The sequence below is a fragment of the Hyperoodon ampullatus genome (genome assembly GCF_949752795.1).
Source record: "Hyperoodon ampullatus genome assembly, chromosome: 14".
Taxonomy (NCBI): Eukaryota; Metazoa; Chordata; class Mammalia; order Artiodactyla; family Ziphiidae; genus Hyperoodon; species Hyperoodon ampullatus.
Genome location: NC_136927.1, coordinates 9,190,128 through 9,312,023, shown reverse-complemented (window position 1 = coordinate 9,312,023; position 121,896 = coordinate 9,190,128). Strand labels below are relative to the sequence as shown.

At 43.4% G+C, this 121,896-nt stretch overlaps 1 protein-coding gene across 1 annotated transcript; it reads left to right on the top strand.

The window, feature by feature from the left end:
- Positions 1-425: 425 nt before the first annotated feature.
- ISM1 (isthmin 1) lies at positions 426-78,717 on the top strand (the record flags this gene model as incomplete). The annotated part of the gene is made up of 6 exons (XM_079718610.1): positions 426-563; positions 50,083-50,322; positions 59,310-59,574; positions 67,503-67,646; positions 71,956-72,045; positions 78,200-78,717. The coding sequence occupies 6 exons, from the start codon at positions 426-428 to the stop codon at positions 78,715-78,717; spliced, it is 1,395 nt and encodes a 464-aa protein (XP_079574736.1).
- Between the last annotated feature and the right edge of the window lie 43,179 nt (positions 78,718-121,896).

The window sequence follows — 121,896 nt, the reverse complement described above, 5'->3', positions numbered from 1 at the left end:
CGCGGCCACATCTGGGGCGCCCATGTGCGCTCGGGGGCTCGGCTGCGCCCTCCCCGCCGTCGCCCCCGCTGCCCCCTGCCCGCAGGGTGGTCCCCGGCCCGGCCCGGGCCCCTGGCGGCCCGCCGTCCCCACCGCCGCCGCCGCCGCCGCCGCCGGGGAGCGCCGGGGTTTGCTCCGCAGCCAGCTTGGACGCCCCCGGCCCCGCCGTGGCTCCGTCGTGGTGCGGTGGCGGCGGCGGCTCCTGCTCCCCCAGCCCGGCGCGCCCCGCCGCGCCCAGGGCCAGCCCCGCGGGCTCGGGGAGCGGGGCCCCGGCGGGGGCCGAGGCGGGAGCCGCGCCGCCGGGCTCCCGGGCTCCGACTCCTCCTCCCCCGCCGCCGCCGCCGCCGCCCGCCGCGCCGGGTCCTAAAGCCGCGCGCCTCAGGAGGATGGTACGCCTGGCGGCCGAGCTGCTGCTGCTGCTGGGGCTGCTGCTGCTCACGCTGCACATCACGGTGCTGCGCGGTTCGGGAGCCGCCGACGGGCCGGACGCGGCCGCGGCCAACGCCAGCCGGACGCAGCTGCAGGTGAGTGCGCTGCCGGAGAGGGGCGCGCGTGGCAGCGGGGAGCCGGGTGGCGGGGAGCTGACCTAGCTAGCACCTGATGGTAGCGAGGAGGCGGGTCCCCGCCCCACCGAAGAGCATCTGTTTTGGCAGCAGTTTTGCCGGGGCCACGGATCTCCGGCTGAGGCCGAGCGGGGTACGTGCCTGGAGGCTGGACCGCTTTGGAGGTCTGGCAGGCACGCTCCTCCAGGTCGTCTGTGACCAGGTACCTGAGGGTGCTAGCTTGAGATGGGCGGAGGAAGTGTGGAGTACGTCTGTGTTTGCTTTGGGGTTCTGCCACTCTTTGGTTACCCTTTAGAGACTGGGTAACGTTACTCTGGGAGGAGGGGGGAGCGGAAGGAGACTTTAGGATAAATCCCCAAACTGGGTTTAGGAGGAAGAACCCCAGTGAATCTGCCCTCTCAGAAAGCTACGCAAAGGTCAGCAAATAGTTTCCCGAAGAGAATGGCCAGACATCCCCTGTTCGCCCACGTGGTCCCCATGCCTCCCTTACACCTCCCCAGCCGGGCAGAGGGCGTGGAGTCAAGCCACCGGTTGTACTTGGCCCGGCGTTACCTGGGGCTTTTAAACTTACAGCAAAGACTTCTTCCAGCGTTCTGCCCCTGTTGAAGGTCTCCTTAGGAATGGAATTCTAATGATCTGTGCAGCTCCAAGGCAGGGGAGGGGGTCACAACTGGGGAGCGGGTAGTGGGCGTCAGACACAAGAGGAATTCTCTGGTTTCCAAATAAAGGATTGTCCAGGTAGGGATTTCCTGCCGTTGTCTTGGGAAGAAGCGGCTTTCCTTGGCTCTATCAGACGTGTGACAACTGTCAACTTGGGGCGTGGGTAGTAGTCAGCAGCGATTTTCCCAGGAAGCAGCGGGAATTCTCTCCTAAAATCTCCTCCTCAAACCAGCCCCTCTAAATCGCTTTATGTCGAGATAAGCATTATTCATTGTTCCCAAAGGGCTTTAAGACCATTGCCCCTATTAGTTCATTTCTCACATCTTTATGTAATTTGTTGCCTGAAAACTCTACTGTTGTAAAGAGAAGGAATTCACTTAAACACGTGCACAGTGCTTACCACGTGCTGGTTTTAAGTGCTTTACAGAACTTAACCGATTTAATGATGTACTATGCTGTTAATATCCTCCCCTGATAGATGCAAAAACTGAGGTTACAGACGTTAAGAAACTTGCAAGGTTTACACAGTCCAAACTCTTGATTAGTTACACCATGTTTTCTCTCTGCCAGGATGTTATATAGACTAAAGCAAGGTGATCCTTACACACAAACGCAAAACCAGGAATGAAAAAGTATGCACCCCAGAGCCTAAAGTTCTTTTAAATTGGGAACATTTCTGAAAATGTCCTAACTTTATGAGGCCCTCTTCTCTTCTCCTGTGGGCAAACAGGTACAGTGACAGCCTGACAGGATTCCTTTGGGGAAATTGAAGACACCCCATTCTGTAGATGATGGTACACTGGCCCACTCTAACACTGTAAGAACAATTCCTAATATCTTCGAGATTTCTGGAAGTCACATTTTATACATGATGCTTTCTTTCCTTGTGGACTCATGAAAGGCTGTAAAAATGATGTTCTATGGAAAAGTAAATTTGGCAGTTTCCTTTATGAGGTGTTTGCTATCATTAGAATAACCTAGGCTTGGCCTTTTCCGTTTGACTGGTAAGGTGATGAGAGAAGCAGCTGGTGGAAGTGGCAACTGCAAAGGGGAAGTGGATTAAATTCTCAAAAGAGCCTGTGGCTGAAGAACTGTCCCAAGAGGGCAGAAGAAACGGGGCATTTAGAAAGAGTAACGCTCCTAGGAGTATCTTGGGTCCCAAGTAGCTGCCAATCCATCAGCTTTCAGCTTGTTTTGTAATCGTGTTTGGTTATCCTGTCCACTCAATGAACTTATTCAGGCAGAATGATGAGTTTAACAGTTTAGTTCATAATTTTACTCTCTTTTGTAATTTGTTACTATAAAAGTTGTATATTCTTCCTGACTAAAGTTATTTCTTTGGCCCTCTGACTCTCCAAAGGTATTATGATTCAAATGGAGAGAATATATTCCTTCAAGTGAGGAGGTCTGCAAAAGACATTTATTAGTTTATCGTTTTCAGGGCCCAGGATGTGAATTAGCTAGTAGCAGGTGTATTTGAAAACAAAACTGTGGGTACCATATTCCTTCTGTTTACCGGTCATGTGTAACCTATCTTTTTTTTTTTCTTCTGCTTCATTGGGTCTTTGTTGCGGTGAACAGGATTCTCATTGTGGTGGCTTCTCTTGTTGTGGAGCATGGGCTCTAGGCGCATGGGCTTCAGTAGTTGTGGTGCTCAGGCTCAGTAGTTGTGGCCCGCAGGCTCAAGAGCACAGGCTCAGTAGTTGTGGCACCCGGGCTTAGTTGCTCCACGACATGTGGGACTTTCCCGGACCAGGGATTGAACACGTGTCCCCTGCATTGGCAGGTGGATTCTTAACCACTGCGCCACCAGGGAAGTCATAACCTATCTTAACTAACTACATTTAAACTTAAGTTTGCTGCCCCTGGGGTATCTTAAGCCGTTAAAATCATTCTTTGTAACCAGAAAGTTCATCAATCCTTATATTACATTATTTGTGTTGTTATCTCTGCTTAAAATACTCTGAAATATGAGGTTGGAGTCAGAAATACACAATGGTAGCTTTCTTTTCCCAAACTGTAGTATATTTGGGAACATGTAAAAGAGAATGCACCTTTATTAGAGATCTGGCATATCGAGAGCACCCAATAAAATAGTAAGAATAACAATAGTAGCTAAGATTTGTCAAGTGCCTTTTATGTGTCAGACACTGTTCTTAGCACTTTTCATATATTTTCTTTTTAAATCCTCACAAAAATCTCGTGAATTAGGCATTATCGTTATCCCTGTTTCAAATGAAAAAACTGAGGTTGGGTAACTTGCCCACAGTTGCAGAGCCAGAAGCTGCTTAATTTGTTGTTGTTATTTTATAAGTGTAAAAATCTTTGAAGAATATTTGTATTCCAAGTTCTTGAGAAAGTCATCCTGCTGGCTACAAAAGAGAAAAAGTCTTTTAACAATTTACATTTTCTTTCTTTTTTTTTTTTTTCAGGGCTTAGGTTTTTGGGGGTTTTTTAATTTATTTATTTATTTATTTATTTTTATTTTTGGCTGTATTGGGTCTTCGTTGCTGTACTCGGGCTTTCTCTAGTTGTGGTGAGCGGGGGCTTCTCATTTGCAGTGGCTTCTCTTGTTGTGGCGCACAAGCTCTAGGTGAGCGGACTTTAGTAGCTGTGGCTCGCAGGCTCAAGAGCGCAGGCTCAGTAGTTGTGGAGCCCGGGCTTAGTTGCTGGGCGGCATGTGGGATCTTCCCAGACCAGGGCTCAAACCCGTGTCCCCTGTGTTGGCAGGCGGATTCTAACCACTGCACCACCAGGGAAGTCCCTAACAATCTACATTTTCAAACACATCTTGACAGTCTTATTGTGTCAAATATGAACGTATCTATCTATCTATCTAAATTGTATACACATACATAAACACACATATATAAACATGATCTAACATGATTTTTTTGGTAGTTTCAACATAGTAGGAGATATGTTTTTGACTCTGTAAGTGACTGTCCCTGTACTGTTAGGTATACTGTTATGAGGTGGTAGTAAAATGCTTTGAACACACTATTTCTAGTGGTTATGTGGCTGATAAGAATAATAAATAATGATGTTAATCTTTGTACTGTTTTCAGTATTTTAAAACATCTAATAAGAAATTTTACAGTGGTCTGCAACAGATGTATAAAAATGCACAAAAAAATCAACTTTTTTCACTTTTGAATGAAATCTTATCTCCTCTGGTGTCATGTTGATCAGATACTCAGCTTAGTTCTTTCATATGTCTTTAATTGATAATAGTAAGAAAACAATTAAATATAATAAAAAAGCAGTCTGGAAGACAGAATATCCCAAAATATAGAACCACAGGCAATGATAAGAATAATGATAATGATAATAATAGTATCTCTTTTACTTGAAATTAACATGAGTGTCTCTCTACTAAATCTCAGATTCAGAAGCATGAATTTCTACAGATTTTACATAATAAAGCTAGAACTCATTAAAACAATGAGATTTAAGGAAGTGTTAGAAATCATCACATTGATCATTTTTACGATAACATTAAAGCAAACCAAACTCTGAAATGTAACTAAATGTCTTTGTTCTCTAATTCCTAACTACCATCTTTATCAGTACATTTCTCCTTCATCCCTCTACTTGCCTTCAACAAAACTGCTCAGCATCTTGTACTCACTGATTCAGACTCACGAGTTGATCTGAGCTATTAATAGCAGTAAAAGCAAAAGCAACATTTATTTGTACTTAATGCTACTGAGTTTCCTTACAATGACCCTTTGAGATAGATAGTATTTATATACCCATTTCACAGATGATGAAATTGAGACCTGGAGAGATTTGAGTAACTTGCCCAAGGCCACACAACCATGGTTGGCAGGGCCAGGATTCAGACCCAGGGAGGCTGGAATTATTGTTCCAGTTCATCAACAAGATGCCTTCAGCTCTGATACAAGTCAACAGCCATTGTGTTTCTCACTTCATGACTTGCCTTGCCCATTTTCCAGGCAGGCTGTCTACTTTTATCTCAGGTATTCTTTACAAATTATGAATAACTGTCCCACTTAGCTATTGCTATATAACAAACCATCCCAAAGCACAGTGGCTTAAAACAATCACATTTTATTTGCTCATGACTTTGTGTGTCAGCAGTTTACTCTGGGCTCAGCTGGGTGGTTCTTCTGCTGATCTTGCTTAGGATTATTCATGTGGCTATAGCTTTCTGTTGGTTTGACATGGGCTAGATGGTCTAAAAGGGCCTCACTCCAGACACTATAAAACTCTTAAAGGAAAACATAGGCAGAACACTCTATGACATAAATCACAGCAAGATCCTTTTTGAACCACCCCCTAGAGAAATGGAAATAAAAACAAAAATACACAAATGGGACCTAATGAAACTTAAAAGCTTTTGCACAGCAAAGGAAACCATAAACAAGACGAAAAGACAACCCTCAGAATGGGAGAAAATATTTGCAAATGAAGCAACTGACAAAGGGTTAATCTCCAAAATTTACAAGCAGCTCATGCAGCTCAGTATCAAAAAAACAAACAAACAAACAACCCAATCCAAAAATGGGCAGAAGACCTAAATAGACATTTCTCCAAAGAAGACATACAGGTTGCCAACAAACACATGAAAGGATGCTCAACACCACTAATCATTAGAGAAATACAAATCAAAACTACAATGAGGTATCACCTTACACCAGTCAGAATGGCCATCATCAAAAAATCTACAAACAATAAATGCTAGAGAGGGTGTGGAGAAAACGGAACCCTCCTGCACTGTTGGTGGGAATGTAAATTGACACAGCCACTATGGACAACAGTATGGAGGTTCCTTAAAAAACTAAAAATAGAACTACCATATGACCCAGCAATCCCACTACTGGACATATACCCTGAGAAAACCATAATTCAAAAAGAGTCATGTACCACGGTGTTCATCGAAGCTCTATTTACAATAGCCAGGACATGGAAGCAACCTAAGTGTCCATCAACAGATAAATGGATAAAGAAGATGTGGCACATATATAAATGGAATATTACTCAGCCATAAAAAGGAATGAACTTGAGTTATTTGTAGTAAAGTGGATGCACCTAGAGTCTGTCCTACAGAGTGAAGTAAGTCAGAAAGAGAAAAACAAATACCGTATGCTAACACATATGTATGGATCTAAAAATAACAATGGTTCTGACAAACCTAGGGGCGGGACAGGACTAAAGACGCAGACGTAGAGAATGCACTTGAGGACATGGGGAGGGGAAGGGTAAGCTGGGACGAAGTGAGAGTGGCATGGACATATATACACTACCAAATATAAAATAGCTAGCTAGTGGGAAGCAGCCACATAGCACAGGGAGATCAGCTCAGTGCTGTGTGACCACCTAGAGGGGTGGGATAGGGAGGGGAGAGGGAGATGCAAGAGAGAGGAGATATGGGGATATATGTATATGTATAGCTGATTCACTTTGTTATAAAGCAGAAACTAACACACCATTGTAAAGCAATTATACTCCAATAAAGATGTTAAAAAAATAAAATAAAAAATAAAATAAAAGGACCTCACTCATATGTTTGATGGTTGGTGCTGGCTGTTACCTATGCTCTCTCTTCATCCTCAAGGAATTTATTCCACATGTCTTTACATGGTGGACTCAGAGCAGCAAGAGAGTAAAGCAGAAATTGCAAGGCCTCTTGATGAACTTGTACAACTTCAGCCACATTCTACTGGCCAAACATATCACTTGGTCAGCTCAGATTCTAGAGGACCAGAAATAGACTCCTCTTGATGGGAGAACCAGCAAAATGACATTGCAAAAGAGTGTGTATTCATTGTGGCTGTCTTTGCAAAATAACTACCATACTGACCTTTTATCTCATATACTTTGCAAATGTTGAACCAATCTTTCACTCATTTTTTAACATTGTTTATGCTACTTTTGGCCATGCACAAACCTTCCACTCTAAATATAATCAAATCTGAATCATTTCCATTATGACTTTTTGTTTTCTTGCCTTACTTGAGAAAGAGTTACTCAAATAAGGATTGTCAAAATCTTTAAATATATTTTGTTCTAACAGTTTTATAGTGTTTTTGTTGTTGTTGTTGTTTAGAACTGCAATCTACTTTCAAGTTATTTGTGAGTTTTAGGTTTAAGATAAAGATATAACTTTGGTTTTTGTCCAAGTGAGTAGCCACTTCTCCTATCATATTTGGTAAATACTCCATTGTATATTTGTTGGTACAAAATACCAGTTTTATCACATATTAAAATTTTCACATATATGTTAGTCTATTTCTTGACCTTCATTTTTCTATTCATGTACAAACACCACACTCTTTTATTTCATGTAGCTTCACGGTATTTTTTAATCGGGCAAATGCCCTGTAATTAACATTCTTTTTCTTAGAAATTTTTATAAAATGTTTTCTTTCAAACAGACTTTAGAATTATTTTGTTTAAAAATTCATTGAGCTTTTAATAGGAATTGCTATATATATTGGGGGGAGTAAGTTTAGAAGAATTGAGAATCTTATAATATTTAATCCTCTCATTAAGGACATGGTTAAGGTATCTATTTCTTGAGTAAAGTTTTAGAATTTTCTTCATCTTTTCACATTTCTTTTGACAAGCTGTTTTCTAGGTTTGATTGCTATTATGAATTTTCTGTTTTATTTTCTGTTATATTCTCCAATTTGTTAGTTCCAGGATCCAGGAAAGCTATACTTAGCAGTATATGCTTACATTTTTCTTGGTGTGTACATGAGAGCTAACAGTATCCATTTCAGTAGTGATATCATTATAGTTCCATGGCATTAATTGAAAACCTTTCTTTTTCCACTTTTGCACTTTAAATAATAAGAATTATCTGTTTCTTATAAGATTGTTAGAATTCACTCATTTTAGCTGTCTTGGGCTTGGTACCCCTTTGGTTGAGATCTCTGATTAATGTTCCATGTTATTCCATGGTCAATAGCCTATTCAGATACTGTAACTTTTCTCTAGTCATTTTTGATAATTTATATCTTCTCAGAAAATCATACATTTTATGGGATTTTTACTTTATCAGTATAAAGTTTGTATGTAATACAAGCATATTTTGAAACTATTTCATGACTGCATATTGTTTATGATGTACAGTCTTAAATCTCTTTATAAGACCTGTCAGATCAAGGTGGTTAATTATATTATGAAAACCCTTCAAATCTTCATTTATTTATTGTTTAGTTAATCTGCTGATTCCTCAAAAAATTTAATTGCATTCTGACACTACCATTGTGGATTTGTTTGTTTCTCCTTATTATCCCCTTAATTTTTGCTTTACTTGTTTAGAATCCATGGTGTTAGGACGTAAAATGTCTTTTTTTTTGATGGTTATATTTTTATCAAGGTGAAATTCCTTTATATATATCTTTTTATTGACATTTGTCTTGAACACTTTTTTTTGTTTGATAGTAATTTTGCATCTCCTGCTTATTTTTTTTTTCTCTTGCCATTAATTATGTGTCTTTTACCAACATTTATTTTCAACTTTTCTCTGCCTTTTTTGTTTGAATGTCTCTCTTTTTTTTTTTTTTTTTTTTTTTTTTTTTTTTTTTTGCGGTACACGGGCCTGTCACTATTGTGGCCTCTCCCGTTGCGGAGCACAGGCTCCAGACGTGCAGGCTCAGTGGCCATGGCCCACGGGCCCAGCCACTCCGCAGCATGTGGGATCTTCCCGGACTGGGGCATGAACCCGTGTCCCCTGCATCAGCAGGCAGACTCTCAACCACTGCGCCACCAGGGAAGCCCCTGTCTCTCTTATTAATAACCAATAGCCAAATTTTCTTTTGCCATGTAATAGGTCAATGAATATAACCCATTTATATTTATTGTGATTACTAATAGATTTGAAGGTGTATTTTCAATTTTATTTGGTGTTTTCAAATTTCCAATTTTCTTCATTTTGCCTCCCACCTTCCAATTTATTATCTCTCACTTTGGCAAGAGAGTTAGCCTATGTCTAAATTTCCTCATCTGTAAAATAGGTATACAAAGACTATTTCCCAGTGTTGTTGTAAGGATTAAAACACTGAATGCATGTAAGTGCTCTGTTAGAACTTGGCACTTAAACATTTAATAAGTATTTAAATATTATTTACTTTGCTCATTACCCCTCAAGTTTGGAAATTGTTCTATTTCTCTAACTTAACATTTTAACAAACAGATTTGAACTTACACTTTTCTATCAGTGCTGAGAGTCAGTCAATATTTATAATCTAAACCTCCCCCAAACAAAATTCTAACATGCTTTTTTTTCTTTTGTCTCTCTCTCTCTCATATTTTAATCACATTATCTGAACATTTAGTGCTAGATCACTCCTTCTTCTTTGTTTCTTTTTTTCTTCCTTTTTTCTTTCATTCTTTTTCATTATATCTATCTTAGGAACAATTTCTTAGCAGTAGTATATTCTCCCAATAATTATTTAGACTTAACTATAAGAATTATTTATTTATTTATTTATTTATTTATCTGCTGCTGCTTCTGGAATCTCATATTCTCATCTTTTATTTTGCTGGAATACATTCTCAAAAAGTTCTCTCAGAAAGGTTTTATCAAAGGATAAACTCTCTGAGATCCTAAATTTTTAAGCACATCTTTATTTGCTTCTCACATTTAAATGCTAATTTGGCAGTTGGCTATGTTCTATCTTGTTTCCCCTTAGAATTTTGAAGATATAATGCATTTTTTTACACTGTTTCATGTTTCAGTGAAAAGTCTGATGCTATTTCTTTGCAGGTGATTTTTTTTAAGTGGAAGACTTTAGGATTTTTCTCTTTATTCACAATGTTCAGAAATTTTACCTGTTTGTGTTTAGATTTAAGGCTTTAGTTGTTAGTCCTGTTCAGCACTTGGTGGACCCTTTCAATCTGAATCCTCAAGGTTGTCTTCAGTTTAAGAATATTTCTTCAGTAATTTCTTTGCTTATTTCCAATATCCTTGTCCTCTCCTTCTGGAACTCCTATTAGACTTCGATACTAATATTGGGATTTCAAGATCTATCAGTCTTACATGTCTCAATTTTTTTCTCTTGTAGTTTTATCTCTTTGCATTTTTATAATGTGTTTTATGTCTTAGCTTAATCTTCCAGCTTTTGCCACCCTAGTGCTAGGTTTTTCACTCTTTATCAGTTTCCTGTCCTCATCCTTTTCACCCAGCTTCTATAGCTTCTTCTCTTTTCTTCCCTTCTTTTCTCTTCCTTCACCGTCCCCCTCCTCTCCTCCTCTTCTTTTTTCTCTCTTTACATTTTTTAAAGTTTTTTAATTATGAATAATTTACATACAATAAAATGAATGTATCTTAAAGATTCAGTTCCAGTTTTTCACAATTATATATACCTATGTAGCACCACCAAAATTAGAATATAGAATATCTCTATCATCCCAGAAAGTCTTCTAGTGCACTTTGTATGCAATTTACTCCTCCCACAGGCAACCAGTCTCTGACTCCTATCACCATGGATTAGTTTACCTCTTCTAAATCTTCATGTAGATAGAATCATACTGTGTGCATTTGTGTGTGTGTGTATGTGTGTGTGTCTGGGCTTCCTTTTCTTAATGTAGTATTTTTGACATTCATTCACATTGCTGTATACATCAGCAGATTTCTCTTCTTTATTGTTGAGTGGTATTCTATTGTATGAGTATGCCACAATTTATTTATCCATTTCCCCATTGATGGACATTTGGGTTGTTTCTAATGGTTTGGATATTATAAATAAGATCATGTTAATTTTCTTGTACAAACCTTTCTGTGGACATAGGTTTTTATTTCTTGTGAGTAAATACCTGCTAGTGAAACTGACACAGGCTCAGTTCTTTATATTATTATGGGAATTCCTCTAAAGAAACTCATTTTTTTGGTGATCTTTCTCTCACTTTCTCAGCTCTGTAATGTTTCACTTTCAATTGGTTACCATTGGTTTCATATCTACCAGAAATCATTCCTTCTTCTGTAGATGTTCCCCTCTCAGCTTTCCACTTCTGTTGGGGATTTATTTTCATATTTCATCTCCCTTTTCAGCAGAATTTGGAGAAGGAAAAGAAGTAAACAAAAATGTTTAGTCTGCTACCTTGACCAGAAACACTATAATTTTATTCTTTACTTTTATTTTCCTTATACAAACCAGAAGAAATTTCTATTATTTGTGCAGCTGCTTCATTCATTCTTTTCCAGCCATGTTCTAAAAGGCATTGATTTCTGAGGCCTGGGGACACCCTCAGAAGTCATGAGAGCTATCCATTCAGTAAAGAAGAATCTATTGTGGTTTTAAAGCCTCCAAAGGAAAGAATCCCACTTGTATTGATTTGGCCAAAAAGTTCATTTGGGTTTTTGGAAAAAACCGAGCAAACTTTTTGGCCAACCCAGTACTGGTACAAGTACTTTTTAACAACCTTCAATGACAGAACATTTTTTTTCTCTGATGTGTCCTTTAAATATTTTATGATACATCTTAATTTCATGTTTGCTTATTTTCTTCCCACTATTCATTCACTTTTCAAGAAACATCTCATGCAGGACTTGAAGATTATTATTTAATAGTTCCTCTGTCTTCTCCAGATTTGATTATCTCAGTTTTTTAATTTGTCTTCACTGATCTTATTTTACAATGTTTTAATGGTTTCTGTGGTCCTCTTATTTCTCTCTCATCTGAGAACATCTTTCTTCTGCAATCCTTGGCTCAAGATTTTATGATTTATAAAGAAAAGGATGGTGATGAAGCCCCTTTCTTCAGTGACAGCTAAGGGTGTCCCTCTGTCTATACTCATCCCCCCAAAGACAGAAGATTATTTAGGGAGTGGGAATGGGGTTGTCCATTTAATTCCTGGGATTGTATGCAATGATGTTAAAGAAATAGCAAGGGAGTGTGTTACTGAAAAAGTCTCATTTTGCATTTCATTTAAACTTTGTCTGTACTCCTCTTCCATAAGAACTTCATAAGAAGCCCAGAACATAAAAGATATAAAGCTTAATTTCTTTCTTTCTGTGGTGTATCAGTGCAAAGGTTGGATGGGGCACAATGCGAATAAAATGAAGTCAACATGCTAGTGCCCAGTGTTCCCCTTGGGATTAAGCACTCACGGCCCACTCTAGTCACTGACTTGATAACATAAACTTATGGCTCTCTACCTTCCCTACCCTCTTTCCCTTTCTCCTACCAGAGCTTCCTGGGGGCATCTCCCAAGTATACCACGTCCTCTTTGTCCCAGGGTTTGATTCTGGGAGACCCCAAACTAAAAAAAAACACTACTCAAACATTTGCCATGGGAACATGGCCATTTCTCTAGGTAGTGATGACGTAGGAAAGGTACAGGGTGGAGTTTCCATGAGGCACCTGCTGCTTCTTGTCACTGTTAACAAAGCTGAAGTCTGTTAGCCTCAGAAAGGGAGGTGCTGCAGCAGCAACAGAATCAGGTTATGCCATCTTCTCCCAGAGCAGCTGGGAAGAGAGGAATTCCAAAATTGTAGGAATGGGAAAGTTCAGGCCTAGGGAAAACCTATGAATTGCTGGTGTTTAGAGAGATGACTGTTGTTTTTCTCCTGAGAGCCTCGTCCCGTGCTTGTTTGCTATTTTAAGTGGGAGGATGAGCGACAATGGGAAGTCATCAATGATGTGTGGGACTGTCTTCTAATGCCTAAAAAAGGCAGAGGCTAGGGTGCTTTGATAAATGTAGCTTTGCATCAACTCCCCAGGCACAGACCAGCATGTGTCACTGGAAAGTTGTTTCTGTAAACTGAGTAGAAGTAAAAACAGTAGGTTAACTCCCCCTTCTTCCTGTTGACCTGACCCATGCACATTTTAGTAAACCGAGTCATCTCACAGAGAACATTGTCTGTGGCTGATATACCTCCATTAGAGAGCAACACCCCTGGGCCCCCTGAAAGGAACAGTGCTTCAGGGCCAATGGAATAGGAGAATTCCAGCTTCAAGTTTGGGGCTCTGGGATGCCAGATTCACAGTTTGGGGCAACCTGATCCCCAGATGTGCACCAGAAGTGACCTGGAAAAAGGAAGGTCAACTGTGAATCCAAGAGGCTACTTCCTACTGGACACCTCATCTCTATTTTTAAAAATAACAAGGTGTGGCTAGAACCTATATGAAGGATACAGGGAGGCTAGAAATGATGTCATAGGCCATCCAGATGTTATCTTACTCCCACCAGCATCCAGAGAGAGTATTCGTGCCAAAGCCAACGAAACAAATAAAACACATGCCTTGGTTCCCAGCCACCTCTTAGAGATAGCGATGGGGAGACAATGAGGGGGAAAATGGCAGTTGTGTTACTATTTTTTTAAATACAGCTTTACTGAGGTATAATTGATATACAATGAACTGTGCATATTTAAAGTGAATAGTCTGAGGAGTTGACACCTGTGAAACCATCACTACCATCAAGATGATGAATAAATCTACCATCTCCAAAAGCTTCCTTGTGCTCCTTGGGGATTTCTCCTTCATTCCCCAGAAATCTCTACCACTGATCTGCCTTCTGTCATTATAGATCAGTTTTTGCATTTCCTAGAGTTTTATATAAGTAGACTCATACAGAATGTACAGTACAGTGAGCTCCTTTGCTCACCATAATGAATTTGGGATTCATCCATGTTGTTTGATGCCTAAGAGTTTGATCCTTTTATTGCCAGTTATTGTTCCATTGTATGCACATACAATACACTTTTCCATTCACCCAATGAAGCACATTTAGGTTGTTTCCAACTTGGGCCTGTTAAAATAAAGATGCTACCAACGTTCAGGTATAAGTCCATGCATGAATATATGCTTTCATTTCTTTTGTGTGAATACTTAAGAGCAGAATGGCTGGTTGTATGTTTAGCTTATTAAAAATTGTGGCAATCTTTTAAAAGTACTCACATAGCATGTTTAGGATCTACAACAACCAAAGACACTGTTAGAAAACTTCAGAGAATTTGGAAGTTGAGTCTCAGGATGATATCTTCCTACAGCTAATACATAGGTGTATAATCTGTAATATATTATGAAACGCTGAAGGAAGGGCTGGAAATCTGGTATTGGTTATGAGCCCAAATTAATTGGAAGCCAGGTTTATTGCTGGGAACCTTCAAATTCCAGGAGGGGCAAAAATTACAAAGGGGAGATCTCATTAGGTGTTCCTAATCCTTAGCCCATGAAACAGGCTGCAGAAATGTTAACATGAGCTGACCCCCTGACCACACTAGACAGGAGGAGAGTGATGATTATTAGAAACCCACAGAGGATTCTCACTGGAGGGCAAGAACTGTCCTTCCCTTACACTTAAGGTGGCTCATCCACTGCCCCGAGTTCACCAGGTGCAGTCGTGACCCGCAGGTACAGGTGAGAAGCTCGGGATGACTTCTCCGCACTTGCACCCATGGTGTGGTCCATGGAGTAGCAGCGGCAGCATCTCCTGGGAACTTGTTAGAAAATAAGAATCTCAGGCCCCACCCAGAACAACTGAATCAGGATATGCAATTTAATCAGGGTCCCAGGTGAAACATATACACAGGTTAAGAAGCACTGGTTGAGATGCATGCTTTTCTTGCAAGTTACAAGTCCCAGAAAAGCACTCAGTACAGATCAGGCATTATTTAGCTATTATCCAATTATGCTTCACAATAAACTATCCCAAAACTCAGTGGCCTGTAACAATAAACACATGTTCTCACGCTTGTGGATCTATGGGTGGCTGGGGTTCAGTAGATTTAGGCGGGCTGGGTTTCAGGCTGAGGTTTGGGTCTGGGTTTCTCCCATGCATCTCCCAGATTCCTGCAACCAGCAGGCTACCTGTCCTGCATTTCTCTCACAGTGATGAAAAATCACAGAAAGGCAGAGCCAAGCCCAATGGACAAGCACACCCCAACCTCTGCTTGGGTCACACCTATTAGCATCCTATCAGCCAAAACTAGTCACAAGGCCCAATAAAGTGGCCAAAGGCATGGGCTTTGGATTTGTTTCAACTCAACATCTGCTTCTTATGTGCGTGCCCTTAGGCAAAATTCTCACACTTCTCTGGGCTTCTGTGTCCTATTCAGAAAAATGGGATAATGAAAGTTATATCCCTGGGAGTTTATGTTGTAAGGACCATCCTTGGTGAATAAGAATGGTTTAACTCATGGATGCTGGTATTACAGAGCAGTGAAACCTTGGACAAGTCACTTCAACTCTTTGCATTTCATTTTCCTTATCTGAAAATAGACATCCTAAAAAAATAAAATAAGAAAATTAAAAGAGACATCCTGGGCTTCCCTGGTGGCACAGTGGTTGAGAGTCCGCCTGCCGATGCAGGGGACACGGGTTCGTGCCCCGGTCCGCGAAGATCCCACATGCCACGGAGGGGCTAGGCCCGTGAGCCATGGCCGCTGAGCCTGCACATCCGGAGCCTGTGCTCCGCAACGGGAGAGGCCACAACAGTGAGAGGCCCGCGTACCGCAAAAAAAAAAAAAAAAAAAAAAAAAAAAGAGAGGCATCCTAATGGGATAATTCTACTGATTTATGAACTTCACCTTCAAACCTGGTGATAATGATGGTGATGGTGATACAAAAGCTAACGTTGAGCGTTTGTTCTGTGCCAAGCACTGCTGTAAGAACTTTAAATGTATTTGCACCTTTAATTCTCATTATAGCCCAATGAAGATTGTCTTCAGTTTGTAGCTGAAGAAACTGAGGCAGAGCAATGTCAGGAAATCAAGGTTTAATGTCTGATTGTTCTGAGCACCTCCTATGCAGGGAAACATATCACAGAAGGGATGCAGTCCAGGCTGGCTCCATGTGCTGACACACATTGTGCCTCATGCCAATCAGCGATGCTTCTAAAAAGGTTATTCCTGGCTTCTTCTCTCATGTGGGAGAAGGAAAGGAAAAAGCAGGGATAGCTAAGGAGAAGAGACTGGGAAAGAGCTGGCCTCCTGGTTAAACAGCCCCTCTTCCCACCCCGCCCACCATGTGGCCACGTCCAAGTCCACGTCCCGGGAAGCGGGTGCCGGATGGACATGCGAACATCTCCAGTGGGAGCCAACCATGGCCCAAGGCTGTGTTGTGGAGCTGCTCAGCCTGACTGGGCTGAAGCCGAGCCGAGGGGAAGGGTGGGGCCCAAAGGACCCTGCCTCTGAGAAATCAGACCCAGAAAGGCCATGGGTTGCTCTGTCAGCACTGGATTCCACCAAAGGTTGTTTCTGAGTCAAGATACACACGTCCCTCTCTTTCCATCTTCCTTCTGAATGGTTTCTCTTGTGCAGTGTCACTGCTTAAAAATCATGTGTTCCACGGTAGGGATGGAACCATGGCCACAAGTATGTTATTCATCACCCACTGAGCTTTAACAATTGAAGCCTGCAACCACTTTCCCTGACGAAGGGGCACCGTTTCCTACCTTCCTTTCCCAGACATAACAAGAGAAACAGGACATGCCTGGGGACAGGAGTTTCACAAGCTCTCTGAGCTGTATATTCTGCTTTCTAATTATGGTTGCTGGCCAGGAGAATCTCTTCCTTGTGACTAATCAGATTTTCCCTTTCCTCAGTGTGTCACCAAGTCTATTTCCTCAAGGTCTTCTGAGGAACAAGTGGTCAGGGTTTTTTAAATGTTTCCCATAGTTGAGAGGAGTATCATATTTCCTTTTCTGGTTATGGCATTACATTACTAATATCGGATCAGCTTGTGGGCAACTTTGGTTCTAGATCTTTCTCTGTCATTCTTCCCAAGTCTCTGACCGCCCTGTACCCCCAGTGAATTTTATCCTTTCTTTTGCTTTGGTTCTGACAGAACTTGTCTCATACTTTGGATGTGTTCTATAACACCCTCTCTCTTCTCCCTTTGCTCCCCAAATGTTGAGTTGGGACCAGTCTCATTTCAACGCTCTTAATAGCTTATTAATTTTGTGATTGTCACAGATTTGAGCACTGACTGGGTAGATCGCTAAAATAGAAAAAATAACTTTTAATACCATATGACCGATAGAAATGTGAAATCACTATATTATCCCACCAGAATGGCAAATTGAAAACAAAAACAAAAACTGAAGACACCAGATGCTGGCAAGAATGTGGAGCACCCACAGCAAATATAAACTGATATGAACACATTAGAAAATTGTTTTTCCAGAGTAAGACAGAATATATACATACCCTCTGACCCAGCAATCCAATCCTGGGTATATACCCAATAGAAATGTATTCATCTGTGGACTTAAAAACTGGAAAAAGAATGCTCATAACAGTGCTAGTTAAAATAGCCCCAAACTAGAAACATCCAAAATGCCAATCAACAGTAGAATGGATAGTAAGGCAGTAAGTGTAAACACTGGGAAAGAGCAAACAACTGCACACAACATGTAAAACTTCACAAATGTAGTGTTGAGTGGAAGAAGCCAGCCACAAAAGAGTACATGCAGGATAATTCTGTTTATGTTGAATAACCAGGAAAAGCTAATCTATGCTATTGGAAGAGAGGACACCGGCTTCCTTGCCAAGGAAGTAACTAGAAGGGAGTACAAGGGGGCCATCTGGGTGCTGGTAATGTTCTGTTTCTTGATCTGAGTGTTGGTTACACAGGTGTGTTAAGTTTGTGAAATCTCATTGAGCTGTATGGTTATATATGTGCATTTTTCCATATGTATATCATACTTCAATTAAAAATACAGCAAAGAATGCAGCAGGCAGGGTAGATAGTAGAGAAGAGATGGCCATTTTTCACTGAGAAAGGCACCCGGTAGCCTGGAGTCCACTCCCTGTGCTCCCTCATGTGTGCTACCCCGCAGACTGGTCTCCAAATTTTAATGAGTGTGGACTAGTTTCAGTGTTAGGGGGCATCCTCCTCTGCCTCCGTAGCCCAGGGCTATTGTTATGACATCAAAGACCAACTGCTGGCTAAGATACAGTCCGTATGAAAAGAGTGACCAGCAAATTTACTGCTTGACTTCACTCCCTTTAAATGGAACTGGCCCCACGGTCCTCTTTCAAAGCTCAGTTGTGAACATATATCTTTTTTATAGGACACCATGTACAATAAAGCGAGGCAGTAACTTAAATTTTTTTAAAAAAGAATACCTTTGAGAGCACTGCAAGATGGACATTCCATCACTGTGGTTACATGTGCCCAAACACTCCCGAAAGTCTAACCATTGGTCTGAGAGCCTTCTATTCAATATGGTGACTTTTTTGACTAATTGAGTTATATTTTTATGCTCCAAGCCTTTCCCTAGGGTCTGCAAGGTCTTGGGAAAGTCATTCAAGAGAGGGGATCTGCCTCAAATCAGAGGGCCACCTCGCCCAACTTGGGCAAAATGGCAAAGTTCATGTACCATTACTCATTAAGTTATTTGAAGTTATCCTTCATGGAGTAAACATTTTTTAAGGACTGAGGCCAAACTAAGCTCCTGGATCAGTTCTATGCAGTCCCCCAATATCTACATGGACAGCATTTCTTTATATCACCCTGGTGTGGAAATCTCAGGGAGTTGTTAGCATTTACACATACTAGAACTGGGCGAGGAAGGAATGGAGCTGTTTGTACGACTCTCAGAAAATGAAGCACCTTATTCCCTAAGAGGGAAATATAGAGGGAAAATAGCTCCAAGCATACAAGTAAAATGACTTATAATTTAAAGGATGTCTTTGGCTTGACTTGGAGTCTTTCTCCAGGTGGTGGAGACTGAGGCATCTGCAATCAACATTACCAGCCCAAATGGAACCATCCAGAACGGACCTTCCAATATGTGATCACTTATTACAGCAGCGAATCCGTCCTCGGAGGATACAGCCTTTTAAAGAATGGCCAAGTCAACCTGGCTCAGAGCTTCCCCTTCTGTTTAATCCATTACTCTTGAAAAGTTCAGCACGCCACACTTTGCTGGAAAAAGGCTAATGACTGGGCAGAACCTTTGCTTTCTGCTGCCCTGGCTGGCAAGTTCAGGAAGACACACCAACCATATGAATGGCTGCAATCTTCCTGCTGAGATTTTGATGGAGGCCAAATACTCAATTCCAAAGACACCTAGGAAATGAGATCAGTCTCACCTATAAATGAGAATGAGCATCAACTGGAAGACATTGGAAGTATTTGGAGAGGCCGTGGAGTCCCAAGAAAGTGACTGTGATATTGAACTTCAGGTGGGAGTGATGAGAGCCAGGCTCCCTGGAAGGCACCTGCACAGGCAGCTTTCTTGTTCCAGGTTCTCCCCGCTGGCCTCGCCACCCTGAAGCGCCATCCAGTGTGGTCCCCAGGCACCACAGGGCTTCTGTCACTGCGTATTCTCTGTCCCGTGCTAGGATCTGCAATAACCCCAAAATGAACGTCAATGTTCTTGGCCTTAAACTTGTTCAGAAATGGGGAAGGAGGGGAATAAGAGAAGGGAAGTGGGCCTGATCAGACCCAGCAAACTCAATTACAGAATGATGTGGCCCCGAGTCAGAGGAGACATGTGTGCCGCGGGGCCAGGAAGAGCATGATTCACATCTTCCTCATGTGAATGAAGGACGGGGATGTGAACACAGGGGAAAACAAAGAGATAGAATCGCAGCTTCAAAGAGCTACCCTCTAATTAAGGAGACGCATCTTTTCCCTGAGCCTCTGAATGGTTGCTCCAAGATTGCTCAAACCACTAACTCAATTTACTTTGCTCGGAGGGCTCCCGGGTGTGTCCATTGTTCCTTTGGGTTGGGGTTCTTCGTGCCACTTAGTATGGGGTATAAAAGAAGCGCTGTGGAAACCTGCCAGTGCAGTGGGGGCTGCCTGGAGCTGGGAGCTGCCAGAACACTACACAGACTCCCTTTAAAAGAAAAATTCGGCACCCACAAAACCCCACGTGTTCAGCCTGGAGTGACCTCGGGGGACCGTCTGTGGGCTCCCCCTTGAGATCCAAGGAAAGCTGGATGCTGGCAGGGAATAGCTATGGCTATGCCCCTGGAAGTTTCTGTCTTGGTCCTACAATATGACTAGGATGACTTTTGTGTCGACAGGATATGTGAGCACATGGCAGATGCTCGTGTATACAAGGGTCACTACACATGGCTGTGCACATGCTCAGTGCCCTGCTTTCTGGGCTGAACGGGCTCCTCTAAGCTAAACGCCATCCCCACAACCACGGTGAGGAACTCTGCTTAGGAGGCAGATTGCAGACACTCACCAAATCCTAGAATTTCGTTGTTGGCAAGAAGCCTGGAAAACTGAGTCCTGACATCTCTTATATACGAGGAATTGAAAACCCAGAGAAATGAAAGGACTTGCCCAAGACCATAATACTCATTCCAGGGTGACTGACCCCGCTCCTCCTTCACAAAGCTGCATAACCCCATTTCTGAACATCTGTAAGAGTTTTCATGGTCTTTTTTTGCCAAAGGGAATTGGAGCAAATGTCCATCTCAGATGCCCAGACTCTGCCGTGTTACAGCTGCTGTTTGATTGTTAACGGTGTTGAAAGGAAATTGAATGAACATGAATTGTGTCTCTTATTTCAGAGACAACCAGGTGGCAGTCAAGTAAATGAAATAATGTACATATAAGTATAGGACACGACCCAACCGTATAGTAAGCATCCCACGATTCCGTTCATTCATTCAGGACTCACATATTGAGTGCCTACTGTATTCAGGTGTTGCACCAGATGCTGGAGATTAATAGAGAGCAAGCTTATGTTCCAGATGGGGAGATTGAAAAAAATTAATTCATAAATAAAGTAATTATTATAGATTGTGATAGGTGCTTATCAGGACATAAACGGGAGCAAAGATAGAATATGCCCGGGGGTACCTACTAAAAGAGGGTGGCCAAGGAAGGACTTGGTGGAAGAGTGACACCTAAGTCCTGAGCTGGGGACTAAGAAAGAGCCAGATCTTCAAAGAATAGGGGGGAGAGCAGGTCAGGCAGGTGGAATCACAGGTACTGAAGCCTTAAGGTGGAAAGGACTTCATCTGGACTAAGGGACAGAAAAGAGACTGAAGAACACTGTGTAAGGGAGAAAGTGGCTTAGGAACTTGCAGAAGAGTGTGGGGCCTTGTAGGCCATGGTGAAGAATCTGCCTGTTCTTTTGAGATCAGCAAGAAAGGAGCCATTCAAGAGATTTTGAGTGATGGCTCTGTCTGCTTTGCAGAAAAGGGAAGGAAGGATGCAGACATGTCAGTAGGCAAGAGAGGAAGGGACATGGACCAGGGTGGAGAGGAGTCGATGGCTAACAGATGCAAGATACAGTTCTGACGCAGAACCAGCAGGATGTGATGATGAATCTGGACTTCAGGGTCCCAGATAGCTTCCAGGGTTTTTTTTGTTTTTGTTTTTGTTTTTAATTTTATTTATTTATTTATGGCTGTGTTGGGTCTTCGCTTCTGTGCGAGGGCTTTCTCTAGCTGCGGCAAGTGGGGGCCACTCCTCATCGCGGTGCGCGGGCCTCTCACCATCCCGGCCTCTCTTGTTGCGGAGCACAGGCTCCAGACGCGCAGGCTCAGCAACTGTGGCTCACGGGGCTAGCTGCTCCGCGGCATGTGGGATCCTCCCAGACCAGGGCTCGAACCCATGTCCCCTGCATTGGCAGGCAGACTCCCAACCACTGCACCACCAGGGAAGCCCTAGCTTCCAGTTTTATGGGGTGGGCGGGGGGCGTACATGTCAGTGGATCTATATTGGACATATGGCATTTGAGATATTTGTGGATGTCTAAGTGAAGATGATGAGCAGCGAAGTGGTCAAATAGACCAGGAATTGAGACTGGGACGTCATGACCAAAGTGGTAGGAGGAAAACCAAGGGTTGTGTCACAGAAACCAAGGGAGGAGACTGCCTTCAGGAAAGAGCCCTCCCTTTGAATGCTGTTGTCAGAGAAAAGAAGCTGAGGATAGAGAGGTGTCCGTGGGCAGCATGGCCATGGCTGGCGTCCTTGATGAGAGCGGTTTCAGAGGCATTACGGGACGAGATGTCAGCCTCTCCTGGGTAAAGGAGCACATGGGAAGTGAGGAAGTAAAAATAGAATCTAAAGGAAAGTCTTAGGAAAGTTTTGCTATGAAGGGGAAACATATGGACATGGGATTGAAGGAGGGGTTTTTGGTTCATTTGTTTTAAGATCAGAGATACCAGGGCATCATTGATGCTGATGAAACTGAGCCAGTAGAAAGGGAGAAATTAATGATGCCAGATAAAGAAAGGAGGGCTGGGGAGTAAATTCCTCAAGAAGGCAAGATCGTGAGTGTGGGAACTGGCCTTTGATAGAAGCAGGGATGATCATTCCATGTAACAGTTGGGATGAGAGAGAAGGTGAGCGATGCCGCTAGGAGTGCAGACCTAGTGGCGGGAATGTGAGCATTACCATCCAATGGGTGACTCCCGTTCCTTCAATGAATATGCAGTGAGGACAATGAGGAAGAGTAGGAAATTTGGAGACAGAAGATACTAAGCAGTCATCTTGGATACTGGAGAAGGCGAGGTTCTGAGGAAAGGGCAGTGGGCTTTGGAACAGTCCTGAGTGCTCACTTGAGGTCTGAGAACATGAATCCAAAATGGACCAAGGTTTTCAAGTTGGGCTATTTTATTTTTCCCATCACCCATCTGCTTGCCCACTAACCTAGGGAAGTTGAATAATTGGGTTCAACCAGAACTGAAGTTTTGCTGGTGAATAGATCAGAGGGAGAGAAGGGGGCAAGGAGAGTTGAGGGCAGTTGCAAAGGAATGGTTACAATTAAAGAACATGTGTTGTATAATATAAGCACAAGTAAGAGAAAGTTGAAGGATGGTGAGAAAATGGTAGTAGAATGAGGATCTCATGGAGTTTGAAAACTAGGGAAATGAGCTGATAGAGCCTCTGATGTCTTCTTAACAATATCAGCTCAGAAGGGACACACATCACTTCTGCCCACATCAATCAGACTTGAGGCAAGGTGGCTGGGAAATTCATTCCCTGGGGGTTGGGGCAGGGGGCTGCCTCTACTTTGGAGCAGGAGTGCCTATGTTTGGTGGACAATTGGCCCTCTCTGCCTTATTGCTCATGGTGGCTCGTGCTTTCAGGACTTTGTATGTATACTTCTGGGTACCATACCTGCGCCTGGGCTGCCATCTGTTTGCCTTCTTCCTGCCTCACCTCTCAGTTTCCTCATCACATGACCAATAACTGACTATGACCTGCCATGCAGCCCATCACTTCTCAAAAAACAAGGCCTGAGTCAAGAAAAATCCTAGGCCTTCCCCAGTGCCAAAACCCAGGGAAGAAATTAAACATGCCCAGAATTTGAAGCCATATTCATCACCTGTAAGCATCTCTTTGCACTGTGGATATTTATCCGGATACTAATCAGCAAAACACAGTTTGGGTAGGACGTGTTATAACCCATTTGATAGGGAGTACAAGACTTAGCAATTCACAGTATTTCTGCAGTTAGAGTAGCAGGTGCAGTTTCCCTGAATTAGTCAGGTGTTTGAAGGAAAGATGGACTTACGTCCTCAATTATCCAGATAATAGGTTTGCTTTAGAGGAATAGACAGAAGCCTCAGAGCTCAAGGTGTTTGCAGAAGGGAATGTTTATCTGTTACCACAGCTGCAGTGGAGGCAGTGCTCATCCCACACAGGTCAGGAAGAGAGATACCCCCTTAGCCAGTTTAAAAAGGTAACACTTATGAACAAGCGCAAACAGGGTGCTTTTCTCTTTTCCTTCACTCACGGACAGGAGAGGTAAACTCAGGCAGAGAGAAAATTGGCCTCAGTCTTGGACTAAATGCAAAGATCTGCTCGCCCTTTCAAAGGTTGAAAAGTCTACAGGAGCAGGAGATGATTCAGAACAGCTCACCTCTGACTGGTTTGCAAGTGACAGTCCCTCAGCCCTGAGAGGACCACCAATCTCACTGAGGTGCCAAGCTCAAGTACGGAGGCTCTGCTTTCCACTACCATGCAAAACCAGCCTTAGCTGATAAAAAGAGTGTGGTTAATTATTTGTACGTTACATATCTTTAAGTTCTACCAATTATGTGGTAAGACAGTTCTTCAATTTCTTTTACTCACAGCAAAAAGATGGGTGAAAAGAATTTAACTACAACTAATTATGCTTCATATAAAAACATAAGAGAAAGGTTAGCATGGAGGTTTATCTTACAGTTCACAGGCACGATATTTTCTAAATACGTCCATAATTCAAACATAAATGAACAGATAACGAGATTTTTTTATTTTTTATTTTTTTTGCTTTATAACAAATTTAATCAGTTATACATATACATATGTTCCCATATCCCCTCCCTTTTGCGTCTCCCTCCCACCCTCCCTATCCCACCCCTCCAGGCGGTCACAAAGCACCGAGCTGATCTCCCTGTGCTATGCGGCTGCTTCCCACTAGCTATCTACCTTACGTTTGGTAGTGTATATAATCCCTTGGCCAAGGTTTTTTTAACTATCATTCAAGTATTTTGTTGCCACTCATGCATTTCTGGAATGACTCATTTTATATTGAAAGGATGTGTCCTCCTTTCCCAGGCCCCCCCAAAACAAATACCAGTGTAAAATCAAAAGAGTGTAAGATGTGTACAGAGGAAAGGTGTGCTTCACCTACGTGTCAGCTTCAGAGCATCTGCCTTGCCTGGTGTGTATGGCATTAATTTCCTGACGCTTTTCTATTGAATGCCCCTCTGAGTTGCTTGAGATTGAAAATCAAGTCATGTTTCGTTAATCAGCCCTAGAAAACAGAGAAAGAAAGGGGTGGTGGGGAGGTTTCTTTTTAGGGGAGGTTTCTTTTTATGTAAGCTTTCTAAAATCAACAAAGGCTAGAAGAAAGAGTATGTACAACTTTGGCCCATGAGTCTGGGATTTTAATCTCAGAGAGCACCTGTTCTTCAACATCCAGGTCAGTTAAGTATCTTCCTCCCTGTATTAGTTGTCTCTTGTTCCAATATTTAGCAGCTTAAAAAACAGACACTTATAATCTTAGAATTTCTGTGGATTGGGGCACAGCTTAGCTGGGCACCCCTGGTCCAGGGCCTCTCCCAGGCTGATCCAGTGTATCAGATGGGGCTGCAGTCATGTCCAGCTGTGGCTGGTGGAAGACTGGCTTCCGAGCTCACTTGTTGGGTGAGGACTCTGTTTTCTCCATTTTCTTGAGGGCTGTTAGCCAGAGGGTACCCTCAGCTCCTTGCCATGTGGGCCTCTCCATGAGGCAGCCCAACATGGCAGCTGGCTTCATCGGAGCCAGAGAGTACTAGCAAGACGAAATCCATGGATTTCTGCTGCCTAATCTCAGTGACCTCCAATCACTTTTGCCTCATTCTGTTTGTTAGAAGCAAGTCACTTGCTCCATCCCACACTCAAAGGGAGTGAACTGCACAAAGGTGTGAATCCCAGGAGATGGAATCATACTCCCCTCCAAACAGACATTGGTCCCTACCCATTTCTGTTGTCCCAGTGGTGACAATTCCCCTTCGCTCTCTGGCGTGGCGACCTGTGTCTTTACTTTCTCAGATCTCCTTTTCAATTCCAGTGTCTCTCTTCTCATACTCATCAAAATATAATAAGTACTCAGGTTCATCTTCTTAAAAGTTGTTGCCCTCCCTGCTTAAGAAGTCCAGTGGTTCCCCCCCGCCCCATTTCTTGCCTGAAAACATGTATTGAGGAGCTGCGTATCTGGAATTAATCAACTTTTCTTACCCTTTGCTTTATAGGCTGTATTTGCAGCCAAATTAGATTCTTACTAGTCTTTGTGCCCTCCCCATGCTCTTTTGCCTCTCTACTCAAGCTACATCTAACTTCTCCCTCTTTCCAGCTGCAAAAATTCTGGACAAGCCACAGAAACTTTCTTGTGAACTGTCGATGTAGAAATGGCTCATTTCTGAACACTTACAGCATTGCACATCCATTAAGCAAAGGTTACATTCCTCCTTATATACAGTTATCTATCTATCTATCTAATCTATATCTATACAATGCAATCATAGATATAGATATATGTGTATATATAGTTGTATATATACACATATATATGTATATACATACATATATACATATGCATATATACATATATATGTGTATATATAAAATATACAAAACATCCCTACTCCCCACTGTGCCTGCCAAAATGGAGTAAGAGAACAGGATGGTAACTTACTTCTCTTTCATACCCCACGGCATATACTGTAGCCCCTGGCATATAGCACCTGTTTGGTAAAATCTGATATGTCACTTAGTGCTGTGCTTTCCAAAATGCCTTCCCCACATTTGGGGAGTGGATATTGTTATTTTCATTTTGTAGATGAAGAAACTGAGACCTGGAAGGTTTACCTATTGGCTAACAGCAGACAGCGGCAGAGCCCTGATTAAATTCCCGAGTTCCAAGGTATCACCCAATCTCCCAGTGTCCTGGCCTATAAGCAGGAAGTGACTGGTTTGGGCTTCTCTGTTCATATTTGTTTTTTTCTTCTAAATGTAAAACCACCTAACTTGACCTGATTTTTTAATGGAACAATTCAGTCACTCACCAACCCCTGCACTGTAATGAATATCCTACCCTTTGATTTTTTTAACCACTCCAGGGCAGAGGATGGAGTAGAACAGAGATTTTTTTTCAATAAATAAATAAAAGACCATCAGGGCAGGAAGAGGGCCTGGATCTTCAATTCTTGTTCTTCTGTGAATTAACCATTTCAACTTACCCAAAAAAGCAATGTCAGGAAACATCATGTTTTAAAATGTCACTTTGTATGTCTCTTGCTGTCCCCTGATTCACTTCTGACCATGAGATGAAGTAAGGTGTCATGCAGCTTGTAGCCTGCACAGGTCAGGAAGGTTCTAGTGACTTAGGATCCCTTTGCCAGATGCCTTGGCAGGAACCACAGGCATTTTTGTCAGGAACGTGGTGTGTGTGTGTGTCTGTATGTGTCTGTTGATGTATGTGTGTGTGTGTGCATGCATGTTCACAGGAGGAAGAATAATTTAAAAGGGGGACTAAGGCATGAGGGATAATTATGTCTTAAACCCCGCTGTCCAGACTCTGTGGGCAACATTCTGAATTCAAAATGACTTTCAGTCAAGTCATCTTTGCACCTGGGAACTGTGAAAAGGATTGAAAGCTTCTAGAGGAAATGAAACTTGACCACGACAGGAAGTGACTTACAGCCCCAGAGGCTCAGATGTATTGACATAAGGTAGTGAAGTAGGAAAGAATTATGGTTTTCAAAAAGAAGTCGCTCTTGGCCTTTCTTTTATTGCAGTATGATGTGTGTGTCCTAGAATAAAACCCTCTAACCACAGTGCAAAATTGACATTCATGCAGCAGGCATGGTTTGAATCCTTTGCTTTTGTGCATCTGACACTGAGGAAAGTCGGAATTTCCTCTACGACTTTTTCATCCTGTGTCAGTATTGTGGTTTCCAAACACTGTGTGAATCTGATTTTCCAAGTTGCAGGTGGGCGATGTGTTGCTTATGGCAGTGGCTGAAAGTGCTGAAGGAATTATCTAGAGTCGCTGGGTGACTCGGAGACTGAAGCTGTGGCTGCCCAGTCCATATTAGAATCTTTTTTTGTACATGAATCGTCAGAAACCTTTATTCTCTAACATTTCTTCACTCCATTCTCCTTCGAGAACATTTCTTATTGCTCCACTTGAATTAGGGGCCTGATGTCCAGTAGCAGGTGATTATCCAAATATCTGAGCATGAACTGTGTGGCTGGTATATGAACTGACTCAGAGTGGCCATGGCCAATTGGCAAATTAGATATAATTTTGACAAGTGGGTGGATCATTCATCTTAGCAGTGAGACATCTACACGCCACAGGAAGCTATTTTTATATTACCTTTTGCCTGACATACTGCTGAGGTCTGTTTCAGGAGGAGCTCAGGTTTAGCGAAAGTATGCTCCGTCATTTCCTGGCAGGTGACTTCATGATACATGACACTGTTGAACTTCACCTCTTGAGCCAGGTCCCGTAACCCTAATAATTTCTACCACTGCTCTGCGCATGCTCCCTGGGTGAACTGCACTGATTCTGTTTCCCCTTTCAGCCCACTTCTTTCCCCCTCCTTCACCCAATCCCAGTGCTAGAGGAACAACTTCTGAAATCCTAAAGGGATGTCACATGATGACTTTTAATGCCATCCCTTAGATCTCACAAGATGTTTTCCTGTTCTGAATTACCAGCTGTTTGGAAGGAAAAGAAAAAAAAAAACTGTGGAATAAATATATTTTCATCTACAAAGCATAGCACTGGCTTTGAATTTGACGTGAAGATGCAAATGGAAGGCAGGTTAAAAGTATATGGTGTAAGGGAGAGGGTTGATAAACATGAAAATGATAGCAAACCTTGTTATTTCTTAATCTGCTTGTATAGGAGAGAAAGCTATTTATATTTGGGTGAGATTGGCTTAACACCATGGGCCATACTCTGGCCCCAAGTACGTGTGGTAAGCCCATGAGCCCTGGGAAAAAAGCTGGCTTTGCCTTTATCCAAATATTAGTCATTTCTGGGTGGATTTTTTTAGGATGATCTTTTTGGAAAAGATCAATAAAAAAAGGATGCAAAGACCTGGAAGAAAAGCCAAGTCTCACAGGGAACAGGGCTCCTAAGGCTCTTTCACTCTCCCCACCACTGAGAGGGATGGGAACAGGCCTGAGTGGGAGCCAGCGGTGAACCAGCCCATTTCACAGATGGACCAGGACTTGGGAGTGAGTGAAGCCAGTGGAGGCCCAGCGCCTCCTGCTTCCCCATCCCTGGTTCTGTCCCCTAGACTGCTGCCGCCAGACCAGAAGTGAAGCAAGAGCGGGCCTGCTTGAACCCCTCCATGCCCTGAGTGGATGGACACGGAGGGACTACACAGAGTCCATTCTTCCCCAGCAAAGCAGTGATGTGTTCCAGGCAAAAACCCAATCTGGGATGTTTTGGCCCAAAGGAAACATTTACAACCAAATTATACACCTCAGAAAATAAATGAGCTTTCATTTTGGAAGGAAATCCGGCCAGGCTCTTTAGTATTTGCACCACAGTCATAAAGTTGGTTTTAATCTCTATAGTGGAATGCTGCTGAGTTAGCCAACTGGCAGCTCTGGTGGTTTGAGTGGAGACCACTTCACCCTTAAGAAGGCGTGATGGGAAGCAGGGGGACGTCCTTCTCCTAAAACATTTTTCTCAAGATCCATCTTTTTTTTGTTTTGTTTTATTTTGTTTTCTGGCGTGGTCATTGCAACTTCAAAGCAGACTCCTCTTTTCTTTCTCTCCCTTTATTCTCATTTTTGAAAATTCCTGGGGACTTTCAGAAAAAAAAAAGAAAAGGCTTATTGTAACATTTCCTTTCTAAATTGATGAAAATCCAGGAGTAGGTCCAAGTCTATAATGGATTTCCACTGATCACTTGAAGGATATCAAAGCTCAGAGGGAACGGAAGGCAAAGGCTTAAGAAGCAAGTTCTCTTTTTCAACCTTAACAAAGAAATCGTGTGATTTAAGCCTTCTGGGAGTCTGCTCCCATGATTCATGCCATGAAATGACCTTGTCAATATGGCAACCAGGGGGCTTAGGGCTTCTGGGATGGCCTGGGTTTCAAATATTTTATACCATGATCAGATCAGGTGCAGGGTAATGTGTCCTGATTTGGGGTTTGGATTAAGGAAGTTTCCCTACCAGCGTGTGAGGATGTGGCTAGTCCTTTCAGTTAGGAAACTCCCTGGGAAGAGCTCAGAGAGGATTGAGCTTACAGAGAATTTTGCCCTTGCACTGAAGATGTTAGGATGCAGTCTTTGCGGCACGTGTCATTTCACAGAGCTGAGGAGGAGCTGCCGTGGGCCAGGCTTCCACGCTCACTGATCAGGCCAATCGTGTCAACACAGTTAAAACTCCTATGTTGTCCCCAAACTTTGCTGCACATTGGAATCCCCTAGGGATCTTTTAAAAGTGCTAGTACCTGGATCCTACCCAGACACCTTGATTTAAACGGCGTGGGGTGTGACCTGGACATCAGGAGGTGAGCAAAGTTTAAGAACTGCCGCTGGAGACTATAAACCCCATGAAGGCAAGGACTGTCCCTGTCTCGCCTCTGTTGTATTCCCAGCACTCGGAACAGAGCAATTGGCTCTCAGTAATTATATGTTGCAGGAATAAGTGAGTAAATGAATAAGGGTTCTGATGCTCATCTGCCCACACACCATCAAAATAAACCCCAGCCAATTAGATGACTTCAGCACGTAAATATTTGACATGGTCGAGGGTGGAGTGTGGCTGAAGTTCAAGGTCTTCCTTGCCTCCATCTATTTCTGCTTCTTCCTACTTATAGCATCCTGAGAATGACTGTATAACTTCTTCATGGACCACTTTGAATTTTTGCGATCTCATAGCTTCGGACCATTGATGGCTTTGTGTTTTTCATAGGTCAGGAATTTATACCTGGGCTACCCTGCTCCTTGAATTTCCCTGTCTCTCCCTGTAATCCTTTAACTCTCCAGGGATGGATCCACGCAGATCTTTGCCAGCCACACCATGGGGGCATCCTTCACCCAGCAGTTGGACGTTCAGCACTTGTTCTCTTGTTCTGATGCTCAGGGTTTCCACGTCCCCCTCCCGCAGACACCGAATGCTGGCAGTGGATAAGTCAGCTTTTACTGTAACAATGTTTATGGAGACTGTCAGTTCTTAACCTTAAAACTGAACCATGCTGTTTGTATTTTTCCAAGTGATGGAGAGTGTGAAGGACTAATGAGAACGGAGCGTGAAGAGATCAAACGTGTGCTGGGGAATCTTTGTTCAAGACCTGGAACGAGCGAAATTCTGCTTGGGGCGGGGGCGAGTATTCTGAGGACAGGGATCTTCTATTCCTGGGGCTTCAGGCCTGAGATCGTGATCTGGCAGAGAGAGAGCAAGGTGTGAGGGAGGGAGGGAACAAGGACCGGGCAAAAGATGCTTCCTTTCTCTTTGGAAGAGCTAGAAACTATTTCCTTTGGTCAGAGAGGGAACAGATCCACTTGTAACAAACTGTCTCCTGACCTTCTGGAGGCTGCTTTCAAAATCAGGATTTTGAAAGAAGCCATTCATAAGTTCATGAAATGGGCCACGGTGGAGAACTTTCTGCCGACAGCGTGCCTTTTCTGTAGGCCCTGGGGAGGGTGTTTGGAGCTTTTAGTGACTGAATACCCAGGGCTCTGGTTAAAAATGGGTTTGGCTCTATCTAAAAACCAGTGCTTCTATGTGCAGACGTGGAGAGTCAATAGGAAAGATTTGGCGTTAAAGCAGACACACGGCGTTGTCGATGAATGAGGGATAAATTTGCTAGTGGAGAGCAAAGCTCTGGTCGCTCCATGAGCCTTTCCAGTTGGGGCCTGTGTGGCTTGTTTGAAGAGACCATTTTGTAGGGGTGGATTCCTGGCAGGAGTGGACACTGCCTACAGGGACTTCAGACCCCCAGGGTGAAGGCATCCATCAGGCTTCTGTTTGCCAGAAGATCACCCTGAAGAACCAGGAGCAGGTGTGCAAGTTGGTGAATGAATGCTCTCCCTTCGAGAAGGAACCTTTGGCTTAGAAGGTGACTGCTGTGGATGTGTTGGGGACAGATAGATTTTGCTTCTTCAACTTCACACGAGTCTTTGCTTAAATCTCCCGGAAAACTGCAAGTTAGGAGTTGGATGGTCTCTGATTGATCCTTGCCGATGGGTTTGCGGGTGGAAGGGCTTGATGGGCACCACGGAGCTCTCAGGTGAAAAAGGAGCCATCTGCAAACCATGGGAACAGGCACCTGACATCGGGGCACCTGGAGAAACTCTTTGTCCGACTCTCTATCTCCCACCATCTCTCTTCCACATGTCTCATAAACTGATGGATAATTTCTCTCTCAGGCCTGCCTGAGGGCTCCCTTCCAGGCCTTGTTTAATCCTCTGCCAGCCCCCTGAACTAGAAAAGTTTATCCAGTTGCCAATCAGGACACAAGCCTGTCCTTCCCCATGGACCCATGCGGCTTGTTCGGAGACAGACACACAGTGAGGGAGAAATCAGCCAGAAACCCTCTGCTGCCCCATGGGGGGCACTTGCTACCCAAGCAAGCGTGATGAGACAGGAAGGCACGGATGCCGGGGAAAGTGGGAAGCCAGTCGAGTTGTGTGGTTCACCCTCCATCTTCGGGGCTTGGTCTCTTCACCTTGTGTGTTGGTGTCAAATGTCATTTGACTCAGGGACCCTGGAGGACGAGGGGCTCTGCCCTTCCGCTCACAGTGTCCTCATTGTGGGGGGATCCCTGACTGCTCAGAGGGTATCCCCAGGCTAGACTTGGTGCTTGGGGCTCAGTTGCTGTTTCCCTGCTTACATTTCCCCTCAAAAAAGTACACCAACCCTTTGAGAGCCCTTCGTTTTCTGGAAATCTTTCCCTTTGCCAAAGTGACCCTCAGAAGAATAGCTCCTAACTACTGCTCAGCCACCCTCATCTTCCCCTGGTTTGAGCTGAGGGTCTCAGATGTTGGCCTGCATCAGAATCACTGGGAGAACTTGTTAAAACACAGGCTACTGGGCCCTACCCCAGAGACTCTGATTCTGCAGGGTGACGGTGGGTCCTGAGAATCAGCATTTTTAACAAGTGGCCAGATGCTGCTGTTCTGAGGATGGCACTTGGAGAACCACTAAGTTAAAGTGATAATTCTGCATTATTACCATATTTTCTCTGAGCTTGGTTAGGAGAGAATGGGCTACTTAGGATAACTTTAAATTAAAAATTAAAACAGAAATTAAAATTAAAGCACACACATCCATATGTGCATGTATAAATATGTGTGTATATTTATACACATATATGTACTTATATACATGGTTATATACACAAATATATATTTATGTACACATAAGAATGTGCATTTATAAATAAATATGTATATAGATATACACCTATATAAAGTCTTTGAATTATTTGACATTGAAGAGAAGCAAGTAGATTCAGAGAATGTTCAGGGTCAGAAATGAGTTCCAAAGAGCAAAATACCTGGGTCCCTGTGCTTCGTCTCCTTCAGAGTCTCCTTTTGACCCCTGCTTCCCAATCCCACTGTCCCCTGAGCTCCACCAGGGCTGCTCCTTGCTGCACTGGCTGGGTGTTGAGCGGTGAATTGGTCCCACCCAGGCAGCTGTCACCATTGGTACCCCCAGCGCAGTCTGCACATTCTCTCTCTGGGCAAAGGGAGGCACCAGGCATTGCTCATGACATGACTTGGGGAGAAGTGACTGTGCCAGGACTTGCAGTCACCATGCAAGTGCAGACCAAGCCAGGAACCAAGCCAGGGAGACCTTCCTCACTCCCACACCCCAGGACCCAGACGTGGTTCCAGACATGTAGGGTGAGTAAAGTGTGCCTAGCCTATCAGACTTTGAAATCCTGTTTGTCCACTTATTCATCCATCCATCCTTTCATTCAGAGGGCAGAAATGAGGTCCTACTGTGTGCCAGGCTCTGGGCTAAGTGCCGAGACATGGAAGTGACAGAACAGACACAATCCCTGCTTCAAGGAGGTGACACTCTGAAGGGAGCCGACAACAAAGTAGAAAGCCTATAAATAGAAATGTTTTGGCTTGTGACAAATACTATAAAAGAAATAAGCAGAATGATGGAAGGGAACTGTCTCGGGGGAGAGACACTGCTTAGATGATTAAGGAAGTCCTCCCTCTCTGGAGGTGATATTAAAGCTGAGATTTGAAAGACAGAGGAGAAAGTGATGATGGTAGCCTGGACTAGGACGATGGCAAAGGAATTTCAGAAATAGACAAAATACTCTTTGTGCTGTCAGCAGGGATGAATGGACTTGAAGAAGCTAACATGACTAATATAATTTACCCCTTGTGCAGCTGAGTTTGCAGTTCATTCACTTTATGTATGCCTTTATTAGCCAGAAACTGGACAAAAGCGAAAAAATTCTAATAACGTATAAAAATACAATTAAAAAAATGTATACGGTATGGGAAGTAATGCAGAGCAAGGAAAGACTAATTCTGCTGAAGCTCAGAGAAGCTTCACAAAGAAGGCAATATCTTAACAGGGTTTTTAAGGATGCATAGGCGTTTTCTATGTAGTCAAGGGAAAGAAAGTCTTTGCAGCTAGAGGAGAGAGAGAGGTTTGACCAGAAGGCATCTATGAGCACCTCTTAGCCCCTATATGAGTTACAGTAAGGCACTCTGTCTGGGCAGACGGCACCCCTTCCTCCAGTCTCAATTTCAACCCATACTTGCCCCCCACCAGACTTTTCTTCCATGCACAGATTACACCACTTGCATGGTGGCCCTGAATGAAACCACAGGGAGTCAGCTGTGCCCACACCCATCAGGCTTTGAAATTCTGTTTTTTCATCCATCCATGGATGGATATCCATCCATCCATTCACTCAGAGAGCATTTAGTGAGGTCCAGATTTTTTGGTGTGACTGCAATTCTAAAGGGAAAGACTAATGTTTTGTAATTCAATCTTGGGAAAGCGTGGAGGGCAATGGGACAGCCGGAGCAGCCAGTTCAATAGGAAAAGCAACAAGCTGGGAGGCAGGAACCCTGTATTCCGGGGCCAGGCCAGATACCCTCTCATGTGCCGCCCCCGCCCAACGAACCCCTGCACCATGTTCTGTAAAGATGAGGCATTGAATCCTGGGACCCACCTTGTGTCCTGCTCCTGCCTGGCAGGTCTGGTGTAACTATTCTCAGGACTAGCTGTATTTTAATATGGATTGTAGAGGTGAAAATGGCTTTAAAACTCAAAAGACTAATGCACCGGCCTCCCCATCCTTCCCGAAGTCGGGCCCCTTTGGAGAGGCTGCTGGCCAGAGTCTAGTTCTTCCCTCTGTATCCTGGCTACTCTTGACACTGGGGTGGTTGAAAGAGGTATCGACATTCTTTCCCGTGGCTTCAGCCAACACAGGCTGCTTTCCCTTGTCTCCACTGGTCCAGCATGAACCCCATCAGCACCTGCCTGTCGGCCAGATTCCACAGTCATGGTCAGTCCCCACTGGACCCTTTAGGAGCTGGTGACTTTGGTAACATTCTCAGCTTTGGTTTTCTCATCTGTACAATGGGGGTGATGATAATTGTACCCATCTGGTGGGGAGCTTTGGGAGACATTGATTGAGATGATCCATAAAAAGTGTTTGGACAAGACTATGGGACAACACTGGGAAAGATGGCGGAGGTGGAGGTGGAGGTGGAGGTGGAGGTTTGGACTAGGGAAGATGGGAGCTGGGCCTGAGAAGAAAACATTCAAGAGAAAAGATAACAAGGTAAGAGTGAGTCCTAGGAAAGACCAATGGGAGAGGAGATAATAAAGGGGAGAAAAGAAGTGTTTTTATTACAGAGATGCTCCTTATTTTAAAGGTGAGAACACTAGGTCATAAGGAAATAATGGGCGGAGTGGAGGCCCTCGTGTTTCAAATACCATATTTTCCTGCATCGTTTAATAGTTCAGAAAATAGCAGTAACAGAAGCTTGGTGTCTTTAAGAAATCTCTGTGACCTTGCCAACTGCCATTTCTCTACGATTCCCTTTCTATTTTATTTTCCCTTGTGTTTTTGGTAGTTATATAAGTTCCATAGATAAGTCGCCTGCATAACAGAAAGGAGCACAAATCATATGTGTACAGCTCAACAAATTCCCCTAAGCAAACACATCATGTAACCAGCTGCCAGATCAAGAAACAGAATATGGCTGCTCCACCCAGACATCCCCCTCCCCGGGCTCCCCTCTAGTCACCAGCACCCCCAGGGTCACCACTGTCCTGACTTCTAACAACATTGGTTAGTTTTACCTGCTTTTGAACTTTATATAAATAGAATCATATGTTTTATCTGGATTGTTCAACATTTCATTTGAGAACTTCATTGATAATAGTTCATTCTATAACTATTGTATGCATACACCTTCCTTATACGTTCTACTGTGGATGGCCATTTGGGTCCCTGTCGCTTTCAAAGTTCACCCCAAATGCTTAGCAAATCTCAGGAGAATGTGATGACCCCAAAAGCTAATATCCAAAGCGATAGTTTGGAACCTGGCTCTTTGTGACCTAGTTTCTCCATTCTCTGCCTCATCTGGCCCGCCGAAATAACTCCCATAATGTTTGCATGAAGTGCTATGTGCCGTTTCATTCCTGTCTTCTTCCGTCACGAGTTTGCTGCCATTATTGTAATTCAGCCTCATTATACCAACTGTTTTTGTTGACCAGCACTAACTGGACCTGCAAAGTCATCAGCCTGCACAAGCCAAGCAGCTTTGGGCTGGACTGGTATCTAGATAGGAGTTTTCCTAAGAAAATGGGGCCAGGACCCCCCTATCAAACAAAGTAGCGGAGCAGAGTTGAGGATTAAATCGACAGTGCACTGCAGGTCAGTGTGCCTGAACCAGGCCTCTTGGACCTGTTACCTGGGCGAGGGCTGCAGCTGGGGGAAGATGGGAACTCCAAGGGGGCTGCAGGTCCTTTTACTTTAAAGAACACCTCCAGGAGAGAAATTAGGACAGCACCGTGCTGTGGAAGGAACGGGGCTGTGGTGCCTACTTACCATCCAGTGTCCTCTGGGACTCAATTTCCTTCTCCCTGGAACACGAGTGCTCATGCCTCCTTCAAAGGGATGTTGTGAAGATTAAACTTCCAGTGTCTGGCCTGGGTGATAGTGTGGTTTCTTCCAGACATGTCCTGTGTGCTCAGTATCTTCCATTCACCTCTCTAGATCCACCTTTCACCCTTCTCCATCCTAACTTGTGCCTCAGATATGTGATCGGAATGTATCCCATCAATGGGCTCCCTTGCTCTTGAGCTTCTGTTTGGACTTGGCCAATGGTAAAGGTGGCAAGAGAGGAGAGGAAGAGGAGAGGGAGGTTGCAGTATTTAGTAAGGCCCCTATGTGCGTGTGCATGCACACACACACACAGCCACACCTCTCTCTCCCTTTGGGGAACAGTAACCTCTCCCTTTCCTTGCCTCTTCAGGCCTGGGAGTGTAAGATCTCCCTGGCTTTCCTGGCCATACTGTAGCATCTTTGGTAGTTCCCAGCCTCTTTGTCCAGATATCTGTCAATTGTTCTTTCATTAAGCTCCCTTGGTCACCCATACATACCTCAGTGCCATCCATTTGCTGCCCAGATTCAGATGGATACACCCTAGTACCGTGATGTTTATCCTGGGGAGAGTAGTAACATGTAAGCACGTGCTCTATCATACCCCCCTTTCATGACCATCCCCAAAAGAAAGCCCCTGAGAAACTTGCTCTTCTCTTTCCTTGAAGCTCAGCTAACTGAGTTCTAGTGGAAGAATGATCTTTGTTGAGAAAAAAACTAGTAGGTGCTTTGTTTCTCTAAGGTCAGAGTAGGCAATTGTATGGGGGAAGGGAGGTAATAAAATGGTTGAAGGCGGGGAGGGGGGTGTGCCCTCTGCCATCTGACACTTGGCCTTCTGCCCTCCCCAGTAAAAGGAGAACCCCACAAAAAGTCCTGCTCACAAACCGTTCTTCTCCATACTTATTTCAGCTTGTTCGTGCATTGGACCAGTATCTATTGATAGATACGGGTCTTTTAGAGAAAATGCAAGAAGACTATGTGGTGATTGTTAAAGATTCAGTAGATGGTGAGCTGTGGAATCATAATTAGAAGTATGGATAATTTTACTTCCTGACACTGAACTCTTTCACTCCTAAAGAATTTCCCACTTTCTACCTGGCATTTTATATGTAAGCATTTCTTAACTTCCCCACTGGAGTCTGAAGTCCTTCAAGACAAAACCTTCTCCAAATATGATTTTCATAATGTTAAAAATGTCTCATATAAAATGAATACATGTCAAAGCTTTATTTAACTAATTAGTAAGGGAACTAGGGACATGCTAATTCTAGTTCAGAGCATGTGAGGAACAGATATTTATAAAATTAGTGGGGAAAATCATGACAAAGTAAATTTGCAAGTTAGGAGCAAAACTGGTTAATGTCCTATAGGACAATAAAACAGTAACCTTTGAGTTATTGTTTCTTTTTCTCCCAGTTTTATTGAAATATAATTGATATATAACATTGCATAAGTGCCAGGTGTACAACATAATGATTGGATACATGATATATTTTGAATGATTAGCACAGTACGTTTAGTTAACATCCATCACCTCACATACTTTCAATTTTTTCCCTTGTGATGAGAACTTTTAATGAGTTATTTTTTCTACCAGACCAAAAAAAAAAATGTATATTTCTACAGGGTGAAAATCTCCAAGTTAGCTTGTAACTTTTACCCTAGGCCCTAAGCAATAGTAAATAATAAGTGAAACAAAGGTCCATTCTCCTAGAAAAGTAGGACAGTCCTGTCATACTATGCCCTGCTATGAACTAATCAACTTGCAATCATCCTTTTGCTTTATTTCCAAATTTTGGGTCATTTCTCTTAACAAGGTATATGCTGTTGAACTGTCTCATCCCAGCAAGGCACCTGGCACAAAGTGTTGTGTTGGTCAAAATATCCGTTTGCTTTTTTCTATAAGATGGCTCTGGTACCGTTTAGTTGTCTTTAACTTCATTCGAAACAATTTTGTTAGATTGTATTGTGACAGCTGTCATATTAGCGTGCATTTAAAAACAACTTATCAAAAGTGGTGAATTTTTGTGTAACCATTTTAATATTGAAGATGGAAAAAAAGGAACATTTTCAGCATATTATGCTTTATTATTTCAAGAAAGGTAAAAATGCAACTGAAACAAAAAAAAAGATTTGTGCAGTGTATGGAGAAGGTGCTGTGACTGATCAAACATGTCAAAAGTGGTTTGCAAAGTTTCGTGCTAGAGATTTCTTGCTGGACGAGGCTCCATGGTCGGGTAGACCAGTTGAAGTTGATAGAGATCAAATCGAGACATTAATTGAGAACAATCGACATTACACCATGCAAGAGATAGCCGACATACTCAAAATATCCAAATCAAGCATTAAAAATCATTTGCACCAGCTTGGTTATGTTCATCGCTTTGATGTTTGGGTTCCACATAAGTTAAGCGAAAAAAACCTTCTTGACCGTATTTCCACATGCAATTCTCTACTGAAACATAACGAAAACATTCCATTTTTAAAACAAATTGTGACAGGCGATGAAAAGTGGATACTGTACACTAATGTGGAATGGAAGAGATCGTGGAGCAAGCGAAATGAACCGCCACCAACCACACCAAAGACTGGTCTTCATCCAAAGAAGATGATGTTGTGTATATGGTGGGATTGGAAGGAAGTCCTCTATTATGAGCTCCTTCCAGAAAACCAAACGATTAATTCCAACAAGTACTGCTTCCAATTAGACCAACTGAAAACAGCACTTGATGAAAAGCGTCCGGAATTAGTCAACAGAAAACACATAATCTTCCATCAGGATAACGCAAGACCGCATGTTTCTTTGATGACCAGGCAAAAACTGTTACAGCTTGGCTGGGAAGTTCTGATTCATCTGCCATATTCAGCAGACATTGCACCTTCAGTTTACATTTATTTAGGTCTTTACAAAATTCTTTTAATGGAAAAAATTTCAATTCCCTGGAAGACTGTAAAAGGCACCTGGAACAGTTCTTTGCTCAAAAAGATAAAAAGTTTTGGGAAGATGGAATTATGAAGTTGCCTGAAAAATGGCAGAAGGTAGTGGAACAAAACAGTGAATACGTTGTTCAATAATGTCCTTGGTGAAAATGAAGAACGTGTCTTTTATTTTTTCTTTAAAACCGAAGGAACTTTTTGGCCAAGCCAGAGATGCCTAGAAAGTGTTTGTTGAGTGAATCTATAAACAGAACAAAACTCCACCCATTTATAGAGAAAGATTAGCCAAGCTAAGTCCAGGGCCCACAATCACATCAGCTGCCAGCTTTCCAAGCAGGGATCAAACAGTTTCCCTGGAGGAGAACAGAACAGGAGTCTAAATAAGAACAGTCTGTACGGACAGGTGGGAAAGGGAGCCAGTCCTGGTGGTGTACAGCTTTCTCTTCACCCCAGGCTATAGTTGCTCTATGATGGCTCTATAGTTGTTTTATAGTGTCAGTAGGGTTTCCCTAATAAATGAGCATTACTAGTTTCTGAGAGCCAACAAAGCCATACAGGTGCATCGTGAAAGTGTGAGGGAGAATTGTTAAGTCTCAGCTCCGAATCTTTGAAACACTGACCTTGGAGCTGTTAACAGAGCAGCACATGTAAATGATGGAAGCAGTAGGCAGAGGGATGTTTTCCAACAGATTTGACCCAGCTTTGAGTCAGCAGGTAGAAGGATGGGAGAAAGAAGGAAGCGTGCTTGACATTGAAGATAGTATTTGCACTTCATGCATTTAGAACCATCACATTTTTGTTTAATTTCCCCCACCCTCAGTTTGATGTTTTTAGCATTTGGTATCAGGTTTTTTTCTTTAATTGTTAGAAAACATTTTCTCCAGGACAAGTGTCTCTTGAGGCTTCCATTCCTAGGAGGTCAGAACTAGATGGATTGAGAGGTTTTCTCTAGTTCCCATCCTACGTTGCCACACCCATTTTACAGAAGAAATAACTGAGGTCCTGTTATCAGTTAGCTTTTGCTAACTGATATCAGTTAGCTTTCACCATGTAAAAAACCACTCTGAATTCATTAGCTTAAAACCACAAATGTTTATCATTTCTCATGATTCCATGGGTCAGCTGGGTGGCTTTCCTAGTCTGGACCGGCTCAGCTGGGTCCAGATGGTCTAGGATGGTCTCCATTTGACCAGTCTCCAATGACCAGTCGGTCATTGGCAGGCTGTTCAGTCTGGGGTAGATCGTCTCTTTTCCACATGTCTGTCCTCATCCCACAGGCTAGCCCAGGCCTTGAGATTGCAAAGAGCAATAAAAAAAAAAAAAGGCAAGTTCCAAGACACACTTATCTCTGCTTATCCAACAGCCAAAGTAAGTCACATGACCAGATGCAAAGGCAGTGTAGGAGACAACTACCCAATGCATAGATATTTACAGAAAGAGAATCTGTGGACGTTTTTGCAAACCCTACCAATCTAAGTGCAAAGGTACAGGAACTTGCCTAAGCTTATAAAACTAGGTAGGGGCAATGCTGAGACATAGACCGGGCCTCATACCTCCTAGCCTAGGACCCTTCCTCAACACCATGAGCCCTTCTCTAGGATTCCAAGGTTAAGGTCCAGTTCCCTTTAAAACCTAGTTTAGAGGTACTTGGAGCAGAAGGATTTGTGGTAGGTTTCAGTGATGGGTCTTAACTTTGTGTGTTGAGAGAAATCCATCTTCTTAATTAAAACAATAAGCTAGGCAAGGGTCCCCAAGGCCACCATCCCCCCACCCCCCAGGCCAGTCTGAACTCTGCCAGTCTTTGCCCTTCGACTTGCCTTCCAGGTTCTGCCTCGCGACAGTGGACACCAGCCTTGACTTGGCCTTGGGTGCCCCCTAGGCCATGTGGGGAGGCACAGAATCACTGCAGGGGGCATTCACCTCCGGGGTTTCCTTGTCCGGTTCAACACTCTCCCTCTGGTCAAGGGAGGACTTAGATAGTTGGGCCATTTAGGCTAATAATTTGGTACCTCTTCAAATTGGGCCCCAGAAAAGAATCTGGATAGCTACCGCTCTGTTTTCCTTCCCAGATATGGAGAAAGCACAATTTGAAAAATCCACAGTAATCCACGCTCATTAAATATTTGCTCAAAGTTTGACTTAGAGGGGAGGCTGAGCTCCACGTGGCTGAAGCCCCCTGGTGGCCACCCTTGACCTGTTCTTTATAGCCCTGAGCAAGTTAGTGCTGCCCTCAAATTCAAATACCCCTCTCAGCAGACAAAATCTTCCCTCAGCTTACTTGGGAGCAGGTTTGTCTCACACCCCAAGAGAATTTATACAAGCGTCCCTTCTAGGCAGTTCCACCATTTACCCGGAGAAGGAGTCTGGAAAATACAATTTCTCCATCCCCCTCCATTGGCAGAGATGGTTTAGATGATGGCTGAAGGTTTCTTTAGCCAAATTGGCTTTCCAGCCTTGAACTCTACTTCTCACATGTTTTCTTAGACTTAAAAGAATAATTTGCGTCTCATTTCTGTTCATTCTTTAGCCTAACAGGACATAAAGGAAATGGGGCCTGGGTGGTTCTCACTCTGTTTTCTTTGCCAGCAGTGGAGAAAGTACAACTTGAAAAATCACCAATAATCCGCACATTTTCAAGATCAAAGCTGTTTACAGAAGTATCAGAGACGAGCTTGTGGGGCGTTGACTTCCATTTTGTCAGCCGGCCCCAAGAGACTTCCATCAAGAAGGAAACACAAGGGTGGGAGACCCACACCAGCGGCCCCTTCCCCTGTGGAGCCAGCTCCCTGCCCAAGTGCAAGGAGTCGGCCATTCTTCATTCCTTCCAAAGCATCGCCTGAGATCATAAGCAAGGTCACTCCCAAGCCCTAGAGTAAACAGCCTTCTGATACATTCTGCCCCCATAACAGAAGATTCCTCAGCTATTAGTCAGACTTTCAACAGAGGGCTCCATTCCCAACCAAGAAGAAACACTCCTGCATTCTTGAAACACGATGTGCCTATGTCACTAGCTGCCAGGATTGTCTTCAGGATCCGACAGCAAAGATTGAAGCACAGTCCTAGCCACTTCCCTCTGCCAGGAATTTGTATTTTCCTGCAAAGGGGCATTGCATGTTCATGCTTGCCATAGAATAGAGCCACGGATATTTGCTGTGTTCCTGCTGCCTGAAGGGGTGTGATGACCATCACACACCGGTAGAGAGAAAAGAAGGTGGCTGACCTCACCATTGGTGTGTTCAACAGTGCGAGGACCTCCCCGTGGGTCCTGGTTCCTCCTCTCCAACGCTGCACTGAACAAGCCTCCACCACCCCTCCTTCCGCTCCTGTGATCACCATCTCTCTGCCATCTTCCCAAGCCCTAAGAACGAGCGCACCCCCTGAGAAAGCAGGTTTTCCCGTCTGAAATTCACATTGTTCATGCTCCTGGTTTTCTCTTCCTGGGAGTGCTTGCTCCCTAGTCATGTGTAAAGATAATCAGAGTGCCCTTTTATCCTTTTTTTCTCCCCAAACAGGGAAATTTTTGCTCTTCCCTTTGAAATACCACCCATGGCATTCTTGACCTATTTTTAGACGTGTGGAAATATTCCAGACAAAAATCGATGCCCAACACAGATAAAGCCCCGAGTGTGTTTATCATGGGGAGAAGAATATGGAGTGTTTTAATGTGGAAGGAGTGTGGCCATATGCCTGGGTGCAGCATGGCTGCCTTTAATCTGGAAAAAGGAAACAAGCATTGTCGATAATAATATGCAGATGTCCAGCCCCAAATGAGGACATATTGCTAATTAGCTATATTGTTAATATATTTTAAGGAGAGAGGCTGCAGTGACGTTAATTATAATCTTTGTTGTTTGTTGTTCAAAGTCTATGAGACCAAAAGCATTGCTAATAATATCTTCTTTAATATCTTCAATATAAGATTCTTGGATTTTTCTTTTCTTTAGAATCCCACATAAAAGCCACATTAGGGGTAATGAGGCCTGTAGCCTGAGCCTAATTAAAACAAAATCTCACTAGGCCCGTGGCCATCATTACCATCAACTAGTACTTACTGGGTGCCCCCCGAGCTTGTGGAATTGGAGGGTGTGGAGTTTGAGATTGTAGATACGGCCTGTTCTTTGCCCTCCAGAAATTTGCCATCCCATCTGCCTCCAAGAAGTCTGCCTGGTTGTGTTAATCTGGGAATAGTTACCACAGCCTTAAAAAAAAAAAAAAAAAAAAGCACTAAAACTGTCCAAGCCAGCCACAATTTGGTACTAGCTTGTGCCTCTTCTGGAGGTTCTAGAAGTGGTCACATCAGCCCAGTTTTTCATACTCCAGCCTTTGGTTGATGTTCGTGGAACAGGGCAGGTGGCTGGCTGCAGACTTGGGACAATGATGCTTAGCACGCTTCTTCCAAAGGTGGACCCATCGCCCGTTTTCACACCTTGATTGTCCCCCTCGAGCTGATCGCCCTAATTTCCCCTGTGACTTGGTTCTCCAAAGAACCCCTCCCTCTCTCGCTCCTATATCAAATAACCAGCTGGCAACTCTGTCCACTGTGACCATGCTGACCTTGATGTGGCCGTGGTGATCCACCTTGGTCACAAGGACAGCCAAAATGAGCGAGTCCACGCCACAGGGGCTAAGGGCATTTGCTGGGCATCCTTGGTCTTGGGCCAGGGATGTCCTGGGGAGAAAGGACATGAATGACAAAGTGCCTGGGCTTGTTATCTTAGAAACTGTACCCGGTCTGCAGATGAGAGGTTTTCTCTTCTCAGCTCCTCTTCACAGAGCTTTCCCAGGGGCATCCACGGCCAGCCGAAGAGAGCCAGGGAGGCGATCCCCACACATAAGCTTAGGAAGCCTCCAGATGATCCAGAGAATGCCACTGGGGAAGTGGGGACCTAATGGAAAAGTCACAGTACACTAGGATAGAAAGCTTTCAGACCGAAGGCTGGTGGGTCCAGACGTCTGAGTTTGGGCCTAGCATTTGTATTATTTACTCAGTGATCACTTACTAAGACAGCAGACTGGCACTGAGCTTAACATCCACTCCATTCCAGCTCTGATAGCCTTTGGGCCTCTGCGCCAGGCCCTGGGAGGTCTCAGGAGTCTGCACCCACCGTATCCTTTGCCAGGATCGCAGTGCTCACTGGCCCATCTCCCCCTCTGCTCCGTGCTCTTCACCTGCTTCACGGGCTTCATTTTCCCTGTGTTTTTCAATCTCAGTTCAAACTTTATTTCCGTAGACAAAACTCTACTTCTCTTTAATACAAATGTTCAAAGTAAGGAGTTTTATCATCCCTACCTCGAATGGGGGTGATGATTTTTCTGGCTTCCTCTCTTTTATGAGTATCATCATAGGCTCATGGAATGTCATAGATGCAATGTATGGCAGTCAACGACAACCTTTTTGTTTTAACGCCCAAATTGTCTAATCCTGGTGCAGGGTGGGCCCTTCAATCTGGCTCCTGTGTTCTTTCAAGAGGACACCATTAATCACTGAAGTCTCCCTTGCTTTCTGACACAGCAAAATATCCCCAACTCACCTTGACTTCCCTGCCCAAGCTCTGGGATCAGCCATTTGTCCAAGGAGCTCTGGATTCTTTGAGGGCAAAGTCCTTGAACTTTAATGATAGTATTTTTGGATAAATTAAAGGAAATATTACAGTACCCAGTGAGTAATAGATTTGAGAAATGTAAGGTATAGATGCTGAAATAATAGAAGATTCTATACGTATACAGAGAAGGAGGTAGAGGGCAGATTTGGAAAAGGATGTTATGAAAATTAGCAGCAGAGCTGAGCACCCATAACCTGGCTGCCATTGTGAAGGTCACGGTGATGATTCACTATATGCCCTGTTGGCACTTCCTTCAGCTGGGGATGGTACCCAATCTTGAGTCACTTTGCTGAAAAGGGCTTTTCCCTTTTTATTGGCGGTCACGGCTCTCAAATTAGAATCATACAGGGAACATTGCTACTAGGGCTGCAGTATTGTCAATACTACTGTTTGTATCAAGGGTACAAGAAGTTCAGGTCATCATTCCAGGACTAGTATGAAGGCTCTACCATGCTATCGGGGACCCCGGCTCCTCTATCTTTCCATTCAGCCACCTTTAGCGTATATCTTCAACCTCCTGCCAGTGGCATCATTTCACTTCCAACACTACTATCCACACTTCAGCCAGGAGAAAATGGAAGACGGAAAAGAGGCAAAAGGCAAACTGACTCTGCCTTCTGTCCAATAGTACCATCAGGCACCTTCCACTTACATCTCATTGGGTAGAACCGTGTCACATGGTCATCCCTAGCTACAGTGGATGCTAGGACATGTAGTTTTAGCCAGGCACATTGCCAGCTGAAATAAATAGTGAGTTAAAAAAAAAAGTGGGGAATGGATATTGGGGAGGAAACTGCAATATCTGCCACAATAATACTGCCATCTAAGGCAAAACACCAGGCTTCATGAGCATGGAGCCTATTTTATAATTTTATTATTATTGTTAACATTTTACAATATTATTACTTTATTCCTATTTTAAATAAGAATAAGTTGTAAAATAATGGAGGGACAGGAGCTATGCCCAAAGATGGGGAGCGTTAAGCAGCAGCTGGATAATTTGGCCACCATAGGTCACCTTCCTTGGCAGTGGAACACTGCATGCGTATAAACCACTAACTAGTTTTAGTTCTTCTATCTCTCTTTATTAGTAGTCACAGCTCGCAGATTAGAGAGAACGTTGCTCCTGGAGCTACAGCATTGTCACAGATTGAAAGTCAACTCAAAGACACATTGTGGGTAAAGAAATATTTTCCCAAACTGAGCAGATGCCCTCACGTCACTTGAATTTAAACAAAATGAATCCTGCAGCCCCTTGGAAAGAATGGTGATATTTCTTTCCTTCAATCCCTGGACTGTCCAAAGCTCACGTCTTCAGAGAAGAATGTCTGCTTTTCTGAATAACATACAAACTGTTTAGATCTTCATTTTGAGATCCACCCTCCCTGAGAATCTTTACTCTGCTAGAATAATTAAGTGGAACTCTTGGTGAGTGAGCTTGGTGCATCAACCATGACCTCCAGTGGGGCCTCTACAAGAAAGCTGTACAGTGGGTCTTTGAGAAAGAATGAAGAAGTGTTTTCCTGCCTTGTTAGCAGACCCTGTCTACTGTCTCCCGCCCCAGATTTAAATTCTTGATTACCAAAATAATGGTTACTCCCTGAATCTTGTCATTGATTGAATAAAGTGGAGCTTCATTTTATATGATTCACTGTAAGGCACCCTCCCCCTACCGTAGAGCTTCCAGTTTCTGAACAGTTTGGGGGCATGCCATGGTATGGAGGGAGCCAAGATTTCCAGATAAATATGTTTTTGTAAAAATGCAAGAATAATTCAGATATTCAGAGATCGTGATTAGCATTTTTTATTATTCCCATTCTCATCTTCCAAATGTTGTTTGAGGGGCGGGAGGATGAGGATCGGGGAAAGATGGAGAAATGCCACAACTGTGTGCATAATTCAAGCCAAAATGTACTTTCGCCCCCATCTTCGCGGCAGAGACACTTGAGGCCTGAATCGTCCAGCCCAGTTACCCTAACTCTACATTTCTCTTTTCAAGTGTAGTCACAACCCACCCTGAGTTCTCTTGACCATCCTGCTGGGACAGCATGGGATTCTCCTTATCATCTGCTATGTTTTACATGGAGGATTATTGAGCCACAGAGAGTTTAAGGGGTTTTCTTGGTCCCTGTCTAAGCCAGGATCACTCTGGGGTGGTGTATCTCCTCTCAGGAAAAATTCCAGAGTCAGACCCAGAAACCCATCATATTCAGTCCTTGTTTTTTCAGCCATCTAAATGAAATGCCAAATAAGCAGCACAGATACCTTTCCTATCTCTTCTTCTAAAATACGAGGTTTTCTGGAATTCCCTGGCGGTCCAGAGGTTGGGACTCTTCACTTCCACTGCAGGGGGTATGGGTTCAATCCCTGGTTGGGGAACTAAGATCCCACATGCCATTCAGTGTGGCCAAAAAAATAAAGTACCAAATATAAAATAAAATATAAGTTTTCATAGTAGAAAGAGTGCCTCATCACAGGGAAAAGTAAAAAGAGCTCCATTTTGAACACAGTTAAACAGTATGTCCCAGTTGCTACAATGAAGTGAGGGCTGGATTTGCAGGGGATCCCTCAAGCCATGGACAAGCAAATCCTGGGTCCCTTCTGAGACTCAGATTCCCAAAACCTGTGCAAGAAATTCTCCATGAGAAGTCAACTGTCCTTACTAACACCGTTGGGGATCCAGGGAGAAAAACAAGGGAACAGTTGAATTCAGTTATCTTCCCCTGGGCTATGCTAGAGAGGTCTTATGTTGAGGAAAGAATTAGCATGTCTCTGTCTCTGTCTCTGTCTCTGTCTCTGTCTCTGTCTCTCTCTCTCTCTCTCTCTCTCTCTCTCTCCATGTGCTGGATAATATAATCTCAGCATAATACATTTGGCCTCTGTTGCATTGAGCAATGCCTGGGGATGGCAGGGCAACTCCCCCTAGGAGGATGTGCCAGGAGATGAAAACATGGCAGAAAGGTGACAGGAGAGGTGAACAAAGACACTGCCCCTGGCCACATCTCCTGAGCAAAGACGAAGGGCAAGCAAAGACATGATGAAGAGCAGCCCGCTTCCCCTGCCGTAACTGCACACATTAAGGAAGAGACAGCAGACATGCTTCTTTCTAGCTCAGCCTCTTCTTGGCCTCTGGGAACATTCACAAACATGGTCTCTGCACAAGTGAGTTTATTCCTCACAGCCCCCTGTCTGTTTAAAGAGTGAAAAATCCATCCCCTCCGGTCAGCTCTCTAATAAGATCATTACCCACTGCATGTGTTTCATCCTCAGGCCATTCTTGACCTTGGGTACTCAGAGTCGGGAGTGTTTTGATACCATGTGTAACCCCTTGACTGGGTCAAAGACACTGCTGTGAGAGGGGGCAGGGAGTGTGTGTGGAGGCAATGTGCTGGAATATTCACTCCAAAACCCCCAAACATGCCCAAGAATAACAAGAACATTAACCACTGACCCAAACACTGGTGAAATTCTATCTCCACTTCTCCCTCCACCACTAAACATGAAAATACTATCCCTGAAGGGATGGAGGAAACATCCAACAAGAGGTCCAGGGAGAATGAGAGCAGAAGAAGGGCTGCTTTGAGAAAGAAGTCCAGCAACTACCACACTCTTCAGTCACTGGAGAAAATGTCCCCTCGTGACAACTAAACACAGACATTTTTTGCTAGTTTGGAAAAACAACAGACTTGGACTTTTCTTTCCGGGATAAAGACATTCAGTTTCAGAAGGCCTTTTTGTCACTTTTTCTTGGCCTGTCTCCACCTCTTCATCCCCATCTTGGGTCGTTCTCCCTTCCTTCACTCCATCCCAGCCTCACTGGCCTTCTCTGTGTTTCTCCAATGAGACAAGCCATCCCTACCTCAGGACTGTCTTACTTGCGGTTCCCTCTGCTAGAATGTTTTTCCCCCAGATAATTACAGGTATTCAGGTTTCACTTCAGATGTCACCTTCTCAGGAAGGTCTTCCCCAGCTACCTATCTCATGTTGCCCTGACCACTCTCTCTCATTTTCTTCTTCCTTTTCTTCTTAGCAATCACCATTTTCTGACCTGATCTTATTTATGTGTGTATTTATTGTTTATTCCCCCCAACTAGACATACTCTCTAAGACAATAGGACCCGTGTCTGTCTTGTTCATGGCTTTCCTGTGCCTAGCATGTGGTTGACACTTGTTGATTGTGTGGATGAATCTATGGATAAATGGATGGAAGGATGGATGAGTAGATGAATGAAAGAATTGAAGGAAGGAGGAAGGAAAGTTAAACAGGTTAGTGAGTGGATGGATGAAAAAATGGGTGGATGGATGGATGGATGGATGGTTAGAAATAATCAATGATTTGGCTGAAGTATTTTACCCAGTTTGGTAGATCTTCTGCTGACCCACACCAAAGAAACAAACACTGGATACTGGGGCTATAACTCAAGCCACAGTGGTTAATCAATTGAAGCTGTGATAAGGAAACCATAATTTGATTCCAGTTCTAAATGAGCACCTAGTCTCCTTCAAATTAGCACTTTTTGTTGATATGCTTTGATGCTTGATTAATATCCCATCACACATTAGCCCTCAGAAAATTCCCAAGTAGCAGGCTAGGAAAATTTCCTGATGATTTAGCTTTTTGAAGATAGAAAAAAAACTAAGCCATGGAAGGAAAACAAGTTGGGAATACCATCCTGGCTTAATTCCAGCCCCTGGAATTGTCCTTGTCCTGAATTTTTAAGGGTGGCATTTCTAAATCATGCTTCTCCTATTTATTTGTTCATTTGCTTGTTTGTTTGTTTTAGAATAACCTCAACATGGAAAGTGCCTCGACATCGGAAACCAGCTCTCCTCTCTCCAAAGAAACACCAGGGGAGCATTCAGACCACCAGGCTGCACACCAACCATTCCCCAGACAGCAATTCCAGCAAGAGGCTGGGCCCCCTTCATTGCAAAGAGATGGCCCCAGATCCTTTCTCCTTGATCTACCAAACTTTCCAGATCTTTCCAAAGCTGATATCAATGGGCAGAATCCAAATATCCAGGTAACGCTTAGCAACTGAAAGGTGAAAGAAAATGAAACAGCCCATGTCTTTGTTTCCTGATCTGATTCCAAAGCAGCTGCTGCCTTACCTCACTTTTCTCCTTGACCCCTTAATGAATCCTGCTGACAAGCGTGTTATCTCTATAAGAGCAGTGTTGTATTTCATCTGTGTAACACCCTGGATTATGAGATGCATCATTATTTTATCAACCACTGAAAAAAGAAAACAGTGCTAATTAGAGTATGACACACCAATGATTATAAGATACATCCTGATTTCAGAGCTGTTGAAATGTAAAAACAGGGACTTCCCTGCAGGTCCAGTGGTTAAGACTTTGCCTTCCAATGCAGGGGGTGCGGGTTCAATCCCTAGTCGGGGAGCTAAGATCCCACATGCCTCACAGCCAAAAAAACAAAACATAAAACAGAAGCAGCACTGTAACAAATTCAATAAAGACTTTAAAAATGGTCCACATCAAAAAAAAAAAAGAAATGTGAAAACAAAACAAAATAATATGCTCTGAAATTGATGAAATATGTTAGCTATAGGGAAAGGCCAATCAGATACATGAGTAGATGAGGCAGATCATAGTGTGATTTCTAAGATGCTCAGGAAGACACTGTCTCGCAAATGCCTCTCTAGCTTGCCTTAGACACCAGAAATTCCTTTAGGTGCTGACAACACTTCAGTTGCTCCGAAGTGTAAATGACTGATAAAAAATTTTTGATAAGAGGAAAGGAGGTGATAACAGAAGTTTCTAGGAGAGAGAGGAACACATATCACTAAGATGAGATGGGGTGAAGCTGAAGGAAATGGGAGGTTAGGAAAGAGGTGCCTGGAACTGAAAATAAGAACTCTCATCTGCACTGAAATAGCACAATTTACTTTACAAAGTAAAGGTGGATCCGATTTGGCTCTCCCAATACCCTTATGGAGCCCACGTCATTCCTCCAATATTATCAATAACGCAACTGACTCTCAGGAAGTTCCCCTTTGGTTTGCCCAAGGCCACATGGCTAGTAAACAGTAGTTGGGGCTCAAATCCAGTCTCTCAGGCTCCCAAGAATACTCACCCTACCATTTCATGTTTCAAAAACAAACTCCTCATTTTGAATTTTGCTTGTGCCTCCCACTGTTTCTTCCCAGAGACGGTACCCATGGCGGCCGAGGGCAGCTCGTCCCCCTGGGCAGCCTGGCCCTGTGCAGCCCGAGTCCTCAGGTGCCTGCTTCCATACTTTTAAGTTTATCCTCAACTCTTTTCATTGGAGAAAGGGCAGCTTGTCCTTATTCTTTCTCTGCATCAAATGCCAATTAGCTTCCATGGCAGAACGTTCCTGAACCTGACCTTGGAACAACTGATCCATAATTAGGTTAGTGGTCTCTCCCGCAAGACTAACGCTGTCTGTGTCACCCTTTTAGATCAGATTTCCTTGGCCAGAGTTGTTTTGCTCCTAACACCAGTGTTGTTGTGACTACTGAATGTCCCTGAGAATACACCTCGATGCCGTGTTAGCTTCTGGGAAGTTAAGAAATGCAAGGTGTTCTCCCTCCAGGAAATGACATAGCTGTAAAGATCCCAGCTTACCACCCAAGACAGGGCCGGAAGGATTGTGGAGACAGAGGCAGAAAAAGCGCTGTGTTCCATGGAGGGCAGACCTGAAGAGATGGGATATTTGGGAAGATTAGGGCAGGGCAGCATTGAGAGTCCATAAGTGAAAAATGTTTCGGAGGTCACTCTTTGACAGCCCATGTGCTGAAATCACTGCCTGGACCAATTAATATTTCCAATAGGTCTTGTACTGTTCTAATTGATTAATGGGGAAAACAGGCCTTTCGATCCACTGCCCTCTCTCCGGGAACCGGTCACATGACTCTCTGATAAAGAACAAAGGATCCACTTGGGGGAGGTGCAGACTGGCAAAAAAAGGCACAGACATCTCCTTACTGTTGCTCAAAGAGCCTCCCCATCACGCCTTCATTGACAGGAAGTGATTTTTTCCTTGTTGATAGATTTTACAGTTCTAGGACTAAACCACCCTTATCCCAAGGATGCTTAGATCATGCCCACAACAATTTTAGGTTTGCTGTAGCTTGCATTTTTTTTTCAGAGATGGGAAATGTCGCTGTGGGGCTTAATGCTGAGGACTGAGCTATTAATATAATTGATTTAAGAGTTACTAATATAAACTTACAAGAAAAGACCTGGATGCAGGGGACTGGAAGGCTGCAGTCCCCTCATTAGAAATTTACTAAGCGCATGGAGCTCCACCTAGAACCGAATTTCTAACAAAATTTCTCAAGATCCCCTTTTTCTCTCCCAGATAAATCCATCCATCAGGAAGTCCTCAGACCCCACTTGGGCCTCTTTAAAACATTAACCTGACTGTCAGGGAAGAACAGTGGGGCAAAAGTGGTTGGGATCCTCAGATCTGGGGAACCCAAATGACTTTTCCATAAAAAGAAAAGGGCAGCCATGAAGCGATGCATTTGTGCATGAGCTCAGTAAAACCCCCGAGCTCGCAATCCATTTTTCATCAGAATAAGCTGTGTTGTCTAGCCAGACGTGAAGTGAAGAGTGCTTTGGAACAGTTCCGCTGGGCTTCCTGAGGGATGAGAGGGTGGTTGGAGTTTATGGGTGTGGAGAGAACTATAAAGTGAGACAAGGGAACAGAGGATAAGTGGAGGGTGAGTTATGAGATCACCACACTTGAGACTCCCCAACAAAGCCTCTTGGACTTTTATAAAACGCAGCTTCCCCTTGTGCCATCACAAAGGATGGCAGCGGAGATGGGACAAATGGAAAGCATTCGTCCTTGTCCCCTCTGAGCCCACAGCCACCTGTCTGTATAGACTTCTAACAGGTGCGAAGGAATCCCCACTTTGTCTTCACTCTGTCTCAGCACCGCCCCAGCACATACAAGAAGTTTGCCTCCAGGAGCTGCTTCGGAAAGGGAGGCTTTGGAGCACAGGCAGGAAGGGGACCAGGCTACTCCTATGAGGTCCCTCTATGTTTCTTGAGTTACCCTTTGGACAGAAGAAATCACTATACCTCCCAAGAGTATAGGTTTCCCCGTAGATCCGAATATCAGGGTTTCTGGCAAAATGGACCCGAAATGAATGAGGCTCCAACCCAGATGCCATCAGAATCAAAGACAAGGCCAGCCCTGTCCTGTTGCCCGCCAGCCAGTTGGTTCATCCCATTTTTGCCTTGCACAAGCCCTGTGTCTTTTAACCTTCCGCAGGCAGTCGGGGTGGGGCTGGGGGGTAGGGCAGCCTATGTTTTATTGATCTGATGATGGAACACTGAACTGCATTCCTGTCCTTTCTCTTTCTGGAAGGTTATGAAAGGGGAGTGTTAGTGACTCAGAAAGATGCTCAAAGAAAGACTAACGCAGCTGCTACCCCTGGGAGCCCCAGCCCTAGGTCTGAGTGTGAGTGTGTGTGAGGGCACGTACATACACACAAACTCACACACACACACACACACATGCAGCACTGGCCGCTGTAGCCTCATGCCCCACTGCACTTGAGTAAACTAGCTCCCCGGTGGTCCTTTAAAAGATGAGGTGCTTTCTAAAAGGGGGTGATGGTTTTCACGTTGTCAGCCCTTGCGCCTTCCTCAGAGCTCTGGTCTTTTGTTGAAATCCACTGGTTTGACACAGGGCCGATTCAGCCAAGCAGACAGTCCACCGGTCACCCCGGGCCATCCAAGCATTGTCTCTCCCTGGGGAGCAGACTGAAAACAGGTGAAGGCGTATCAGTGGGTCGGCTTCTGCTGCCGGGGCCCCTGGCCTGGTCTCCCCCCATCCCCTGGCAACCTGCCCCTCACCCCCACCTAGCCAGCCCTCACTGGAGCCGGGAGCTACCCAGGAATCTGATACCCCTCTCTCTGGACCTCCCCCCAGCCCCCCTGTGTCTGCAAGCATTTCCCACGCTCCAAGGCTGGGGTCTGCTGTGCACCCCTGCCAAACCGCCCACACCTTTCCAAAGTGACAATGCTGAGCTCTTGGGCCTCTTGACTTTTAGGAAGGGAAATCCTTTAAAAAGCCCAGCTTTTTTTTTTTTTTTTAAACCCCTGAAGCCAGGTGGCCTCTGTCCCAAGTGGACTGGGCTCTCCATTTTAAGACTGGCTTCAGGCTGTGGAAGTGAGTGAGGGGAAAAGAAAAAAAAAAAATGCACAGAAGAGAAAGAAATAGCCTCAAACTCCTGAACCCAATCTCCATATTAAATTTAAAACAAAACTAGAAGTTGGGGGTTTGGCAACGAATAAATAAATAAATAAATCACTCAGGAAAGACAGTAAATCTCCCAGGAGAAGTTCAACTTGAACTTCGGTATCCTTGGCTAAGTTTCTGGTCTGCAGCTGATGGTCAGATAGCAGAGACAAAAATCTCTAAAATAAACTCATTATTAGGCTCACTGCATCAATTCATGACCACAGTGGCTATTCACCACCAAAGAGTTCTCTTTTCTGGGTCAATCTGAGATCTGTATTCATTTCAACCAATGTATTTATTTCTTTTCTTCCATCGAGGGAGACACAAAAATAGTCATCTAAAGGCCTTTTTTTTCCCCCTCGCACAGACTTATTTACACGGCTGTAGACCTCTTGATGCAATCAGATGAGTTGGCCAGGGCTGCAGGTGTTGTACGTGCTTCTACTTCTGATTTCCCCTCCTCCGTTTTTCCTAAAATCCTTTTGGAATGGCAGGCCTGGCCAAGTAAGAACCAAGAAATCTCTGTGCCCAAGAGATGGGCCCACACACTCCAGGGGACAAGCTGGTGTTGTTCAGATTTTTATGGGGGCCCTGCAGTCCCTATCATGAGCTAGAGTCCACCAACCTGCCCTTGGGCTCTGGTACCACTGTTTTGTTGACCAGGCTTGGCCTCTATGGCTGCATGCAGGTTACTCGACCTCTCTATGCCTCAATTTCCTTGTCTGTACAATGGGAGTGATAACACAACCTGTGAGTAGTACCTCTGCAGTACAATACTCTGTAGTAGTAGGGCTGTTGTGAGGATTAAATGAAATCATCCATGTGAAGCACTCAGCACAGAGACAGGAATATGGGAAGATTCCCCAGACTGGGGGATGCTGGTTGGTGATGTCAGTGAGCATGAAGATGACAGAGGAAACGTATAAAATAATTAAGAATCAGGAGTTGTGAGTCCAGCTCTCCACCTTCCTTGCTGTTCACCTCAGGAACGTGGGTTCTCTAAGCCAGTTGCTATGCCTGAAATGTGGGTTTAACTTGTGTAGAACAAGCAATGATATTTGAACGAGCATGCTGCAAATCTCAAAGCATTAACCACACTTACTGGAGCTGCCAGAGTTGTTTTTAGAGCATCAGTGGGTCTGCGAGGGAGGGATTATATATCTTCCTGGTCCTTTGTGTTCTTTCTTCGGCAATTGTCAAGGAAAAAGGGGTACATAATCGGGGGTCTAACCCTTTGCTGGAGACTGTCATCCTGTCCCCAGATGCTCTGTGCTTTTGAGGAATCCTTTCACCTCCCAGGCCTCATTTTCCTCTCTGGGAAATAAATACGAACCCAAATCTGCCTAGTCACCATAGCTCTCAAGGCTTAGAGGACCAACTTAGAAGCTTCTAGAAGATTCTCCTGAGTTCAGAAAGTCAAGGCTTCTGTATTCCCAGTGTCATTAGTTTATTATCCGTTAGACTAAGAATTGTGTTGGTTTCCCAGTGGAAAGTGCTTTTCAGAGCAAGAGTAAAGGGTTTGTTTCTAATAAATGTTTAAACTCTCAAGAGGAAGAAAGAAACAGGTAAAGTTACAAAGGATTTTATCATCCTCTCCTAATTTTGGATGGAATTCTCCAAATTGGCACCTATTCTAGACTCTCTTTCTCAGAGCTGACAAGATTCTGTCAGAAGTTGGAGTCAGGTCTTTTGGAAAAGTTCTCTTTCTTTTACTATCTTGATTCATGGTACAGAAAAGTCCAGAAGAAACCAGTGTACTAAAGATGCTTTAATTCTGTGTATGAAGGATGCAAAAGGATGGTAAGATCTATCCACTTGGAAATCTGCTGTGCTCACGACCACACCTTCAGCTCATCACACCTATTATTGTTCAAGACATTTTTAAGGACAGATGCTTTGATGCTAAAGAACATGTAAATATAATAAGAGCAACAGGAAACATAAAACTAATCTGCACCATTCGAGAAGTCATGATCGTGCTCATTAAGTCTTTTTAATTGGATGCCTATGAAATTTCAGGCTCAAGATTACATTTCTTCATTTGATGTCTGTATGAGGTTTCCATATTCTTAACTGCAGGGAAGGGTGGATCCTAAGCTTTGTGTGTTTTTTATTTTGTGTGTGTGTGTGTTTTAATTCAGTTGGAGCAGTGGCTAAAAATGAAAGGGGAAAAAGAAACCTCTAAACTGATGAGATTTAGTCATCAATATAGTTTTTGGAGTAAATTCATATTTTGCTACTCATTGCCTGGCCAGGCAACAAATCTATTTTGTTTGGATCTGAGCAGTAGTTTGTGGGGGGAAAAAAATCATATTGACGGTAATAGCTTAAAACATGAAATTGTTTTGATTCCCAGCTTGGAGAAATTGCAGGGCACGTTTTGTTTAGGCAATCCCTTTGACTCCAGTCTGGATACAAATGGAATACCAAAACTGTCCAGCCCATTCCCCCTTATCTCCTACCCAGAGTCTGATTTCATTACCATAATTGCAGGCTTGCCTGGCTCTTGGCAGCTTCTCCCCTCCAAAACCCTTAATAGCCTTGCAGACGATTGTTGCGGCTCAGTTGTTCTGTCTGCAGGCACAGGGGGCCTGGACTGCAGAGGAGAAAGATTGTCTTCAAAGGCTCGGCATCACCGTGTCACTGCCCAGCTCGGGTCTGCGCAGCCCAGCTGTGTATTTCTTCCGCATTGCCCTTACAGCGTTGTGTGTGGGTCCAGGTCCCCATCCCTTTCCAACAACCATCCCTCCAGCAAACGGCAATGATACAAGGCAAATGATGTAATTCTTTCTTTTCTTTTTTCCTTTTCGGGGATTACTAAACATCCCATAATTATTTACAAATATGCAAGGGATGCTTATGAGACTGGGGTAATGGTGGTGGCATGGAAGCAAGCCAGTGGTGCCCTTCTAGGCATCCCACACCAGAGGAAGAGATGCACTCGGCCTGCCACAGCCCAAGTATACTCTGGGATGGAAGGCCACACCCTTAACTTTGTGTCTGCTCCACACCCTTAACTTTGTGTCTGGACCACGCAAGGCCACAGCTCAGGCCCACCATGAGCTGGGCAACTTCTTTAAAATGTCAAAGCAAGTAGAATTCAAACCTTCCCATCCCTAAGACAAAAGGAAGGGTCTGTTTGTCTCAGGGATTGGCACAACCTGGTGCAATGTGGCAGAGTATGTCAGCAAATCTCTCAGATGTCCAGTTAGGGCAAAACTGGAAAAGCATCTGCCCAGTACATCTTGCGCTGATTACTTGGAGCGCATGTTTCTGATTCATTTGCACATAACTCATCCAGGGGGTGTTGCAAGAGCTATGTGATGGCCAAAGGAACCCAAGGAGTCTTTTACTGTGTTTTTTAAACAAGTTTCTCTATGTTGATTATCTCTCGGAGCCAAGAAGCTGCATGCCTTCAGCCCCGTGACTTCCAAACTAGGCTCCATAAATCCAAGAGCAAGTTCTGACCTTGACTCTGGGACTATCTGCTCTTACCCTGAGGGTCGGTTAAGGAGTGTGTGCTGGGTCTGGACTAGGGATGAGTGAAACTCAAGCTGTGACATCCTGGACCTTGAGGACCTTGTGCTCACATCTCTACACGACTTGTGGCATCCAGGCCCCACCAGCATCAGTGGCCTCTTTGCTCACTTGGTCACAGGAGGGGACGCTACCTCGGTGACTGACTTTTTGAGAGGCAGTATGGCAAAGTCTGTAAGAGCATGGGCTCTGGAGCTAGACTACCCATGGCTGCCAGTTACTACCTCTGTGACCTTAGGCAAGTTGTTAACTTCTCTGTGTGCCAGTTTCCCTGTCTGTAAGAAGCTGTCTTGCAACCACCCCAAAACTTAATAGCTTAAAGCAACAACCACTGGATTGCTCATGGTCCTGTGGGTCAGGAGTTTGAGCAGGGCTCAGCCAGGAGAGCTTATCTCTGTTCCATATGGTATCAGCTAGGGTGACCCAACTGGGCTGGAGGACCCAAAATGACCCCACACACAAGACCGGGGCCTCAGAGCTGGCCAGTGACTGAGAGGACTCTTTGTTCTCCTCTACGTACCCTGCCTCTTCACATGGTGGCTCTGTGAGCAGTGGTCTAGGCTGGGCTTCTGTACATAATGGTAGGAACTTGCCAAGAGAATGAAAATGGAGATTGCAAGAGCTTGTAAGGCTTGTCACATTGTCACACCTAACACATTCTACTGGGTACAGTGAGTCACAAGGCCAGCCCAGACTGAAAGGGAGGGGAAACAAACTCCACCACTTGATGAGAGGTGTGGCACACACATACCAGAATGGGAGGAATTGCCGGGGACATCTTTGGAGATCAGCAGCCACAAGGGTCAATCAATAGAACCAAGCTTATAAGGCTGTTCTGAGGATTAAATAAATTAATATATGTAGAGCCTTTAAAACAGTCCCTGGTGCAGAGTTAGTACTCAGTAAGTGTTCAGTTTTATTATCATTATTCTTGTGCCACTTCAAGAACATACACGGTACATGTTTACTCCTTGAATTAAAGGCTTCCCAGCAACACAGTCATCAGTAAATCAGGGACCCTAGTGATGCATTGCTTCCTCCCAACCCAAGGCCTGTGTGCATCCATTCCTTTGGCGTCCCTGGAGGTTTTCCATTCTGTGTCACAATGCAGCCTCAGCTTTCCTATGTGAGGGATGCACATTTCCCTCCGTTCTCTCAGACTGTCTTCCAAGGGTCACCCGGCTTAGAGGCTGTTGACTCCTCATTGACCCTGGCCTGTTCTGAATTCTTCAGGTCACCATAGAGGTGGTGGACGGTCCTGACTCTGAAGCAGATAAAGATCAGCATCCGGAGAATAAGCCCAGCTGGTCAGTCCCATCCCCCGACTGGCGGGCCTGGTGGCAGAGGTCCTTGTCCTTGGCAAGGGCCAACGGCGGGGACCAGGACTACAAGTACGACAGTACCTCAGACGACAGCAACTTCCTCAACCCCCCTGGGGGGTGGGACCGTCCGGCCCCAGGCCACCGGACTTTTGAATCCAAAGAGCAGCCAGAATATGGTGAGTCTACCACCCAGTAATATAAAATTGGTGGGGAGAATAAATGAGACGATGAGGCCCAGCGGACATGGAGCCAAACAAAACCCCGTTTACAGTGTGTGGTTTTGGGTCTTCAATGAGGCAGACCTCATACAGACTCTGTCCACTCTGTCCACAGAAGCCCCAAGAGGCCCCCAAAGCCACATTTTTCTGGAAAGACTATAATTTTAAAATAATACCAATTATCCTAGGAGAGAATTTTTTTTTTCAGTTAGGGGTCTTAGAGGTTCTGCCTTATTTTTCCCAAAAATTTTCTTTTCTTTTTTTCCAAAATAACAGAATCACCAAGTTCACTTCCTCATGTGTTTGACTGTAAAAATTCATACTAAAAATCAATTTAGTAAAAGAGATGTACCCTGCTGTCTCCTTTGACCAGGCAACTGTGTTATGTTTATCGTAGGCAGTGGAGTGGCCCTTGGAAACCCTCATGGACATGTATGTCACGAGTTGTCAAAGTGAGGCCTCCCCACCAATAAATTTCAAGACCCCAAATTGGGACTTATAGTTTCCCCTGCTTTTAGAGTAGGATAGCTGAGATAACAAGCAATTTCTAAGTTCAATGACTTAAAATAATGAAAGTTCTTTTCTCACTTAAGCTGGGATGGGAGATAGGGTTGGGGGAATTCTGCTCCACTCAGTCATTCAGGGACCCAGGCTTCTTCCATCTTGAAGCTCCACCAACTGTGAGGGCCTGCAAATTACCCACTAGATGCTCTGCATCTTGCTGGCAGACAGTAGAGAGATAGAGCCTAGAAAAGGCACACACGCTCTTAACCCCCTCAACCTGGAGATGACACATATCACATCTGCTCAAATTCTATCGGCAAGACCGCATCATATGGCCCAACGTAGATGCAAGGGAGGCTGGGAAATGTTTCCTATGTGTCCTAGATGAAGAGGAAACAGATTCAGAAAGCATCTGGCCAGGTTTCATGAGGAATCAGGCAGTGTGCCTTGTGTTATAATGAGAGTATTTGATATCTTACAAATGCATCCACCATCGTGATATTCTTGTGGTTCAGCCTCAGCAGACTTAAGTGAACACTCTATGACGATGACTTGTCTAGCACCATTTGCATTCTCACCCTTACCCCCATTTTTCAGCAGAAAGACCAGTTGTATATTAGAGAGTCATTTCTACCTGCTAATAGATGATCTTAGGCAACTTCCAAAAGAGTAAGACCATGTTTTTCCCAGCCACATCATTTAGTTGTTCAACTGACATTGAACACGTCTTATGCCCATCACTGTGCTAGGTGCTGGGAATCCAAAAATGATTAAGATACAGTCCTTCCCTAAAGAGCATCTCACCTATCTATGGACAAAAGGAGAAAAGTTAACTGATAGAGCAAAGGGTGCCACAGCAGAGCTATACATCCAATGCTAAGGGAGCATAAAGAGAGCTCCCAGACCCCATCCAATCAGGAGGCTCGTAAAACCTTCTCCTTTCCCAGAAGAAGTCCAATTTATTTTCCAAGACAAAGGATTGGGAACAGTAGCCAACCTTTCTACCGCACTTGCCTTTCACAGTTCCTCTTCATAGCAGCTCTCACAGATGAGCTTATTTAATCAGCTGACTGAGGCAGGGACCCATTTTACAGATGGGGAAACTGAAGCCTGGAGAAGTTAAGCAACTTTGACCTCAAGGGTCAAGACCTAGGATCCATCTCAGACAGTCTGGGTCCAGAGTCTGTCCTCTTAACTACTATGTTATTCTGCCTCTCTGGAAAAATAAATAAATAGCACATCTTTTAGGACAGTAAAGTGTATTTAGAAAGGGACAGTTAGATTGGAAGATAGGAATGGGAGGAAAAGGCCAGGGTGGAACTGAACCTGGGTTCAGGACTAAAGCTGAACCTGTCTGCCCAGACCACATGGAACAAGGTCTCTCTGAGTGCGGCTCAAACCCTGGACCTCAGAATCCCTCCTTTGCCTGTTAAAATTTAACACCCATCCTGGGCCCCAGCCCCTTCCCTATATACCAATGGTTTTCCAGGTGTGGCTCCCAAGCCAGTTGATCAGCATCACCCAAGACCATAATAGAAATGCAAATTTTCAGACCCCACTCCAGGCCTGCTGAATCAGACTCTCTGGGGTGGGTCTCAAAAATCTGTTTGAACAAGCCCTCCAGCAGGCTCTGATCTGGAAAAGTGGGGTCCAAAGGACCAGTGTTTCTTAGTATGGTTTCTCATACTCTCCTAGGCAATTTTTTTAAAATCCCGATGGCTGGACTTCTCTCTAGATCAATTAACTTGGGATCTCTGGGGGTGGGGCCCAAGCATCAGTGTCTTTTAAAGCTCTGTGGGTGACTCCAATGTGCAGTCCAGGTCAAGGGTCACTGCTGTCCTTCTACTGAACTAGAATGTGCAGGAGTGAGACTTGGGGTCTTTCTTGGCTTCTTTGTTTATTTCTTTTTTCAACCAAGGTCACCAGGTGATTCTCTTGCTTACTAAAGTTTGAAGACCACCACTAGAAACAACTTTTTCATCTAAAGCTTTTACAGAATATATTCTGCCAAATTTATGAACATTAAGAATACTCCCTCCATTTCAGTCTTGAGGATAGAATTTGCTTCTGCTGGGGCAGTTACTGTGGCTACCAGAGCCACCTTCACCCCAGCTTTCTAGATCTATAATACCTGGGGAGTGAGTGCCCTGCATCTGGATCTTACAGCATCCCTGGGTCATGGGGAAACTCCCATCTTTGGTGATTTTAGAGTCTCTTTTAGTAACATCACCATCATTAGACCAGACATCAGGATTGCTACTTTATAAAGAAAATCTTGTCCCTTATGATACCTCTAAAGCAGTGCTTCTCAGACTTTTATGTGCACACAAATCACCTGGGACTCTTGGTAAAGGCAGCTTCTGAAGCCGTAGATGCCGGAAAGGGCTGGGAGCCCTGGTGAAGCTGACACCGCTGGCCCTCGGACCACACTTTTAGAAGCGAGACTGTAGGTGTGTAGCTTACACGCTACAGTAACTCAGTAGCATTTGCAACATGGATGAATAATTACTGCTTCTCAGTCTGACTCACAGGGAACATGTGATTTCCAGAATTCTTTACAGCATCAGATGAGCTAAGTCCTCTCTTATTTCAATCAACAAGAAAGTATAGAGCAATTTCTAAGTATGTATCCCTGTGTCGGGTGCTGTGGAGGATACAAGAAGAGAATATACAGCCCAGGAAGGTGAGGTCCATGCAGTGGCAAAGCAGTGAGCGTCACTGAACCTGAGGACTTGCTGCCTCATCTGAGACCAGCTACAATTGCCACAGGAACTGGGCTTAGTGGAAGATGTCTATCTCAAATATTTGAAGGTAGGATTTTTAATAAGAATGTAAATGTCTGTGGCCAAAGAGTATTTCAAAAAATCCTAGATGAATAAGTAGAAGGTAAAAGCATCTGTAGAATAAATTACAAAAATACACAACAGAAGAAGTTAGACCTAATTTGTGATTGAGTTGGCTCAACTTTGGACCGCATGTGTTTGAGATACTTAAGGTATCATCCAGGGCAAAGAAAGCATCCAAATAAATATTTTTCTTTCAAATAGTAGTATACCATTCCCCAGATTGCTCTGAATAACCTGCATAATGAAATCAGATGGACACGGCTTAGTGTAACTGGGCTGGGACTCAGTCCTTTGCAATCCTCTGACAGGTCACGGTCTTATTTTAATGGATCTCACGGTGATTTTTTGCAAGGGTTTTTCTTTGTAACATTAATTTATGGCCACATAAGTGAGTATCTTAAGGAAGGGCTGCTGGGGCCGGAATCAAAGTTGCTGGAATATCAGGATATAGAACAGGATATGGCCAGAGCGGGCAGATCTCAGATCTACTCCCAGCTCTGCCAAGTTTGAGCTGTGTGACCTTAATCAAGTACCTTAACCTCTCTGAGCCTCAGTTTCCTTATCCATAAAAGGGGAGTGTTTCTACCTACCTTGCAGGATTGTTATAGGAGTTCAATCAGGGTGTGTAGACAGAGGAGCTGGTTAAGACAGGCCCTCCATAACTGGCAGCCACTATCATCTAGGATTAGGATAGAGGCTTTCCAGTGGCCGAGCCAAGACCCAAGTCACTTCAGTTGCCCAAACACTATAACTGGCCCACAGAACTCTAGTGCCCTGAAAGTGTATAATGACCACTTTAAAATTTCAAACAACATCCCTGTAACCCGGCCCTCAGCCCACTGCCCTGTGGATTGTTCTCTGCCCTCACCAAGCTCTTTGAGGTCACAGATAGGGGCTGTCCAAGCACCACGTAAGTGTTCTCAGGGACTGTTTTCTGCTGTCTTTGTTGTCATCTTTGTAATTACTGCTGCTCAAGTTCATCTTCTGCTCTGAGTGATGCCCTGGTAGGTGAGCCAATGAGAACAGGCTTATTTTATTATAGCAGAAAGGGATACTGCCCTCAAAGCTTTGTCCCCCAGTCAGAACTTCCCTTTCTCTCCTGCAAACACATTAAACAAATAGAAATCCCCACGAGGAGGGGCTTGGATGGGGTGTTCATCAGGGGCTGTATGCTACAGACACTTCCAGAGAAAGGGCTGACGTGCCCACTTTTCCCCAAGAGGTTGTTTCACTTCGTTGCTAGCCCAATAGAAAGGATCAGCCACATGGCTGTATACATGTTCTGTGCCTAACTTTGGGGGACCAGTATTTTTAAGTGTTTGGAAAATAAATGACTTTGTGAGCATTTAAAATAAAGACATGGCCTTGGTGTGGTCTTTTCCATGTTTCTTGTGCTAGGGGGTTGCTGCATTTCTTGGATCTGTGGGTCCACAGTTTCCATTATATTTGGGAAATTTGGGGCCATTATTTCTTCAAATATTTTTTCTATTACCCCCACTTCCACCCCTGCCCTCCCACTTTGGGGACTATAATTACATGTGTATTTGGATGCTTTAGGTCATTCCACAATTCATCAATGCTCTGTTCATTTTAATCCATCTTTTTCTCCCTGTTTCATTTTGGATAGTTTCTATTGTTATGTCTTAAAGTTTACCAGTCTATTTTTTTTGCCATGTTGAATCTTCCATTAATCCTATCCATTAAAAAAATAAATAAACCTCAGGTTTAGTAGTTTTTAATCTCATTAAATGTGATTTGGATCTTTAAAAAGAAAAAAAAATTTTTAATAAATACATAAAATAAAATAAAGACATGGAGACAGCCACTTAGTGAAGTAATAAATCCGTCATGGTTCCAGGGTCTGCTAGCCATCCAGAGAGCATAGCATAGGGAGGGTTGTTATAGTGTATTTGTGACAGTTAGCTTTTGCTGCTTTAGAAACCCCCCCTAAAACTTAGTGGCTTAAAAGAACAAATGTCTTCTCTCTCAAGAGTCTGCAGATTGTCTGGACTGTTGTTCTGCTCAGGGCTTGGCTGGGGCTGCACGGTTTAGCATGGCTTCATTCACAATGATGGGGTCCCAGCTGGACAGCGGGGGGTGCTGGGATGATATCTGAGCCTCTCTCCTTCTGGTCCCTCACCCTCCAGGACGCTAGTCCAGGCTCTTCATGTGGTGGTGGAAGACTTCTCTACAGTGAGAAGGCAAGCCCTAATGCACAAGCACTTTGCTAGCTTCTGTCTGCATTATATTTTCTATTTTCTCATTGGCCAGAGCAAGTCACATGGCCCAGACTGGGGTTGGTGTGAAAAGGTAGTAACCAAGGGGGTGGATACAGGAAGAATTACGGAAGTCATTTTTCACATCATCAGACACAGTATTAGCATTCAGTAATTCAGATCCAAGAAACTAAAACAAGACATTACCTCCGGCAGAGATTCCAAAATGGTGTGTTTAATGCTAAAATCTCAAAGTTCAGGGATGATATCTCCCAAAATTATTGCAACAGGGAGGAAAGGTTGCCAGAAATTTCTAGATGGTTGAGGCCCCGTTGCTTCTACTGAGCCAAGCAGGACACCTCTTGGCATCATTGGATCATGTCTTAGGCCGGTACGCACCCCACAGGTGACATGGACTCTACCTGTGTGATTTAATCAGCTTTTTCCGACTGATCCACTGCCCCTTTCTTATGAGTCTAAAAACAGTACCATCTTTACTGGTGACTTTTTGGTGTGGTGGTTGTTCCCTTTAACAAAATCTGGTACGGGTGATTCACACAGGAGGCTCTGAGTGTGTTCACGTGCGCGTATAACCTGCTACACATGGATACACCGGCTGACAGGAGTGCTATCCTGTGATTGTTCCAGGCACATCCCTCGTGTTCTCGGAGAGTTTACCAAGAGGTCTGGGAGGGAGTAGCCACGGCCCCCTCCTCAGCGGTCTGTCCAGTTCCACTGCGTTAATGCCCAGGAGGAGATGGGAGAGATGGAGGCAGCTGATGGGGGGAAGCATGCCCACCTCCCTCACATGAGGCAGTAGTTTCAAACATCTGCTTGTCCCTGTGGCTGGAAAACCATGTCTTACAAAGAAATCAAAGTTTGGAAAAATCCCTTTTGGGAAGTGGGGAGAAACGGATGGGGCCCCTGGGAGCAGGTGAGGTGTGAGCAGACTCTTGGCTCTGGGTTAGGGAAGAGGACCAGGAATCCCCCCACCAACTTTGCATGATGGGCTGAGACTCAGCGGCCCTGGGTTTGCCTGAGCGGTGTTCAGAGTGATCACCCTGTAAACGATGGCCTGGGAGCCTGGCACGGGGCCCACGGTTCAGGTAGAAACATGTGTGGACTGCATTCTTGCCAGGCCTAAGTAATCATGATCACCGCGACCTGTTCTGAGCAGAGCTGACCCCCTTCCCTGCGAGGCACATGTCTGGGGCTCGGTGCTTGGCCCTGGCAGAGGCCCCAAGTCTGGAGGAAGATTTGGATAAAGCAGGAAAAAGTAGTTCAGAGGGGAGATGCTGCAGAAAGGGTCAAGCTTTAGAAATCAAGGATTTAGCACTAGGGCCCAAGCTTTCCTTCCTCTTAGCTTATGACCTTGAATGGGTCACCCAAGCACTCCAGGACTTAGTTTCCTTACTTTTAAAAAGAGGAAGTTAGTCTAGATAACATACCAACTTCTCTCACGGCTCTCACACTCCCAGGCCCCCCTAGTCTGGTCCACTTCTCCTTTTTCCATACCATTCATCGATTTCTGATATATTGTATAATTTACTCTTCTTTTTTGTGTTTATTGATTATTGTCTGAATCTTCTCACAAAAATATTAGTACCACAGGGCAGAGATCTTTGAAAGCTTTATTTAATGATATATCTCACATACCCTGATTTGTGCCTGGCACATAATAGGGGCTCAGTATTTGTTGAATGGATGTTGAGTGATGACCTCAAGGACCATTTCTAGCTTTACCATTATGTATCAGTTATCTACTGCTGCATAACAAACCATTCCAAAATTTGGTGACTAAAACATCAGCAGTGTATTATTTCTCATGATTCTGTGGCTCAGGAGTTCAGGTGGGGCCCCACTGGGCATCTCTTCTACTGCCAATGGCATCAGCTGTCCACTGAGAAGTGCCTGGAAGGTACAAGAAGGCTTCATTCCCATGTGTAGTGTTTTGGGGGCCCATCATGTGACTCCTCTCTTTGTGTGTGAAGGAACTGATGGTGGTCATTTTGGAAAATCCCTACCATATTATTCCATGGCTCCACACTCTGTGAATGTACACATTCTCAACAAGCACTTACTGGGCACCTTCTAGGGGGCAGGCCCTGGCCATGTGCCCAAAACCTCAGACAGAGTCCCTGCCATTACTAAGCTAATCCCTAAAATGAACCCTGGAGCCATAGGCTTTCGACTTCAGCTGGCATCTGGCCCCCTCTAACGATGGGAGCGTCAGAAATGGACAGGTGGCTGGCAGTTCAATGGGGGAGATTTGGGGACTCTTTGGCGAAGGCTGGTGACCACCTCCCTGGTTCCGTTCCAGATTCTACAGATGGTGAGGGAGACTGGAGTCTCTGGTCTGTTTGCAGCGTCACCTGTGGGAACGGCAACCAGAAACGGACCAGGTCTTGTGGCTACGCATGCACTGCAACCGAATCTAGGACGTGTGACCGTCCAAACTGCCCAGGTGGGTTTACGCAGGGGTGTGGCTCCACGTTAAAGGGCAGCTTTTTTTTTTTAATCTTTTTATACAATTTTTAAGGGTTACACTCCATTTACAGTTATTACAAAATATTAGCTATATTCCACATGTTGTATACAATACAACCCTGTAGCTTAGCTTATACCCAATATTTTGTACCTACCATGCCCCCACCCCTATATTGACCCTCCCCGCCCCCCACCCACTGGTAACCACTAATTTGTTCTCTATATCTGTGAGTCTGGGGAAGTTTTTAGTTTATATTTTAAAATTTATAGAAATTGACTTCCTACAGGGCAACGATTTTCCTAAGAATTCTGACCAGACTGGGACAAGAGACGAGTAATGAGCTTAGTGGATGAAAAGATGGATTTTCTTTTTTTTTTTTTTTTTTTTTTTTTTTTGTGGTACCCGGGCCTCTCACTGTTGTGGCCTCTCCCGTTGCGGAGCACAGGCTCCGGATGCACAGGCTCAGCAGCCATGGCTCACGGGCCCAGCCGCTCCGCGGTATATGGGATCCTCCCAGACCGGGGCACGAACCCGTATCCCCTGCATCGGCAGGCGGACTCTCAACCACTGCGCCACCAGGGAGGCCCAAGATGGATTTTCTGAACCTTATACACAATTGCAGTAACTGTGACTTAGAAGACAATGCCACCATGTACTTAATTTAAAGGAGGGATTCTGGTTAATTTGAGACTTTGATGTGGGGTGGGTTGTACCTTAAAGAGACACATGAAGACAGGCGTTCATGGTCTAATAAGGAAGCCAGGACCAGAGGCTTAATGGCCGTCTACAGAAAAACCATGTGTTAGCCTGAGAGTTGCTGAAGGCTCCAGAGGGAGCAAATTGGGGCAACTTGGCAGTTAAGTATCACTTTAAACTGCATTGTCAGTGTTTTGGAAACTTAACTAATTACAAACTTGGTGAGAGGCCATATTGGGGTGAAAAATAATTGTGTCTATAGCAGTAGTTATCAAACCACGGCCCATGTCAGTATGGCCCACACATTTTTAAAGGGTTATGAAGAAGGAGGAAGAGGAAGAAGAGAGAGAAGAGGAGGAAGAATATGCAACCAAGACCGTATGTGAAATGAACTTATTTACATAACAAAATTAGACTCGGAGACATAGAAAGCAAACTCACAGTTACCAACAGGGAGGGATAAATTAGGAATTTGGCATTAACAGATACAAACTCCTATATATAAATAGATAAACAACAAGGACCTACGGTATAGCACAGGGAATTATATTCAATATCTTGTAATAACGTATAATGGAAAATTATATATATACATACATGTATATATATATCTGAATCACTTTGCTATGCATCTGAAACTAACACAACATTGTGAATCAACTATACTTCAATAAAAAAAGACCATATGTGAACCACAAAGCCTAAAATAGTTACTTTCTGACCTTTTACATAAAAGTTTACCAACTCCTGGTCTATAGTTTTCCATCTACCATGTGTTCCCCATGGTCAGGTAGAAAACCAGCCTAAAATACTATCTCGGGCTCTTCCAAGAAATCACACACTCCAAATGGCTTCCTCCGAAAGAAATTTCAGAGGCAGAACATTTGAACCCCACACCCCAGACTTCCTTTTTCTACCTCTAGAAACTCTGTTCTAAATCTCTCAGGCTGAGATTTAGAACAAAAAAGTGGAAGAGCAAAGGGATTTCTGCGGAGAGAGAAGATCAGATTGGCGATGTGTGTGATAGCAAAGGGGTATGTGCAGAAAACAGGGCTGATGGTGTGAGAAGAGGCATTTCTAGCCCCCGTCAGCCATGCAGGTGGATTTCCAAAAGTGGAACAACCATCAAGATGCTTGTCCTGATCTTTCCCCTGTTCATCATAATGAAGCAGAGTTAGAAGTCTGGTGGGATGGGATTTGGATGGGTAGAAATCAATAAATAATAATAATATGAGAAGGGAGGAGAGGAGGAAGGCAGGAAGAAATGAAGAAGAGAAGGAGGGGAAGAAGAAGAAGATGATGATGAAGATAAGATGAAACAAAAGAAAATGAAGATGAAGATGAAGATGAAGATTGGGAAGATGAAGAAGGGAAAAAGATGATAACGAGTTTCATGAAGAGTAGGACTTTTTGAGTATTTAAGTATCAAGCAAATTTCTAAGGTCTTTGCATGTGTCACTTCATCTAATCCTCACGATAACCTCATGAACTAGCTATTGATGATGGTACTCATTTGGCAGCTGTGGAAACTGAGACACACAGGCTAACTTGCCTAGAGTCACACAGGCAGCAAGTGGTCCAGCTGGGATTTGAATCCAGGCAGTCTGATTCCAGGATCCATGCTCTTAACCATTAGACTCTTACACCTCTGTCAAGGGGAAGGGTATTGAGCTCAGCCACACATGAATACAGACAGCATTTAATGTCAGGGCTTGGGCGGGCTTGCTTGTTGCTTTCTCTCCCAGAGCTGGCACCCAGAACTAAAGCAGTAGACCTAGGTATCTTGATAGCAGGAATCTTCCCTGCCGCCATTTTGAATGTTTCCTTCTTGTTTTCTCTCACTACTGAGAGCAGCGTGGCCAGCAGCCCTGTTCATACATTTTCTTCTCATCTGAACTTGCCCTCCTTCCATCCTTTCTGCCTTTCTGTTCTTGACTCTTCCAGCTTTTCAGGGCTCCCTTGAACATGAAGGATCTCCTTTTGCAGGATCTCTTTCCTTTTTTGGTGTCCTGATTCTCAGCTCTACTGGAAGAACTCATGGGACAGGCCATCTCCCTGGCCTGGCAGTGATTACACTGTAAAAGTTTGTCCCTTAGGCTGACCATACAAATAAGTTCTAGGGGCCTCACATAAAACCAGAGAGAGGGCTTCCCTGGTGGCGCAGTGGTTGAGAGTCCACCTGCCGATGCAGGGGACGCGGGTTCGTGCCCCGGTCCGGGAGGATCCCACATGCCACGGAGCGGCTGGGCCTGTGAGCCATGGCCGCTGAGCCTGCGCATCCAGAGCCTGTGCTCCGCAACGGGAGAGGCCACAACAGCGAGAGGCCTGCGTACCGCAAAAAAAACCCAAAAAAACCAGAGAGAGCCCCTTAAAGGAAATCAACTCATGCTTAGCAAGACAGTCAAGGTTCTCCAACAAATAGTCCATGTTCCACTGCTCCTCTTTCTCCTGACTGGCCCCATTTGCAGGGGATTCTTGTTTGCAAAGGAAGCCTGGGTGGGGGTGGTCATTTGAGGAGAGGAGGGAACCAGGAAATTTGAGGCAAGCTGGGTTCAGTTGCTCAGAGCAAGTAATAACAAGCCCAGGTTATTCTTTTTTTTCAACTTTGAATTTGGGGGGGGGGGTTTAAAAATTTATTTCATTCCAGTATAGTTGATTTACAATGTTGTGTTAACTTCTGCTGTACAGCAAAGTGACTCAGTTATACACATATACACATTCTTTTTCATAGTCTTTTCCATTATGGTTTATCACAGGATATTGAATATAGTTCCCTGTGCTACACGGTAAGACCTTGCTGTTTATCCATTCTCTATATAATTGTTTGCACCTGCTAATCCCAAGCTCCCAATTCATTGCTCCCCCAGCTTATTCTTTTTGAAACATCAGCAGCAATGCTAAAAGTCCCAGCATATGAGAGATCTGGTCTTTAGCTACGGACGGCTGCATCCTCAAAATGAACTAGACAAATATTCAAGGGGAAAAGGTCAGCCAACACTTACCACTTGGTACTCTATGTGCTTTCTTTACACATAACTCATTTAATTCATTCAGCATTATGAGGTGGGTCATTGGTCCCCCCCATTTATGGTTGTGAAAACTGAGTCACACAGATGTTCCAGTGCTTGCCCAGGGTCACACAGCTAGTAATGATTTGGACCCAGTGAGTCAGTCCTTAAGACTGGTGGTGACCACGAGACAAGTTGTCAACCACTACACTCTACAGCCTCTAGTTTAGTTTGCCATCCTGACACCTCTAGATAGATAGCCATCCTGACGCGTATCCCGCACCACCCAAAATCCCATTCCTAGGCCCAAGGAATGAGTTTCTTAGGCACATTCAGGCACATTTGGATCTGATTTCATGCTGCAAATGGTATCTGGGGTTTTAATATATTTTATGCTCTATACCTGCTTTTTACTGTTTCCTCTGTTGGCGAGTTTCTGCCCATGAGTAGTAATGAATACAAAAAAGGCTTTATTCAAGTGTATTTGTTTTTTTTTATTTGCCAGTGGGGCGGGGGGTTGTGGGGTGGAGGGCTGACTTTTTCCATGTAACTAGGGAAAACGAGCTCCTGTCTGTGTTTAGGAATCGAAGACACCTTCAGGACAGCTGCCACCGAAGTGAGTCTGCTTGCAGGAAGTGAAGAGTTTAATGCCACCAAACTGTTCGAAGTTGGTAAGAAAAGGTTTTTTTTCTTTGCTTTTCCATCCAAATATTGATCTAGCATTTTGGAGATTCCTTCTACCTTTGCCGTGCCATCCTTGGATCCATTTAAATGTTTCGTTTTCCTCTTACGGGGTCCAATTTTCTCAGCATACTTCTTGCTCGCTGAATATACACCAAGCAAGAGAGAGCAGCCGCCCCATTCCTCCTACACCAGACGGAGCCCAGCAGCTCTGCTGTATCAGCCACGCAGCATCCATAGCACGCGGGCGGGGTGCCCTGCCCCTAGCTCGGAATCCGTCCACACTCGGGCCTCGAGCCTCAGGGCATCTCTTCTCCCAACTCTCACCGAGTGTCCCCAGTAAAATCAAGAAATGGTGATGTCAGTTTTCCAGCAGAACGACGGGGGGGAGGAAGGAAGAGAACGGGAACTTTCTCGACATTATGCCTCCCCCATCTCACTCCCCGCCACGTGAATCTTTCGTAACCCTTTGGTACACCCTGATACTCATCTGCTCGGAAATGCTAGCTCAAGTACACTGGACGTGGACCAAACAAAATTGAAAGTGTCTATTCAGCAAGGGGAAAGCTTGCTGAATAAAAATAGCTCCACGTGCTTCTGGGTGTAATTCTATATTACAGAACGGTAAGACTCCTGCCCCATTTCTTTTTGCCAGCCCCCCCACCAAAACCCTTTCCTCACCTCTTCACTCTGCCCTCCTCAGCCACACTGGAGTCAGTTTGGAAATTCTGTTGCCCGGGGTTTCCATCACAGTCCTTCACATTCAACCAAAACATTAGCAGAAGCCTTCTGCACACACAATGCATTTGACCAAAAACAAACAAAAAAAAAATTAGGGCTTCCTTGGTGGCACAGTGGTTGAGAGTCCGCCTGCCGATGCAGGGGACACGGGTTCGTGCCCCGGTCCGGGAAGATCTCACATGCCGCGGAGTGGCTGGGCCCGTGAGCCATGGCCGCTGAGCCTGCACGTCCAGAGCCTGTGCTCCACAACGGGAGAGGCCACAACAGTGAGAGGCCCACGTACCGCAAAAAAAAAAAAAAAAAAATTAAAGACTACATGCGGGAATTTTGCATAAGATGATAAAACAACAAGATAGGCTTTTGGGGAAGAGAGTGTCTCAGGCCTCCCCATATCTCACCCCACAGGCAGGCAGCTATTTGCCCTTTCACAGGGGATGGGACCAGCTGCACCCAATGGGCAGCTGAGGACACACAGAGATGAGGGGGGATGGTGGGTCAGGCAGGTTCTAGGCAGGAACAGACAAGGCTCACACGCAGATCAGGTAATAGAGGAGCATTTGATGAGGGCCTTTTGGCAAAGGTGTGAGCAGGTAGATGGAAACCAAGAAGGGCTTGTACAGAACCCTGGGGCTGGCAAGCGTGGGGAGCTTACCACCCACTGGCCTGAAGGGACCAGGGGAAGGAGTGGTTCCCAGAGCCACTGTGTAGAGAGGGCTGCCTGACAGCACTTCCAGCTCCCAGAAGGAGGTAGCCAACCTGTAACAGTGAGGGAAGAGCCTCGGGAACAATACCCTGACTTCGCTCCTCCCTCCCTCTGGTCCCTCACCCGGTCCTCCCACTGGCTCACCCCAATTAGAAACCAGGGCTCAGGGAGCCCACAGATCTGGTGCATACAGGGCAGCCTTCCATGGCAAGGAAAAATGTGGAATAAGGTTGTAGAAGGACAAACGGAAGATGCCCAGCAGAGATGAGAAAAGCTTGACTAGCACAAGGTCAAGTTTCTTAACCCACTTCTGCCTCAGTTTTCTGATCTGTAAAATGGTCTAAGGTAATGGTGCCTACCTCCTAGACCTATTGTAGAGTGAAATGAGTTAATACTTGTAAAGCATTGAGAACATTCACACTGAATACTCCATGTAAATTTGATAAAAAAATAAGTCAAAGGACCTATGTCCTGTACATGAATTATGATGACTTTCTACTCTGGAGGAAAAATACAAAGCTATTTTCTGGGACCTCGCTGAATTTTGTTTCTGCAAACCCTGCCCTCTGAGGGAGACCCCCACTGGCTTTGCAGACACACACTTTCCAGGATGGACCCTCCAATCTCTATGCAACTGCTCAGTCAGGGGCTCTCAGGGGTGGAACCATAGCACTCAGCCCATCCCCGCAGGCAGCATCCTCAGCCCTGTTCTGTGTACTCCCTGCTTTCCCTCTGCTTTAATCCTCATTGCACTTTTGGAGATCGGTGCAATTTTTATACCCAGTTTAGAGATGAGAAAACCGAAGCACAGTGAGGTAGAATATCTTGCTCAGGGTCACAAAGCCACTTGAGTTGGGATTCGATCCCAGGCAGTCTGGCCCAAGAGCCCAGGTGTTTCATCTTAGGCCAGGCCTTTCCGAGCTCCTGGGAGGCGCCCCAGCTCTCTCTTTCTCATATCCCTCAAGAGAAACCTGAGCACCCCTGCAAGCTGCCCCGCAAGCCCGACCGTTTGATTTTCACTCATGACACCACCAGCCTCCCAGGCACCTGGGTCAGAGCTGGAGAGTCACTTCTGATACCTTCCTCCCTTCCCCCCACACCCACAAAGGCCTGGCAGCCCTACCTCCCCGACTACTCTTGACCCCACCCGCTGTTCCCTCCCAGAGTATCTCACCTGGACTCTTACAGTTGGCATCAGCACTGAATCTTTGTTCCTACTGCATAGCTCAGTGAAGAGCTCACTGTCACTCAGAAACCTTCAGTGGTTCCCTAGTGCCCTCTGAAACGAGCCTAAACCACACTGAAGACCCCATGACCTGACACTAACAACCTTCCTTCCCTGTATCCTGTGCTCCAGGGAAACTGAACAAGCACCCTGCCCCCAGGCTTCTTCTGCTTAACTGTGGTTTGCACAGTTGACACCAACCTGGATGGCCCTCCTCTCGCCTGGCCCCATCTCTGCTCCTGTATGTAGTCTGAGTCAGGTCCAGCCTTCTGAGATGGGATCGGACATTCAAGAGAGTCACTGGGGAAGCGCCCGGGCAGGATAGAGGAGAAGCAGCAGGAGTAGGCAGGGAAGGCTTTCAGACCACGATGCAGGCCTGACCCCTGCACAGGGAGGGAGGGAAGGAAGGAGGACTGGGAAGCAAGGGCCTCAAAGCAGCTTGAGAAAGTCTGGACCATGCCAACGGGGACCCCCCCAGCAAAGGCTGCCTGACAAAGGGGTCCCCCGTTGGGCAGCACCCACACCAGGCTCAGTCATCGACCGAGAGCAGCCCCGGGGGAGCACAACCTGGATGTGGAAACCACGGCAGATCCACAGCGGCTACAGCTGGAGGCCACCAGGCTGCAAAGTGCCCCCAGCAGGCTTCCTTGCAGGAGCTCTGAGCAGGACACTTGCGGCCACCATGCAGCCCTGAAGAGCCTCAGGGCCAGCTCGGTGTCACACACTCCTTGAAGCACGCCCTGACTTGCACTGATAGAAATGACACTTTTTAGCACCCGCGGCACTTTTTGCTTTGGCCCCCTTAACGCACCCCACATTCCACCATGGTGGGTGGCTTTAGATATGGCTCATCTTACCCACTGCAGCTTCCTGAGCCACACGCGATGGGAAACCTGCCACTGCCCACACCACATCCCTACACCCCAGCAGCCCCTGTGGTTCTTTGCCTGATGGCGTGCTCTGGCCCCCAGAGCCACCAGCCCATGAATCCACAGTCATCCAGAAGTCCAGGAGCAGCCCCCTATCAGTGACTGATGGGAACTGGTGGATAATATCCATATCCCGCCAAATTTAAAAAAATCTCTCTTCAAAGACTGTATTCAAAGGATTATTGCAAAAGGGAAAGGGCCTATTTGCAATAGAGAAAACACTGTGTCTATAGGCCTGCAAGCCTCTCAAGGGTTAGGCAAAAGTTTTCTTTTACAGAGGAGTAAATAAGGCTAGAAGAACCCCACATGAGGCATTGGGAAGGAAGGCTGGTGAGGTCAGATAGGGCATCAGAGAATGTTCTGCCCTGAGACCAGCCTATTTTCGGTAGGGACCCCTAAGGAGAGGCTATATGCTGGCCCAGGCAGAGGGTAGGTCAAAGTTCAGGGGCTTGAGAAATATAACATGATATCGCTTATATGCAGAATCTGAAAAGAAATGATACAAATGAACGTATTTACAAAACAGAAACGGACTCACAGACTTACAGAATGAACTTATGGCTACAGGGGCGGAAGGGTGGAGGAAAGGGATAGTTAGGGAGCTTGGGGTTGACATGTACACACGGCTATATTTAAAAAGGGCAACCAGCAAGGACCTTCCCTATAGCACAGGGATCTCTGCTCAATGTGATGTGGCAGCCTGGATGGGAGAGGAGTCTGGGGGAGAATGGATACATGTATATGTATGGCTGAGTCACTTTGCTGTGCACCTGAAACTATCACAACATTGTTAATTGACTATACTCCAATACAAAATAAAAAGTTAGGGGCTTCCCTGGTGGCACAGTGGTTGAGAGTCCGCCTGCCGATGCAGGGGACACGGGTTCATGCCCCAGTCCGGGAGGATCCCACATGCCGTGGAGCGGCTGGGCCCGTGAGCCATGGCTGCTGAGCCTGCACGTCCGGAGCCTCTGCTCCACAACGGGAGAGGCCACAGCGGTGAGAGGCCCGCGTACCGCAGAAAAAAAAAAGTTAAAAAAAAAGTTCAGGGGCTTGAAAGAAGGGGGGAATATTAACTAAAGTTTAGTTGGGATGCATTTTGTTCTGATCGGGGATGAGCAGTTTAGCTAATCGTTTATGAGACCAAGAAAGGGAACCTGGAGGTCTGTGTCTGGTTTTGTCATGGGTAAACAAGGCAGCAGCTGTGAGAGTCTTATCAAGTCCTGCGGGGAAGAGGGTTCTTACACTAAGTGGTTTTCCAGAATGAGCAAGGGCGGGGGAAAGTCTTAACCTTGGCTGTTTCCCAGAATCACAGGGCTTGGGTAAAGCTCCACCCTGTCACTGGATGGGTTTCCGAGGTCCAAGGGGAAGATGCTCCAGTTTCTACAGTGGTTACTTGTTTGATCCACATCCCATATTGCCACCCTCCCTTCCCTGTCCCACCTCCATGCTCCCTGCTGGTGTTTCCCAGAATCACTTCCCAAAGAACCATTTTCACTGACATCTTTGTCTCAGGGTCTGGGAAAACACAAACTGAGACATTCACTAAACCAGAGGTCCTGAACTCTCATGACTAAGGGACCAAGAGCGAACACCCATGAGTGACGGGACCAGGTAGGGACTGTGGTGAACTGGGGACCTCCTGTCTTGACCAAGAAGCGGTCACTGGTGACCTGTTCACAAGGCAATGCAGGACTGATGTCGACCTATCTTTGGGTTTTTCAAATGAATCCAGGAATCTACATTAATAAGTGGAATCACATAATTCTTAAACGTTGGCAATTAATTCAATATTTTTTAATACTGTAAGGCCAAACACTACACACCTCTTGGGGCAGGTTCTGGCTCAAAGTCTACAGGTTAGTGTCCTCTGGCCTAAATATTAAATTCCCTAAAAGCAGGGACCACCAGCCTCTTCCTCTTTGAGACCTCTTATCGTAGGGATTTGCATGTAACGGTTGTTAACTCTTTCCTGCCTAAGGTTAAGAGGTTAGGCCACTAGCCTAGTTTAAACCAGTCAGTGAGTGGCAGAAATAAAACTTAGTCCTACAAATATCCCTTTGAGGCATTTTCCACCACTCTTTGCTTATTTAGAGAGGAGATTCAAAATGGTCCTCTGAATTATTGTTCATTTTGTTATGGGTGATAATGGGGTTACGGTTATCTAGGAAAACATAGAAAATATGGTTTAATTATCCTCTGTTTTTTGTAGATGCCTACTAAAACTTAGCGGTAATAATATCATATCTTTCCAAAAAAATTTTTAATGAGGGAAATACAATGATTAAGTCTAGGTGATGGCATCTGGGTAGTCATTGTATACATATATTCTCTCCACTTTTCTATGTATGTGAAAAGTTTTCATAATATAAATTAAGGAGTTGGTGGGGCCGAGAACAAAGTTCCCGAGTTCAAGGGCCATGATCATGTTCACCCATGGCCTGGGGGTTCCAGGGGCTGCCAGTCAGGGAAGGGAGAGGTTGACTTTAAAGTCATCAGGCAGCCGGTTTTGCATGCGATCAGAGGGTTTCTCTGGCCCGTTTCAGACACGGACAGCTGTGAGCGCTGGATGAGCTGCAAGAGCGAGTTCCTAAAGAAGTACATGCACAAGGTGATCAACGACCTGCCCAGCTGCCCCTGCTCGTACCCCACCGAGGTGGCCTACAGCACGGCCGACATCTTTGACCGCATCAAGCGCAAGGACTTCCGCTGGAAGGATGCCAGCGGGCCCAAGGAGAAGCTGGAGATCTACAAGCCCACGGCCCGGTACTGCATTCGCTCCATGCTGTCCCTGGAGAGCACCACACTGGCCGCCCAGCACTGTTGCTATGGCGACAACATGCAGCTCATCACCAGGGGCAAAGGGGCGGGGACGCCCAATCTCATCAGCACTGAGTTCTCAGCGGAGCTCCACTACAAAGTGGACATCCTGCCCTGGATTATCTGCAAGGGCGACTGGAGCAGGTATAACGAGGCCCGACCTCCCAACAACGGACAGAAGTGCACAGAGAGCCCCTCGGACGAAGATTATATCAAGCAGTTTCAAGAGGCCAGAGAGTATTAAAGAGACACCACCTCTATTGTTCGTGACACAAACACACTGCACTGATCCGCCACCTGGCACAGAGTCCCTCTTACCCGCATACATGTATATGTACGTATACCACATGAGTATTTGTCATAAGTTACACTAGGGGTGTGTGCCAGGCCCTCGTGACTGCCATATGAATCCACCGTTGCCTCTTCAATGCCAATGGCTTCCTTGGAACTCTTCCTAGGGGGGATGTCCTCAGGAAGATGGGGAGAAAGAAGCTGGAAGAAGAACCTGGAGGTCATAGCAGGTGGGATTCAACTCACACCCCGGATCCAGCGTTTCCAAGAGAAGCAAAGGGGCAAAGAGAAGGAAGTTGTAAACGTGATAAGCAGTTTTTATATGTAACTTATTTAATATGAATGTGACTTATACGTCACCTTTTCTCTGGAGTTGTCATCGTGAAACTATTTAATCACTTCCATGAGAGTTCAGAAAGGGGCTTAGGGAGATGGAAGAGAGAGGGAATTTTGTAGTAATGACTTCTTTAAAAATAAAGAATTCAACAGAAAGATATCAAAACAAGAAAACACCCACCTGAAACCAAGTGTTAGTTAGCCAGTGAGGTACCTTGATGAAGTCTCAGCTTCCAAGTGCCCTTGCCTCAGCCTGGGTAGGGAGTGGGGAGCAAATGGGTATTTTAGGAGAAAATCTGAGGCCTGGTTTTAAACGGACTTTAAAACAAAGGCCAGTATTAACACAATGCTATGATTCTACTAAAAGACCCCAGAATAGAATTTCTGCTCATGCCTTAATAGGTTCAGAAGGCTACAGGAAGGTCAGACATAAAAACAAGGAGTAGCACTTTTCCAAAGAAAAAATGCAAAACAAATGGGGAGAGAACATGAACTTCATTTTATCTATTTTATTTTAATACCATCGTAACAATTTTTTTCTCCACAATATATTCTCAGTAAATAAATATAAAAACAAGGAGGGGAACTCAAGTCTAGGAAACCCTAATTTTTTTATGTTTTAAGAAAGAAAAAAATACATTATTTTTGTAAAGTATTTATTGAGTCACTGAGTCTTGTGCATCAAGCAATTGTTAATATGGCCTGGTTCTGTAGGGTGGAACTTAGGGCAAATAAAGAGTTGGTTCTTATGCAATCTTTACTTGCAAACCTCCAGGAAAAGAGATTACATAATAAAATCATAATAAAATGTGTTACCTACAGTAAATGTGTTACCTGCAAATATTTATGATATGAATTCCATAAATAGCCCTGGTAAAGCAGGGCTTCAAGGCAGGGGAGAGGAAGGTTCAAGCCAGGTAGAATAAAAGGCTCATTGACTGATGTGATGGTGGGTGGTATAAGTCATAGCATCTTTGGCACCAAGAATATCAACCCTGCCCCCAGGAGGCTAGAGCTCATTGATACACGTGCAACTTTTTGCCCACCCAGAGCTAAGAAAGAGCTAAGAAATCCAAGCCAGAGCAAAGGCTTAAGACAGCCCAGGTGAGTAGGACTGCTTCCAGACAAAATTCTGCAATTACAGTAATAAGTAGAACTCCTCATTGTGCAAATTATTCCATTTCTAGATGAGGAAACCAAAGCTCAGAAAAAAATAGATCACATTGGATCTATCATTCATTTCCTAGTCCAGTGCTCTATCTACTATATCAGCCTACCCTTAGGTTCTCATAATAAAATCTTGTTTTAATGGAAAAGCTCTTATCAGTCATTTACACTTTAGGATGAGTTATCCATGTATTGCCCACTCTCAGGATATTTGTGTTTAAGACCTATTTCTAATTATGGAATGAGAATCCTTACTCACACCTGAAGGAAGTTTAGGCAACTCAACTGGTAAGGAGAAAATAAGTAGGTCTGTGTATCAGGGAAGCAGATTTGGTTCCTAATAATAGGAAAACCATTTTTGCCAAGAGAGTTGGTTGCAATGGAATGCATTGCCTTTGGGATGGTGAGTACCCTGTCAGGACAGGTATTCAAGCAGAGCTGGAGATGAATCACATGAGAAGCTCATTTTAGTGAGCAGGAGAGACAAAAATGTACAGCAATAACCCCCTCTGATAAGTGTTCTATAAAGGGTACGTGGAAAGTACTCTGGGAAAATAGAGGCAGGAATCAGGGAAGTACCTGCTAGACCTAATGGAGGAGTGGTATTTCACAAAGCAGAGAAGAGGGAGGGCGAGTAGATGCATTTGGAGTAAGAAAACAGTATGGGCAAAGGGGAGGAGCTACGCAAGAGCTTGGTGTTTTCTGAAAACTGGGATGTTTACAGTGATGAGCCAGAGGGACAAGAATGGCAAGGTATGGAGTTGTGTCTAAGGTGTTTTTGTTAAGGATTTTGCGTGGAAAATTAAAGCTGTTTCCTAATACAGTGAGAATGACTGATATGAACCATGTTTCCAATGGGCTATTTGCCTCTTTATATCAGACCTTCCTGACATAATGAACTGAGAGTTGGAAGGTGGGGTGAATTAGGAGCTGGGGAGGGCTCCTGGGCTCTTTGCCTACTGAGAACACTGCTAGTTTCCCATCCATCATCTAGATGGTGCCACCCCTCTGGAAATTTGCTGAACTATAACCTGCCTCTATGCAGATGTATCTCATTTACTATAGGGCCCCAAGCCAGCCCCAGGGTAACCCTGGGTAATTCCTTCATGGAAAGGGGATCATGTGAGCAAGGGCCAACTTTGCCCACCGCACAGTAGGCTGTCTTCCTCCTCACCTGCAGCACCTGTTAATAGGACCCCTCAGCAACTGCTCTACAGACACCTCTCATCAAATGCTTTGCTCTTTTGCTGCTCCTTGGAAAGAGGTCCCTTTTTCTAGTGACCCACTGGGCCTCTCAGGTGCCACGTCTGAGCAAGCCAATAGTGGCAGACAGAGAAGGCAAGGCCCTCTAGTGGCTGCACATGGGAAGGATGAGGGCAAGGCCCCAGAAGAGCTGGGCATCTTCCTCACCCCATTCAATTATTATCCACCATGATTAGTCTCCAAGCCTTTCCATCTTTGTAGCTCAGTGGCCGGGGAGTAGATTTCCCCACCCTAAGACCCGGGAACAAGGATCAAAGAATAGGTACGATACCAGCCACCCTTCCTGAGCACACACTTTTTTTTTTTTTTTTTTTTTTTTTTTTTTTTTTTTTTTTTTTTTTTTTTTCCCGGTACGCGGGCCTCTCACTGTTGTGGCCTCTCCCGTTGCGGAGCACAGGCTCCGGACATGCAGGCTCAGTGGCCATGGCTCACGGGCCCAGCCGCTCCGTGGCATGTGGGATCTTCCTGGACCAGGGCACGAACCTGTGTCCCCTGCATCGGCAGGTGGACTCTCAACCACTGCGCCACCAGGGAAGCCCCCTGAGCACACACTTTGTGCCTCTGTGCTAATCACTTTACCATGGGAGGCAAGCAGGTTACATCCATCTTACAGATAAGACAAAAGAAGCCCAACAAGGTCTTCTAACCTGTCCAAGTCATAAGGCTCTGTACATGGCAAAGCTGGTTGAAGACCCTGTTCTTAACCTTAACCTCTACTCAACTGTCTTCCTAACTCTTCCCAACACACAGGATCAGGATTTTGCCTCCGACTCACTCTGCCTTTGCTCCAATTGTTCAAATCCACCAAATGTCCCTGCACCACCCTTTACGTGTCTCGCGTTGGTGACAGTGGATCTGGCTTTAGCTCTATATAGTCTGCTCAATTCTCTCATATTCCATAAGAGGATTTGAATCCTGTATCTGTGCCCTTGCTCAGGTTGGCTGAATAGCAGAGCCTAACTTTCTAGAAGATAGCCTGCTCCATGGATAAGAATGAGACTGGTCTGTTTTCCCTGCTGCACTCAAGCCCCATGCCAACTGTTGCCTGTTGGGTCAACCTGAAGGGCAGGTGCCATGTCTCCTGCTTTCTACACCCCCAGCCCCTAGCTCTGTACCTGGCAGATATCACCAGGCAAGGTACAGAGGGCGGAAGAATTTGAGAGTTGAGTCAGACTGCCTAGATTCCAATCCTGGCTCCCTCAGTTGCCTGCTGGGTACCACTGGATAAGTTAATCAGCCTGCGTATATTCCAGTTTCCCCATACAGTTGTTCGGAGAATAAAATAAGAGATATGAAGTTCCTAGCATAGGGCCTGTCATGTACCATGAGCATCGGTGTTGAGTCATTGGAGAAATATTTATTGAGCGTATACTAGTTGCCAGGCATTGTTCTAGATGCCAGAGATACAGCAGTGTACAAATCCAAGTTCTCCTGGTGGAGGGGAGATGGCTGATAAATAAATAAGTACATAATCTGAAATAATGGTAAGTGATATCGAGAAAAATAAATTATTTGATCTCACGTGTATGTTGCATTATTTAAAGTAATGCTAGTTGCTGTAATAGATAAGCCTCAAAATCACAATGGCTTAACACAAAAACCTCTAAAGGTATGTTTCTGGTCAAGTGGCTGTCCTCTAAGTGATGACCCAAGGACCCAAACTTTCCATCTTCAAGGCTTGACTCTCTAAGGTGCCCTGTGGGTCATCTCTATTCCAGGAGGCTTAAGGAGTAAAAAGCAGGGAGAATATGGACAATGAGTTATATAGGTGGCCCAGGGAAGTACAGCTGTTTCATGCCACACTCTTCTACAAGGGAGACTGGGAAATGGAGTCCAGTCGGGGGCCCAGGAAGCAGAGATCTGCTGTGTGAGCACCCGATCAGTCTCTGCCACATAGGTAGACCACCAACTAATTAATTACACAAGGCAAGAGAGAAAGCTAGTGAAAGCAGTTCTGGATGGGCCCAAAGTTAGTGAGCAAAGGGAGCGATCCTTCTCATCTCATTTAGACCAGCTCAGCTTTCAACTGGAAGCTCCTGCAAGCCCTTACCTAATGGTTTTCTCTAACCAGGGGCCACGCAGCTCGCACAGATGGGGCTGAAGTGCCAGGGAGTGAACAGTGCCTCCCAGGAGGCTTAACAGGACCTTGGTGGATGAATACTCCATCTCTCTCATCCCTCGAGTGGGGCAATTCTGAAGTGTGTTTTATACCATTCCCGAGCTCCCAGTGAGACTGAGGTCCTGCCACCCTCGGTGGGGACCTGCTTGCTAACACGTCAATTACTGGCCTCCTTCCCTTCCCTGTCTTTCCTCCCCACTCCCCTACTGTCGCTCACTGGAATTGTCTCCCAAATAAGCTACTTGCCCAGATCCTTCTCTCTGGATCTGCTTCTGAGTGGTCCCAAACCAAGACATCACTTCGTGCTTTAATATTCAAATATAAGATCGTTATTCAAATATAAGTGTATAATAATATTATTGCCATTGAGCTCATGTGAGACGAGGTCTTGTGTTGCTGACAGCTCTTCCAAAAAAGAAAACTCACTCTCATCCTGGCCAGAGATAGAAACTCTATTAGATTTCAATTCCATTTAGTTTTTACAAAATGAAGATAAACCCCCAGTTTTTATGATTAGGTTCAACAGGCAGAAAAGGATTCCACCAAATACCTCTAAACATTTCTGAACGTCTTTTCTTAAGTTTTGACTTCATCTCCTTGCTGACTAAAGACCAGTCCTGCTCTAAGGACCACACTTTGAGTAGCACTGTTCTAATTACCTGAGCGACAGTGATCAACACCCCATGAGCATTGAGTTGATTCTGGCCTGATGGACAAAGAGTCATGAAAAAGCTTCCCAGGAAGGGGGCGGGAGAGGCCTGGGTTCTTTCGTTGTCATCCATTTACAATTTCCAATGGAAAAATGTGTGGGTTGTCACCATTATGCCTGCAGGGTTTCAGACAAATTAAAGGCTTGCCTCAGTAATTACTGGGTGGGTATATACAGAAACATACATCCATGTCTACAGATCCTGAATACAGTAGTATAAATGAAGGCAGAAAGCTTACAGCCAGTTGATTTTCTGAGGTTTAGCATTGGTTTACTCTACGGGATTAGAAGAAGAGGGGCATTTTCCGGGACCAGAAGGTAAGACTTTTCAGGAACAAATTTATGGGACCAGCAACTTTTTGTTGAACCAGAAGAACAGACCCTTTTTTTCCTCCAGACCTTCATGTAGAGATTTAGAAAGCCAACATACAAAGACCAGTGCCTTGCCTGTAATGGCAAAAATAACATCATCCTTAACCAGTTTAGTGGCAGAGGAATTGGTGGGAGACTGGATTGAGTCACAGCTGCAATAGCAAAGCTGGGTAAAAATTTTATGACTTTGCTAATTTTCTATCTGTTCTGGGAGTCATAAATGTGGCCTTATAGATATTCATGATTGCCCTTAAAATGAAAAAAAAACCAACAACTTTTAAATGGCACAGAAAAGCCTTTCATTCCCAAGGCATGTAATTCATGGATGACTTTCAAAATGTCATGTTTGAATTGGGAAGGTAACATTTCTTGAACTAATCAGCCAATTGCTTCAAGAATATGACTCAAAGGATATAAAAATTTCAAGGCTGACTTTTAAAAAAGAAAGAGGAATTCTCTTTTCTATGCAAGTTCCTAAGTTATTTTTTCACAAAGGTCATGGCTAAATGTTAGGTTTATTTGCTATGGAAGAGAACAGTCTAAGTGAAGTAAACTTTTAATTCTTTAGTGACAGGGAATGGTAGCAGATCTTGAAAAGCACCATTTTAAAATTTTACACCATTAGCCAGAGAGTTTCTATTTGGTTAGCTGTAACCCCCTTTAGACCCCACTTGGCCGTGTTTTTGGTTTGTTTGGGGGGTTGGGTTTTTTTTGTGTGTGTGTGTGTTTTTAATCTTTGGAGAGCTGAACAAATGGAGAAGGAGAAAGGCAAGAGAAAAGAAAAGAAATGAAAAACCCAGGATCTCCCAGGATGAAAGTCTCTTTGGAACCTCTAAAATAACTCACTGTCCCTGTTATTAACGTAACTAAGGTGGGATCTTCACAAACAGGAGATTGGAGAGACCCACACTATTAATGCTTCTGACCCCACAGAGCCTTCCAATCCCCCCTCAGGGATGGCTGGGTCCTGCCCAGACAAGACCAGGAAGAGATTTCCAAAGACCTCATGTGACCTTAAAGTCACATGACCAGGATTCTTCCAGTCAAAAGAGAGTGAGGTGTCCTATGCTGATTGGCTGTGGAGGGTAGAACTTTCTGAGAGGAACATTTCAAGTCCCCTTTCCTGGGGACCTCTCTGAGTCAGGAAGAAGCCTGCCTCTGAGCCGCTGTTGAGTACTCTCTCCTACTATTACAGTATATTATAAAGAGAAAAAAAAAAAGGAGGAGGGCAGTGATCCAGTGCTAGAAATATAAAGCCTGGTTCACCACTCACCAGCAGCAAAGGTAAGAAGCTAAAGCTTGAGATAAAACTGCAGACTCACTGTTTCCTTTTCACTGCTTTTTCTACACTGCACAGCCCAGTCACCTTCCTGACTGCTCCTCTCCCATCCCCTCTGCCACCCAGTTGGCCATCTTGCAGCCAATTGCCATTTTTGTAGCCAATCTTTTGTTAAAGATGCTCTTCGAACACTATTACAATTAGGCATGCATTCAGAAAAAAATGCAAACATATCATAAGTGCATGGCTCAGTGAATTTTCACAAAGTGAACAACCACATGTAACCAACACCCATGACAAAGGTCAAGAAATGGAGCATAAGGCTCATGAGAGGCTTTTGGGGATGATAGAAATGTTCTAAGTGTTGACTATGGTGGTGGCTACACAACTGTATGCATTTGTCAAAACTCACTGAATTGTGCACTTAAGAAAATTGAATTTCATCATATGTAAATCTTACCCCAATATAAAATAAATAAATAAAACATTACCAGCACTCTGTCCCCTTCCAGTCAGTACCCACTTCCCACCAAAAGTAATAAGTATCACAACTTCTGCACTAGATTAGTTTTGCCTGATTTTGAACTTCAAGTCAGTGGAATCACACAGCATGTGCTCCTTGAGATCTGTCACCTTTTGCTCCACATCGTATTGTGAGATTTTCCCACGTTGCTCCTTGCAGCTATAGGTGCCACCTGCCCATTGCTGCCAAGTATGGCACATGTCTATTTAACTGTTCTACCATGGGTGGGCATACGGGTGGTTGCTGGCTTGGAGCTTTTACAAATAGTGCTGCTATGAACGGTCCAGGGTGTGTCTTTGGGGCTCATACACACAACATTTCTATTGGAAGTGAAATTGGTAGGTCAGAGGACCTGCACAGTTTAGCAGATACTGCCCCAGGGTTTTCCAAAGTGGTTACATTGGTTGACACTCTATCCAGGAGTGTTTGAAGGTTCTGATTCTTGGATCAATCCTGGTTCTATCCCTTTCACTAAGTCTTCCCTGACTGTTCTGTTCTTTGATCTCTTTATTCTTATATTTAAGTCAACACATGTGTACTGAACACTAAGTTAGTGTGTGCCAGTCACTAGTCACATGCTGGGTACCTACTGGATATACAAAAAAAAGATGGACAGGAACCCTGTCCCGTGGGGGTGACTAACTCAGATGACTATAATACATTATGCTATGGGAACAGATGAGGACATGATTAACCACGGAAATTGTAGCTAACAGCCAGAGTTGCCACATTTTATTTAGGAAAACAAGTCTGATAATACCAAGTGTTGGCAAGAGGGTGTGAAAACAGAAACTCTTTATCACCTCTGCTTGTGGTGATGTAAACTGGAGAATAATTTGACTATACTTAGTAGAGTAGAAGCTGAAATGTAGCAAAATTCACTAATTTCCCTCCTGAGGGTCTTTTTTCTATTATCAAACATAAGAGGGACTTCCCTGGTGGCACAGTGGTTAAGAATCCGCCTGCCAATGCAGGGTACATGGGTTCGAGCCCTGGTCCGGGAAGATCCCACATGCTGTGGTACAACTAAGCCCATGTGCCACAACTACTGAGCCTACACTCTAGAGCCCAGGAACCACAACTACTGAGCCCACGTGCCACAACTACTGAAGTCCACATGCCTAGAGCCCATGTTCTGCAACAAGAAAATCCACAGCAATGAGAAGCCCATGCACCGCAATGAAGAGTAGCCCCCACTCACCACTATTAGCGAAAGCCCTCATGTAGCAACGAAGACCCAATGCAACCAACAAAAAATAATAATTTTTTTAAAATTAGAAATAAGTAAAATTGTTCACCAACAGAGGAATGAACAAATACAGCATGTTACATTCATAGGATAGAATACCATCCAGCTATTAAATGATCTAGAGCTAGGCATAGGCCCACAGATGTGTCACAAAAATATAATGTGTATAAAAGAAAATTGCAAATGGATATGAAAGTATTATACAGTCTTCAATCATTTAAAAATTCACAAAACAATACTGTATTATGACTGGACACTGACATAGGGAATTAAAGTTTTAATTATGCATGGGAGGACTAACAGCCAACCTCAAGATAGCAGTTACCTCTGGGTATGGCTGACAGTGAGTGGGTGGGGAAGCAGAGAAACTTTACAGATAATATTTTATTTCTTTTTTTAAAAAGAAACCTAATATAAAACTATACATATAACCTAAAACATGTATATGTACATATGGCAAAATGTTAATACTGGTTAAATCTGAGTATTGGGTAAAGTACAACCGTTACATTATTTTCTGTATATGTGACATATTTAAAACTAATTACTGAGATTGGTTCAAGATGGCAGAGTAGAAGGAAGTGCTCTCACTCCCTCTTACGAGAGCACCGGAATCACAATTAACTGCTGAACAATCATCGACAGGAAGACACTGGAACTCACCAAAAAAGATACCCCACATCCAAAGACAAAGGAGAAGCCACAATGAGACGATGCGGGGGCACAATCACAATAAAATAAAATCCCCTAACTGCTGTGTGGGGTGACTCACAAATTGGACAAAACTTATACCACAGAAGTCCACCCACTGGAGTAAAGGTTCTGAGCGCCACGTCAGGCTTCCCAACCTGGGGGTCCGACAATGGGAGGAGGAATTCCTAGACAATCAGACTTTGAAGACTAGCGGGATTTGATTGCAGGACTTTGACAGGACAGAGGGAAACAGAGACTCCACTCCTGCAGGACACACACAAAGTAGAGTGTGCCTCGGGACCCAGGGGAAGGAGCAGTGACCCCATAGGAGACTGAAGCAAACAGACCTGCTAGTGTTGGAGGGTATCCTGCAGAGGTGGGGGGTGGCTCTGTCTCATGGTGAGGACAAGACAACAGGCAGCAGAAGTTCTCGGAAGTACTCCTTGGCGTGGGCCCTCCCAGAGTCTGCCATTAGCCCCACCAAAGAGCCCGTGTAGGGTCCAGTGTTGGGTTGCCTCAGGCCGAACACCAACAGGGAGGGAACCCAGCCACACCCATCAGCAGACAAGTGGATTAAAGTTTACTGAGATCTGCCCACCACAGCAACAGCCAGCTCTACCCACCACCAGTTCCTCCCATCAAGAAACTTGCACAAGCCTCTTAGCCTCATCTACCAGAGGACAGACAGCAGAAGCAAGAAGAACAACAATCCTGCAGCCTGTGGAACAAAAATCACATTCACAGAAAGACAGACAAGATGAAAAGGCAGAGGGCTATATACCAGATGAAGGAACAAGATAAAAACCCAGAAAAACAACTGAATGAAGTGGAGATAGGCAACCTTCCAGAAAAAGAATTCAGAATAATGATAGTGAAGATGATCCAGGGCCTTGGAAAACGAATGGAGACAAAGATCGAGAAGATGCAAGAAATGTTTAACAAAGATCTAGAAAATTAAAGAACAAACAAACAGACGTGAGCAATACAATCACTGAAATGAAAAATACACTAGAAGGAAACAATAGCAGAATAACTGAGGCAGAAGAACGGATAAGTGACCTGGAAGATAGAATGGTGGAATTCACTGCTGTGGAACAGAATAAAGAAAAAAGAATGAAAAGAAACAAAGACAGCCTAAAAGACATCTGGGACAACATGAAATGCAACAACATTTGCATTATAGGGGTCCCAAAAGGAAAAGAGAGAGAGAAAGGACCCGAGAAAATATTTGAAAGGATTATAGTCGAAAACCTCCCTAACATGAGAAAGGAAATACCTATCCAAGTCCAGGAAGCGCAGAGAGTCCCATATAGGATAAACCAAAGAAAAAACATAACGAGGCACATAGTAATCAAAATGGCAAAAATTAAAGACAAAGAAAAATTATTGAAAGCAGCCAGGGAAAAATGACAAATAACATACAAGGAAACTCCCATAAGGTTAACAGCTGATTTATCAGCAGAAGCTCTACAAGCCAGAAGGGAGTGGCATGACATATTTTAAATGATGAAAGGGAAGAACGTACAACCAAGATTACTCTAACCGGCAAGGATCTCATTCAGATTTAATGGAGAAATCAAAAGCTTTACAGACAAGCAAAAGCTAAGAGAATTCAGCACCACCAAACCAGCTCTACAACAAATGCTAAAGGAACTTCTCTAAGTGGGAAACACAAGAGAAGAAAAGGACCTACAAAAAGAAACCCAAAACAATTAAGAAAATGGTCATAGGAACATACATATTGATAATTATCTTAAACGTGAATGGATTAAATGTTCCAACAAAAACACACAGGCTCGCAGAATGGATACAAAAATAAGACCCCAATATATGCTGACTACAAGAGATCCACTTTAGACCTAGGGACACCTACAGACTGAAAGTGAGGGGATGGAAAAAGATATTCCATGCAAATGGAAATCAAAAGAAAGCTGGAGGAGCAATACTCATATCAGATAAAATAAGCTTTAAAATAAAGAATGTTACAAGAGACAAGGAAGGAAACTACATAATGATCAAGGGATCAATCCAATAAGAAGATATAATAATTATAAATATATATGCACCCAACATAGGAGCAACTCAAAACATATGGCAACTGCTAACAGCTATAAAACAGGAAATCAACAGTAACACAATCATAGTGGGGAACTTTAACATCTCACTTACACCAATGGACACATCATCCAAACAGAAAATTAATAAGGAAACACAAGCTATAAATGACACAATAGACCAGATAGATTTACTTGATATTTATAGGACATTCCATCCAAAAACAGCAGATTACACTTTCTTCTCAAGTGCGCACAAACATTTTCCAGGATAGATCACATCTTGGGTCACAAATCAAGCCTCAGTAAATTTAAGAAAATTGAAGTCATATCAAGCATCCCTCTCTGACCACAACGCTATGAGATTAGAAATCAATTACAGGGAAAAAATGTAAAAAAAAAAAAAAAAACCACAAACACATGGAGGCTAAACAATACGTTACTAAATAACCAAGAGATCACTGAAGATATCAAAGAGGAAATCAAAAAACACCTAGAGACAACTGACAATGAAAACACAACGATCCGAAACCTATGGGATGCAGTAAAAGCAGTTCTAAGATAGAAGTTTATAGCAGTACAAGGCTACCTCAAGAAACAAGAAAAATCTCAACTAAACAATCTAACCTTACATGTAACGGAACCTGAGAAAGAAAAACAAACAAAACCCAAAGTTAGCAGAAGGAAACAAATCATAAAGGACACAGCAGAAATAAATGAAATAGAAACAAAGAAAACAGTTGTAAAGATCAATAAAACTAAAAGCTGGTTCCCTGAGAAGACAAACAAAATGTATAAACCTTTAGACAGCCTCATCAAGAAAAAGAGGGGAAGGACTCAAATCAATAAAATTACAAATGAAAAAGAAGTTACAGTGGACACCGCAGAAATACAAAGCATAATAAGAGACTACTACAAGCAATTATTTGCCAATAAAATGGACAACCTGGAAGAAATGGACAAATTCTTAGAAAGGTATGACCTTCCAAGACTGAACCAGGAAGAAATAGAAAATATGAACAGACCAATCACAAGTAATGAAATTGAAACTGTGATTAAAAATATTCCAACAAACAAAAGTCCAGGACCAGATGGCTTCACAGGTGAATCCTATCAAATATTGAGAGAAGAGCTAACACCCATCCTTCTCAAGCTCTTCCAAAAAGTTGCAGAGGAAGGAACACTCCCAAACTCATTCTATGAAGCCACCATCACCCTCACACCAAAACCAGACAAAGATACTACAAAAAAAGAAAACTACAGACCAATATCACTGATGAATATAGATGGAATAATCCTCAACAAAATACTAGCAAACAAAATGCAGCAACACATTAAAAGGATCATAGACCATGATTGAGTGGGATTTATCCCAGGGATGCAAGGATTCTTCAATATGCGCAAATCAATCAATGTGATACATCATATTAACAAGTTGAAGAAGAAAAACCATATGATCATCAAAATAGATGCAGAAAAAGCTTTTGACAAAATTCAACACCCATTTATGATAAAAAAAAAAAAACTCTTCAGAAAGTGAGCATAGAGGGAACTTACCACAACATAACTAAGGCAATATATGACAAACCCACACCAAACATCATTCTCAATGGTGAAAAACTGGAACCATTTCCTCTAAGATCAGGAACAAGACAAGGATGTCCACTCTTGCCACTATCATTCAACATAATTTTGGAAGTCCTACCCATGGCAATCAGAGAAGAAAAAAAAATAAGAGGAATACAAATTGGAAAAGAAGAAGTAAAACTGTCACTGTTTGCAGATGACATGATACTATACATACAGAATCCTAAAGATGCCACCAGAAGACTACTAGAGCTAATCAATGAATTTGGTAAAGTTGCAAGATACAAAATTAATGCGCAGAAATCTCTTGCATTCTTATGCACTAATAATGAAAAATCTGGATACAAAATTAATGTGCAGAAATCTCTTGCATTCTTATGCACTAATGATGAAAAATCTGAAAGAGAAATTAAGGAAACACTCACATTTACCATTGCAACAAAAAGAATAAAATACCTAGAAATAAACCTACCTAAGGAGACAAAAGACCTGTATGCAGAAAGCAATAAGACACTGATGAAAGAAATTAAAGATGACATAAGCAGATGGAGAGATATGCCATATACTTGGAATGGAAGAATCAATATTGTGAAAATGACTATACTACCCAAAGCAATCTACAGATTCAATGCAATCCCTATAAAATTACCAATGGCATTTTTTACAGAACTAGAACAAAAAATGTTAAAATTTGTATGGAGACACAAAAGACCCCGAATAGCCAAAGCGGTATTGAGGGCAAAAAACGGAGCTTGAGGAATCAGACCCCCTGACTTCAGACTATACTATAAAGGTACAGTAATCAAGACAATATGGAACTGGCACAAAAACAGAAATTTAGATCAATGGAACAAGATAGAAAGCCCAGAGATAAACCCACGCACCTATGGTCAACTAATCTATGACAAAGGAGGCAAGGATATACAATGGAGAAAAGACAGTCTCTTCAATAAGTAGTGCTGGGAAAACTGGACAGCTACATGTAAAAGAATGAAATTAGAACACTCCCAAACACCATACACAAAAATAAACTCAAAATGGATTAGAGAACTAAATGTAAGACCAGACACTCTAAAACTCTTAGAGGAAAACATAGGAAGCACACTCTTTGACATAAATCACAGCAAGATCTTTTTTGATCCACCTTATAGAGTAATGGAAATTAAAACAAAAATAAACAAATGGGACCTAATGAAACTTAAAAGTTTTTGCACAGCAAAGGAAACTACAAACAAGACAAGAAGACAACCCTCAGAATGGGAGAAAATATTTGCAAATGAATCAACAGACAAAGGATTAATCTCCAAAATATATAAACAGCTCATGCAGCTCAATATTAAAGAAACAAACAATGCAATCCAAAAATGGGCAGAAGACCTAAATAGACATTTCTCCAAAGGAGACATACAGATGGCCAAGAAGCACATGAAAACCTGCTCAACATCACTGATTATTAGAGAGATGCAAATCAAAACTACAATGAGGTATCACCTCACACCAGTTAGAATGGACATCATCAGAAAATCTACAAACAAGAAATGCTGGAGAGGGTGTGGAGAAAAGGGAACCCTCTTGCACTGTTGGTGGGAATGTAAATTGATACAGCCACTATGGAGAACAGTATGGAGGTTCCTTAAAAAACTAAAAATAGAATTACCATATGACCCAGCAATCCCACTCCTGGGCATATACCCAGAGAAAATCATAATTCAAAAAGACACATGCACCCCAATGTTCACTTCAGCGCTATTTACAATAGCCAGGTCATGGAAGCAACCTAAATGACAATTGACAGATGAATGGATAAAGAAGATGTGGCACATATATACAATGGAATATTACTCAGCCATAAAAAGAAATGAAATTGGGTCATTTGTAGAGATGTGGATGGATCTAGAGACTGTCATACCGAGTGAAGTAAGTCAGAAAGAGGAAAACAAATATCGTATACTAAAGCATATATGTGGAACCTAGAAAAATGGTACAGATGAACCGGTTTGCAGGGCAGAAATTGAGACATAGATGTAGAGAAAAAACCTATGGTCACCAATGGGAGAAAGTGGCGGGGTGGTGCTGGTGGTGGGATGAATTGGGAGATTGGGATTGACATATATACACTAATATGTATAAAATGGATAACTAATAAGAACCTGCTGTATAAAAACATAAATAAAATAAATTTCAAAAATTAAAAAAAAATCACTAAAGAGGAGCAAAAACCTGAGAAGGAAAACTAAATGAAGTGACGAGGTTAGAAGACTTCCTACAAGTTCACGACTCTAACACCCCTTGGCATCTGTGGGTGTACACACGTAGCAGGAGATGGCCAGCTGTGCGGGTTGACGGCAATGATGCTGAGGCTGGGACACTGCATTCACCTGCTCCCACTTTCCTTCCTCTGCCGACTTCTCCCTTCCTCTCTCACATGCACATTCTGGGGCAAACAGAGCCCTGGACTGGGAACCTGGTCCCAAATCCAGCATTTTCTGGATGGAGGCCTCGAACCTGTCCCGCCTTGTTGAGCCCCCGTTTCCACTCTCCCTGCTGTCCTGCTCCAGGAGGAGCCTGGAGACAATAAAATCGCCAACTCCGGAGCCATGGGCTCCTAACTGAGCCTGAAACTCCCTGTTACTGAGCATCTCTTTTGTGTTGGATACCAGAGTGGGAAATCACCTCCATCACCTTTTACAAATGTCACAGGTGAGGACCCTGAGGACCCTGGAGAGATGCGCCCTCAATCTCACGCGTAGATCCATATTTAAACCTAGGTGTGTGGCTCCAAATCCATCTTTCTTCTCACCATTTGGGCTTCAAACTTGGAGACGGTATCTCTGCCCCATCCTGCCTGCACCAAACCAACCTCTGGCTGGAGTGTGAGCCAGTGAGATTTGATTCTCACTTGAGCAACTTCCAAGTTCAAGCAGAGGCCCCTGGCCCCCATGGTCCTTCCTGCCACCCATCCCACAGGTCACCATGGCCTCAGCACTCAAGTCTGCCCACAGATTTCTCCCACAGGCTTCTCCCTGAAAATCAAACTGCAGAAAGGCAAACAGGGTAAGAACTAGACTATGGACACCTTCTGGCTTCTGCTGGGTGAACCAGACATGAGTCCCGCATGGCAGGTGTTTCTGCTTCTAGTCAGAAACTGGAAGTTATAGGAATACCAGGCACTGCCGGTCCACATCATGTCTGGGTCTCCCAGAGGCCAAGGGCTGAGGACTGAGCCTCACTTAATCCTAACAGGGAACAGTCCCTCGGAGACTGGGAGAGGAGAAATGGACAAGGCACAGAGTAGAGAAGAGAGAACTAAAGGGGAAAAAAAGTTGAAACATGCCTTGAAAAAAACATCCCACATTCTAGCTCATCTATTTGTCAAAGAAAAAAAAAAGAGGGATGGTTTTCAGAGTTCTAAGCGTGCTATAGTTCCTGAAGATATGAAGGGGTTAAGTGTTATCTACAGGAAACTGATCACCACAAGTTAACCCCCTCCCTACCACACACGTGCACGCGCACGCACGCGCGCACACACACACACACACACACACACACACACAGATGTGGGAGAGGCCCACGAGGGCATCAAGGCCTGTGGTCCCCTGGCCTGTGGCCCCAGCAGGGCGCCTGGCACGGGCCTGGCTGGAGTCGGCTGAGAGGAAGGGACTCTCTGACCAGCATCGTTCACATGGAGGTGGTTCAGGGCTCTTCCAGTGAAAGCACTGGCTGTTCTAAAAACCTCACCTAAGGATTGGGGGCTAGAACATCTGCCCAGCCTGCTGTGAGGAGGTGACCCAAGTCTCCAAAGTCAGAGGCTGGTGGGGTAGCAGTAGGTGGCGCTGCAGGGAAAGGGCCCGGGGCTCCCCTACCCGTGGGAAGTGACCCGTACTTGGACCACTAGCCCCACTAATCTGGCCCTGCAGTGAGAGCCCTCACCTCACTCACCCACACCACTGCTGAGGGGCTCAGGGGCCCTTGAAAGCACAGTTGTCTTTTTTCTAGGAGCGAAGACAAATCCTTGGAAAGGAAGATAGAGCAAAACTACTTTCCAAATTCCCAAGAGTTCAGACTTCACTAGCAGAGTTGTGTGTGGTACACTGGCTTTGTGTTTAAGGAGGTCTTTTAGCCCTAAAAGCATTGGCATCAACCTGTGTTTGCAAACCCTAAGGCAGAACTTAGAGACAGATGGTACCAGTCGGGGCTCAAGGCTGAAAATGAGAACTTAACTCTGTTAATTTAAACAGAATGAAAGCATATTGGACAGATACTATGTAGCTTTAGAAAGATTCAAATGGATAAAATCACATCACATGTTAATGAAGAGGGATGCCATATCATTTAGGATTAGGTTTAGCTGCATTAGGTTAGAGAGAAACAAGGTAACCATGGCTTAAATAAGATAGAATTTTATTCCTGTCTTGTGAAAAATACATCTGGAGGAAAATAGTCCCAGGTAGGTATGGGGTCCAGGGTCCCTCAATCTCACTGTTTTACATTTCTATGCCAGCAGTCTCACTTCATGGTCTAAGATGACACCCCAAGCTCCAGCCATCATGTCCATATTCCTGTCAGCAAAAAAGAGGAAGTAAAACAGGACTTCCCAGAAGTTGCAGACACCATTTCTCTTTGCATCCCATTGACCAGAACTTAGTCATCCAGCCACACCTACTTGCAAGAGACGATAAATACCACCTTCATGTGTGGCAGCCATGTGCCCCAGCTAACGCACAGGGATTCTATGATGAATAAAGAAGATGCTGAAGAGAAAATTAGCAGTTTCTGCCACGGGGGCATTAACCATATGAGCCCTGAAGGTGACAATTGTAGGTAAAGGGTCCCTCTGCAGCACACCACCGGGAACTGGGCTTCTCTCTGGGGAAGTGATGACGGCTGCTTGGATCCAAGGAGAGAAACGCTCTGTTCCAGGAAGTTCCAGAACACTGGCCCCACAGCACCTAAAGCCCTCAGTAATGTTGCAGCGTAAACGTGATGCTTGTCTCTTGGCCCAGACCTGGTGTCTTGAAGCCTAAGTTAAACACAGGGACCTACCAAGTTCCAGTCCCCATTCAAACCCCAACACCGAGCCCAGGGCCTGGTTGGCTCTCAAAGAAATGTTTGTGAAGCTGATGAATAAATCGCTACATTCAACTGCCTCCCACATAAAAATGTAACTATTTTTCCTGTGTATGTAAATATTTTAAAATATTCTTGAATTCATAACTTTTTTATCCATGTGTGTTTTCTTAGCGAATTTCTAAGTGTGTGTGTGTTGGGGGGTAGGGGGGTGTGAGCAGGCAGCAGAGTCAGATTCTTGGACCTGACTGCCTGAGTTTGAATCCTTAATCTGCTGCCCCACTATCTGTCTGACTTTGAGTATGATATTTAACTTCTATGTGCCTTAGTTTCCTAGTTTATCAAATATGATTAGCAAATGGAACTGTTGGCAAATGCTAACAGCAAATGCTCATCGGGTTATCATGAAGGTTTAATGAGTTAATATTTATATTATGTAAACTGTGAGTGTGTGTGTGTGTGTATGTGTCACTTAAAACAGTGATCAGCACAGATGGTTAAGTAAAATAAAATATTAAAAGTGCAAATCCTCTTGTGCAAAGTCTCATTTTTTAATGTCATAAAGAGATTCTCCTCTGAACAAAGCTAAAAAGCTGTGATCCAGCCTAGAAGATTTTCAACCTGGTAGGTTTTAGGTTCAAGCATTTCTTAAAATTGCCCGACTCCTAAGAGCAATTTACTTCATCATCATCAAAGATGGTTTCTGTTGCATCTCCTGGGTGACCAGCTCTAGGTTAAAGAGTCACAGAGAAGGGCTTCCCTGGTGGCACAGTGACTGAGAGTCCGCCTGCCGATGCAGGGGACACGGGTTCGTGCCCCGGTCTGGGAAGATCCCACATGCCGCGGAGCGGCTGGGTCCGTGAGCCATGGCCGCTGAGCCTGCGCATCCAGAGCCTGTGCTCCGCAACGGGAGAGGCCACAACAGCGAGAGGCCCGCGTACCACACACACACACACAAAAAAGAGTCACAGAGAAGACACTCTCCTCCACACCCCTTACAGCCTGTTGTCCTGGCTGATGAACCCAGTGCAGGGACTGATGGTATTTCTCTCTCCAAACCCTCCACCTGCCAACGCACTCTCTCCATAGCATCCCAGCAGCTGACCGTGTTGCACACAGAGACCAATTCCCTTTGATGCCCAGGACCAGACGAGGTCCATATGAGGCTCTTGAACAAAGCTTTTGCTTTGTTTCTAGACAACTTAAGAGGAATTAAAGGAGAAGGAGTGCTCTATTTTCTCAGCCTCCTTTTCCTGCTCAAACAGAAAGAAAAACCCAAGACCCAGGAAGGAACCCACTGAGACAGAGAGAGACATACTTTGAGAAAGAGACAGGAGCCCAGGACAAGGAATGGCTGCAGAGCTTAGATTACTGCCTAAAAGATGATGGGGGTGGGGCCGGAGACGTGATCTTTATCTAATCAGACAGTCTACCCAGGAAGTCCCTGAGATCAAAGCCAGGGGGCTTTTTATTTAGCCCTGTGTCAACTTAAAAACAGTTCTGGCAAAGCCACAGATCTGGACAAGCTCACACCTCTCCCTACCCCCACCGCCCTGACCTGTCTCTCCACATCTGAACCCTCTTAACATTCCATTTGGAATAAAACCCTGGGATGAAAAGAGTCCCAGGGATTACTGTAGGAAGAGACAACATTTGATAAAGCCAGGGCAGAAAACCCTTAGCGAAGCCACAGCGCTTCCTGGCTCCTCGGAGCAACTAGGTGTACACTCTGGGAAAAGGCGGCACCATTTCATTTCTCTGCATAGACTCCCTGCCACCCACCATCAAAGTCCTCAAAGGTACATGGCCACTTGTCACAAGCGTTTTCCCCAACCTGCCAGACGTTGTGCCAGGACAACTCTGAGGAAAAGCACTAAGGGGGAGCAATCGGACTGTGACATGGGAAGCACAGCCATGGTCCCCAAATCTTCCTTGGTCAAAAGGAAGAGGGGATGGGCATGGTCGAGGGGAGGTGTATTCACATAAAGCAGGAGACACACTAAGACCTGCCTGCTGAAAAGGTAGGTGCTGAGGAGACTGGGGACTGGTCCAAAGGGAATGGGGTCCCTTCTCAGAAATACAGTGGCTCAAACAGGACAGGAGAGTTGGAATCACACTACAAAGGTAGAAAGAGCTTATTGTTCTTATACATGCTGTGGACTGCTCCTAAAGTTGATTATCAAAATAAATATTTTAGAGGAGAACTTAACATTCATCTTGAGAGAAAACCTTGTTCTTCAACCACAGTAGCATGAAATGGAGGCTTCCTCATAAAAGAATGGAAAACCCTTTTTCTGACCCCTCCTCTGGACAAAATTTATTTTTTAATAGCCAAATTGATGAGAAATGCATTATTTCTTGTGAGCCTTTCTGGGTTTCTATGTGGTCAGCTCATCACTTTTAGGATGAGTTTTTCTCTAAGAAATGTCTTCTGTTTCTTCCTTCTAGTAAGGACAACAATTTGCACTGAAGAGGAATTATCATTTTAAGCTAAGAAACATGTGAAGTAATTGACTGATGTTCTGTAGGAAAACAGTGCAACTTTCAGGCACCATCTCTGTGATCTGGCTGTGAAATCAGCTTTAAAATCACTCCCCAAAGCTTGTGTAACACTTTACAAATCATGTCCCCATGGGCTATCTCTGACTTCCACGGCCCCAACTCACAGGTAAGGAGATGAAAGGTGAGAGCAATTAAGTGACTGGATTAAAAATACACTGGGCAGGGCTTCCCTGGTGGCGCAGTGGTTGAGAGTCCGCCTGCCGATGCAGGGGACACGAGTTCGTGCCCCGGTCCAGGAAGATCCCACATGCCGCAGAGCGGCTGGGCCCATGAGCCATGGCTGCTGAGCCTGCGTGTCCGGAGGCTGTGCGTCCGTACCACACACACACAAAAAAAAATACACTGGGCATTGTAGGGATCAATTGCCTCGCTCTCTGTGAAATGTAAGTAAATGTGAGGTATGTTTGTAAAATATAACTTCTAACTTCAGGACTTATGAAGACTTAAAATGATGGGCAGGACCCAAAGGTGTGAAAAGAGGGTCTTGTCTACATTTTTTGCAGGAGCATAGGATTTAGACTTACATCCTCAGTTCTCTCTGAAGACTAGTGTGTTTTCATCATGACTGGATGAGAGCCTTTTGGAAGAAAGTAAACTAAGTTTCAATGACTTTAGTTATGCTCTAATCACAATCATCTACTCCAAATCATCAGAAAGTGTGAGCTGCCACAAGTAGAAGGGGCTGGATGTTGGAGGTCGAAGAGATATCTACAAGATGTCTTTCCATTTTCTTCAATTTTCCAGGCATTGATCTCTTGGCTGGTGCCAAGTCAGGTGGCGGAAATGGCATCCAACACCTCTGCAGAAGACACCTCCTAAATACATATATACATATGTTAGATAATAGAAAATTTAAAGCTGGAAGCACCCTTAGAAATCACCTAGTTTAAATTTCCTATTTTCCAGATGAGAAAACTAAAGCACAAGGGCAGGGTGTGGCAAAGAGTCCTGCTCATGGAGCTGAAGAAAACGCAAGGACCCCTAGCTCTGATGATCACAGTTAACACCATTTGGTCAGATGATACTTTGTTTTTTTCCACTGCTTCTTCTCTTGGTGGTCAGCTGTTTCTTTCTTGCTACTCCAAAGAAATAAATCGGAATATTTCTTTTTGTTTTATACCAGGGTTCCAGCCTGAGAGTGGCTAGAGGCAAGGAAGAGAGAGACACTCCATCCAAGTGACCACCAGGGGGTGCGCACAGGACAGCCCGGCCACTGGGGGGTGACCCTAGAGAGTCTCCCTTCTCGTGGGAAACACATGTGATACCACAACTGAGACTATTACCTTTTGTTCTTAGCGAGGGGTTAGAGGTCTCAGGTCCCTTCTGAAAAGCAAGGCTGCACATCTGTACTGGGAACGCAAATCTGCAACATATGTAAACCTTGTGCTTGAGGTTTAGAGCTCTTGTTTGCTTGCTTGCTCTTCTGATATCTGTCTCCATAAATAAAAGGGGGAGAAACCTGTCACTTTGATTCCCAAACAAGGCAGAAGAGAGCTGTGAGTGGTGCAATGAGAGGGCTCACAGGTCTGCTATGGGAAAAGGGATGGGGTGGGAGGGCTCCAATGGAACTCACTGCTCCCCAAGCTGTTTCCTGAAGTAGTCGTCTTGTTGTCCCCAGAGACATGTCAGTGGACAAAACCCCTCTGCTGCCATCAGAGGACAAATCTCCCTCCAGGAGAAGCCAGATCCAAAATAATCAGCCCTTCAATGAATCCCACCTGCATCAGAACACTGAAATGTGGTTAATATGTATTTATTCATAATTCATTTGATGAACTGGGAATTTGGGCATGATTTTTCTCCTACCTGCCATGAGCTATTCATATAGCTGCTTATTAAAAGAAGTTTTTAAAAGACAAGCATTTAACACTCACCTTCAAAGAAAACCCAGCAGTTTGAAATGGAGGCTTCTTTATGGATAAAAAAGTTTCATCAACCCCACAAAAACTCTCTTACTACCTGTTGTGGTCACTTCCTCCACCCCCACCCTACCAGCCCCTGGCAACCACTGATCACTACAGTTTTGTCTCTTTGAAGTGTCTTGTAAATAGAAACACAAAGCATGTTGCCTTTTGCAACTGGCTTCTTTCATTGGGCATAATGCTTTGAGATTCCTCCAAGTTGTTTTGTGTGTGTGTGTGTGTGTGCGTGTGTCATTCTTCTCTATTGTTGAGTAGTATTCCATTGCATGAATATGTCACAGTTTATCCATCACCCATTAAAAGACATTTAAGTTATTTTTGGTTTTTGGAAATTATGAAAAAAACTGCTATAAACAATTACGTAAAGTTTTTTGTGGGCACATAAGATTTCATTTCTCGACACCCTCTTGTGGGAGCACCAGAACCACAACTAACTGCTGAACAATCATCAACAGGAAGACACTGGAACTCACCAAAAATGATACCCCACATCCAAAGAAAAAGGAGAAGCCACAATGAGACGATGGGGGCCACAATCACAATAAAATCAACTCCCATAACTGCTGGGTGGATGACTCACAAGCTGGACAACATGTATACCACAGATGTCCGCCCACTGGAGTGAAGGTTCTTAGCCCCACATCAGGCTTCCCAACCTGGGGGTCTGGCAATGGGAGTAGGAATTCCTAGAAATCAGATTTTGAAAGCTAGTGGGATTTGATTGCAGGACATTGACAGAGCCAAGGGAAACAGAGACTCCACTCCTCGAGGGCACACACAAAATAGTGTGAGCATTGAGACCCAGGGGAAGGAGCAGTGACCCCATAGGAGACTGAAGCAGACCTACCCGCTAGTGTTGGAGGGTCTCCTGTAGAGGCGGGGGGCAGCTGTGGCTCACCATGGGGACAAGGACACTAGTGATAGAAGTTCTGGGAAGTACTCCTTGGGGTGATCACTCCCAGGGTCCACCATTAACCCCACCAAACAGCCAGGTAGGATCCAGTGTTCAGTGGTCTTGGGCCAAACAACCAGCAGGGAGGGAACCCAGCCTCACCAATGATCAGACAAGTGGATTAAAGTTTTACTGAGCTCTGCCCACCAGAGTAACAGCCAGCTCTACCCACCACCAGTTCCTCCCATCAAGAAGCTTGCACAAGCCTCTTAGATAAACTAATCCACCAGAGGGCAGACAGCAGAAGCAAGAAGAACTACAATTCTGCAGCCTGTGGAAGGAAAACCACATTCACAGAAAGATAGACAAAATGAAAAAGCAGAGGACTCTGTACCAGATGAAGGAACAAGATAAAACCCCAGAAAAACAACTGAATGAAGTGGAGATAGACAACCTTCCAGAAAAAGAATTCAGAATAATGATAGTGAAGATGATCCAGGACCTCGGAAAAAGAATGGAGGCAAAGATTGAGAAGATACAAGAAATGTTTAAGAAAGACCTAGAAGAATTAAAGAACAAACACACAGACATGAACAATACAATCACTGAAATGAAAAATACACTGGAAGGAATCAATAGGAGAATAACTGAGGCAGAAGAACGGATAAGTGACCAGGAAGACAGAATGGTGGAATTCACTGCTGCGGAACAGAATAAAGAAAAAAGAATGAAAAGAAATGAAGAGAGCCCAAGAGGAACAAGGAAAACCCCAGAAAAATAACTAAATGAAGTGGAGATAGGCAACCTTCCAGAAAAAGAATTCAGAATAATGATAGTGAAGATGATCCAGGACCTTGGAAAAAGAATGTAGGCAAATATTGAGAAGATATAAGAAATGTTTAACAAAGATCTAGAAGAATTAAAGAACAAACAAACAGACATGAAAAATACAATAACTGAAATGGAAACTACACTAGAAGGAATCAATAGCAGAATAACTGAGGCAGAAGAACGGAAAGTGACCTGGAAGACAGAATGGTGGAATTCACTGCCACAGAACAGAATAAAGCAAAAAGAATGAAAAGAAATGAAGACAGCATAAGAAACCTCTGGGACAACATTAAACGTAACAACATTCACATTATAGGGGTCCCAGAAGGAAAAGAGGGAGAGATAAAGGACCAGAGAAAATATTTGAAGAGATTATAGTCGAAAACCTCCCTAACATGGGAAAGGAAATAGCCACCCAAGTCCAGGAAATGCAGAGAGTCTCAGGCAGGAGAAACCCAAGGAGAAACATTCTGAGACACATAGTAATCAAATTGACAAAAATTAAAGACAAAGAAAAATTATTGAAAGCAACAAGGGAAAAACAACAAATAATATACAAGGGAACTCCCATAAGGTTAACAGCTGATTTCTCAGCAGAAATTCTACAAGCCAGAAGGGAGTGGCATGATATATTAAAGTGATGAAAAGGAAGAACCTACAACCAAGATTACTCTAACTGACAAGGATCTCATTCAGGTTCAATGGAGAAATCAAAAATTTTATAGAAAAGCAAAAGCTAAGAGAATTCAGCACCACCAAACCAGCTCTACAACAAATGCTAAAGGAACTTCTCTAAGTGGGAAACACAAGAGAAGAAAAGGACTTACAAAAAGAAACCCAAAACAATTAAGAAAATGATCATAGGAACATACATATCGATAATTACCTTAAACGTGAATGGATTAAATACACCAACCAAAAGACACAGGCTCGCTGAATGGATACAGAAACAAGAACCATATATATGCTGTCTACAAGACATCCACTTCAGACCTAGGGACCCATACAGACTGAAAGTGGGGGGATGGAAAAAGAGATTCCATGCAAATGGAAATCAAAAGAAAGCTGGAGGAGCAATACTCATATCAGATAAAATTGACTTTAAAATAAAGAATGTTACAAAAGACAAGGAATACATAATGATCAAGTGATCAATCCAAGAAGAAGATATAATAATTATAAATATATATGCACCCAACATAGGAGCCCCTCAATACATAAGGCAACTGCTAACAGCTATAAAAGAGGAAATCGACAGTAACACAATCATAGTGGGGGACTTTAACACCTCAGTTACACCAATGGACAGATAATCCAAACAGAAAATTAATAAGGAAACACAAGCTATAAATGACACAATAGGCCAGATACATTTACTTGATATTTATAGGACATTCCATCCAAAAACAGTAGATTACACTTTCTTGTCAAGTGCGCACTAAACATTCTCCAGGATAGATTATATCTTGGGTCATAAATCAAGCCTCAGTAAATTTAAGAAAATTGAAATCATATCAAGCATCCTTTTCTGACCACAACACTATGAGATTAGAAATCAATTACAGGGAAAAAAATGTAAAAAAACACAAACACATGGAGGCTAAACAATATGTTACTAAATAACCAAGAGATCACTGAAGATATCAAAGAGGACATCAAAAAATACCTAGAGAGAAATGGCAATGAAAACACGATGATCCAAAACCTATGGGATGCAGCAAAAACAGTTCTAAGAGGGAAGTTTACAGCAGTACAAGCCTACCTCAAGGAACAAGAAAAATTTCAAATAAACATTCTAGCCTTACACCTAAAGGAACTAGACAAAGAAGACAAACAAAACCAAAAGTTAGCAGAAGGAAAGAAATCAAAAAATCAGAGCAGAAATAACTGAAATAGAAACGAAGAAAACAATAACAAAGATCAATAAAACAAAAAGCAGTTTTTTTGAGAAGATAAACAAAATTGATTAACCATTAGCCAGGCTCATCAAGAAAAAGAGGGAGAGCATTTAAATCAATAAAATTTGAAATAAAAAAAGAGAGGTTACAACAGACACGGCAGAAATACAAAGCATCTTAAGAGACTACTACAAGTAACTCTATGCTAATAAAATGGGCAACCCGGAAGAAATGGACAAATTCTTAGAAAGGTATAACCTTCAGGACTGAACTAGGAAGAAATAGAAAATATGAACAGACCAATCACAAGTAATGAAATTGAAACTGTGATTAAAAATCTTCCAGCAAATAGAAGTCCGGGACCAGATGGCATCACAGGTGAATTCTATCAAACATTTAGAGAAGAGCTAACACCCATCCTTCTCAAACTCTTCCAAAAAATTACAGAGGAAGGAATACTCCCAAACTCATTCTATTAGGCCAGCATCACCCTGATACCAAAACCAGACAAAGATACTACAAAAAAAGAAAATTACAGACCAATATCACTGACGAATATAGATGCAAAAACCTCAACAAAATACTAGCAAACAGATTCCAACAACACATTAAAAGGATCATGGACCATGAGCAAGTGGGATTTATCCCAGGGAGGCAAGGATTCTTCAATATATGTAAATCAAGCAATGTGATACACCATATTAACAAATTGAAGAAGAAAAACCATATGACCATCTCAATAGATGCAGAAAAAGCTTTTGACAAAATTCAACACCCATTTATGACAAAACCTCTCCAGAAAGTGGGCATAGACGGAACCTACCTCCACATAATAAAGGCCATATATGACAAACCCACACCAAACATCATTCTCAATGGTGAAAAACTGAAAGCATTTCCTCTAAGATCAGGAACAAGACAAGGATATCCACTCTCACCACTATCATTCAACATAGTTTTGGAAGACCTAGCCACAGCAATCAGAGAAGAAAAAGAAATAAAAGGCATACAAATTGGAAAAGAAGAAGTAAAACTGTCACTGTTTGCAGATGACATGATACTATACATAGAGAATCCTAAAGATGCCACCAGAAAGCTACTAGAGCTAAGCAATGAGTTTGGTAAAGTTGCAGGATACAAAATTAATGCGCAGAAATATCTTGCATTCCTATACACTAATGATGAAAAATCTGAAAGAGAAATTAAGGAAATACTCCCATTTACCATTGTAGAAAAAGAATAAAATACCTAGGAATAAGGAGACGAAAGACCTATATGCAGAAAACTATAAGGCACTGATGAAAAAAATTAAAGATGACATAAACAGATGGAGAGATATACCATGTTCTTGGATTGGAAGAATCAATATTGTGAAAATGACTATACTACCCAAAGCAATCTATAGATTCAATGCAATCCCTATCAAATTACCCACTGCATTTTTTTACAGAAGTAGAACAAAAAAATCTTAAAATTTGTATGGAGACACAAAAGACCCCAAATAGCCAAAGCGGTCTTTGGGGAAGAAAGATGGAGCTGGAGGAATCAGACTCCCTGACTTCAGACGATACTACAAAGCTACAGTAATCAAGACAATATAGTACTGTCACAAAAACAGAAATATAGATCAATGGAACAGGATAGAAAGACCAGAGATAAACGCATGCACCTATGGTCCACTAATCTATGACAAAGGAGGCAAGGATATACAGTGGAGAAAAGACAATCTCTTCAATAAGTGGTGCTGGGAAAACTGGACAGCTACATGTAAAAGAATGAAGTTAGAACACTCCCTAACACCATACACAAAAATAAACTGAAAATGGATTAGAGGCCTAAATGTAAGACCAGACACTATAAAACTCTTAGAGGAAAACATAGGAAGCACACTCTTTGACATAAATCACAGCAAGATCTTTTTTGATCCACCTCGTAGAGTAATGGAAATAAAAACAAAAATAAACTAATGGGACCTAATGAAATAAAAGTTTTTGCACAGCAAAGGAAACTACAAACAAGACGAAAAGATAACCCTCAGAATAGAAGATATTTGCAAATGAAGCAACAGACAAAGGATTAATCTTCAAAATATATAAACATGCAGCTCAATATTCAAAAAACAAACAACCCAATCCAAAAATGGGCAGAAGACTTAAATAGACATTTCTCCAAAGAAGACATACAGATGGCCAAGAAGCACATGAAAAGCTGTTCAACATCACTAATTATTAGGGAAATGCAAATCAAAACTACAGTGAGGTATCACCTCACACCAGTTAGAATGGGCATCATCAGAAAATCTACAAACAACAAATGCTGGTAGGGTTTGGAGAAAAGGAAACCTTCTTGCACTGTTGGTGGGAATGTAAATTGATACAGCCACTATGGAGAACAGTAGGGAGGTTCCTTAAGAAACTAAAAATAGAAATACCATATGACCCATCTATCCTACCACTGGCCATATACCCAGAGAAAACCATAATTCAAAAAGACACATATACCCCAATGTTCATTGCAGCACTATTTACAATAGCCAGGTCATGGAAGCAACCTAAATGTCCATCGACAGATGAATGGATAAAGAAGTTGTGGTAGATACATACAATGGAAAATTCCTCAACCATAAAAAGGAATGAAATTGGGTCATTTGTAGAGAAGTGGATGGATCTAGAGACTGTCATACAGAGTGAAGTAAGTCAGAAAGAGAAAAACAAATATCGTATATTAATGCATACATGTGGAACCTAGAAAAATGGTACAGATGAACAGGTTTGCAGGGCAGAAATAGAGACACAGATGTAGAGAGCAAACTTATGGACACCAAGGGGGGAAAGTGGCAGGGGTTGGGTGGTGTGATGAATTGGGAGATTGGGATTGACATGTATACACTAATGTGTATAAAATGGATAACTAATAAGAACCTGCTGTATAAAAAAATAAATAAAATTCAAAAATTAAAATAAAAGATTTCATGTCTCTAGGGTAAATATCTAGTAGTTGGATAGCTGGGTTATACGGGAGTCTATGTTTGACTTTTTAGAAACAAACAAATGATTTTCCAGACTGGCTGTACCATTTTGCATCCCCACCAGCAATATATGAGCATTCCCCTTGCCATCCATCCTCCTCAGTGCTTGATGTTGTCAGTAGTTTTTATTTTAGCCATTTTAATAGGTGTATAGTAGTATCTCATTATGTTCTTAGTTTGAATTTCCTTAATAGTTAATGAAGTTGAACATCTTTTCATGTGTTTACTTGCCTCCCATATATCTTCTTTAATGGAATGTCTGTGCAAGTCTTTTGCCCATCTTTAAATAGGGTTTTTTGTTTCTGTTGAATTTTGAGAATTCTTAATATACTCTGGATACAAGTTGTTTGTCAGATGTGTGATTTTCACATATTTTCTCTCAGAATGTAGTTTTTCTTCTCATTTTTTAAGAGTGTATTTTGCAAAGCAAAAGTTATTAATTTTGATGAATTTTAATTTGTCAATTTTTTTAATCTATTGAGGTTTTTGTGTCATGTCTAATATGTCTTTGTCAAAACCCAGGTCAGGAAGATTTTCTCTTCTGTTTTCTTTAAAATTTTTATATGGTTTTACATTTTACATTTAGAGCTATGATTCATTTTGAGTCAACTTTTTTATAAAGTGTAAGTTTTAGATTAAGGCTCCCATTTTTGCATAGGATGTTCATTTATTCCAACATCATTTGTTGAAAAAACTATCCTTTCTCCCTTTAATTATCTTTACACCTTTGTCAAAAATCAGTGGATTTTACTTGTGTGGGTCTTTTTCCAAGTGCCCTATTCTGCTTTGTTGATCTTATAGATCAATACGGTCTTGATTACTGTAGCTTTAAGATAAATCATTAAATCAGGTTAAGTTCACCAACTTTATTCTTTTTCTCAGAATTTTTTTTGGCTATTCTAATTCCTCTAGTTTTCCATATAAATTGTAGAATCAGCATGTCCTTAACTACAAAAAAATCCTGATGGCATCTTGATTAAAATTGCATTAAATCTATAGGTCAATTTGGGTAGAGGTGACATTTTACTACGTTTAATCTTGCAATCCATGAATATTATATGTCTCTCCATTTATTTAGGACATGTTTGATTTCTTTCATAATATTTTGAAGTCTTCAGCTTACAGATTCTGCACATTTTTTTAGGTCTATAAGTGAAGCATTTCTTTTTCTTTTTTGAGCTATTGTTTTGAGTAATTGTTATGGACTGAATTTTGTCTCCCTAACATTCATGTGTTCAAGTCCCAACTCACAGTAACTCAGAATGTGACTATATTTAGAGATAGAGTCTTTAAAGAGGTAATTAAGTTAAAATGAGGTATATAGGGTGGGCCCTAATCCAATAGGACTAGAGATTAGAACACAAACACACACAGAGAACATCAAGTGAAGATACACAAGGAGAAGATGACCATCTACAAGCCAAGTGAAAAGCCTCAGAAGAAACCAACACCTTCAAAACCTTGGTCTCAGCCTCCACAATTGTGAGAAAATAAATTTCTGTTGTTTAAGCAACCCGGTCTATGGTACTTTGTTATGGCAGCCACAGCAAACTAATATAACCCTTTTTTTTTTTCAAAGTTCCGTTTCAGTTGTTCATTGCTAGTATATAGAAAAATGATTGGTTGTGTTTACCGTATATTCCATAACCTTGTTAAGCTCACTTCTTAGTCCTATGAGCTTTTTCTTAGAGATACAATGCGATTTTCTACATAGACAATCATGTCCTTTCAAATAGAGAGAGTTTTATTTTTTCCTTTCCAATCTGAATGCCCCTTATTTCTCATTCTTGCTATTGCAACTGCTGGGACTTCCAGGATAATGTAGAAGAGGAATAATATGAGTATATATCTTTGCCTTGTTCCCAATTTTATAGGAAAAATGTTCAGTTTTTATCCATTAAATATGATGTTAGCTGTAGGATTTTGTAAAATATCACTCTCAAGTTGGAGATGTTCGTTTTATTCCTTGTTTGTTAAGACTTTATCATGAATGAATGATAATTTTTGTCAGATGCTTTTTCTGTATCTATTGATACGATCGTGTGGTTTTTCTTCTTTCAACTGTTAAAACATTGGATTACATTGATTACTTTTAAATATTGAATCAGCTTTGCATTTGCTAGAAAGCCCCAATTAGTTATATACATTGTTAAATGTGATTTTCTAATATTTTTGTAGATCGTTGCATCTGTATTCATTAGTGATATTGGTCTGTAGTTTTCATTTCTTCAAATGTCTTTGAATTTGGTATCAGAATAATAATGGCTTCATAAAATGAGGTTAGAAGTGTTGTCTCTTCCTTTGTTTTCTGGAGGAGATTTTATAGAATTAGGATTATGTCTTAAAGTAACTAGTAGACTATGCCAGTGAGAAAAATCCAGCCTGGAATTTTATTTAGTGGAAGATTTTAAACTATGGATTCAGTTGATTTACTAGTTATAGGACTATTTAGGCATCTCTTTTATCTTGGGTGAGTTTGGTTGCTTGTGTGTTTTGAGAAATGTCTTCATTTCATGTAGACTGTAGAATTTAAGTGCATTGAGTTGCTTATAGTATTCCCTTATTATCTTTTTCATGTTTGTGGGGTCTGTATTAACCTTTCTTAGTCCTGACCTAGGTCATTTCTGTCTTCTCTCTCTTTTCCTTTAACAGTCTTGCTAGAGTTGCTTAATTTTATTGATCTTCTCAAAGAACCAGCTTTTGGTTTAATGAATTTTCTCTCTTGCTTTTCTGTTTTCAATGTCATTGATTTCTGTTCAGATCTATATGATTTCCTTACTTTTGCTGATTTGAGTTTGTTTTCCTCGCCCTCATTTCTACTTTCTTAACCTTGAAGCTTGGATTGATTTGAGACCTCCCTTATTTCCTAGTATAAGCATTTAATGCTTTAAACTTCCCTCTAAGAACAGCTTTATTTGCATTCCACAATTTTGATATGTTGTATTTTCTTTTTCTTTATGTTTTACATACCTACTAATTTTCTGTTTGTCTCTTCTGTTTCCTTATTCCTCTGTTTCCTTAATCCTCTTTTTCTACTCTCCTGCCTTCTTTTGACTGAACCTTTTCAGTGTTCCAAGACATTTTACCCACATCTCAGACAGACATTCCCAACAAGCCAGTGTCCTCCCGACTCAAAACCCAGCCCAAAATAACAAGAACATTCAGAAGTTTCCTGCTTTATGAGAAGCCACCATGCCCACATTTTAAAGCACATATTCTCATAGAAACAGGAGTGATTATTTACATTATCAAAAAATTTATTTAAAGAGTCTGTAGTGGAATATCCAGTCCCCCTGTTCTGATTAAATTGATTCCATTTTCTGTTGGACAATGACTTATGCCTGCTCATGTGACTTGGGTTGTATCAACCTACACTTTTAAATTTTTGCTTAAGTCAGTTTGAGGTGAGGGTTTTATTTTTTTTTTTCTTTTGATCACTTGAAAAGAGAGAGTCCTGATGACAAATACAAATTCCTGTACATAGGAAACTCCACTGTGCTTTCAAGTTTTGGGTTTTGTTTTTTTTTTACTTTACTCTCACTTCTTTATTTGTTAAATTCCATCACACTGGTCTGTGAATTCCACAAGGACCAGGACTGTGACTCTCTTGTTCACCATACAATGGTTTATGACCAGCACGTATTTGTGGAATGAATGAAGGGCCACTGGTCTTCAACTGGAGTTAGTTGGTGTCAGTGTGCAAATGGTTGGTGGGCTCCCTGAAGGTAATGAGGCTGGGACACGTTTCCTGACCATGAGTGGGCTGATCTGAGAATAAGGTAATTCCCCACGTTACGTCCTCCCTTGGGCCATGGCCATAACTGTACACTCATTCACTGTGTCCCTAGAGATCACAAAAAATGTTATCCCATCCTGGGCAACTTCTGACGGTATTCTTTGTAGTTCTTGAGATAGAGCTCACTTACTTCAAAATTGCATTAGCCTATGATTTTGTGGGTCAAAGTCCATACTTAGATACAGGGCTGACTACGTAATTTGGGGAGCCCAGTGCAAAATGAAAATGTGGGGTCCTCGTTCAAAAAGCAGGAAAAAAGTGCCATTAAAGCTACTAAGCTATAAAGTGTTTCCCTCTCTTCTACAATAATTCTTGACTTGTCATGGTGCTTTTTATTTGCTGTTTAATGTTAGTCAAAGTAAAGAAAAATTAAATTGAAATTTTAAGTCATTAGCATGAATTTCACCATTCATCTTTACATTGCGTACCACCAGTTTTAAGTACAAATATAAGAGCATTTAACCTGTGTGAAGAATCACCAAAATTACACATTTTGCACTTCATAACTCATACATGTGTATATATTTCATTCTTATCAGAGCAGTGGAAATGCTGCAAAAACTAACTCAAACGTTTTAATTTCACTTCTTCATATACTCACATTCTACCTACAGTCTCTGTTTGGGGCTTACTGATGAGTTAGGAAGGACAAGAGGAAAAGGAGCTATACATTGTCCCACTTTTCCCTTCCCTTTCATGTCACTTTCAGCATACACAGTTGGCTAATAGAGGATGTGATAAGATTTCTTGCTCATGCATGTTTCTTACAATGCCATTTTCTTCTTTATGCATTCTAAGCAGCTTCTGGTTTGAATGGCAAGTGTAGCCTCCCAGGATGTCGGTGCTCTGACTTGCTTTGTATGTTGTAGACATGCATGCTTCCAGTCTAGCTGAACTCCCATGCATCACGAGCCCACCAGAGTTCTGTGCTCACGGGCCATCATGAACACTCTATGGGAATGAACAGGAGACCCACATGTTGTACACACCTCTTCTGCTCACGTACATGCTCCATTACCCTGCCAGACTTCACTTACACAGGTTAAAAGATAAAATTATTAAGAATGTCAAGATAGCAATAGCAGAGCATTCAACCAAGCGTGGGGCCCTTCAGAGCCCAGACCTGTGCAGCTGCCCGAGTCACACACCCATGAAGCTAGCCTGGCATGGGTGTTGTAGAAATCGCCAATAAGATGATTCTGCATCTTTTACTTATTTTATTGCTCTACTCACACTTGACCTCCTGGGAAATCTGCAGAATCCAGTGTGACATTTTGAGATCATTAACCGCTTGACAGGGGAGGAGAGAGAAATTTAAAGCAAATGTGTCAGGAGTCACACCTAATCAAAGATCAAAATCCAAAACCAAGATAAAAGCACCTTGGAAATTACAACATGAGTCAATAGCAATATAGGGTTTGATCCCAAACATTTTGGGGACAGGTCAGTTCTGTCAAGGAGCACATAGCCGCTCTCCAAAACATCTTGAAATGAAAATATTCACATTTTTTCCACCTGCTACAACCCCTTTACCCTGCCTCCTTTCAAAAAGACATAGTTGATGTTCCATATGTAAGCTATAATGTTCAAACTTAAACAGCTTGGTGATATAACTGGATTGTAGTCCACGTGGAAAACAGTACCTCATTGTTCTTTCAACAAGAAATAAATCTTATGATATATTAAAGGTAATATACATTTTATACATTACACAAATATATTTCTTGTGTCATTTTTATTTTTGAAATCTTTTAAAAGAGTGTTCAGATTCTATTTGACCTTTCCTAGAGGACTAAGGATTGTCATGTCAAACATCAGTTATCATACTTTCAATTGGATTCAACAAACATTTATTCAGGAGCATTTATAGGCAAGGCATTATGCCAAGGCTAATGGCTGTCTTAGTCAGTCTGGGATGCTCTAACAAATATACCATAGACTGGGTGACTTATAAACAACAGAAATTTATTTCTCACGGTTCTGGAGGCTGGAAGTCCGAGGGTGCCAGCGGGTTTTGGTGAGGTTTTTGGTGAGGGCCTTCTTCCTGGTTTGCAGACAGTCAACTTCTCCTTGTATCTTTACATGGTGGAAAGAGGACGAGCTAGCTCTCTAGCCTCTTCTTATAAGGGCATTGACCCCATTGATGAGCGCTCCACCCTCATAACATCATTACTTCCCAAAGGCCCCACCTCCAAATATCATCACATTGGGGTTAGAATTTCAACCTATGAAATTTGGGGGGATACAGTCAGTTCATTGCAATGGCCCTGCTATTTGGTTTTTATGATCCAATTGGAGAGGTAAGGCAGATGCATACGTTCAAAATTCCTCTCAAAACACAGCAAGTGCTATTACATAAATCTAAATAAGTACCATAGGGACACAGAAGGAGAGGGAGAGAACATTATGGGATTCAAAAGTGTCTTGTAGGATGACTTGTGATAGCAAGAAAGGGTGTGCCATACAGGAATTTCACAGGTAGGAAATGGAAATTCCCAGGTGTGAAATAGAGCAAGGTGTTTTGTTGGAACCTCGGGTCATATGTTTGGCAATATATGAAACAGTGAGAGAATATTAAACATATCTACATATAATGGGGAGCCACAGAAGGTTTTGTCATAGAAGGATGGCCTCAGGGTTACACTTTAGTGCAGCTATGCATTTTGAAATGTGTAAGACTGTTTGTACTTATAAAAACTGTTGTACTACTATGTGTTATTTTAACTTATTATAAGTTTTCTGTCACTTTTTGGTCTGCCAGCTATTCTCAATACTATCAGGATATATGACTGATAGTACATTCAAGTCTAACTTTCTATTATAATTCTGTTTCTAGTCTACTAAAAGCTAAATAGCCAAGATTATTAGAATTGTATTTGAATAAGCATAAACAGGTTACGAGAAATTGACTGAAATTAAATATTTCTCTGGATTGTTTATTATTTCACTTTGTAAACAGCAAGGATTCACCTTTTAATGCATGGGTTTCAATTCCAACAAAGATTAAGATTTCTAAAGGAAACGTTTGATTGAAAATAGTGGAATAGAAAATGACTATCTTTTCTTCCTACCCAAATCTTATTAAAATGACAGCCAAGGAATTTTAAAAAACAAATTACTCAACAAGGTTAAAAAGAAGGAGATACAATTTGCTATAAATGCTTTCAACAAATTTTTGGAAGGTGAGAAATGGATGGAGGAATAGTAATTACCTTGGCAGAAAGAAGAAAGGAGAAAGCCAATTGCTTGCAGACAAGTGGGAACAGAGCTGCTTCACCCTGAAGAAACTCTGAGTGGCTCAGGGTTTATAAGCAGTGAAAATTCTAAAAGGAAGGCGAGAGTAAAGCCCAATGTGGAAAAGGGCATTTGTTGGAAGTCTGCGCATAGCGTGGTTGAGCCCATAAGGTCTCCTCTCCCATCATGTGCATCCATGCAACTATGCTTTCTTTGCTTCGGGGCAGAAAGTTGGAGACTTATTCTTCAGAGTAGCTGGACTTGGCCAGCAGGCCCCGAGAAATGCAGAGATGAAGTAAGGGTAAATTAAAAGTCTGTGTGGCATACTGTGGATGCCCCAACCCCCCTTCCCCACCTGGCTTCCAGAACTCCTTTTACCCATGCAGGCACACACACACACACACACACACACACACACACACACACACACACATACATGCAGGAGATCCAGGTTACCCTCTAAACAGCCCAGAGAAATGACCTATAGATGATGACATTTGGGAATTCTTCAATGAACCAGTGATTCACAACCTGATCACCCTATGGTAAACTTTACCATATGGTAAAGTTTACCCTATGGGTAAAGTTTTCCCATCCATGGTCTCAGTGCCACCAATCATCGTGCCACACTTCTGAATGCAGACTGAGCAGTTTTCTTCCTCCTGACACCAAATACATGGTGTCTTTTCCAACACAATTTCTCCAACTCTCTGACATCGACTGGGTGTCCAATAACTCAATTCAGTTCTGGCACCATCTACCTGGAGTTAAGGTCCAATCCCACAAGTTAAAAGGTTCAGTCCCACAAGACTGCCCCACTGTAGATGCCAATCACAAGTCTCAGGCCACCCATACTTCTGACTGACCAGCTATAAATTGGGTGTTCTCACAATCACCTCCTCTGGTTTGATAACTTGCTGGAGCGACTCACAAAACACAGGACAGCACTTTACTTACTATTAGTGCTTTACTATAGAGGATACAACTCAGCATGGCCAAATGGAAGAGATGCTCAGGGTAAGGTATGGGGAGAAGGTCACAGAGTTCCCATGCCCTCTGAGGGCACACCACCCTCCCAGCACCTTCATGTGTTCACCTACCCAGAAGCTCTCTGAATCCTGTGGTTTAGGGGGTTTTACGGAATTTTCATCACATAGATATGATTGATTAAATCATTGGCCATTGGTGATTGAACTTGATCTCCAGCCTCTCTCCCTTTCCCAGAGATCAGAGGGTGAAGCTAAGAGTCCCAACCCTCTAACCATGTCCTGATCCTCCTGGGGACCAGTTACTATTCTGAAGCTACCTAAGATACCTCATTTCAAAGAGAAAAAGAAATGGAACAGAATTAATGTAGGAATGAATAAAAATTTGAAAATATTAATATTCTCAAATAGAAAAGAATAGGAAGATTTCATCCAAAAAGAGCAGGTTGCTATGAAAAATAAAAAATTAAAGGAAAAAAGCCCTTGAAAATAAAAAAACGGGCTGCAGACATTTTTTAAACTTCATAAAAAGTTAACAATATTGAGGAAAATTCCCAGAGAGAAGAGGCAAAAGTCAAGGAGATAGAAACTAAGAAAAGAAAGGAAAGCAAATTAGAGGATTAACCCAACATCCACCAATAGGAGTTGCAAAAAGAATGGAAGAAAAGAGAGAAGAGAAAATTATCAAAGAAACAATACAAGTTCCCAAAACAGAAAGACATAGGTTTCCACTGAAAGGGTTCTCTGAAGATTCTAGACAATAAGAGATGAAAATTTTACACCAAGGTGCACAAGTGAAAAATGTCTGAATAGTAGGGTGAAAAGCTTCCAGGAACTAAAAACAGATTATATAGAAAAGAATGGCAATCAAACAGTCATTAGGTAAGAAGAGTCCAGATGGACATTGAGTTATGTCATGGCTTTTGCAATCCTGAGAAAGAATGAGTTTCAACCAGGACCGGCTTTGTGTATGTGCTACCCGGGAAGTCACACAGGGCTCTGAACTCAGAAGGGCACCTCACACTGGGGTTTAATGTTGTGGTCACCACTTTTTAGATCTTAATAATTTTATCTTTGAATTTGTCTTTTCTGAGTCTGATAGGACAGTGGTGCATGTCTCCTGGCACCTTCTCACTTCCCTGAAGTGGGTTCCTTGCTATCTGTTCCCTGACCCCTGCCGAGAGATTACTACACTCACCCCACAAGTATCCCCATGCCTGAGGGAGTGTGACTTTAAAACAGCAAAGAAAAAACACCATGAGAGGTTGAGAGAAAAAGGCCACAAAAGAAAGGAAAAAGCTTTTTTCCTGCTTTTTGGGGAAAATAAAAGGGCCTCACATTTTCATTTTGCACTGGGCCCCATGAATTATGTAGCCAGCCCTGGTTTCAATTTAGAGACTGTTTGAGAAGCAAGAATTTTTTTGTGCCTCAAAAGCTCAACTGTGAATATCACCAAAAGGTGAAAAGAGCAGGTACTCCTAACATTGGTTGACTTTATAATGATGTCATGATGGTTCCAATGTGGACCGGCATCCTATGTTTGGAAATTCCTGGTATCAATGTGTCTTTTCTGAGCCACACCCTGACTACAGAATTAGGGTGCTGACACTGTGTACTTGATTCACATTAGGACAATTTCTAACCAAAAAAAAAAAAAGAAAGACAGTTTCAGACAGAACTAGATTCTCCCAAGGGAATCTGTGAGTGAATTTGGGGGGTTAGCGGAGTTTTTGCCATACAAATAGAGGCACCTGTATTTGCGGAGTATCTTGGGGTCTTCGAAATTCAAGTTAAGGTAAAACCATCTCAAGGAGGATGAGACTCTGAAAATGGCCACCAAGAATGAAAAGGAATTCCTGGTCTGGGGAGTTTTAAGAGGAAAAAAGATTCCTGGTCATCTGGACAGGGATAGCTGGTGCCAGAAGCAAAGGGAGGCGGGGTTGGGAAACTCAGACAGACCCTCTAGGGCCTCCCACCCCCTGAGTCTTCGATTTTCATTTTCTTAGACACCAAAGTCACTGCCAGCTGTGAGAATAGCCAAGTCAGACCTTGCTTTTGAAGTCTGTATTGCTACTTGCTTCAGGAAGATCCACATTCCGGAGGTGCTGAATTCTCCCCCCATCTTCCCCCTGGCTGCCACCCCTGTAGCCTCAGGCCTCACCGGATTTGGTGACCTGACAACTGCCCTTTACACAGGGATTCGTATCGTAAATTGCCACTAAGAGGCCTCTGATACCCGTCTTTATCTTCCTCATAAATTTCTGCTGTCGTGAGTTCCAGGCAGACACTGGCGTATACACATGTGGCAGGCTTGGGCCTCATCAGACAGGTTCTATTACTTGGTCGCCAGGTGGTAACCATATTATTTCATTCTTCTTGGGAACTTTTGTGCAACACAATTACCTTTGACAGTTCTTGAGTGGGACAGCAATTTTCAGCAAGTGTTCTCAGTAACCAGAGGCCAGAAGGAAAGGAAACGTGAAGGCTTCAGTTAAGCTCTGAGTGTGGCTCTGACAGCTCTTCAGCGCCTCTGTGGTGTTAGAAATTGGAATTCTCTGGAAATTCGGGCACGTGGGACTTGATGGAAGGTGGCTGAGCAGGGCCAATGGTTCCCACTGTATTTAAGAAAAGATTTGTCCTTACACAGGATAAGAAGTTCTACCTGGCGGAAGTTCTTCTGAGCTGCAGGATACAGTAGAGTTTTCTTTCACTGGAGTTTCATGCTAGAGATATCTTGTCCACCTTCATGCTAATTCCACACTGCAAAGACAGTGACATTCCCTTCTTGGACTTGCCTGAATTTATAACACCCTCAGCATTCCTCAAGTTATCTAAGAAGATGCAGGTCAATTCACCCTCCACGTATTAGTTTATAGTTTCAGGGAAAAGATACTAAGTCATCACAGGTGGGTTGTTCAAAATCTGGCCTGACAGAGTGAGAATATGAAAGTCAGTTGCTTCTCCTCACTCCCCCACCCCCTCCAGCATTACCAACACACACACACACACACACACACACACACACGTGTCACTTAATAGGATAATACAAAACAAAGTACCTGCAGTCTCTAGTCACACATCATAGAAAATGAAAAGAACCGACCAGTCCCCAAATCATCAAGTATTAAAAGGGCTGATTACACATAACTGATAACTGCAGAATTCAAGGCTGGTGGGGTTGAACATGAGGTCACATGGCCACGACCACATCCCAAGGACGGAGGCCAACTCACATCCCGCTGGCCCGGTGCAGAGCAAAACTTCCCTTTGACACACCCAAGGGAAGAGCCTACCATTTGCTCCAATTTCATTAGCAGTGTTTTATAGACAAGCTTTCTTTTGATCTCCAATGACGAGACACATGATATCATCAGCTCTAAATCAAGCCACATTTTCCCCCTCTCCCTAACACTGGTCTCATGGGCAAGGAAAACACCAGCTAATCTGTAACAGGTTGCAGGTTGCAACATCTCCGGGTGCCATCATTTGTCACCTTCTCTTCTTGCTTACCAGCCACTTTGTCAATAACAGTTATTCAGGGAACCAACTTTGATTATAAACTTTTCCTGCATACCTCATCCCGACCAGAGTTTAACATTTGGCCATTATGGCGTCTGAACTTGTTTCCACGTGTCTCTGAACTTTGTTCTTTCCTTATATGTGGCCTTTGGAGCATACAAGAGAACAATAAGTCCAAAAACAGATCTGCAGAGGGTGTAATAGTGAATAACTCAATTAGACATGGTCCTTGTTTCCCAAAGTCACAAGTGGTGCTTTGTCAACCCTTTACAAGAGTTGAACATGAATCTTCTGTTTGGTTTGCAAGATAAGAGGAGACACCACAGCCAGGCGCTATGTGTGTAATCAAGCCCTTCCCACATCACGCCCAATAGGAAAACAGTAGGTTGAGGTCTCTCATTTGATTACTTTAAAAATAATAGCCCTAAGCAGTTTCTTTCTTGTTATAAAAACATGAAATGTGTCTGTTACCTAAATATCAGGAAGTACAAAGGAGCAAAAAGTTTTTTAAGAAAAGGAAATACTCAAATTTCTCTTGTGGGATCACTGTCGTTTTGTTTGGCCAACACTTTCTCACTTGGATGCCTCTACGGCAGAGTCTAAAGAAGATAAATATTACCCAGCCTCCTTTGCAACTTAGGTGATCATATGTCACATTTCTAGCCAGTGAGACCTAAATAGAAAAAAAAAACCTCCTAAGGGAATTTCTGGGAAAACCCTGGATTCTCCCATCTTCCTCCCTTGATTGGAGCTGCAGCATCTATCTTGGGACCCTGAGACAGTCAGCATGAGGATGAAACCCATATGCGAAGGGTGACAAAGTGGGCACCTGGGCGTCATTGAGCAACTAAACCAATGCCAGCAACCTCCCACCGCCAGACTCCTTATCAAGTGGGAAAATAACTGCCAATTTATTTAAGCCACTGCTAATTGCATTTTCTGCTACATGCAGTGTTCCTAAATGATACACCCAATCACCTAGAAAAAGCTTCATTTTATCAGCATACACTGTTCTAAGGGCTTTCGTTTTGAAAGAGATTAAAATACATGTCTTTTTGTTTAACCCAAAACTTTTCAAATTTGCCATTTAAATCAACATCAGTAATAACTTTACTTGTGTAATAATAAAAATAATAACAACTGATGTTCTTATGGCAACTTAGCTTTCATTATCTCATTATTCTTACCCCCATTTTGTTTTGGTTTTTTTTTTTTTGGCCGTGACCCACGGCTTGCAGGATCTTAGTTCCCCGACCAGGGACCAAACCCCAGGCCCACGGCAGTAAAAGTGCTGAGTCCTAACCACTAGACTGCCAAGGAAGTCCCTCTTATCCCCATTTTGAAAGTAAGAAAACTGTGACTATAGTTAACAATACTGTATTGTATATTTGAAAGCTGCTAAGAGAGTAGCTCTTAAAAGTTTTCATCACGAGGGTTTCCCTGTGTGAGACACAGTCACTCCATGGCAGGAACCAAGTCCTACCTCACACAATGATGGGCCATGGGGCCACCAGGCTCTGTCTGGGTGACCTGCTTAGGAAATGAACCTTGCTCTGAACACGGTTGACATCTCAGCTGGCTTTTAGAATTGACCTTGGGCAAGCTCCTGTTTACTCTATCTCCAAGCAATAGGTTTGAGTATTTTCTGGAACTCCCTGGAGAAGACTCAGCACATCATATGACAGAAAGAGGGAAGTATTTGCAGCCACAATACTTGAATTTAAGTCCCAGCTACTTTCTGGACAACTTCAATCTCTTCTGCACTTTAGTTTTCTTTCCTTTCTTTTTTCTAGATTCATTGAGATATAATAGACATATAACACTGTATTGGTTTACAGTGAATAACATGATTTATGTATTTGCAAAATGATCACCACAATTAAGTTTAGTTAACATCCATCACCTCACATCATTAAAAAATTTTTTTCTCGTGATGAAAACTATTTCTTTTTTTTTTTTTGCGGTACACGGGCCTCTCACTGTTGTGGCCTCTCCCATTGCGGAGCACAGGCTCCGGACGCGCAGGCTCAGCGGCCATGGCTCACG